The sequence below is a fragment of the Triturus cristatus genome, chromosome 2_2, assembly GCF_964204655.1.
Source record: "Triturus cristatus chromosome 2_2, aTriCri1.1, whole genome shotgun sequence".
Lineage (NCBI taxonomy): Eukaryota > Metazoa > Chordata > Amphibia > Caudata > Salamandridae > Triturus > Triturus cristatus.
The window spans coordinates 955,169,076-955,313,254 of NC_140582.1; positions in this window are offsets into that span (position 1 = coordinate 955,169,076).

Here is a 144,179-nt window from a genome sequence, read left to right on the forward strand (position 1 = left end):
CCCACATACAAAGTATGTATTATGGGAGGCCAAGAAAGTACTATTATTTAATCCGTCGATGTTTAACACAATAATACAGTCGCTAACACCAACAGGAATATAACCCACACTCTGAACACACAGATCCGCTTGAGCTTGTGCCACTTGAATCACAAAGTGTTCATTCCCAGCAGTATCTCTAGTGTTCGTGAAGATGTGGGGATCGATTCATTGTCTGGTCGATATTCTTCCCACTCCCATATCGTCCCATTCGCTTGTGGATAGCCTTCTTTATCCTGATGACATTCCCTATTAAGTCTGAAAAGTAATCGTCCCACTGTAGGTTTCCGTGTGGCAAAAAGCAAAGTGTACCATGCTCTACAGGAGCCATTATGAGAGAAAGGAAGAGGTATAAACGGCGTTCCTCCGTTCTTCTGATGAGCTGGCATCATACCACATATCCAACAGTTCGTAGCATTTGTAGCAACATGGGTATGATGCAACATCTGGATGAAAGTGTTATTCAAATAAGACTGACGATGCTTCAATTCTTGATACGGAAGGGTATAAAAGTAGTGCTCCTCAGGCACTGGAGTGGTCAAAACAAGCAACTCACGGGCAGGAGTCACATCCTCAACAAACCATGTGGTTATACCAACAATAGCCACAATGATAATAAAGCTTGTCGCACAAAGAATCTTTTTCTTCTCCATTTTGTAATAAGAAATCAATATCTTCCTGAAACTAAAAGGTTGTCAGAACTCTTCCCCTTAGGCAGCCGTTGATTTCTTCACCAGCGGGCCAAGACGGGTGTCACTACACTAATGCAGGGCTGATCCCCCCCCCTTGCCTCATTGGCTCTCCGTTTCACTAACCTAAGGGCCCTTCTGACAACGTCTTTGGATAAAAAAAATCACTTCCTCGGTCTGAGGTGATATCTTCTTCCTCCAGGAATCGCTTGGTCCGGGAAGAGCTCCTCAGTGTCGTCCGGTTCCACAGCACGGCCTTTCTCCGCAGTCAGGATTTCTCGATGGTCGGTCAACACGGCAGGCTCCACCAATCCAGGCGGCACTTTACGACAGTGCAAAGAATGGATCCAGTTCTTCCGATTGGAAACTCGCACAGCTGTCCTCGTTGCGAGCAGGACTTGCTCAGGACCAACCCATCTCGGCTCCAGACTGTTCGTCCTTTTGAACACCTTAATCATAACCTGATCGCCAGGTCGGAGATTATGACCTTCACCTGTGGACCGATCAGGGAGCGCCTCTCGAACCTGTTGATGAATAGAAACCAAATTATCCGTTAACTGTGCCAGATAATCATTCATCATTACACAAGGTACATCATACACTGACTTCGGTTTTGGTGGACCCCAAATATTCATTGGGCGTCCGAACACGATCTCGTAAGGTGTGAGACTGGTCCGAGAATGCGGTATCGATCTAATTGACAATAATGCCAGCGGTAAAGCGTCTGGCCAAGTCAAAGAAGTCGAAGCTTGGATCTTAGCGATCTTAAGCTTCAAAGTACCATTATATTTCTCAACCAATCCCGCAGACTGAGGGTAAAACACTGCATGGAACTTCGGAGTAATGCCTAGGCCTTTCAGGACATACTTGATAACGTCTGCTATAAAATGAGGTCCGTTATCACTCCACAACAATCTACAAACACCATATCGAGGGAAGAACTCCTTCAATAGCATCTTGGCTGTAGTCATTGCAGTATTGTCTTTCGTAGGGTATGCCTCAACCCATTTACTGAAGGCACAAACCACTACTGGAACATACTTCAGATTGTCACAGCGCTCAAGCTGAATGTAATCCATCTGCAAAACCTCAAAGGGTGCAGTAGGTGTTGCAAATCCTCCTGCTGGAGTTCATGTACCCTTTCTTGGGTTGTACCTCAGGCAAATCATGCAGGTCTGCACTACCCTTTTTGCCGTACTAGCGATCTCCGGATGCTCCCATACTCGTGTGAGTAATTTGACAATTGCGGAAGCTCCGACATGCGCTAGTCCATGTGCCATCTGAACCATAGGTTGTACAAAAGCTGTGGGTAACTTCCATTTATCCATCTGCTTACTTCTCCAACACCCTTCGTCATCTAATTCTCCATCATTGGACCACTGCTCCCGTTCCTTATCGGAAGCGGTCCTCTGTATCTCCAGCACTTCTCTCCTAGCATCGTGCCATCTTTCTGCCTGCGACTTTACAACATACATTGCAGTAGGGCCAGGCTGCATCGCCGTCTCTCGTGCCACCCGATCTTCTAAAGCATTCCCCTCTCCAACTTTATCAACCACCTTCTTATGGGCACTACATTTAACTATAGCAATCTTCTTTGGATATGTTAATGCAGTCAAAAGGTTGTAAACTAACTCCCCGTACACTATCTGTGCTCCATGTGACGTTAGAAACCCTCTCTCCTTCCAGAGTAGGCCAAAATCGTGCGCTACTCCGAAGGCATAGCGGCTATCTGTATAAACATTCACTCACAATCCTGCACTGAGCTCACATGCTCGTGTTAATGCTATCAGTTCCGCTGCTTGAGCTGATTTCTGCGGTATGCGTGCAGTCTCCACTATTGTTTGTAATGTGGTAATTGCATACGCTGCTGAAGTCGTACCATCTGGTAGCTTCAGGCATGATCCGTCCACCCATAGTTCTCCATCTACATCTGTAAAGGGCGTATCCTGGAGATCAATACGACCCTTTGTCTGTTCCTCAGTCACAAGAATACAATCATGTGCTTTCCGTGCTTCAGACTGAGTTTCCGGGAACGGCAACAATGTGGCTGGATTTAACGTTGCACATCTCTTTAACGTAATATGAGGAGCCAAAAGCGTCAACTCATATCCCGTTAAACGAGCACTGGTCAAATGCTGCATCTTTGTCTGATTAAGCAGGGCATCAACAGCATGGGGAACTAATACCAACAGTTTGTGACATAACACAATTCCCTCACTTTGGCGTATTGACACAGCTGTCGCCGCAACCGAGCGAAAACAACCAGGCAATGCTCGGGCAACAGGATCAAGTACAGCCGAAAAATATGCACAAGGGCGCTGCTTGTCGCCGTGCATCTGCACTAAAACTGATAATGCACATCCATCTTTCTCATGCACGTACAGTGAAAAGGGCTTCGAATAATCAGGGGTACCTAACACTGGTGCTGAACAAAGGGCTTGTCGTAATTGCTGAAAAGCAATTTCACACTCATTTGACCAGGGAAGAGGAATCGGTGTGTCTTTTGTCAAAAGGGCTAACAACGGTTTAGCTATGTGTGAGAACCCCAATATCCATTGCCTACAGAAAGAAGCAAGGCCCAAAAATGCACGTACATCCTTCTGTATGGAAGGTACTGGCGTGTCCAAAATTACTTGAATACGATCTGGTGTGAGTGCACGCCCCTCCTTAGACAAAAGGTGACCCAAATAAGTCAACTTTGGTCTACAGATTGCAATTTCTTTCTCGACACTTTGTGATTGTGAGATGCCAAAAAGGAAAGCAAAGATAACGTACACTTCTCACACAGCTGAGGAGTGTCGGCTGCCAACAAGATGTCATCGACATATTGTATAAGGGCGACACCCTCAGGCAGAACAAAGGAATCCAATTGCCTTTTCAATGCTTGACTGTAAATACTAGGGCTTTCGGTATAACCCTGAGGGACTCTACAAAATCTATAAGACCTATTATTCAAAGTAAAGCCGAAAAGGTATCGGCTATCAGGATGAATAGGAATCGAAAAGAAAGCATTTTTCAAATCAATAACTGAAAACGTGGTCGCCGTTGGCGGGACCAAAGTGAGTAACGTCGTGATATCAGAAACCACTGGATACTGAGGTATCACTATCTTATTCACTTCCCTTAAGTCAATGATAAAACGATAAACCCTGGTATCGGTATCTTTCTTCAAAATGGGTAAAATAGGGCTGTTGCAGACATTGTAGGGAACTTCCTCCACTACTCCCACCTTAATCAAATCCTGCACAATCTGTATGAGTGCCTCCTCCCCCTCCTGGGAAATACGATACTGAGGGAGGCGTGGTAACACAGCACCCTCCTGGACACTAATGTGGACAGGCGGAATCACCATCTGTCCCACATCAGTATCCGAAGTAGCCCACAAAGTACGAGGGAGGGAAGCTAAGATAGTATCCTCTGCAACCACACACATCCGTTCTGTCATGGGGTGATTATCGTTTAAGATCACACGTACTCCAGTAGGGGAGCAGCGGATCGTTGCTCTGAAGTGCTTGAGCATATCAAGACCCATAATGTTGTCAGGCGTGTTCGGGGCAAGCAAAAACGGACAGGGTGCAGAAAGGTGATCAACATGAAATGCAAGGGATCGGGAAAGAGGGCTTCGAGAGAGTGTACCATCAAACCCTACCGATGTAACCATTAAGCCAGATGGGGGAGCCCTCGGAACCAATTGTTTGGACAGCGCACTACGAGTAGCTCCTGTATCAACTAGGAACCGATCAGTAGAACCCAAAACATTTGCTGAAACATAAGGACCCTTCTGATCAACCGGCACTTCAACTGATTCCAACCCCCATCCAACGCAATCCTACGCATGCTGCGAATCATGGTACCCAGAACGGTCATTCCCAGACATTTGATACTGATTTTGCCGATCAAACACATTAGGTCTATCGCGTTGCTGCACGTTAGGCTCAAATCGAGCACGATCATTACAGTGCCCTCTAAAATTCGAAAAACCCCCTCTACCTCTCGGCGGTCCCTGACCATGTCCCTGACGAGATGCATATAATACCGGACAATCTCTGGCCCAATGACCCGACTGTTTACAATACGCACATTGATTTCTATTAACATCTGACCGACCCGAAGGGGGACCATAGAATCCTCCTCTACCTCTTTCGACACCCCGACGAGGCGGACCATATACTTGTGCTAACATCACCTTAGTTTTCAAATCTTTCAATTTCTTCTCCTCATTCCCCTTCGCTTCTTGTTCCTGGCGCTCATAATACTGAGCCATAGTCAGGAGGGATGCCGGAGACGAGGTGGACCAAGAACTTTCACTCGCCTTCAATCGAGCTGCTATTCCCGGTAATAAATTCGCCAGATATTTATCAACAAAAAGATGTCGACCCGTATCATCCGTAAGTGACTGACCACTGAAATCATGAAATGTTTCCTCAAAGCGCGTAAAGAAATCTGACACTGATTCATCAACCTTCTGTTTACACGAGGCTAACATATTCCAGTCAATCTTTTTAGGGGGAATAATCGTTTTCAACTTGGTCAAGATAGCAGCGGGGAGATCTAAAATAATCTGGGGCGGTTTTTGCGCGGGTTTTCTCTCCCTATCCTCATCCTCAATCTCAGACCACTTGGCCTTGAAAGCGGCTTGATCATCCACCTTCCGCACAGATCGCCACATATCCGGTGGTAAAATGAGCCCAAAGAACAAATCTATATCCGCTAAAGTCATAGTACAAGAATTCAGGGCCCCTTCGACCTCTTCGTGAAAGGCCGCTGGATTCTTGCGGGGGTCAGGCAATGCATTCTTTAATGCCATAACATCAGCCCTATGCCAGGGAGTATAAACCCAATTATACACAAAATATCCCCTAGCATCGGGGGAAGATATATCTGAACTGTTTCCTGCTCCTTTCAGAGGAACATAAAAAGGTGCCGCCTCTCGCATCGGTTTAGCATGCACTAGTTCGCTCTTATCTGAATGAGAAGTAGACGGTTGGCCGCGCCGATATGTGAATCCGATCGCTCCTTCTCCGCTGCCTGTAGGCGCGCTCTCTCTTTAAGTTCACTCGCCGCGTCCCGCAATGCAAACAGCCGTCGGACCGCATCGGGTACCTCAGAGGGAGAAAAAACACCGTTACGTAATGCTTTAGAATCTGCTACTACATCATCAGGCTCAAAAACATCTGAATATTTCCGAAAGGCAGTAATCACTTCATCAGAAAAGGTTGCAGCAAAATACAGCTTCTCTCTATCCTGCCAACTTTCCAAAGATTCCAACAATTCAGCAAGGGATAGCTTGCCTTTAAGCACGCGCAGAGAAATTTTCCGAAGCTCACCCATACGCTCAACTGATAACATGGACCGCGTGTCTACGTTATCCGAAACCGATCCAGAATCCTGTGATCTCGGGGCGGACGCGCCAACATAAGGGGGCGGAGAGCGATCTAATAAATAAAAATCATTGTCAAGATTAGTAAGGACAGAATAAAGTGGCTGGCGGACTGCATATTGACCCGAGACTTGCAACCTACGCTCTTTCTCTTGTCTCTCCGCCAGTTCTCTTTCCTCCTGACGCTTCGCTTCCTGTGCTCTCACATGATCATTTTTCCGTTGCTCTTTATCAAACAGCGCTTTCTCACGTTTCTCTCGCTCACGCACTTCCTTCACCCATAACCGTACACATTCAAACATGTCTTCGCGAGCACGCCGTTTACACATACACTGTTCCACATACTCAATCTTACGCATATCAAACGATCCATACAAAGGCCATCGTAACTCAGGATCCTTTTTGGTGTATTTCCTCCACACTGTGCTGTACATTATAGAGGAAAGACCATGCTTCACATACATATCCCTATTAGGAGTCCCCTCTGGGGGGGCTGGAGCAGATTCCTCGAGATTTAACCGGTTTCCAAAACAGCAGCACCACTTACGGAGTGCGCTAAAAGCAGGCATGCTCAAAAATAATGCAAAATATGCAGTATTATCAAAAAAATGGCACTTAAACTTTGCGCCGTTCAGATTTAAACAACTCCGGAGAAATATCTCCACATTACCTGCCTATATGTGTTGCAACGCATATATTCTCACAATAATCAATACAAAATATGACCGGTCATCACAAATCAAACTCAAATAGCCAACCCAGGCTTCAAAATTCGGAGCAAGTACCGTACAACGGTTCTTACCAATCAAGAGTGTCCAGATTCCAACTGCCAAGTTCCAAAATTCGCCCAAATGGCTGTCGCGGCAGACCGACAGAGGAGGTCTCAGTCGAGGACCGGCGCCACCCAGAAGGTCAGTTCGGAAGGGAAGGAAGAAAACCTCGGGATGCCAGGACTAAAACGTCGCTGGCAGTGATCACATCCCCGGCTAAATTCCTCACCTTCGTCACGACCAGTCCTTCGAGCATCCTAGTCGCCGATGAGCCCCACGTGACGGGCGCCAATTGATGAATACAGGCCCCAGCTAGGCCCGCAAAATACAAGGGTTCGCTCTCCTGTAACGAAAGCTAGAAGGAAGTTGGCATAGAAGCTGCAAATACAAAGACAAAGTTTATTAACCCTTAAGGGTGGTCCTACAACCTACACAACACTTCTTCAGTATTGCATAGAGTAGCACAAAGAACTTGCGTACGTGGTCCCCTTTTATACACAACAGAGGGGCTCATAAGTGGGTGGATACAACATAGAGCAAAATTCATTACCATTTATGGACATTTTCGATACAGGATCAATATGTGGGCGGAGTTAACAATTTCCTGAGCCCACGAAAACATGGTCAAACAAGGACTAACTGATAACAGATGTGGTCAAGTCTGGACATGCGCCAGCCGGACAAAGGAGCTATTTATAGACTGTTACTGGGCAGATTACAAGAGCAACTAACGAAAAGATAGGACTCTTCTCGTGCAAAGCACGTGGAGACATGACAATACAAAATGGAGTCCGGACATTAGTCAACATAAGACAGGAAACATGTTTTAACTAGAGAGAGGTCATGTCTTTAGTGAATGCTTAATCACATCTCCGTTTTAGTTTTCAACACGCATATAGCATAATACCCAAGTATTTAGATTGTATTAACTTCGAGGGAATTAGGTTAGGGACTTCTTTATTTGATTGCATTCCAAATTTTAAGATATAAAGAGAATAATGTGTCGTGCCCATTAAGTGTGAATTTTTATGTGTATATGCATATGTCGGGAAAGTATTAGAACGGGGACTTCAATTTAGAAAGCGGGTTTGAAAAGTGCTCCCAAAAAACGGATTGCATGGCTAGCACGTGCACAATCACGCGCATCGTGCCGCCATGCAATCCGCCTTTGGGAGCACTTCAAAGGGTCCACTCCCCCGCCCCCGCCAAGCGTGCGTGCTTCTGAGAGCGCCATTGTAAACAAGGCTGTTCTTATCTTGTCACATTAGATCGATCACGCTGGAAAAAATGGACCCATCTGTGTTCTCCCAGTCCGTCTGTCTCGTCTCCCCTTTCTATGTTCTTCTATAGTTTCTGTACGTCTCTTCTGTCTCTCTATTCTTGGACTCTGCCTGTCTCTCCCTTCTCTCTAGTCCTCTGTTCCCTGGCCTCTCTCTCTCTCCCTTATCTGTCTCTATTTTCTGATCCTTCTCTTCATTACACCAAATTCCTCGTACGTGACTGTCTCTTCTCTCTAGCCCTCTGCTCTCATGGTCTGTCTCGCTCTCCTCGCCATGATCATCCTGTCTACATGATCCTTCTAATCTTCTCTGTTCTCCTAACATGTCTCGGACTCAACTCGCCGTCTTCCAGTCTGTCTGTCTCTCTCCGTCAGTTCTCTCTACTGCTCTATCAGGCAGCCTTTTCTCTCCCTCTGCTCCTTCCGTCTTTTCTCAGCCCCTAGTTCCTTGTTTCCCTCACTCCTCGCTGGTTGTTGTCTCGCACTTTATGTCCTTCTCGAGCCTCCGCTCTTCTCCTCATCAGGATTCTCTCCCCTTGGCTGGATTCCCACCTCTCGGTTCTTTTATGCGTTTTGCTATAACTCGCTCCGAAGGAAAGAGACAGGCAGAGAGAAATCAAATCCATGGGATGTCACGGAGTGTCGCCATGGCAACGGATGCAGGACGGGAATATACCTCCCCGTAACGCATCTCTCACAGACACTGGAACCCCCCCCGAGCACCCGCGGGTGCCGCCTCCCAAGATTGGTGGCACACCCATGATTACCGTCAACGAGTACCTATCGCACCTGTGGCATACACGCAAGCACCAGCAGGGGGCACCTATCAGATATGTAGCAGACTCACGATTACCAGCAAGGACTACCCTGTGGCATACACCCAAGCACCAGCTGGGGGCGCCTATCAGATCTGATTGCACGCGGCGCCCATGATTACCAGCAAGGACTGACTACCTGTGGCATACACGCAAGCACCAGCAGGGGGTGCCTCCGAGATCCATGGCACACTTGAGACCACCGGCATGGAACACCTTCCACACACAAATACCAGCTGGGCCCGCCACTCACAGCTATGGAACACCCTCGCGCAGCAGCAAGGACAGAATCTTACACCTTGTCATCTGTGGGCCGCACGTGCACCCGCATACGCCACCTCTCAGACACCTTGTGCACATGCACATCCTTGCACACCGGTAGGGGCCGTTTTTGATATCCGTGCGCATCCATGCACACCAGCAGAGAAGGCCTCTGGGATCAGGGCCACATTCGCCCGCACCAATCAGCAAAGGGTGATTCTAAATTTTGTTGCACCCCGATTTACAGCCGCAGATGCTATCTCTCTAATCTGTGGCACGCCCATGACACCAGCAGAGGCCTCTGGCATACAGACACGCACAAATGGGGCCTCCTTTCACAGACAGATCTGTCGCAATCACATATGCACTAACACGGAACGGCCGACTCCAAGATCTGTATCAAGAGTGCCAACAGAGTGATCTGGGGCACATTCTCGTTACTCCATTAACCTAGTAGGCTACATTTCCACATGAATCCACACCTACGAACAGTAAGCAGCGCATCTCTGCACGGGTGTATTCACCCGCTGAGCTGTCTTACTGGAAATTGATGTGAACTTGTCACGTGCAAGTAATTAGCACACACATCTCCGCAACAGGGGAAATTAACAATCGAGCATCCGTACCGGGTCTGGTCTTTGCAACCTGCCAGTAAGACCCTGCAGAAGGTACATTTCCCCAGGATCTATTTTACTAGGTTTGGCACCCGCGGCCTCGGATTAATATACAGATCTGTATAGTAGGCGATCAACCTGCTGAGCAGTTTCACCGGTTCTAAAACACCAGTACCACGAAAGTGGATATATTACAATTTCAATGCATTTATGTCTCGGATTACGGCTCCGGCCTGGTTTGCGGGCCGCGTCGACTGCCCAGGGAGCCACCTGGCAGCCTGCTGATCACTTTCGAGGCCGCTTTGATGTTCTCAGTGAGCCGCGCGGCCACTGAGAACATCAAAGCGCCCACGAAAGTGATCACCATTTGCCAGCCCCTCCCTTATCCCACTTCCTGCTTGTTTTTTTGGGCTTACACTCTCCATGCCCTCTGGCTCCTTCGTGCTGCTTTACCCTTCCCTCTGCTTGTGCTTCCAATCTCCTCCCACTCATGCTGTTCTTTCTTTTTTTTTTAAAGTCATTTTACTAAGCGCCAACGCGAACTGAAGGTATCGGAGTGCTTGCCTCTCATCTACTCCTTTTCTACGTTTTTCTATCCCCTCTGAGCCTCTTTTCACTTTTTTCACTCTTGCCTTTCGTTTGCTTTTTCGCACTTCTGCATCTCCTCTTTCACCAGTTGTTGTGCCGGTTTCTGTGCCTTCTTAGCTTCTGCATTTGCAATGCAATAGGTCTCGCAGTTACACGAGTTAAAGCTATTGGCATTGTAAATGACAATGCCAATAGGCATTGTTATTTGCAATGTCAATAGCTCAAACTCGCGTAAATGCGAGACCTAATGCATTGCAAATGCTTGTTTTTGCATATGCAAACACTTTCAAATATGTGAGTCCAGACTACCAGTTGTACAGAAATATATTCTGCTTTATTTAATAGACTGTTTCTCTACAATAATGTTACACACTTACAGGGGTTACAAGACAACTTCTTGCCTCCTAGTTCACTAATTGTTCATGTTTGAAAATTGTTACAAGACAACTTCTTGCCTCTTAGTTCACTAATTGTTCATGTTTGAAAACTATCACTTTGAACGTACTTCTCAGCGCAGTGCTATAATGTGACTATTATTTCAAAGGTGCCACATGTTAAAGAAGTACACGTTTTGAATGTTGTATGATGTACATAGCAAGCATGGGAACAGTCCAGCCCGAGCTACCAAGCCAGGCCTTCCCTGGACCGGAAACAAGCATCCCGGGACCAGTTTAGGTGTAAACACAATTTTTTTTTTCCACGTGGGTCGCACTCCGCTGGTCTTTAGCAAGTAGCCCCATAGGATTCTGGATGATAGAGTAGCAGCGGCGAGTACACCTATGCTACAAAGTGTAATAATAAATGCCATCCCTGGACACGTGTTTCGAGGTAGTTGCCTCTCGTCAGCAGGGAGCAGGACTGTGTGGGGGGTGCCGTAGACTGCCAAAAAATATGAGGTTTAAGTACCTTTCGTGGCGGCGCGCGGGTGCAGACTCCAGGCTCGTCAGCCAATCGCTCAGGGAGCTTCAAACATTATTTTCACGTGGGTCGCACTCCGCTGGTCTTTAGCAAGTAGCCCCATAGGATTCTGGATGATAGAGTAGCAGCGGCGAGTACACCTATGCTACAAAGTGTAATAATAAATGCCATCCCTGGACACGTGTTTCGAGGTAGTTGCCTCTCGTCAGCAGGGAGCAGGACTGTGTGGGGGGTGCCGTAGACTGCCAAAAAATATGAGGTTTAAGTACCTTTCGTGGCGGCGCGCGGGTGCAGACTCCAGGCTCGTCAGCCAATCGCTCAGGGAGCTTCAAACATTATTTTCACGTGGGTCGCACTCCGCTGGTCTTTAGCAAGTAGCCCCATAGGATTCTGGATGATAGAGTAGCAGCGGCGAGTACACCTATGCTACAAAGTGTAATAATAAATGCCATCCCTGGACACGTGTTTCGAGGTAGTTGCCTCTCGTCAGCAGGGAGCAGGACTGTGTGGGGGGTGCCGTAGACTGCCAAAAAATATGAGGTTTAAGTACCTTTCGTGGCGGCGCGCGGGTGCAGACTCCAGGCTCGTCAGCCAATCGCTCAGGGAGCTTCAAACATTATTTTCACGTGGGTCGCACTCCGCTGGTCTTTAGCAAGTAGCCCCATAGGATTCTGGATGATAGAGTAGCAGCGGCGAGTACACCTATGCTACAAAGTGTAATAATAAATGCCATCCCTGGACACGTGTTTCGAGGTAGTTGCCTCTCGTCAGCAGGGAGCAGGACTGTGTGGGGGGTGCCGTAGACTGCCAAAAAATATGAGGTTTAAGTACCTTTCGTGGCGGCGCGCGGGTGCAGACTCCAGGCTCGTCAGCCAATCGCTCAGGGAGCTTCAAACATTATTTTCACGTGGGTCGCACTCCGCTGGTCTTTAGCAAGTAGCCCCATAGGATTCTGGATGATAGAGTAGCAGCGGCGAGTACACCTATGCTACAAAGTGTAATAATAAATGCCATCCCTGGACACGTGTTTCGAGGTAGTTGCCTCTCGTCAGCAGGGAGCAGGACTGTGTGGGGGGTGCCGTAGACTGCCAAAAAATATGAGGTTTAAGTACCTTTCGTGGCGGCGCGCGGGTGCAGACTCCAGGCTCGTCAGCCAATCGCTCAGGGAGCTTCAAACATTATTTTCACGTGGGTCGCACTCCGCTGGTCTTTAGCAAGTAGCCCCATAGGATTCTGGATGATAGAGTAGCAGCGGCGAGTACACCTATGCTACAAAGTGTAATAATAAATGCCATCCCTGGACACGTGTTTCGAGGTAGTTGCCTCTCGTCAGCAGGGAGCAGGACTGTGTGGGGGGTGCCGTAGACTGCCAAAAAATATGAGGTTTAAGTACCTACTCGTGGCGTAGGCGTACTCACCGTAGCCACTACACTATCCAGAATCCTTTGGGGTTATTTGCAGCATGACGAGCAGTGTCGCGACCCATTTACGTAAATTACTAATAGCTCATTCGAGCGACTTTGGCTGACGAGCCCGGTGTCTGCACCTGCGCGCCTTGGAAGGTATTTTACCTATATATATGGCAGTCATCGGCACCCCGCATACCTACCTGCTCCCTGCTGACGAGAGGCAATTACCTCGAAACACGTGTCCAGGGATGGCATTATATTTCTATATACTCGTGGCGTAGGCGTACTCACCGTAGCCACTACACTATCCAGAATCCTTTGGGGTTATTTGCAGCATGACGAGCAGTGTCGCGACCCATTTACGTAAATTACTAATAGCTCATTCGAGCGACTTTGGCTGACGAGCCCGGTGTCTGCACCTGCGCGCCTTGGAAGGTATTTTACCTATATATATGGCAGTCATCGGCACCCCGCATACCTACCTGCTCCCTGCTGACGAGAGGCAATTACCTCGAAACACGTGTCCAGGGATGGCATTATATTTCTATATACTCGTGGCGTAGGCGTACTCACCGTAGCCACTACACTATCCAGAATCCTTTGGGGTTATTTGCAGCATGACGAGCAGTGTCGCGACCCATTTACGTAAATTAGGTGTAAACACAACTCATTTGCAAGGCTAGCTTGAATCCAGTGGCAAAGTGGGCAAGGAACACACGTCTTGGCATCTCTCTAGAGGGGACCTGGTAGTTCGGCCAACAGTTTTGCCATTTTTCATACGGTTTTCACGAAATAAAATGTCTTTATATACGATTAATGGCATGGATTCGTTTTCTTGCTTTCCTCACAACCAATGCATAGCACCTTATGTAAATAAAACATGTCTGAGTGTTACTATTCAAGCTACAAATTCCTAATTTACAGAAAACAAGCTGCAGCGCCATTCAATAAAGTTAAATAAATGCTACCATGTAATTACACATAATACCAATGATCAGTGACTAGGGAGAAGAGAGAGTTATTTCCATAGAGATCAGATCCAGCTGGGCGGATGCACCTGCATGCCGAAGACATCTCTTTCACAGAGGAGGAATTAAGATAATGAAAGTATAAAACGGAACATAAACACACACTCCGTGTAGAACAGCATCTTTCAATGAAAAGGGTTGAAAAGAACATCTTAACTAATGCGACATAACACGATGAAGTCAAACTTGAACCAAACAAAGCAACAGCTATAATTTACGTTTTTTGCGATACTGCTGGAAACGTTGGCTACTAGATCTAAAAGATGTTTCTTTGCACTTCCAGTCTCGGCAAAGGTCTGAAAATGTCTCCATGAAATGGATGCGGGTCATAAATGCTTGAGAGGGAATGAAAATGTAGTTTCCTGTTGGTTTATTCTTATCCCGTGAGGGAACAGGGCGGTATGTATAGCAATTAAGCGTATGACTCGCCCTATTACCCCAGACGCCCCCGGATTTACCCTGCGACAGGTCCTCCAACCAGTCAAGGACTTTGCGGACGCAGTTCCACACCTAACACCCTCGCCTCGATCCCCTCCTCTATGTTCTCTCCCACTCCTCTCTTGTTCGATCTCTCTCAAGTTCTATCACTTTTTACGCCTCATTTATTGTACGTTGTTTGCCTCTTTTTCATACTTCTTGTGCCCCTTAGGGGCATATTATGAAGAAACGGCGTTAAGATTATCGCCGCTTTAGCGGCAGAAAACTGCCGCTAAAGCGGCGATAATGGGCTTGATAATATGCCCTTGAGAAGGTGATGTGATGAGATGTGCAAGCGTTGATCTGCGGAGCATAGGACAGGCATTGGTTCTGATCTGTGCAACAGCCGCAATGCATCGGTTTGACAGCGGATGTGTCAGTTCCGCTGAAACAAGCACCTTAGGCCCACATCAAAGGGTCCAAGACTGGGGTGGCACTACTTGGCAGGGCAGACTGACAGATAGCTGAGCCCAGGTGAGAAGCAGGGTGGTTGGAAGTCTTTTATGTCCCAAAGAGTTTAGATCAGCCCCGGGAGTCAATCTGGGTTCAAGAGATACAGGTCCTGTCTTCTCACCCAGGCAGGGGAACAGCAGGCAACAGGGTAGCAAAGCATGGCAGGAGTGCAGCGAAGCAACAGTACAGTAGAGTGGCAGTCCTTTAGTAGCACAGCAGTCCTTCTTCCTGGCAGAGTCTTCACAGGTCCAGAAGTGGACTGAAGTGGTGACGTCTGAGGTCCAGTACTTATAGCAAGTTGTGCCTTTGAAGTGGGAAGTGCTTTCTTTGTCTCTTTTCTTTGTTTCCTTCGCTTATTTTTGCAGCAGCTTTCATGTATTGTGACCTGTGTGCAGGGCGTCTCTTTTACAAAGCGCTTGTTCGGTTCAATTATTTGTTGGCAGCGGCCGCTTTCTGCATGCAGGACGTCTCTTTAACAGAGCCGCTTGTACCGTTCAGTCGTTTATTTGCAGCGGCCGCTTTCTCTGTTAACAGAGTTCACGCTAATGGCCGCTCTTCCTCACTAGTGTTCGCAGTATTTCATTCACGTTTTCTAATTTCTGAAAATTATTTTGGCGGCATCTTCTGCCTGTCACCTGCATGAATTCCGCAGTTAAGTTAGTTTATACACCGATTTTGGTGTGAAAGTATTTATGTATTCGATGTCTTGTTTGTTCTTTTTCACATAAATGTCGATTGTGATGTATGTTGTATAGTAAGTCTTATCTTGATGTGTATTCAAAATGTTTTGTAAAACGGTTATGTACAGAATGTAGATATGACTAGACGCTTGTCTTTTTCATGGTGAAATAATCAAATGAAGAATAAAAATAATTTGTGAAATAAAAGTTATAAATAAAATACCGGTACAAACAAAAAGGAATGTGTTTGGCCATAAAGTGAAAGTATCAATGCTTAAAAGAAAGTGAGGTAAAGCTCTTTTCCCTTTTCTGAATATATAAGTATGGCCCTGCCTGCACCTCATCCCTTGGGCCTAGCTCACCTTTTTTCATTAACTTTCTAAAAGTGGCATTTTCAGAACTGCAATTTAAAATCCGACTTCACCATAAGTTTGGATTTTACATTGTGATTTCAGAGACATCAAATTTGAAAAATCAATTCCTTCGCAATTGGTAATCACAGTTATAAAATGTAGTAAGGTAATCCCAATGTTATCCTATGGGAGAGATATGGTTTGTATTAGTGAAAAACAAATTTTAGAGTCTTTCACTACTAGGACATGAAAAACATAAAGGTGCATGCCCTGACTTTTAAGTACATTGTACCCTGCCCTCTGGTTTGTCCAGGGCCTACCTTAGTGGTGGCTTATATTTATATGAATGGAAGGTTTGGGCCTAGCCAGAGGTTTATCTTGCCAGGTAGAAATGGCAGTGTAAACTGCACACACAGGCTGTAATGGCAGGTCTGAACCATGATTAGAGGGCTACTTAAATGGATGGCAAAATAAGTGCTGCAATCCACTAGCAGCATTTATTTTACAGGCCCTGGGCACATGTGGTGTACTTTACTAGAAACGTATAAATAAATTCAATATGCCAACCGGATATGAACAAATATTACCATGTTTTAGGGAGAGAATACATGCACTTTAACACTTGTTAGCAGTGGTAATCTGCTCAGAGTCCTCAGGGCAGAAAAAACAAAGACAGAAAAATTGGAGAAGGAAGGCAAAATGTTGGGGAAAGACCACCCTACGGCTGCCAAGTCTAACACAAGCCCATCTGTGCCTGACTGCACCCATCACCAGGAACCCTTTTCTCCCTTGACCCGCCATTACCCATCTGCTCCCTCCACGTACTCAACCCCAGCTACCATTTGAAACACTGCTGCTGTGCCCCCCTTCACAACAGAGAAAACTTTCACATGCACCTCCTGCAGGTTTGTGTGCACTCCCACACCTGTCATTACCTCAACACCCACTACTCCAGCACCAACAGCACCCAGCACCCTGCCATTCCACACACCCAAGCAAGCAACCATCAACACGAATCTCCTCACTCAATTGCATGCTATTCAGCACCTTTTTGCTCAGCAAAGGCACCAGGAGACATGGGACTTTCTGAAAGACCAGACCCAGACCCCCTCCTACCAAAATGTGGCTGAACCCAGCCTCACCATCAAGCATGTCCACTACAATCCCTGCAGGATACAAAATCATCAGACAAGAACACCAACACAAGCCCAGAAGAAGGCTTGTCGTCATTTTCAAGGAATCCATTAGCTATAACACCTCTGCAGACACCGTAACTAGCTACATGGAGAACCTCACCTTCAAGCTACAGATCACATTAAGAAGCTTCACCATTTGCAGAATCCTGATCTACTGATCGCTAGGACCCTGTGCCAACTTCACCAGCGACATTACCGATTTCCATGCAAACCTAGTCATTAACTCCAGTACCTTCATCCTACTGGGAGACCTGAACGTTCACTTAGATGATCACACTGACCCTAACTCCGTCATACTCCTTGGGAGCCTCGAGAACCTTCTGCAGTTTGCCGAACCCACCCATGCTGCCGGATGCCTTCTGGATCCAGTCTTCTCCTCACTCAGAAACATCACAGTCAGCAACCCATCACCAGTCACCTTGACAGACCACACCGTCATCAGCTTCAACATCACAATCCCATATCATAGAAGGCCAACCACCTCTGGACTTGCCCGGCATGGCTGGAAGAGCATCTCAGAAGAGGACTGGGCTTCCACCCTCTCCGAACAATGCCATAGCAAACCGGTAAGCTAAAGGATGGCATCAATAACTCAATGTCTGGATCGCCATGTGTGTGATAACACCCTGGCCCCCCTCACACACTGCAAAACAACAAGAGCACAAACACAAGTCAGCTGGTATACAGAAGAACTCAGGATGACAAAGCAGCACTGTAAGCAACTGGAATGCAAGTGGAGAACAAGCCAAAACACCAGGACAAACACTTAAGGTGCTACCATCAGAAAGTCAAGAACACCAAGTGAACACCCCTTGCAGATGGCATAGAAGCAGGTTTCAACAGCAGCATAGAAATCAAAGTTTTCACTGCTTTCAGCAACATAACCTTCTAACAAGACCGCTGCAATGATCTCTCGGACTTCGTCAGCAACAAGATCACATCCGTCTATGATACGTTTAGCCCCCAACAAGACCTCATCAACCTCATAGCAAGCCTTCAAGAATCCAAAGAAGAAGTGCCATCACAATAGACGATATCAATCAATCAATCAATCAATCAATCAAGACATTTGTAAAGCGCGCTACTCACCTGTGAGGGTCTAAAGGCGCTGGGGAGGGGGCTGCTGCTCGAACATCCAGGTCTTGAGTAGCCTCCTGAAGGTAAGTAGGTCTTCAGTCTGCCGTAGGAGGATGGGGAGGGTGTTCCAGGACTTATCGGCGAGGTAAGAGAATGATCTGCTGCCGGTGGTCGCTCCCTGAATGCGGGGGACGGTGGCGAGGGTGGCGGAGAGTAGGTGGCGGTTCGGGGTGTAGAATGTGAGTCGTTTGTTGAGGTATGCTGGTCCGGTGTTGTGGAGTGCTTTGTGTGCGTGGGTGAGGAGCTTGAAGGTGATCCTCCTGTTGACTGATGCCACAATGAAGTCCATCCACTCCGGGCCTCTTCAGACTGGTGCTCCCACCACACCATCAACAAAGGACTCTCTCCTCTTATATTCCAAGGTTATGCCCATGTAGTGCAGCAGGTTATTTCTTATATTGTCCTCACAATCCCATTTTCTTCTGTGACCTTTTGCACATATTTGCATGAACAACAATGTTTGATTACTTTCCAAGAATCTAAACTTGTTTACACATCTAGCTTCACACAACATTATCACGATGCCCAAAACATCATGCACAAGGTCTCTTTTTGGACTATGTACCATTGTCTTCTCTATCTTCATCCACGGGGCAACAGGGCTATCTACATATACATAACCTCACTAATCTATACGCACATCGCAAGGCTGCTTTTTATTATAAAAGATGAGCATCCTGATAGATTAGTAGAGGAGGCTCTTCTGCTGACACATAGGGTCCCTGCATGCTGAAACTTCACCAAGCAGCATTCTGACATCTCGTAAGGGGTGTCCAGTTCGTGACCAAGACGGGGTCTTTCATTCTATCCCATCAGGTAATGGAGTTGGATTGTCCCATGGGGGATTATTGGCTCTACACCTACACACACTTTAGGTACACTTAAAGTAGGGTTCGCATAGTGGGAGTATGCTCAATTACTGCCTTGTTTTCTATGCCTGCATATATACACTGTTTTAGCACCATGGTAGAAGTATATCTCCGATTTATTCTTTTGGTGCTTGTAATCACTTTTATCTACTTCAGTCTATTAATCATCACAGCATATGCATTTTACACAAGAATAACATTGGTTGAATAAACCTATTGAAAGCGTCCCACTGTGTATTCTCTGTATACTTCTCTGAAAATAAGTTAGCACGAGTGACTGAGTGAAAGGTTCTGTACAGTTTCCATGATCCCTGAGAGGTCATGTTCAGTGGTTGCCAGAAACCATTCACTTTCTGATAAGGACAGGAGGGCTTATGGTGGCACTGTGAGCTAGCTGGTCTAGAGGTCAACATATCCTTCAGGTGTGTTGGGAATCACTCTTGGCACCAAACTCCTAATTTATGTTGTCCAAACAATTGACAGATCCTATAGATTAGTGGGAATTGCACAACATGGCACCCAATGTTAGGAAGGTTCAAGTTTAGCGGTCAAATCTGAGTAGTTTAGTTATGCTTTCCCAGAGACCCCTACTCACATTTAAATTGGAGATGTCCCAAGTGTGAAAGGAAATAAATCCGCCTCAGCTGAGTAGGTATACCCATTGTATTGGCTGTAGGTTATTCAAGATTGGAAGATTGGAAGTCCCCACATTGTGCGTACTATATCTCTATAGATTTTTTAACTAAATACTTCTTCTCTAACAATGATTGAACAAGCGGGCAAGGACATTGAAGAATAGGTAGTTGCTCTTAACATTACAGACAATTGCAGACAAGCAGTTACTAGGAAATTACTACAGCATGACCTACCGGCAACAAGTGGAGATCTTACTTCATGGTTGAGGCCCACAAAGCATTCAGAACAGAGATATTCTGTTCCTGGATTAAATTCCCACCTGCAGATGCACGCACATGTTTGTTTCATGCTTACATTCAAGATGGAACTCCTGAAGAGTCCTTCTCATATGTGGACATAGAAGTCTGATTAACTTATCAAGAGCATATTAAATGGTTTAAAGGCACCCTACCCCATACCACAGAAAACGTGAGACTCGGTCTGCTAAGCAAAGAAGGAGCAGCCTGGCCGGTCTTAGCTTCATACACAATGCATCCAGACATTGCTACTTTATCAGCAGCAGGAATGCACACACTCTATGGGGACATATTAAACATTTAGAAAAATCTTACATAATATATCATGAGAACATTGACGGTCCAACCTGCGAGGGCTGCCCAGGCTGCACAACCGCAATTGACTACTACAGATATTAGCTGCCACACGCTAAACGCCACAATGGGAAAGATTCCCGCCAACTGGGAGCAAACCCCATTCTGGATTGTGCAGAAAACAGCTCAGCTTGAAGCAGCTGTTCCTCATATGGGCCCGCAGGAAAAACACAGAATACTAACAATTTGCATGCCAATTTGCATGCTCATTGTGAAGCTCTCGCGGTGTTCTTTCAGGAAAAGGTCCAAAACATCTATATGACCTTTCCATCCACAGGACCCCCAGTTGAGTCTCCGATTTCCATCTGTGGAGATACAGCCCTGCACTCGCTTCCCCTATTGACATTGGAAGGGTTTAACATCTTGGCAAAGCAGGTGAAATCTGGGTCCCCCGCCGACCCTCTCAGTTCGGCTCTCTTTAGAGATGAGTCGTTCGTGGGTCGGACCGTGATACACTCCCTGATCAACATCTCGTTGGAGTCGGGCACGGTCCCCCGTAGCTGGAAGCGGGCGATGGTTCCCCCATCCTTAAGAAGCCCTCACTGGACCCAGACAAGCCTGAAAACTATCGGCCTATCTCTTTGCTTCCCTGGCCTACCAAAGTAATGGAGGCCCATGTCAACAAAGTTCTCTCGGCCCACCTCATCCAGTTTAACATCTTGGATCCCACCCAAAATGGCTTCCGTGCTGGTCACAGCACGGAGTCTGCCCTTCTCTCCATGGCTGAACACCTACGCACAGTGATGGATGCGGGGCAGACAGCGGCGCTCGTTTTATTAGATCTGAGCGCCGCGTTCGACACCGTGTCCCATCCTATCCTGCTGCATCGCCTGGAGGAGGTCGGGCTGGGTGGCTCTGCCCTCCAGTGGTTTCGCTCTTTCCTAAACGATCGTTTCTTTAGTGTTGCGCTGCCACCGTACCAGTCCCACTTCCTTCCTCTGAGACAGGGGGTCCCGCAAGGTTCCTCGCTGAGTCCCACGCTTTTCAATCTGTATGTGAGACCGCTGGCTGAGATCGTCAAGCAATGGGACATGACTATGGTCTCGTATGCTGACGATACTCAGCTAGCGGTGACTATCAGCGGGGATGCGGATCGGGATGCCCCCAGGTTTCAGAGTGGACTTAGGGCGGTGGCAAGCTGGATGAAGAACAACTGTCTCCAGCTCAACGCGAAGAAAACCGAGATCATGATCGTTGGCAGGAAGGCGGAACTGTGGGGGGACAAGTGGTGGCCCATTGAACTGGGGCTGGCCCCTCTCCCGGTCACTGAACTTAGGAATCTGGGAGTGTGGATGGATCCCGCTCTCAGTTACGAGGGACACTCGAAGAAAATCGCGGCCGGTTGCTTTGGCATCCTGCGGTCGCTGAGGCCCATTCTTAAGTTCTTTGACCGTGGTACCAGGCAGCTGATAGTCCAGGCCACGGTATTATCTCGCCTGGACTATGCCAGCTCGCTTTTGGTAGGGACCAACATGGCGGAGACTACCCGCCTTCAACGAGTGCAGAATGCCGCGGCTAGAGCCATTGTAGGCTTACCCCGAAGCAGCTCTGTCTCAGGTGTCTTGAGATCCTTGCATTGGCTCCCCATTAAATCACGCATCCAGTTCAAGGTGCTGTGTTTGGCGTTTAAGATCTTGAGGGGAGTAGGACCGCCAATTCTTGCTGACCTCCTGTCGTGGTATGTTCCTTCCCGCGTTTTGAGATCGGGAAGCCAAGCGCTTGCGGTGGTCCCCCGATACAGGTTGTGTCGGGCTGGTGGTCGCTCTTTTAGGGTGAGGGCGGCTGAACTCTGGAATTCCCTCCCAGTGGACTTGCGGCTACTGACCGACCTCTTGGCCTTTCGCAAAGCTCTGAAAACGTTTCTTTTTTAAATAGATCTTTTATCTGTGTTGTGTTTCTGCTATTTGTTGCACATTGTCTGCCATGCGCCAGGACGCCCCTTAGCTGGGGCAGCTGTGCGCAATACAAAAGTGCATAACATAACATAACAATTGGGATGGCTCACACAACAGAAGATTGTGTCACTTGGGGTAACATCTTCGCTTCCGTTTATACCAGAACACATGGTACACCTTCAGTAGCAGTTATACCAGATGTACTGAAATAAAAACAGAATGAGTATGGGGCGGAGCCTGCACTAGATCTGGGGATGAAACTGATGGGCAATTTTGGCCAAGTATCTGCCACTAAGTAACATAAAAGGGGAGGCAGCATCAGTGGCTATACATCAACGCCTGAAGGATTTCACTCCAGGACAGAAGGAGTGAGAATTGCCTATGATTATCGCAGATACATATGCTTCGTTTGGAAGAAATGATCTGGGAGGCAGACCGTGAAAACCAATAGTAAAGTGCAATTCTGAAATGGATAAGTCTAAGCAAGCGCCCGATTCATCAAAAAAGAAATGGGATAACAACCAGAAAAATAAACAAAACAAACACAAGCACTGGATGGGCCTCCTCAATAGGAACACACCGAAAAAAAATACAGCTTGGGAAACCGTGACAATATTAGAAAGCCTGAAAGGTATCTGCATACTGATACACATTCCTCTTGTTCTTTTCAGGAGTCATCTGGAAAATGTCCGGAGAGAGACAGACGGTAAGATCACAGATCGGAAGAGCCAGTCAAGCTATATAGGGAGACACATCACACTTTGGACTACATTATTAAACAGGAAGACAAAAAAAGGCTTCAAAACCTCAATTTAAAAAGAAGATAGCCAGAACAAAAATTAGAAATGACCGGGCTACTGAGAACTCTGCTTCTGAACAGGAAATGAGCAGTGATGATGCTAGATAGAGTGGCAGAAGTCACAAGCTCACCGCAACTTGATGGTTTATCTGGCAGCGTAGCGCTGAGTGAGAATATCGTGGTGGAAACACCTGATACAAGGGTAGGTGTCACACAATTGTTTATATGAAATAATGCTCCACATGGATGGAGACATACCCAGGCAAGTGAAGAGTCTCCATTGGTAGAACCTGACACACGATTACAACATTTATTTGCCTGAAAAAGATTGGCCATCTGATTTTGTAGTGGAATGGCCAATGAGGGAAGACGTAATTTTACCTGCCTTCTCTGATCCTTGTTCGAGAATCAGTTAAGAATTCATACATGCAGGAGTGGGTGTTAGCACTAGCTCCTGCACATTACCGCATTCATGTTGGGTGGGATGATGAGTCACCTCACCATAGAACCCCATTTAACATTGATTCCTCAACCACAGAGACAATACCCAATAAAGCATGAAGCAAAGAAACAAGTCAGGTTGATCTTAGAGCAACATGAGTACCAGGGTGTGATAGAGAATTGCACCTCACCTATGAATAATCCCTTGTTTCCCGTAATGAAACCTGGTAATTCATATTTTCTGATCTTAGATTACAGACATTTACAAGTTTCCATACATACATTTCCAGTACAAAATGCACATAGTGCTGCACTGATGAATAACATAGTGCCAAAAAAATATAAAACACTAGACATATCAAATAGGTTTTTCTACCAAAATATAGCACCTGGGAGCAAATATTTGACAGCATTCTCAGACCTAGGTCCTCAATGCCAATTTTGTCTATTACCACAGGGGTAAAAGAATAGCCTGGGCTGTTTTCAGCCAGAGTGAAAGAGTTACTCCAAAATTTTGATGAGGAGGCATTGTTCTATGCAGATGACATCTATCTCATGGGCGATGAATTAATGGAACACTTGTCTAGGGTGATCCATATAATCCTTGGGTTTGCCTACCTTGGGGACAAATTTAATTTAAAAAAAAAAAAAAAGAAATGCCCACCACAATGTCCTATTTCTAGGGCACGGGTTGTCAAGTAAAGGCAAAAGCCTGGCATCACAGTTTTGAGAAAACTGTGCACTGCTCCAACCTCTGATGACTTTGAAGCGACGACAATCCATTGTAGAATTTTTACATTTTGGCAGGACATATATTTGGATTATGCAGAAAGGGTCAAACCTTTCTACGACTTAATCAGACCTTATTTTTAAGTACATAATTGGACACAGGAACATACAAATATTCTATGTTCCATACAGGCTGACATGATAGCTTCTAAACATTTGCACATGTATGTCACTACAACCAACCTGTTGATCTGCGTAGTCAGTAGACCAACCGGGTACACCTACATCACTTTCAATGAAGGAGATACAGTACCTATTGCATACAAATCACATTTGTACACAAACGCTGCACTGCATTTTGCACCCACTGAAAAAATACTCACAGCAGTACAGACTGCTATAGTGAGAGAGAGAGAGAGCACTAGCGCAGGGGAAAAGAATAACTGTTGTAACCCCGGTACAGACCCTAGAGGTCATTACAAAACCAAGCATCCCAAACGCTAAAGCATTACATTCAAGATGAATTTAATGGGCTAACTCTCTCACTTCAACAGATTACAGATTTGACTCTGCATTACAAACACAAGCATTCTTGCAGTACGAACATGAAATTATGCCTCTAGATCAATATGAAGACATCATTTATACCAATGGTTCTGCCCAGCCGGCTGTAAGCATGAAACATCAGTATTCTGGAGCATGTGCAATTGTAAAAGGGCACATGCATGAGGGAAAGTTCTGTCCTGGGAAAACACACACTCAGTCCCTAAGGGACTGCACATCGCAGTTGGCGGAACTAAAAGCCCTGATACTGGCATGACAAAATATGGATCGTGAATTCCACACACTAATTGTGTGTGGTTCATTTTACTGTGCCCAGTCCTACAATGAATATTTACACTATTGGGGCAGAATGGATTTAGAGATTCTAAAGGTTGTACAGAAAAGCACAAGATGCTTTGCGAAGAAGTGGCAAAGCTGAAAGAAGGTTTGCCACAGTCTAACATCATTCATACATTGAGACATTAATGTGTTAGTGTTCACATTGAAGGGAATTCGATGGCAGCTAAAGCTGCCAAGACTACAGTTTGTCCTCCTGCCGTTGCTTCAATAACTCACTCAAATATAATGGATCGAACAACTATGGTTGCAGTGTCTTGGTTCTGCTGACGCAGGGATTACTGTTACAGTTTCATTTGAAGCACTGCTATTGGCGGCCAGGTCCATCAAAACAGACCAAGGACTTTGTCCTTAAATGTGACCTCTGCTAGCATATAAAAGGCTCCACCGTAGAACGTCCAGCACAGACACCTCTATTAATCTCAGGCAAGCCTTTGGCTTGTGCTTAATATGGATCACTGCGGCCCCTTACAATCAGATGGGGCTTACAAGTATATCTTGGTGGCAGTGGATTCATGCTCTAGATTCCCGTGGATTTGGCCACAGCGCTCAGCTGACGCTCAAACTGTTATTAAGTATTTATGAGTCTTTATCGAGACATACGCAATTAGCACACAACATTCCGACCAGAGTCCGGCGTTTAGCTCTCAATCTTACAACGTAGCATTGGGAAGCTTGGGTGTGGCCTTACGGTACTCCTCTCCATACCACCCTGAGGGAAATTATGTAGTTGAGAGGAAAAACTGTGATTTAAAGCAATCCTTAACAGCAAGCCATTAGATTCGGTGGCAGTTAGGTCAATTACCTATATGGGGTCCAGAGGGCACTTAACAACATGCCTAGAAAATACCTATGGGGTGGTACATCTTATGAATTCCTGTTTGGTGTGAGAATATGGGTACCAGACCTCAATAGTGTCAGTGCAGTGGCAGTTTAAACACCATTTGACATCAATGAACGTTTGGCTGTTTTACAGGAACTCAGTGAATTCCGGGCTTTACAAAGCAATGTCCAAGTAAAATGTATTGAAACTGGGGAAGGGGAAGTAGTCCAGGTAAGACCTGCCTGGGTCCCGAAGATTGGGGACATAGTCAGAGAAAAGTTAGTGGACAAGAAAGAATTTGGGGCATCTTACAGAGCACCTGTACCTGTCCTGGCGGTCGAAGCTACTGGAACCGTATTTCTTCTGCCTCTTGCCAGCCGCCAAGACAAAAGGTTTGTCTCAATTGATCTGATCAAATCACAGTATGTGGCCGATTCTCAACCATAGGTCACCTGGGTTCCTGGGTAGCCGCCACACTCCTCTCACTACTGTGCAGGAAGTTAAGATGGAAGCTTTAATGATGACTGAAGACTCCACTCTCCAAAAAGAAACTGTCAAGAACAATACAATTATATTTCTCCCTGTTCAAACAACTACAACTGTACAATCAAGAAGTACAGAAATCTCAATGCGGAAAATTAATGACATCCATGTAAAAATACCACAGATCCAGTCAACTCCCAGTTCTACAAAACCTGCTGAGCTCCCTGGAATAGACCGGATGGCGTCTGGCTACTTCATGCATTATGACGAATTGTCATCAGATCCAAGTGAACCTGAATTGCCAATACCACCTCTCCCTTTTAAGGTACGAGTATATGCACTCTATCTTTGGCTGAAAATCTCATACTTTGTTGTTCCATGGATGCGTATTTGGATTACTTTTCCTGGTCCTCTGGATTGGTTTGGTAACTCTCTGACTGGACTTTATCTCCCAGAATGCTCCGCAGTACAAATTGTGAACTCAGTTCTTAAACCACATGCATCATTGCACCGCTAACTAAGGGACCTGTCCCTGGTGAACATTAGAACAATTCCAGTTCCAGAAAGAATACTTGGGAACAGGGTGTTGTATGATGTGTATGGACCTACTGAAATATTTGCAAATTCAATATTGGTTTAAAATTTCTTTAAATGATATCATCACCTCTAGTACTTTCTCTGATGATTGGGAAATTGAAACTGTACACAATTTGCTTTGAGATCTAGAGCAATCAGCCGCATTTTCTAATGATGAATTGTATGATGGTACATCTAACTATGGAGACATGTTCTGTTATCAACATTATGGTCAACATTCTTTACCTAAAGCTAGTGTCCCATACGCTGTTTATAATTAAACACAATGGGAACATTGCCTAACACCACTGAAAGGTAGTTCAAAGACATTTGCACAAATGTTTCCTTATTTTTCAGCTGTTGTCACATCAGACCCAGCCTCTTCTTATTATAGGCTTGCACCTACATCTGCAAACAAAGAAAAATATGCAAACGAAGCTGCTGGCAATAGAATAGGAGAGAGAGATTTCTGAACTTCAACTCTCCTTCTTCCCCCTCCTCTTTTCCTCTCAGTATTGTCTTTTTACTGAGATTAGTGTCACAACACTTAAATTGGTCACCTCCAATAACAACTTAGAAAGGAAAATGTCTCGCTCACTATCCTGCATACAGGAGGGCTCGGGTTCCCAAACTGCCTTTCTTTTAGGTAGTACAATGCGGCAGAAGTGAAACGAAGTGAAAAAAACAAGGAAGAAACCAACTCAAGAAGAATGGTTTTTCACCCTGTCCCTTCACTACCTGCCCCGCTCCCTTGAAACCCAATTCCCCTTCCCCGTCATTACCCAGTTCAGGGTCACACACAGCCCAAGCCACAACTCTCCTGAGTTGTGGCGGCAACTGCACCACTCCTGAAGGACAGCCACCAGTCTTCACTCCACTTCTCAGTTGCTTGATCGTCGTCACTAAATTCTTCTTCTGGTTCCTGGTTTTTCTTCTCCGCTTCTCCAGCTTTTCTTGGCTCTTCCTGTTGATATCAGTGCCAATGATCTCTTCTCCTTCCTTTTCTGCTTTTTCTCTTCCCAGGTGGCTCCTGTATCAGTCACCCTGTTCGCAAGCTCCTCCTCTTTCCTGTATAGGAGAGGTTGGGAGCAGAGAGTTAACCATTTCCTGCCTTTGTGGTGTCCCGGTCCGCTGCGGTCTTGGCTGTTTTCCGTGAGTCGGTGTTTCAACCCATGGTATGCAGTGGGTGCTGGGTGGTTGGACACAGGGTTTTTTTTCACATTCCCCTTCCCTAACTTTCTTGCTTCCAAGAAATGGATCCAGGGGGTATCTAAAGAGAAAATCAGTTTTGGTTTGCTCTTTTTCTTTTCTCTGGAGGGTAGCGAATCTAAAAAGTTGAAATGTTAGGGACCACCGTAAGACCCTGTTGTTGTGTCCTTTGTTTCAGGAGAGCCATTCTAGTGGGGCGTGATCAGTGTACAGAGTGAACTCTCGGCCGTCATGAGATTCAATGGCCCATTTGATTGCCAGGACTTCCTTCTCCACTACAGCATAGTTCTCCTCTCTGGGGAATAGTTTACGACTGATTCATATTATGGGCCTTTCCTGCCCTTTGAAATCATTTTGGGACAGGGCGGCTCCCAGGCCATATTCTGAAGCATCTGTTTGTAGTATGAATGGTTTGGTGTAGTCCGGGCTGAGGAGTATGGGTTTTGTCATAATGGCTTGCTTTAACTGTTGAAAAGCCTGCAAAGTCCTGGCCGAAGGTTGCCTGAGCTCTTTTTCTGTTTTTACATCTTTCTTCAAAAGATCAGTTAAAGGGGTGGCTATTTGAGAAAAGGCGGGTATGAACTGTCCATAATATCCTAGGACACCCAGAAAGGTTCGTAGATCTTTTCTTACATGAGGGAAGGGTAGCCTTTCTTCCTGTAGTTTTATGTTTCCCTCCCACAAGAGGTACCTGAGATATTTTACAGATCGGGCGGCTAGGTGGCTCGTGGTAGGATTTATCGTTAAGCCTCCTTCTTTTAAAGCCTGGATAACTCGGGATAGTTGAGTCAAGTGTTATTTCCAGGAATCCCTATCGATAAGTATGTCATCCATATATGCTGCAGAAAAGATGTTACATGGTTTAAGAATACTATTCATTAGCCTTTGGAATGTAGCAGAGGCTCTGTGTAACCCAAGAGGAAGCATGGGGAATTGATATAATCCCCCTGGTGTAGAAAAGACAGTTTTTTACTTATCTTGTTTTCATAATGGTACCTGCCAATACCCCTTGCATAGGTCCAGTGTACTAATGTATTCGGCTTTATCCAATCTCTCAATCATTTCATAAACCTGCTGTAGAGGATAGGCATTAAACTGAGATACTTTTTTGACCTATCTGAAGTCTATAAAAAACCTGATAGAGCTATTAGGTTTGTGTACTATGATGATGGGTGAGCACCATTCACTACTGAAGGCTTCAATTATCCCCATTTTTAGTATTTGATGCACTTCGTTTTCAATAGCCTCTCATCAGGACTCAGGTATACGATAGGGTTGGAGTCGGACCTTTTTACCTGGGATTGTATGTATTGCCTGTTGAATTATGGAAGTTTTCCCTGGGGTGAAAGCAAAGACATATTGTAAAGGGAATTACCAATTATCCAGCTCTTGCTGGAGGTGAGTAGGTAAGTCAGGGTCGATGCTTTCTCGATAGAGTGGGGTGGGATTCTCTACCCTCCCTAACAGAGCAGGTCTAGCACCTTCTCGTTTTTTTAAGTAAATTGATGTGATAGATCTGAGTGTTCTTTTTGTTAAGGGCGTCCAATTTCAGGCGATAGGTGACAGGGGTCACCTTATCAAGGACCTCAAAGGGGCACTGCTACTGATCAGTCAACTTGTAGTCAGAAGTGGGCATCATTAATAATACCAAATCGCCCATGTCTAAGGACCTTTCCTTGTTTTTTATTAACATATTTTATGTTTTTGGACTCTTGGTCCTGTTCATGATGGGTCTTAACTATATTCTTGATCTGATGGAGGTGGGATTTGAGGTTCCACATTCTCAGGGAGTGGTGTGACTCCATTGGGTTCTTCCCACTCCTCCTTTACAATGTCAAGCAGGGTATGAGGTTGTCTCCCATATAAAAGCTCAAAGGGAGAAGACCCAGTGCTCTTCTGTTGTTTACATCGGATGGCAAAGAGGGCTAAGGGCAACATATCTTCCCATTTTTGGGTTTCTAGTTCTAATAGTTTTTTAGGGTTGTCTTAAGAGTGGCGTTATATCTATCTACCAATCCATCTGTTCGTGGATGGTATGCTACAGTGCGTATTTGTTTAATGCTTAACTGTTGGCATACCTGTTTCATTACATGGGAGACAAAAGGGGTTCCCTGGTCAGTTATGACCTCTTTCAGGAACCCTACTCTAGAGAACACATTCTATGACTAAGACATAATGTCACCCAATGTGGAAGGAGGGGACCGATCATGTCTGTTCTCACTCTAGAGAATGGTTCTTCAGTTACTGGCAGGGGCTGTAAAGGAGCTTTCTTTGGAAGACTCCTACTGTTTTTTTGGAAAGTTGGGTATTTCCAGAAATATTTACATACTTGGTGGTAAATTCCAGGCCAATGGAATTTCTCTAGGATGGCCTTCTCAGTTTTTCCCCTCCAAAATGCCCCCTGGGAAGGTGACAATGTGCCAGAAATAGGACCTTTTCCCTAAACGATTGGGGTACTAGCAACTGAGGTTGAAGGTATTTTTCCCCCTTTTTGTATAATTACCCTTTCTTTATCAGAAATTGGGGACCTACTTGGTGAGGATCCTCCATGGATGCTGCCCTTTTCCAAGCTTCTTGAAGAGTGTGGTCTTCCCTTTGAGCAGTTTGAAAACTTTGATCGTGTTCCCAAATAACGGTCTCGTCTGTTGAGCTAAGGCAATTCAGGTCCATTTTTTTTTCTTCTTTCCTCTTCTGTCCTCGGCTCTTCTTGGGTTTGGATTGAGGCCACTACTGGTCCGAAACGTAGGAGAAAGGGGCTGGTTCCCTCCATTCATCTCCCTCAGTCCATTGCTCTCTTACCAACTTACCATATAGGGGAAGCCATTTTCCAGAACCAGGGTCTCAGGCAACTTAGGGATAAGTCATATTTTAAGGGGTACCGGCTTAATCAATGGCTCATGGTGTACAAGTACCTCGGTGGTTGGATAGGGTTGTTATCCCTGTGTACACATTGGATGTTTACTATCCAAGTTGTGTTTCATACTCCTCATGGGATAGCTAGGGGTTGTATTACGCTTTGGAGACACCCTTTGTCTATCAAAACCTCCCGGGTGTCCCCCATTAATTGATACTTGTTGGTGATAGAGAGGGAGTTTATGACCTTCTGGTGTACAGTAACAGGATTTTGTGAGTCCCACCCCCATGGGTTCTTCTTTTTGATGGCACACCCGGGCAATATGCCCAAACATACCACAGTGGAAGCACTGAGGTCCAGGGTTAGGTGGAAGTCTCTGAGCCACAGAGAAAGGCCCTGGCAACAGGGTCAAAGTCTCTGATTTGCTTTGGACGGGAGCTCTCGGGGTTCTGGGTATAACCCCCCTCTCCAGATGTTTCCACTGGGTCTCTTCAAATCCTTTCTGTATTTCTTGCGCTCTGCTAAAGGGGTTTGCAATTTCAACAGACCTTTCCAGGGTAAGCTGAGTATGTTATTGTACCCATTTTTGAATGTGTGGATGTAGCGATGATAAATATTGTTCTAAGTAAACCTTTTCCATTATTTCCTCTTTGGTAGATGTTGAGCCCTTCAACCATCAGTCTGCCATGTCTCTTACCAGGTAAGATAGAGCCCATACCCATGGGGCTTCCTGGGGTCTTTCTCAAATTTGTCTCAAACGGATCCTTTAGGTCTCTTTGTCTACTCCCATTTGTTCCAAAATACTCTTTTTAATGTCTTCATATGGGGTTATCTAGAGTGGACTGGTCACCTGATAAGCTGCTTGGAGGTCCTGAAGTACTCCAATTTTTGAGACCCCAGAGGTGCTAGGGGTAGCACCCTATGACTTCGAGTACTTCCTGATGTGGTATTATACAATTCTGCATATCTTGATAATATAACAAAGAACTTGGCAACAGAAGCTGAAATATGAAAAGACATCTTTATTAAACTCAAATGAGTGAGACTACGTCGCACAGAAGCCTTAGCAACTATATGAGGCAGTCTGCAGAACAGAAACCAGTCTCCTCTTTTATGGAGAATGTTACGCTCTGGGCAACACCGCCCTTCTCTTGCAGTTGGTCATTCACATGTATACATTGCAAACGAAAAGGCAGAGTCATGATGACCATCCCACATTCCAGTTAAGCCAGCCCGTAATTATTTACCCAGCAAGGCTCAGATCCCACATCAGATATCGATAGGCCCCAATAAACATGAGCATCTCCTGTTTTGGGAAACAAGCCATAAAGCAGGAACAGTCAGGTGTGAAAGAGATTAGCCGGAGGCTTGTGTAGGATGAAAAGACTTTATGGTGTGTCAAGCCCTGATGCTAATCACAGGTGGCAAGAGGACGGGGAACTCGTGAGACCAGTTTGACCTGGGGTGGCGGAGCCAAGCTGCCCAGGTCACAGAAAAGTCAAAGAAAGGCACATGTGCTCTAAAAGGCCCGTTTTGGCTTCATGCTATATAGCCTATGTGAGGGCAACCATAAGATGGCCACCGCTACAAAATGGAACCCACGGAGTCAATGTATAATAACGTATACATAGTGCATTCATAGCTAAAACGTTACACAAAGCACTTGTACATACCGCATTGACCATTCGCGGTTTGCTAATACCGGGATAGACAGGTGTAGGGCCCTGCCTCCTACGCGGTCCCAAATTTTAAAGTACGACAGACCCTCCTTTTGCCCTTACATAGGCAATAACTATACTCTCATCAATCCGAGTCCAGGTCTACAGACATGAAGTCATGGAGATGTTGCTGTAGCATCATCCTATTACTTAGCGACTCTCACGGGACACGTCTCCTTACACATGTAGTAGCACAAAGGCCACATATGGCAGGACAAAATAAGGAATACCTCTATCTAAGTGGCATAAGATCACACCCCCAACAATTAGTGATGTTTACTACTAACTAGTATCGATGCAGAAGCTGTACAAAAGAATTGCTTACGAATTCTGATCTTTTAACCTGCTCATGTTCAGGAAAAGGGTGAAAAAAATGCAAAGAAACAGTGATAGGGAAAGACATAGGTTGGGAAGAGGGTGCAGAAGTCAATTGAGTAGAGAAAATCAATCCCACCCATAAATGACAACGTCATGTTTAAAAAAACACTAGAAAACACGTTATTAAGAATATATAGACAACGGGAGAAAGTAGCGACCACTATTACAAATGAAATAATAATTGTCTACAACCCTGAGCAAAAAGCAAATCCTAAATTTATTTAGTAACATTTTAGGGCTCCTATACATATAGGGGCAGATTTATAATAACTGACGCATCCCTGCATATCAGCAGGGATGCGCCAGTTATTTTGCGCCCCAGCTCCGCCATCATGGATGCGCCGCATTTATAATGCGGCGCACCATGGGGCAAAAACGGCACAGATGCGTCACGCATCTGTGCCATAAAAGTGGCGCATTGCTGGAGTTGCGTCGCAAGCGCGACGCAGCTCCAGCAAGGCTCTGGGGTGCCCTATCTGCACAATGCTGCGTCAATCCTTACGCCTGCTTCAAGCAGGCGCAGGGTTTTGACGCAGCATGGGCTCAACAGTGACTGAGTGAAATCTTGTAGATTTCACTCAGCCACTTTTAGGAGGCGTTCCTGCGACGGAACGCCCCCCCCACGCGCCGGAACGCCTATATGTGGCGCAGAGCTTCACAACGTGACGCATCTCCCAGATGCGTCACGTTATGAATACCCCGCACCATGGCGCAGGATTTGCGCCGCCGCTGCGTCACAAAAGTGACGCAACGGCGGCGTAAATGAGGCGCAAGGGCCTCATAAATCTGCCCCTTTGTATGTTCAGGTGAAACAGTGGTGACCCTCATCAATGCTCTGAGGTGAAAAGGGGGTATTCTTCCACAGAAAAATTGATTTTATTCTGCTTATACTAGACAATGCCAGCAAAACAAACAGTCTTCTAACACCTAGTCTATACAATCACACGGAAACCTCTTGTGAAACCACCTATGCCCAGAGTCCGTTCAAAAAGCCTCTCTGGCAGGCTTCTATTGTCCATCAAATCTTCTTCTGTTGTTTTCTTTTGCCTGGGCCTCTTCATTCAAGCCTTTCATGAGAAAAGTACTGCTTAGTTGGAGTTCCCTCCTGGCAAACACCCACAGCTCACTCGAAAAAGTCTCAATGTCTCAAGGCAGTGCGCCAGTATTTTTCCTTTGCGGCAGGCACTACAGGTAGTGTGCTCTCCATTGATCAAGGGCACAGGTCATCTCGTGCAGATTCGGGACCATTCTCAGACTCCAACACTCGTCATTCAGTGTCAGAGGACGCTCAGGCTGCTCTTCCATGGGCACTGGAATGTAGTGCCTTCTGTCAATCTTGGATCCGCCGGTGCACTGCACTTCCATTGAAGCAAAGGAAAAGAGGGGGGGTGTGTGGCCAAAAACTCAGGCCAAGGGGCTCAAGGGACTGCACACTGTCAGAGGTTACCAGCACATGACAGGCGCTCTTTTGCACTGGAATTCTGGTTCTGTGGCAAAACCAGCTCCTCCTTCTTTTCTGATGTTGAACGCCTTCTGATGAAGCAAGTGTGATGCTTTAAACAGTTCGTTGTATAACAAGGGGACTGTAAACAGGTGGCCTGTGATTTTCAAAGGAGTGGCCACACGCCATGGGACAATTTTCGTCTAGAATACACTGTCTTTCTCAGGAAGCAATACAAATAAAAAAAGGCAGTAGGCAAAACAGTGCCTCTAAGCTTTTCAATTGGGTTTCCGTGTGAGAGCCTCCATCATCTAAGGGTAGATAACTACACGAGAATTCTATCTAAATGGATGTCTTCACATATGGTGGCATTGTCTAATAGGGAAAACACATTTTTTTTTTCAATGATTATATATAAGTGTTTCTAAATTCCTTATCTAGGACATCTCAATAGAGAAATCACATGGTACAGATTATCATAGGCATGTAGAAACCTTTCACATCAGGTGCACTAGGCAATACACAGGCTAATAGTCAGATATGAAAACAAAAGACAAGAACTAGAGGGTCCTGATATTTGCATGATTAGAAACTTCTGATCCCACCGAAAATTAAAGCAGCAGGAACAAAAAGGGTAAAAACCACATTAAAAAATAGACATTGAAAATTCGTCATGTTCAAAAAAAGGTAAACTTAAGTTATCTCCTATCGGGATGGAAAACTTGTCTTACTATAATATAATATACTTGACAGTAAGGCTGGAAAACATTGAAGCAGCCTAGGGACAATTCTTGAAAACCAGTCTGGTCATACAAGAGGGGATTATACATAATATGGAGGTTCCTGGTGCATCACTGCAGTCTGGAAGTGTGTACCTGAACAATACACCTACAATAATAAATGGGCTGACTGGTGAAAGGAATACGGAAAAGGGAATTGAAACTAGGACACAACTAAAATCCCCAATAACTAAGCATGATGCGACATCGGTCAGGGAAGAAGCAACAAAAGCAATAAAAAATAAAAATCTATAGGAAGGACAAGAATTTACTTGGGTGATAGTCAGGCATGTGACACTACACCAAGAGTACGGGTGATACATAAAAGGCCAAAGTTACATACATTTTAACTCTACCGCTGGTGACTACACCATATACAGTAATCTTAGGTAATGTTCCAGTTCCTTCTTCAGGGAAAAATGAAAACCTAGTTTTCTTTTAAGGAACAAAAGCCATAGGCTACTTAGGAAGCAAAACATCATTAACTAATGTAATATAGAAATTAGGCCACCTTGATTCACAGATCTATAATTTCATCCTTAGGTCCAATCAAGGATACATAAATGTAAGGCTGCCTGTTCCATTAAGGGAAAGGGCAGTAAGTGACTAACTGCAGGTTACACACTTTGATCCTGTAGATCTCTTTTAGTTTTCTGTAATACCATTATAGCCAATTTAGACATGCACTGGTGAAGTGTTGTCTCTCATGTTCACAACATGAAATATCATTAGCTGTGGAATTTAGTAACCAGAACAAGTTCAACCAACTGTTGCGTAGCGATGGGCATCGTCATGACCATCCCCTCACAACACAGGTAACTTGTAATAGTATCAAAAAGCAGCACCAAAAACAACGAAAACATGCAAAAAATAATAAAAACGCACAAAACGTCAAGCCATCAGATATACTTGCTGTGTATCAAGCACAAAAAGCATAGACAAAACAATAGCATATGTAAATAAGCGGTGACACACAACACCATGTCATGTACTTTTCTGCACTGTAAACCTGCAGCCCAAAACCCAATATTTGGGCCTGTTTAATTTGTCAGGTTTAAAATCCTTACCCTCCTTTTTGACAGTAGATCACCAGGCAATGGAAATCTGCTGTCAAATATAACGTTACTGTCTCTCTTCTAACATACAGGACCAGCAAGAACAATTCATGATAGGACCAAATACACAAAAATAAATTGCCATTACTTAACTGTACCCCCTTGCAACATCCAGCCACCTTAGTTTTACCTTTCTAAAAAAATCGTTACACTGACACTCCACATTAATTTGGCACCTACAATTTCCACTGTGAAAAATAAGTCTTAATTTGTCAATTCGTTCACATTTAGGCATGTAGCCTTAAAAAAATGTTTTGAATCTTTTTTTCTGTCTAAGACTTAATGCAACACTCCATTTTCTGTTAAATAGGAGCTAATAGCAGGCATCATTCTTTTATTAATTTTTTTTTTTAGAGCGAGACGCAAATGTATCAGTTCTGCAAAGCATTTAACATGATGTTTGGGCTTCCAAAGAAACCCCTTTGCTATATTTTCCCTTTGGAATTAAGTTCTTTAGTTTTATTGATGTTCTTATGGAGAAACCAGAAACCCCACCTTCAGAGGCCCATGTAGCAAGGTCATTCTGCATTCCACAGAGGCAAGGCCCTAATTTAAAAGGTCATAAATGTAAACGTGGCAGCCTACTCCATTGAACTAAAGATAGCATCTCAACAGCGTAACTTGAGCCAGCCTCTGCAGCTCTCCAACCCCCAGCTCCTGCCACTCTGAATTTGTCAAAGCCAGAAGGCCTTCCTAATTCCTCCTAACTTGCAATAATTCACTCTATTTTGAAAAATAATTTCTCCTTTTTAGGCGCTAAAAAAAAATTATCTCTATTCCCAGATTATTAAACTACATTTACTGTGAATAATTCACGAAACTTAATAACACACATACCACTTTTTAGAATAAATCCTTGTTACAATCCTATGTAATGGTACACATTTCAACAACCTTAAATGAATGAACGTCTCAGTAGGCCCAGCTAAAGTTAGACTGAACTCCAGCAATTGGGACCGCTTTCTGCCCCAGTCCACTGGCACTGCGAATTGCATTTGCAATGAGTTTTGATATTTTCTTCATCATTTAGTCACTTGCCTTTATTCAAGCTCTGTTCGTCGCTTTCATATTAGCATATGAAACTCAGTGCCTCCCGTTAGGTAATTACAATATTTTCACCCCTACTGCTAGAACCTGCAATCTCATCTTTCCCCTCCTACTTACTCAAACCGATACCACATTCCTTTTTATTCCCTTCGTCAATACAACCTTCCTCACGCTACTCTTCATGTCTTTATTACTCCCCTTCATCATCTCTCTTCCCTCCACGGCATTCTATTTTCCCAATTGTTCTTCTCCTTCCTACGTATTACCTAGTTCCTATAACCGTAATTCTACATTTCTCCACCCCTCTATCATTACTGACTTCATCACATACCTGCTCACAAACATCCTCTTTTTCCTTCATCAAAAAAGAATTCTCCATTTCTCTTTCTCTATGTGGGTGCTAACTCCATTAAGGCCGTTTTTTATTAACATCAAATAGTTGCGGGTTGCGACACCATATTTTATTTAATTTCTCCAAGTTTTTTAAAAAGGTCCTGTTTTTCATAGCGTGTTCAGTAGTATCGTGACAGACACAGCTAAAGTTAGAACCTTCAACCCTGATATTAAAACAAGCCTTTGTACTGGCACATTGACTCATTGAATCATAAGAAGGCACAACCTGTAAATATATATCAAACCTAAACGTATGCATTTACAGAAGTCTGAGACACTTTAAAAAGTACTCTGAATGGAAGAAAATGCAGTTCAAACACTGTTTTCTACCCAAATTCAACTTTCATTCTTTTGGCATTAAAAAATGAATATCCTACAATTGTTTTGCATAATATGCATTACCAGAATGTTTATTACATAACCCATGAGTCAGGCATTGGAAATAATAACTTATACTTTATAGAAATGGGCTTGTTTGCGCCTGTTCCAAGGGAAAATTGTACACGTGAATGCTTGTCATTTTAGTGATGCAACACAACTTAAATCAAATGTTAATGCTAGGAGGTCATAGTATGAGTATTAAGCTTTATAAATATCAAAAAACGATTTTGAAAAGCACTTATTTTTTTAAAATAATTTTTCCATGATTAATAATTTTCTTTTTTAAAAAATCCCAATTATTCGTTTTTGTGATAAATCCATGTATAAAAAACAAGCTGCGTCCCTTGCCTATCATTTTGGACACATTAACTCACACGCCTAAGCGCATAAGCCCAACTTGAAACGCGTCACATTTTTGCGCACTTTCATTTAAAAGGACGGTTCTGCAAAATTCCACCCGTGTTCAACTGGGAAGGTGCTGGCTGAATGAACATTTCTATCAAATATACTGCAGCTGAAAAGTTTGCCTGTGAACATCTAATACAATGCATCTAAGGAAAATGCTGTAAATTTATTTACTTTTGCAAAAATAGATAATTTCGTTTTTGGGGCCTGATTTATATCTATTGAATGTGTTTCTAATTTTATCCTTTAAGCATTTAACGGCAGTTTTGTATATGTGCACAATTGCTCATTCTATAAATTAAAGAGCACCATATAGCTATTTTAGCACGTCACATGGTTCGTTTCTGGATTTCTTTTTTAAGTTTCTACTTGATATTAATTAACCAACAATTTACTTAACAGACTGGAAACATCAGAAGACCCACAAACACATATTGAGCACATTTCAGACATAAACAGAAAGGGGTTAAACAGACAATACAGCGCGCTTTAGCCATTTTTCATAAATAGCGCCGTCGCAATTTACTTACAGAAGTTGCACTAATGATAAAAAAAAAACCCAGACATTTCAACACACAGTTGACTTACAAATCAATACGCATGACAGAAAGAAAGAACAGCTCACAGACTATACTTGAAACAAACCATTTGCAAATACTAGTTGTAGGTCATATTTACAAGCAACGCTTTTCAATAGTGTTCCAAAAGGCTGCATAAACAGCCCCACAGACAGATGCATGTCCAAGAAGTAGTGAATGCGCTCAATTCACTAGCTTTGCCTAGCAGAACACCACACAAAATCGTTCTGCATATCTTCATTCATGAAACTGCGCAGAACGAAGGATCCTTGTTTTGTATTTCGCATATTTTAATTCCCTGGGGATACAAAATCACCAAGGAAGAAATATGTTTTTAAATTTAACCTATTTAGATATTTCCCACACTATGGTACCTTTCAAAACAAAAAGCAACACATTTTTCCATGTGAGCTTACAAACAGACATGCCAAAAATACTGCGGAAAACGCAAGTATTATAATCAAAACCAAATGGAGAAACATCTCCTCATTACCTGCCTACACAAATTGCAATTCGCATATCCAAACCTATACAAACCAAAAGCTACATTTCCAAATTTGCTAAGATCAGGCAACTTATAGCTCACTAATCTAGCTTCAAACTTCAAGGGGTTATCTCTACCAATACACTCGCAAATATGCGAGACCCTCGGTTTTGGTAATTGCAATGACCAAATCAGAAACCAAGAAACCAACCCCTCGGCTTTGGTAATTGCGATAACCAAATTAAAGACCCAAAGAACCAAAGCACTGGGAGCGACCCACTTATACTTAATTCTTATTCTTAATAATCAAAAAGGTTATCCAAATTCTAATTGTCAAGTTCTACATGACCAAACGTCTTCTATAATACTCACGCCAAAAGGGTTCTTTTTCTCACCTTTTGAGTGACATCATGTGGAGGATCAAAATCAGGAAGAGCAGAAATATACCGGGCTACATAATCAAAGAATCTCCAGAATCCCTGTGCACAGAGTACCTTCTTGGCAGAATCCCGTTCTGTCCTCCTCAGTAGATTTCAGTCTCCTGACAAGATCACTCCCACAGAAAGTCACTTCTCTGATGAGGCCGCTCTGGTGGGCGCCAACTGAAGTACTCCAATTTTTGAGACCCCAGAGGTGCTAGGGGTAGCACCCTATGACTTCGAGTACTTCCTGATGTGGTATTATAAAATTCTGCATATCTTGATAATATAACAAAGAACTTGGCAACAGAAGCTGAAATATGAAAAGACATCTAAATTAAACTCAAATGAGTGAGACTACGTCGCACAGAAGCCTTAGCAACTATATGAGGCAGTCTGCAGAACAGAAACCAGTCTCCTCTTTTATGGAGAATGTTACGCTCTGGGCAACACCGCCCTTCTCTTGCAGTTGGTCATTCACATGTATACATTGCAAACGAAAAGGCAGAGTCATGATGACCATCCCACATTCCAGTTAAGCCAGCCCGTAATTATTTACCCAGCAAGGCTCAGATCCCACATCAGATATCGATAGGCCCCAATAAACATGAGCATCTCCTGTTTTGGGAAACAAGCCATAAAGCAGGAACAGTCAGGTGTGAAAGAGATTAGCCGGAGGCTTGTGTAGGATGAAAAGACTTTATGGTGTGTCAAGCCCTGATGCTAATCACAGGTGGCAAGAGGACGGGGAACTCGTGAGACCAGTTTGACCTGGGGTGGCGGAGCCAAGCTGCCCAGGTCACAGAAAAGTCAAAGAAAGGCACATGTGCTCTAAAAGGCCCGTTTTGGCTTCATGCTATATAGCCTATGTGAGGGCAACCATAAGATGGCCACCGCTACAAAATGGAACCCACGGAGTCAATGTATAATAACGTATAAATAGTGCATTCATAGCTAAAACGTTACACAAAGCACTTGTACATACCGCATTGACCATTCGCGGTTCGCTAATACCGGGATAGACAGGGGTAGGGCCCTGCCTCCTACGCGGTCCCAAATTTTAAAGTACGACAGTCCCTTGAGAGAAGGGGACCCAGGTATTGCCCCCACTTCTATATGGGCAAAGCAGCAGTCCTAGCCATTTGTTCAAAATTAGAGAAAGAAAATCCGGATTTTCTCCATTGACATACTTCTGCATGACCCCTGAAGGGAGAGTAGTATGAGCCCTTTGTTGACTGAGCATCTCGGCTAATTTGCCAAACACAGCTTTTGGGTATGACTTTGCTAGGTGAGCATTTTGTGTAGCTACTCGCTGTCTTCTTCGGCTACCACTAGGAACTTCTCCATTATTTTCCCCAGCTTTTCTTGGTTTTCTGTTATTTTGTCCATGACTGCCACCATTTCCCGGGATACCACTTCTGACACCACCTGTGGGAGGACTGGATGTAAATAGAAGCTAGGAGGCTTGCTATGCTTATCAATTTTTGCTTTTTTATTCACAAATTATATTTATGAGCCCTTCTCTGCTTTTCTTCTGTGTAATTGATCTTCAGACTTCCTCTGTGGAATTATAGTTCACACTTTTCTTCTTTTTTCCAGATTCCTTATCTTCAAGTGGGCATCCCCCAGGAGACTCAATAAAAGGACAGGATGGTGGGTATCTTGAGGTAGGTGTTTACTTAAAAGCAAAAATGTGTTCTCCATCACACCAAGCGTGACAAGATGGTATCTCATACACTATCTGGGTCGGGTGCAAGATCACGAGATTTATACATATATATTTCTTTCATCCACCTTCCTTATCTGAATGAATATGTACTGACAATTCTCCTTACAACCATAACACTGTGGAGAATGAAGTTGCCAACCATAGAATAGAAGAGAGAGATTTCTGAACTTCAACCCTCCTTCTTCCCCCTCCTCCTTTCCTCCTAGTATTGTCTTTTCACGAGATTAGTGTCACAACACTTGAATTCATCACCTCCAGTTACAATTAAGAAAGTAAAATATCTCGCCTGCTAACCTGCATACAGGAGGGCTCTGGTGCCAAAACTGCCCTTCTTTTAGGCAGTACGATGCAGCAGATGTGAAAGAAAGGGGAAAAAAACAACTGAAGAAGAATTGCTTTTCAGCCTGTACCTTCACTACCTGCCTGCTCCCTTGAAACCCAATTCCCCCTCCCCCATTGTTACCCAGTTCAGGGTCACTCCTGGGAGGATCCACCACTCTTCCTTCCACTCCTCAGTTGCTTTGTCAATGCCTCTGAAGTCTTCTTCTGGTTTCCAGTTTTCCTTCTCTAATGACTCCTGGGGTTTTCCTTCTTTGGCGTCCTCAGCATCTTCCAGCTTTTCCGGGCTCTTTCTGTTGACCTCCATGCCAATGACCTCTTCTTCCTATTCTGCTTTTTCTCCTCCCAGGTGGCTCCCATTTTGGTCACCCTGTTCACGTGTTCCTCCTCCTTCCTGTATGGGAAAGGTTGGGAGCAGAGACTTAACCCTTTCCAGCCTTTGTGGTGTCTCCATCCGTGGCAGTCACTGCTATTTTCTGTGAGTTGGCATTTCAACCCACTTTATGCAGCGGGTGGTTGGACACAGGGTTCTTTTTCACACCATGATACGTAATGGTTCTTTTAATTCATCAGATCCCAATTGGAAGCGGTGATTGGTTTGGCCTGTGTACACAAACGGGTGTCAATCTAGATTCCTGGGTAACACCAAAGAGTTTGGATGAATAGTTCTGATCAGCAATGCGTCCAAACAGAACACTCTTGGGTGGTGGTGTCATATAGTGTTGAGATGTTATGCCTAGATTGGATAAAAACCTGAACACTTTCCCAGATGAAGCAACACTTGTCCCTTCTTGTCTAATGCCATGGATCTCAGGGATTTTTTATTAGGTCCCTGGAACCCACGTCAAAAGCACTTTTTGTACAGAATATACAACGAGCTGTGGAAGATTTCTCAACAGGAAGCTGCTGAGAGATTGCGGAAGATAGACAAGGGTAATTTAGAAAAGGCTTTGGCTGTGGTTGACAATGGCATGACCACATTCACATCTAGACTTTACTCACTGGGCAAGACATGTCTATTTTACAACATGGACAGTCACAATTACGGTACATCGTATTACTGAGCTCGACATTACGATCATTATGTTCTGGCCACGTGCCGTGGTGTTACATTAAAGGTATTAGTCTGTTTTCTGAATTTGATCTAATTGATAGACAGATAGTAATGGCATGCAAAATATACCATGATGCACATTTTAAAATTAGACCAATTTCCTTTCACCGTGGCTGAGACACCATTCACAGACTGGATAATCCATGCTTACATCACCCTACTGGTCACGACTTTCCAATTGCAATTTTGTCTCCAATACCAACACATAGGCAGATACAAAGAGCTTGAGTAAGGTTATGTGCATGAGTATTGGGAATTACCGTTCAGGTTTACGTGCAGGAATGGGGACACAGAAGATTTTCTTAGTGGCTTTGACTGTGAAGGTGCTTAAAGCAGATCCTTGGTGCAATGCTTTGGTAGCAAACTTCTCTTGTTATGTGAAGGGTTGTCCAGCTGTCATGATTCATCCATTGGTCAAGCTGCTCTCGAATGAGAGCTATTTGATGCTGAATGATAAAGGTTGCTCCAGTTTGGTACTCGCCATCGCATATCTAGTGACGGTTAATTCCATAATGACTTGTTGTACACAAGTACTGTTTTCACTTGCCCACACACTTAGGTATGATACAAAACACAATGGTCCTAGACCTTCATTTGAAAAGATATAAATCAATTTCCTGTTTGGTACAATCAGCAACAAATTTCATGAGCATTCCTAAGCACAATGTAAAACTGCTCATAGTATTGAATACATTACTCAAGAATTAGACCAAAGAAAGTGGAACAAACCATACTAACAAATCACTATGCATTTTATTCTTTTGCAATTGGTGTACAATTGAGAAGCTTAATTGACTATATTTTAATTGCTGAAGATAGAAGGTTGCTCCAGAGGGAACGCGTGTAGGAGGAGGATGCTCAAGTGTAAGGGAGTGAGGAAGAAAGGCTTTCAAGTAGTGGCATAAAAAGGAAAACTTAATAGTTTTAAAAACAATAGGACTGGTTATAAATCGCCGTCCTATATATAGCCTGCCCACATTCACAGTAGACAATCTGAGGTTGATTACAATTGTAATTTACATAGAAATATATTTCTTGAGTGGCACGTTAAAGGATGAGTGCGGGGTCCGGGCTAATCATGGGGGTGTCGACGTTTCGACCCGTCTTAGGGCCATAGGGCAATTTCGGACCTCGGCCGTGCGGGTCTTCTTCAGGACTGGGTGGGGCAACCTGGGTAGGTATAGGGCTAAATCACATCCCTAAGGGTAAATAGAAAGGTTGGGTTTAGGAAGTTGCACTGGAAGGTAACGGTTTAACTGTGTGCGTCAATCACTGAGAACAAGGCTTTGCGGGATGTCAGCGGTGGTGGGCCACGTAATTACTGTGGCTGTGTAGATTAGGACTGCTTGTTATAACATTGAAAGCAACAGAAGCTGAAAAAAGAGAAAGGGCGAATAAGCATTCCTACTGACTCCAGAGGTATCCAATGTACAAACCCGCTCTTGGGCGCTCATGTTACCTTAATTGTGCCAGAATAGTTCCAAAAATTAAGGCGAGGCCGTCTGTGCAATTTTAATTATTTGCAGCAATGAATGCTCGGTCAATTGTAGAACTAAAAGGAATGAATAGAAATCAAAGGGCATTTTAGTGCAGGATAACGGGTGATCCTAAAGTCAAGTGCGGTATCTACAGCCTGATGGGTATCGTTTACCTTGTGCGCAGCATTCCGTCTCTCGACTGGGCCTCAGTCCACTTGGTACTGAAGGAGTGGCCGCCTCGAGGATGTATTGAACAGAAAAGTACCGCGCGCGCGTCGGGTGACGCCGCCGGTACGTTCAGAGAGGGATGAAAGACTAACCTGTCCCCCTGTGTGTCATCAGTCATATTTTAAAAGCGTTGTACAAAAATAAACTAATCACGCAAATTGGTTAATTTGATTGGGATGCATGATGGACGGCTAACCTATCATTGTGCACGTCATGTTGGAAAATACAGAAATATTAAACTCAAACTGCGGGTCCGCTTAATGGTGGGTGTTCGAGGGAGGCAAGTGCGGGGAGCATATCAACATAGTTACAAAAAAGGTTTTAGGCAGATAAAATGTTAAAAACAAACAAAGCGGTATACATATTTATTGGCACTAGTGAGGAAATCAATAGACAGGTCTCTGTATTAAGTAATGGATGTATTTGCAGATGCACACAATGTGCATTACAACCTGGTTGGGTAGCAAAATGTATACCACTTGGTAGCTAGTACCACAACCATTTGTAATAGGTATAGGCCTCATGTGACACATATGTAATTGTCTTATTGCATTGCTAATTCTGCCTACACCATCACTGCCTTTATAAATATGTATACCGCTTTGTTTGCTTATAACATCTTATCTGCCCAATCACTATTGTGTAACTATGTTGACATGCTCTCCACGCTTGCCTGAATGTATTTGAGGAAATCATTAGACAGGTCTTTATAATTGGCGATGTACACACTATGGCATTAATGTCCATCACAACCTGGTTGGATAGTTAAATGCTTATGACTAGGAAACTAGTACCTCTACAATGTACATAAGGCGGTTTTGCAATATGCTCATCCTACACCATCACTAATGCCTGTAAATATGTATACCGCTTTGTTTGTTTTTAACATTGTATCTGACTAAAAACTTTTTTGTAACTATGTTGACTTGCCTCCCTCGAACACCCACCATTAACGGGACCCGCAGTTTGAGTTTAATATTTCTGTATTTTTCAACATGACGCGCACAATGGTAGGTTAGCCGTCCATCATGCATCCCAATCAAATTAACCAATTTGCGTGATTAGTTTCTTTTTGTACAACGCTTTTAAAATATGACTGATGACACACAGGAGGACAGGTTAGTCTTTCATCCCTCTCTGAACGTACCGGCGGCGTCACCCGACGCGTGCGCTGTACTCTTCTGTTAAATACGTCCTCGAGGTGGCCGCTCCTTCAGTACCAAGTGGACTGAGACCCAGTCGAGAGACGGAATACTGCGCACAAGGTAAACGATACCCATAGGGGCTGTAGATAACGCACTTGACTTTAGGATCACCTGTTATCCTTCACTAAAATGCCCTTTGATTTCTATTCATTCCTTTTAGTTCTACAATTGACCAAGCATTCATTGCTGCAAATAATTAAAATTGCACGGACTGCCTCGCCTTAATTTTTGGAACTATTCTGGCAAAATTAAGGTAATGTGAGCGCCCAAGAGCGGCGTTATACATTGAATACCTCTGGAGTCAGTAGGGATGCTTATTCGCCCTTTCTCTTTTTTCAGCTTCTGTCGCTTTCAATGTTATAACAAGCAGTCCTAATCTACACGGCCACAGTAATTACGTGGCCCACCACCGCTGATATCCCGCAAATGATGGGTAAGCCTTATTCTCAGTGATTGACGCACACAGTTAAACCGTTACCCTCCAGTGCATCTTCCTAAACTCTACTTTTCTATTCACCCTTATGGATGTGATTTAGCCCCATACCTACCCAGGTTACCCCACCCAGTTCTGAAGAAGACCCGCACGGCCGAGGTCCGAAATTGCCCTATGGCCCTAAGACGGGTCGAAACGTCGACACCCCCATGATTAGCCTGGACCCCGTACTCATCCTTTAACGTGCCACTCAAGAAATATATTTCTATGTAAATTACAATTGTAATCAACCTCAGATTGTCTACTGTGAATGTGGCCAGGCTATATATAGGACGGTGATTTACAACCAGTCCTATTGGGGCAGATTTATGAGCCCCTTGCGCCACTTTTGCGTCACTTTTAACATTGGAAAAGTGACGCAAAAGTGGCGCAAGGGGCTCATAAATCTGCCCCATTGTTTTTAAAACTATTAAGTTTTCCTTTTTATGTCACTACTTGAAAGCCTTTCTTCCTCACTCCCTTACACTTGAGCACCCACCTCCTACGCACGTTCCCTCTGGAGCAACCTTCTATCTTCAGCAATTAAAATACAGTCAATTAAGCTTCTCAATTGTACACCAGTTGCAAAAGAATAAAATGCATGGTGATTTGTTAGTATGGTTTGTTGCACTTTCTTTGGTCTAATTCTTGAGTAAGGTATTCAATACTATGAGCAGTTTTACACTGTGCTTAGGAATGCTCATGAAATTTGTTACTGATTGTACCAAACAGGAAATTGATTTATATCTTTTCAAATGAAGGTCTAGGACCACTGTCTTTTGTATCATACTGTACCCAGATCCATGACCAGTGTTTTGGGTTACCCCATCTTTGTAATGGTCACACAGTTAGGTAGGCAGCGAAACGGCCTTCTGTAAATGTTTCCAACATATGGTTTGATTCTCTGGGCAAACTGAAATCCATGCTTTTTCAAAAGGATGTGACCATAACTTCAGCCAGACAGACATTTGATCTCCAGGTTGCAGGGTCCTCATCTGAGAAACAGACACTACTCCACACTGACTTCCCACTGCATTGTGGGAAGCTGGTCCATCGTATCTTTAACATGTCTGATAGGAAGGGAATAGTGCACTTTTTAAATGTATCGGCTTCGGTCTGGTTAGAACCTTTCAGAAGATTTTGGGATTTTTGTTGGGGGAGGGGAGTTTTATATACTGCGAACTAGACCCGAAGGTATCAGACGGACACATTAATTTATACCATCTTTAATGCACCACGTGTTGCGGAGTGTTTTTGGAGGACTCCGGCATGTCCTGCTACTTGTTGCAGGAATCATGATTTACATTTTTCTGCTCTATAGTTTACGTCTCAGTTCAACTCGGGATGGAGACAGCACTGCTTGTGCTGCGATGCCATGAGCACATGGTACACTGCTTTGACACACCTCGGCTTCAAGAACTGAACGAGCATTTGTTCTTATCTGTAGGAGAGTAGGATCTGCCTCTTATGTTGCCCCCACTTTTTCTCTGATGTTTACACTGGTTTCTGGCTATAGTCTAGCTGGGATCCTGCTAATCAGGGTCCCAGCCTCTCTGTTCTCTCTAAACAACTTGGAGTGCATATTAGATGCACTAGTGATTGGATACTGTGGTACCTTATGGTACCTTATGAGCCCCTACCTTAGGTACCAAGGGCATAGGCACTTCACAGGCCTACCAGGGGCTGAAGCATGTATTATGCCAGCCCTGGGAAGCAGACTAAATCTGACACCACAGGCCTGCTACTGCATCCAGGCTGAGGTAGTGTTAGCACTCCTCACTGAGATATAGGTTCACTATATCTCTCCCTGCACACACATTTAAACCTATCAGTCACCCCTAAGGCAGGCCCTATCAATCTTGAGGGCAGGGTGATTGGTTTCTATGTGAGGGGGTGCCTCTGACTGAGCAGGGCCCCTCTGCAGCTCTCAGAGTCTATTCTCTGGGGATGTTTGGGAATGCGGTCAAACCATATACTCTTAAGTGCATAATAACCTCGCTGTAAATGCTAACTCTGGGATGGCTGCATCAAAACATGTTGTGTTTGGTGTCAAATGCTTTGGAATCATACCCCCACACCAGTAACTGGTGTGGGAGTATGATCCCACCCTTCTAAAGGGATAGACATGTACCTACTGTGGAAAAATGGTACAATCCTGAAGAGCCCTGGCATCACAAAATGGATGCCACCAGCCACAGACACTGGGCTGCCCTCCTGCTGATGACCGAAACTCGCAGTGGAGGAGGCCCAACAATAGGCATCCTGTCAGAGGGAGGTGTGGTCACCTCCCAGACAGGGTTTAGTGTATTGGGGCTGGGTGTGTGCACTCCTAGAGTGCTTTGAAGTCCTGCACTGGGGGAGCAGTAGGCTCCTCTGTGCATACACCAGTTCAAACTGCCTAAGGGGCTACCTGCCCCTGCTCTGGCGCGAAACTGAACAAAGGGAAGTGGATGTAGCCACCCACTCCCCTGACCCTCCCATAGGTGGGGTCATAGAGCTAGTCCCTCACTTCCTTCTAGTATAAGTTAGGGAACCCTTGCCATAGCAAACTAGATATCCCTGGACGATGCTCTGAAGAAGAATCCTGGACCGTCGACATTCCACTACCTCTGGAAGACTGAAGAATCTCCCTTGGAGTCAAGGAGTGACTCCCCTGCTTGGCAGGCACCAAACTTTGCAATCAATGGTCGCAATCTTTCCCACTCCCGCCGGAGTCCGAAGTCCCTGCAGCCCGGGAAGAGGATTTCCAGACTTCTCCAAGGCCATCGTGATTTTCGAATGCAACCCCTTCACAACGTTTTACGAATTTGTGCTTTGGGCCACGTGTGTTCCAAGCCTCCAGCAGGATTTCCACTGAAGATCAGAGGCCTACCCTGTCCCGAGTGCCTGTGGGCCCCTGTTGAGTGAATCCTCCCGAGGCGTCTTCGCGATCCCTTGCCTGTTGGCTTGTGGGTCCTCAGAAGACTTTTCTACAAAACCAAAGGGCTCCCCTGGTTGCTCCAGGCCTGCCCTGACTTACCGTTTGTTGGGTGAGTCCCTCAGACCTTGCTGGTCTGCACCGCTGACTTTTTACACTTTCCACGAGACTTGCTGTTACCAAGGCTTGTTGGCTCCAATCTGGTCACTGACACCACAGTAAGCTGCAGACTTCGTGGGACACGACGAATCCAGCTCCTGGTCATCGTCGACACCTCCTGGACCTCGTGGCTGAAGAGGCAAGACACCCGTGATCACCTGATATCACCCGACAACTGTGGGCATCCATCTTCCTTGCCCCGGGTCACTGCCACGTGAGTTTGAACACTGTCCCCGCTGCTTTCAGGTCTTCCTACTTCTGAATACAGGCTTGGATTCCACCAGACACTTCTCCTGTCTTCACAAGCAGCAAGTCTTCTTTGGCTCCCATTGAAAACGACACCGTGACCTGACACCATAAGACACCTATGCACCCGGCTTACCTGGGTGAGGTAACTCCAGCACTACGGTGCTCCTGTGGGTGTTGGCTCTAGAACTACTTACCCTGTAAGTGACTTGCTTGTAGACTCTCCCGAAGTATTCTAAAACTCTAAATTTCCAATCGCGACTTGCTCCATTGAAGTTAATTGGGATCCGCGGCTGTGTTCTCACACTGCATGCGTCTTCCACTTTACTTACCTGCCTTGGATGGATTAGTGAGGCCCCAGCACTTCTGAAGGCCCTAGGCCTTGTCCCCTTGCAAGTTGTTATCTCTAAGTCTCTTTTTTAGTATATGGTCTGGTACACCCCTAGGGCCCCAGCCATATTTGTGCTTAACTTGTTGTGAAATGTTGATTTGTGCATATGTCCTTGACTTCTAATCTCATAAAGAGATTAGCAGAGAGTTGTTAGTAATAAATACATATATCATTTATATATATACCTGTGTGAGGTCCTTTTTTTAGTAATTCAAGAGATTATAAAGCAAAACAAGCTGCTTTACATTCCTCTAAAGACTTAGCCTGAAGGCTGCTCTCCACAGCTACCACTAGGACAGCTGTCTTTAAAAGGTTGTCTTAAACCTACTACCAAAAGAGTCGAATTGTACTGGTTGCAGGTGTCCACTTTAACTAGTGAACAGCATATACCAGGCCAACTTCTCACATTATCCTTTAGGCCTGTCTGGATTAACTGCATACAACCTGTCTCCCGACATCTGCTTTGCCTGGATATTGTCTCAGATCACAATTGGTTGCACTACAAGACATTGAGGTACTGATGGACCCTTTAAAGGCCCCAGTGTATTCTATTGATGATGAATGCATTCTTGGACCCTCCCTTGGATTCTTCAGCTCCTAATGATGTGAACAGTGGCTCTGCGGAAAACTTAAGGGCTACAACGCAACCCTCAGTGGCTGCTTTGGGAACTGGATGGAATCACCTTTGCTCCATAAACCTGCTATGTGGTGTGCCTCTGGGGTCATTGTCTGTGGTAGTGGGCAACAGTAATGTTGCATCTACCACTAGAAATGGATAAAACAATTGGCTTTTTCTGTGTGGGAACTATTTGGCCTATTTTTTAAACAAAATGAACCAAACTGCTTTTGCTTTCTTTTTCTAGGCACCATGGCTTTCTGAATGCTTGAGATCTCAAATGATATAATGATTGAAAAGCTTTTACATGAATATTATAAAGGAAGCCCACCTTTAGAAGCTTTTAAGAGATAAAATGGTCTGCTATCTTTTTTAGATAGCTTTTAGAGATCAACCCTTAGTATGGGTTGGGTGTTATATTCCCAGGCTAGGCACATGTAGCAAAGCAGCTTATTTCTTACATTGTCCTCACAATAAATATTTCAGCTGTGAACTTTTACACATATGTGCATGCACAACACTGTTGAATCATTTTCCCTGAAACTAAACTTTTTTACACATCCAGCTTCACACAACATTAGCACAATGCCCCGAACATCATGTAAAAGGTCTCTTTTCGCACTATGTACAAATGTCATCTCTACCTTCATCCACAGGTAGACAGGGCTATATAAATACCCATAACATCACTAATCTATATGCACATCGCAAGGCTGCTTTCTATTATAAAAGATGAGCATCCCAATAGAGTAGTAGAGGGGGCTCTTCCGCTGATACCCAGGGTCCCTGCATGATATGACTTCACCAAACATCAGTCTGACATATCGTGAGGGATGTCTAGTCATGATCAAGATGGGCTCCTTCATTCTATCCCATTAGGTAAAAGGGTTGGATCATCCCTTGGTGGATTCCTGGTTATGCACCTACACGCACTCTAGGTACACTGAGAGTAGAGTTTGCATAGTAGGAGTATCCTTGTTTACTGCCTTGTTTTATATGCCTTCATATATACACTTTTTTTTAGTAGCATGGTAGAACTATATCTACTCTTTACACTTTTGATGCTTGTAATCACTTGTATCTGCTTCTGTCTATTATTCAGCACAGCAAATGTATTTTATACAAGAATAATGTTGGTTCAATAAACCTATTGAAAACGTTCCATTGTGTATTCACTGTATACGTCTCTGAGAATAAGTGAATATGTGTGAATGAGTGAAAGGTTCTATACTGTTTCCATGATCCCTGAGGGGTTGAAGTAGTCATGTTCAGTCGTTGCCAGAGCCATTTGCTCCCTGAAAAGCACAGGAGAGCTTACAGTGGCACTTTGAGCTAGCTGGCCTACAGGCCAACATATCCTGCGGGGGTGTCCAGAATCAGTATTGGCACCAATCCCCTAGTTTATGTTGACCAAGCAATGTGAAGATCCCATAGATTAGTAGGGACTGCATGACACCCCATCAGTGAAGTACTCACTCATATCCTCAGTACCTGCATCGACAGAGTTGCCTTTCTGGATGCCTAGAAACACCACGCTCACTACCCTGGTAACAAAACCCTCAGTGTACCAAGCCACCCTCACAAACTACTGACCTATCTCCTTCCTAACTTACCTAGCTGATATCCTAGATAAATCAATCAACAGACGCCTCACCCATCAACCACCCACTCCTGAACACCATGTAGTCCTGATTCAGACCCAATCCCAGGATGAAAATACCTCTCATTGCAGCAACGGATGACATCTACATGATCCTGGATGGAGGAGAAACTGCATCACATCCCTTATCAGATGACTATACAAGATTGGCATGCAAGGGCCTGTCCTCCACTGGGTCTACATGTTCCTGACAGGAAGAACACAGACAGTCAGCCATGCTCCATCCTCCTCAGAAGCCTGTGAACCCATATGCGGAGTACCCCAAGGCTCATCACTCTCTTCAATGCCTACATGACCCCTCTGGCCAACATCATCCACAGCCACAACATCAAGATCCTCTACTACATGTACAACATGCAACTTATACTGTCCCTCTAGGACAAAATCCCATAAATTAGGAACAAGTTCACAGCTTGCATCTCTGGGGTAGTCACCTGAATAAAGTTCAAACTTAAAAGAATGTATGACGTTACTACACCATCCATTACCCCGCAGTAGGTTACTACGCGGACGTTACATCGTCCGCGTTACCACGCATGGCTTTACATCACAAGTCGTTTCTATGACTTGCAATAGATGGCACGCTGGACTTAGAAATGGTATAAATTACTATTCCTACTCCAGTTAGCGCAACAACAGGGAATGTGTTGGATTTAAAATCCAACACATTCCCTGGTGTTGCACACCATCTAGCGCAAGTCGTAGAAATGACTTGCGATGTAATACCATGCGTGGTAACAATGTGGACGATGTAACATCTGTGTTGTAACCTACCCACGTGGTATTGACAGCGTTGCAAACGCTGTTTCCCAACTTAAAACTGAAAAATCAGAGTAGGGATCTGCAGAAAAAACACCTCGCTGTAGGACTCCACATGGTGGCCAGTCAACATCAGAACAACTCCCACCTCTCTGGAACATCATATAAAACAAGCTGGGCATGTCCACCCATGTCAGCACCATTGCTGAATCCTGCTTCCTCACCCTGTAGATGCTGAGGAAGATCTACTAATGACTCCTGAGCAGCACCAGAGGAACGCTTCCCTATGCTCGTTTCAGGTTGTGGACTATGGAAATTCTCCCTACACAGAGATCATCAAACATCTCACCAGAAGACTGGCTGCTTCATTCTGGATGGTTTGCAGACTCGCTCTCAGCCTCCAAGCAGGACTCACATCACAACACACCTGAGGCATCGTGTAGTTCCTACCAATCCGTAGGACCTGTGCATTGTTCATATAACATAAACTAAAGGCTTGGTGTCAAGACTGATTTCAGACACCCCTGCAGGATATTTTGTTCTATAGACCAGCTAGCTCACAGTGCCACCGTAAGCCCCCCTAACCTACCAGGGAATGAATGGTTTCTGGCAACCAGACAACCACTGAACATGGCAACCCTAACCCCTCAGGGATTGTGAAAACAGTACAGTACAGAACCTTTTACTCAGTCACTCATGCTCACTTATTCTCAGAGAAATATACAGAGAATTTACAGTGGGATGTTTTCAATAATATTTATTGAACCAATGTTATTCTTGCATAAAATACGCGGTCTGAAATGATTAGTAGACAGAGGTAGATAAACATGATTACAAGCATCAAGAGCATAAATAGTAGATATAGTTCTATCATGGTGCTAAGCAATTGTATATATGCATATAAACAAGACAGAAATCTAGCAAACTCCTACTACGCGGACCCTACTCTAAGTGTACATAAAGTGTGTGTAGGTGTAGAGCCAATAATCCCCCCAAGGGACAATCCAACCCCATTACCTGATGGGATAGAGTAAAGGACCCTGTCTCGGTCACAAACTGGACCCCCTCACGAGATGTCAGACCGATGCATGGTATTTTTTCAGCATCCATGGACTCTCGTTGTCAGCGGAAGTACCTCCTCTACGAATCTATATGGATGCTCATCTTTTATAAAAGAAAGCAGCCTTGAGATTTATGCATAGATTAGTGATGTTATGGATATGTAGATAGCCCTATCGCACCTTGGATGAAGATAGTGATGACATTTGTACGTAGTAAGGGACAAGACCATGTACATTATGTTCAGGGCATTGTGATAATATTGGTGAAGCTAGATGTAAAATAAGTTTAGTTTCAGAGAAACTAATACAACACTGTTGTCCGTGGAAATGTATGCAAAAGATCACATCTTGGAAATGTTATTTGTGAGGACAATGTAAGAAATGAGCTGCATCGCTACATGGGCCTAACCCGGGAATATAACACTCACTCCTCATACTAAAGGTCGATATCTAAAAAGCCATGGTGCCTAAATAAAGAAAAAGCTGTTTTGATACATTTTGTTTAAAAAGAGACCACATTGTTCCCACACAGAAAGATGCCAATTGTTTATGTGCTCCGAGTGGTAGATGCAACATTGTTGTTGCCCACACTCATAGATGTTCCCAGAGGGGCACCCTGTAGCATGTTTATGGAGCAAATGTGATTCCATCCAGTTCCCACAGCAGCAGCTGAGGGAGGCGTTGTGTCCCACAAGTTGTTCGCAGAGTCGTTGTTCACATCACTAGGAGCAGAAGCATCCCAATGTGGCTCTAAGAATGCGTTCATCATCAATGGAATACGCTTGGGACAGCAATACGCATGGGCCTTTAAAGGGTCCATCAGTACTTCAATGTCCGGTGGTGCAACCAATTCAGATCCGAGACATATATCCAGGTTACATTCTTGGCTAAAAATGAGGCAGCGTAAGACAGGTTGATGGCAGTCAAGCCAGACCGGCCTGAACGGCAAGAAGAAGTGCTCATTCAGTTCTTGAAGCTGAGGTGTGCAAAAAGGAGTGTATCATGCGCTCACAGCAATGCAGCACTAACAGTGCCCGCTCCATTCTGAATTGAACTGGGACGTCCATTGAGGAGCAGATAGAATGAAATCAGTATTCCTGCCACAAGTAGCAGGACAAGCGGGAGCCCTCAAAAAGCACTTCCCAAAATGGAGGGTATGAAAGATGGTATATCTCCGAATAACGTCTGAAAGGTGCTAACCAAACCAGAGACAATACATTTTTTAAAAGTGCACTATTCCCTTCGTATCAGACATGTTAAAGATACGATGGACCAGCTACCAAAATGCAGTGGAAGCTATTGTGGAGTAGTGTCTGTATATCAGAGAAGGACCTTGCAACCTGGAGATCAAACGTCTCTTTGGCTGCAGTTAAAGCCACATCCTTCTGTGAAAGATTGGCTTTCAATTTACTCAGGGAGTCAAATTTTATGTTAGAAACATTTATCGAAGGCCATAGCGCTGCCCCCCCTAACTTTGTAGGCAGGTGAAAACAGTATTTGTGCACAGCAAGTAACTATGAAATTAACAGTCACTAGATAAGCGATTGCCGGTTCCATTCTGCAACAACCTTGATCGTTTAGCATCAAATAGCTCCCATTCAAAAGCAGCCTGACCACAAGATGAATCACAGCAGCTGGGGAACCCTTCAGATAACAAAACAAGTTCACAACAGAAGCATTGCATCCTCCATGAAGAGAAATGTCCTTGCAAACTAAAGATCCACTGAAAGCATCCTCACAGTCGGAACCACTAAAGGAAACCTCTGCGTCCCCTTTCCTGCATCTAAACCTGAACTGTAAGTCCCAATACTTGCGCATATAATCTTTGCCTAGCACTTCATATTAGCCTACCTGTTGGTATTGGAGACAATATTGGAATCGGAAGGTCGTAACCGGTAGGGTTATATAACCATGGATAATCCAGTCTGTGAATGGTGTCTCAGCCACAGTAAAAGGTAATTGGTCTAATTTTTCAATGTGCAGCATGGTGTATTTTGCATCTCTGCGTGCCACAGTTATTTGCCTTTCTGTCAAATCATATTAAGAAAACAGGCTGATAGTATTGATGTAATGCCACGGCACGTGGCCAGAACATAATGTTTGGAACATCCAGCTCAATATTACGATTGACCGTAATTTTAACTGTCTATGTTGTAAAATAGTCATGTCTTCCTGAATTATGTTGATTGCAGAAGACACAATGTTGCCCAGTGAATAAATTCTGCATGATTACTTGGTCATACGATTGTCAACCACAGCCAAAGCCTTTTCTAAATTAACCCTATCAATCTTGCGCAATCTCTTGGCAGCTTCCTGCTGAGAAATCTTCACAGCTTGTTGTATATTCCATACAAAAAGCGCTTTTGACGTGGGTTTCTGGGACCTAGTAAAAAATCCTTGAGATCCATGTCATCAGAAAGGAGAGACAAGTGTTGTTGCACCTGGGAGAGTGTCACGATTTTAGCCAATCTAGGCATAACTTCCCAACACTATATGACGTCACCACCACCAAGTGTTCCGTCTGTACATATTGTTGATCAGGCCTATTAAATCTAAATCCTTTGGTGCTACCCAGGAATCTAGATTGGCACCTGTTTGTGCCCACAGGCCAAACCAACCAACCAAACCGTCCAATTGGAATCTGATGAATGAATGAGGAGTTTCTTGTATCGCGCGTACTTAGCCCAGTGGGCGTCAAGGCGCCTAGATTAAATACAGCAACTTAAGACCCTACTTAGTCCTATTTAATCATGAGTAGGCCTTCTTAAAGAAATACGTTTTTAGAGCCTTTTTGAAAGAGTCGATGGAAGGGAGAGTTTTTATCTCCATGGGGAGGGAGTTCCACAATTGCGGAGCGACGACGGAAAAGGCTCTGGCTCCCCATCTGACAAATTTGATGCGGGGGACAGCTAGTTGACAGAGTCCCGCAGAGCGCAGGTTTCTTGATGAACTGAAAGAACCATTACATATCATGGTGTCCAGTGTATCCTCATTAAAGTGTGTTAAGTGCAGTCAATTCTCGAAATGTGAGAATGCGGAAATATGATGGCTGTTCAAATACTTTGTTTTTGCTATACCTAGACATGAAGTTTGTTGCACTGTCTAAATTCAGGAAAATCGTTGTGTGTGATACAAGGCATGCTCTTAATAAGACCTCCATCCCCTGAACCTGCTAATCTTTTGTCTCCCAGATAGACTTTTTGTCTATTAAGTCTTTCCAAAATTCGAAACCCTGTGTAGACAGTTGGGAAATAAAGGAAGCAGAGTATATCAGCTTGGTGTTTGTTAGCACATTTTTCTTTGCAGGTGTAGGTTCAAACCTATAGTAACATGAGGCTGGGTCCTATGTTTCAAAACCTTAAAAATGGGAAAAAGCATCTGTGCAAAAGTCTTTGAACTATCTTTAGGCGGTGTTGGGCAGTGTTCCCATGGTGTGTAATTATAAACAGCGCGTTGTGTACTGGCTTTATGTTAAAAATGGTGACCATAATGCTGGTAGCAGAACATGTCTCAAAAATTACTTGGCCATCATATAATTCATAATTTGAAACGGCAGCTGATTGCTCTAAATCTGAAAGCAAATTATGACAGTTTCAATGTCCCAATCATCAGAGAAAGTACTAGAGGTGATAATGTCATTTAAAGAAATATTGAACAAATAAGGAATTTTCAAATGTTAAGTAGGACCATATACATCATTCTATACCCTGTCCCATATAATTCCTTCAGGAACTGGAACCGCAGTAATATTCAACAGGGACAGGTCTCTTAGCTTACGGTGTGATAATGCTTGTGGCTTAAGAACCAAGTTCACGTGTTGGACTGTAGAGCGTTTTGGGAGATATTATCCATTCGGAAGTAGAATAAGACAGTTACCAAACCAATGCATTATACCAGGAATAGTAAGCCAATTGTAATCCATTGATGTATCCAGGGAACAACGAAGTAAGTCTTTTTTCAGCTATAGATAGAAAGCATAAACTCAAAGCCTAAAAGGAAGAGGCCGTGTCAGCAGCTCAGGTTCACTTGGATCTGATGAAAAATCATCATAATACACGAAGTAGCCGGATGCCATCCGGTCTATTCTTGGCATCTCAGCAGGTTTAGTAGAACTAGGAGATGACTTGATCTATGGCATGTTGACATGGATGTCATCAGTATTACAAACGGAAATTTCTGTACTTGTCTGAACAGTTGTAGTTGTTTCAATAGGGAGAATCACCACCTCATTTTCGTTGACAGCTTTTCTTTGAAAAGTGAAGTCTTCAGTCGTTATTAAAGCTTCCATCTGAACTTCCTGTACAGTAGTGAGAGGAGTACGACGGCTACCCAGGAGCCCATGTGGCCTGCTGTTGAGAATCGGCCACATAGTGTGGTTTGATCAGATCATTGAGACAAACCTTTTGTCTCGATGCCAGCAAGATGCAGAAAAAGGACAGTTATGGTTCTTTCAACATCAAGGACAGGTACAAGTGCTCTATAAGATGGTCCAATTTCTTTTTTGTCCACAATTTTCTCTCTGACCAGGTCCCCAATCTCCGGGAGCCCGGCAGGTCTTGCTGTTACTGTTTTCACTTCCCCAGTGGCGGTACATTTTACTTGGATGTCGCTTCTCAAAGCTGGGAATTCTTTTAGGTCCTGTCAAACATCCCAATGATCATTGAGGTCAAATGGTGTTCAAGCCGCCACTGTGCTGGGACTATCAAGGTCGGGTACCCACATTCTGCCCCCGAACAGGAGCTCATAAGGTGTACGACCCCCCAGGGATTTTCTTGGCATGTTGGTAAGTGCCTTCTGGACCCCATATATCAACCCAGGCCTAATATCCTTGTTGTTAAGGACTGCTTTAAGTCATGGCTTTTCCTCTCAACTACTGATTTTCCCTCAGGATAATAGGGAGAGGAATACCTCAAGGCCACAATCAAACTTCCCATGGCTTCTTTGTAGTCCCAAGAACTAAAAGCTGGGCCCAGGTCAGAATGCAGTTTGCCAATTGTGTATGTCCAGATAAATGCTCGCAAATCCTTCATAACAGTTTGAGCATCAGCCGAGCATTGGGGCAAAACCCACGGGATCTAAGGCATGAATCCACTGCCATCATGATGTACTTGTTACCCCTGTCAGAGTGTAAGGGGCCGCAGTGATCCAAAAAGGCACAAAAAGGCACATGCAAGAGGTTTGTCTGAGATCAATAAAGGTGTTTGTGGTGGATGTGCTATGGCAGAGCCCTTCATTTGCTGGCAGATGTTGCATTTGAGGACAAAGTCCTTGGTCTGTTTAGTTAGACCTGCCCAGCAATAGCACTGCTTTAGTAGTGAAACTGTGGCAGTGATCCCTGCATGTGCTAAACCCAGATGCTCATGTGTAGCTAGTATTAATCCCAATCTGTGATAGTTGTTTGGTATTACTCTATCCCCCACTACTAGAATTTGAGTATACAGAATGTTTTGTGCATCTAATTTATAGGAGTACTTGAGTGGAAAGCCTTTTGGCAGGACTGAGCTGTTGTGCATGGCATTGATAGCTATCATAGTTGTTCTGTCTATTCTTGTGCTAGAATGAGTTATTGCAGTAAAGGCAGCAGTACACACTATTGCCTTGGCGACTTCATCCGCCATTGAATTCCCTTCAACGTGAACGCCAACACGTTGATGACTGAATGTATGAAGAACATGAGCCCGTGGCAGGCCTTCTTTCAGCTTGGCCACTTGTTCCCAGAGCATCTTGTTCTTTACTGTGCAACCTTTGAAATCCCTAAATGCATTCTGGCCCCAATGGTGTAAATATTCGTTATAGGACTGGACACAGTGAAATGAATCCCACACCATGAGTGTGGGGAATTCATGATCCGTATATTATAGTGCCATTATTAGAGCTTTTAGTTTGCCCAGCTGCAGTGTACAGTCTCCTAGACACTGTGAGTTTGTTTTTCGTTAGTCGGGCCCAGAGTCAAAACAGACCCACAAAGAACAGTACCTTGGAAAACAAAGACAGCTCACGGTGTTGGTGAGGTGCAGCATCGTTGGCGCCGTGCGGCGTTGGTTCCTTACTTCGGGGGAGATGATGCATCGGGACCTGGATGCTTGCGCAGGCAGAGGAGTCGTCGGTTCCTGACCGGAGAGGAGGTGACGCCAAGATGGCGCCAAAACCACGGTTCCGTACAATGTCGCGGTAGGATGGATTCTTGACCACCCACGTCGAACAGGAAAACAGAAGGGTGAAGTCTTGTATCCCTGAGAATTCAGGCAGGAGGCAAGCTCAAATTCAAGCCCTTGGAGAAATATTCTGCAAGATGATGAAAGTTCTTTAAACATTCCTTCTCCTTTCCTTGGCAATAAAGAAACCACTGCAGACCAACCCAGCAACACAGCACAATGGCAGGAGGGCAGTCCATCTCCTTCATCTTCCTTGGTTCTCCTCCTCGGCAAAGGTTTGTCTTGTTTTGCCAGAAGTGATCTAAAGTTCTGGGGTCTGGGCTCCAATATTTATACTAGCAAATCCTTTGTCCTCTGAAGGCAGAGGGTCCTGTACCTAGTCCAAACCAGTTCTGGGTGCATTCTGCCAGTGTACACTTTCTTTATTTGTTAATGTGGGCCAGGGTCATCAGACGCACCACAGGAGGTAGAGCACGATTTTTTGAAAGGCAGGCACAGCCCTATTCAGTCCCAGGTGATACTCCTTCCACCACTCTACATGCAGATAGGTCTATTTAGCCCTGTGCTGACTCACCCTGTCTCCTGGAGTCTCCCCAGCTCCTGTCACTCGCAAACCAGACATACAATACACAACCTGGCAGGGGCAGACTGGATGGTTAGGTAAGAAAATACCTACTTTCTAAAAGTGGTATTTTCAAACACAGAATGTTAAAACCAACTTAACTAAAAGATGTATTTCATCATTCTGAGTTCAGGAATACTAAAGTCGAATTTCTACCATGTTCCCTGGGTCAGTTAGGATTATAATATGTTATAACCAAACTGCCCATTCTGGCCTATTGGGACAGGTAGCCTTGTAATAGTGAAAAACAAAATAGGCTGTGATTCACTATCAGGACATGCCACATACATTAGGGCATGTCCTACATTTTACATACAATGCACCCTGCCCTTGGGCCTACCTTAGGGGTGTCTGATATGTAAAAAAGGGAAGGTTTAGGGACTGGTAAGTGGGTGCACTTACCCAGTCGACATGGCAGTACTAGACTGCACACAGGCTCTGCAATGGCAGGCCTGAGACACACTTCATCAAGCTGCTTCTGTGGGTGGCACAATCCGTGCTGCAAGCCCACCAGCAGCATTTGATTTACAGGCCCTGGGCACACATGGTGCACTGTACTAGGATCTGACAAGTAAATCAAATAAGCCAATCATGGAGTCATTACTCCATAACCACAATTTACAATAGAGTGCATATGCACTTTAGCACTGATCAGCAGTGGTAAAGTGCCCAGAGTGATAAAACAGCCAACAACAGGTCAGAAAAAATACAGGAGGAAGGCAAAAAGTTCAGGGATGATCCTGCAAAAGGGCCTAGTCCAACAACGTATTTAAGTGTTCGTCTACAAATGTGATTTGTATGCAATAGGTACTGCATCGCCTTCATTAAAAGTAATGTAGGTGTACCTGATTGGTCCAGAGACTACACAGATCACCAGGTTAGCCGTGTTGACACGTGTGTGTAACTGTTTTGAAGCTATCATATCAGCTTGTATGGAACGTAAGATATCAGTATGCTCTTGTGTCCAATGGTGCACTGAAAAATCATGTCTAATTAAGTCATAGAAAGGTTTTACCCTTTTGGCGTGATCTAAAATGTATGTCCTGCCAAAATTCAAGAATCCCAAAATGGATTGTAGTCTTTTCAGAGTTGTTGTAGGTTGGATCAGTGCACATTTATCTAAACACTGTGATGCCAGACTCTTGCCTTCACTTGACAACTCATACCCTAGAAATAGGACACTGAGGTGGGTAATCTTTGAGGTTTTTTTTAATTGAATTTGTAACCCAGGTGAGCACATCCAAGGATTATGTGGTTCACTCTGACCAAGTGTCCCATTAATTCATCGTCTGTCAGATAGATATCATCTGCATAGGGCGATGCCTCCTCGTCAAAAGGTTGAAGTAACTTTGTTACCCTGGCTGAAAACAACCCATGACTGTTCTTATCCCCCTGGGGTAATCAACAAAATTTACGTTGTGAGCCTAGCGCTGAAAATGTTGTCAAATATCTGCTTCCAGGCGCTATAATTTGGTAGAAAAATCAAATTGAGATGTCTAGCATTGTTTTGCATTCTGTACTGCAAATGTGTTTGTGTATCCATTTAGATCTATATAATCTAATAATAGACTATATAAATTATTGGGTTTCATAACGGGAACCAAAAATTATTCATGGGTGAAATGCAACTCTCAATCACACCGTGGTATTCATGTTGATATAGGATCTCCCCGCCATGTTTCTTTGCCTCATGTTTAATCCGGTATTGTCTCCGAGATAGAGGAATTGATTTTAATGGGATTTCGTGATGAGATGACTCATCAACCCACACAACATGGTTGCGGTATGGTGCAGGAGCTAACCCTAATGCTCACTCTTGTACATATGAATTTTCAACTGACTCTCGTACGTGGTCAGAAAATGCAGGCAAAATAACTTCTTCTCCCATTGGACAATCCGTTACGAACTCAGGTGGCCAATCCTTTTCGGCCAAAATAATGTCGTAAGAATAGGTCAGGTTTTCTCAAAAGAGACCCTCCACTTTTCTGGGTATGTACCCCACCATTTGGAGCATTATTTCATATAAACCACGTGGGACAAGTATTTCCACTGTGATATGCTCACTCAGCGATATGACCCCCAGAAAGTCCATCAGGGTTCTGGCGAGCTATGGTGACTTCCGCTGCACTGTCCAGCATTGTCACTGTCCACTCTCCTTTCAGAAGCAGTGTCCAGAGTAGCCTGGGCATTTTTTTAATTCAATCTAGACTACCTTCTTTTTGAATTGAGGTTTTGAAGTCTTTTGTTTGGCTTTCTGCTTAATGATGTATTTTGAAATGGGATGTGTCTCCCTTTTTGGCTTTTGCTCACTCTTCCGATCTATATTCTGACCGTCCGTGTCTCCTCAAATGCTTTTTGGATATTTCCTGAAAGGAACGAGATGAACGTGTATCAGTATGCTGATACTTATCAGGCTTTATAATATTGTCAAGGTTTTGCAAACCATATATCTGCAGTCGGTGCGTTCCTGTCGAGGAGACCCACCCTGTGACTGTGTTTTGTTTTGTTTATTTTTTTTGTAAATTATCCCATTTCTTCTTCTTTGATTTGGGTGCTTGCTTAGAGTTATTTCTTTCAGAGCTACTCTTTACTATTGGTTTCCCGGGTTTAGTTCCCAGATTATCTCTGCCTAAAGAGGCATATGTATCTTTGGTAATTTTCGGCAATTCGCGCTCCTTTTGTATGGGAGTGGTTTTCCTCAGGCATTGGCGTATAACCACCGCAGCTGCCTCCCCTTTTATGTTACTTAACATAATTGCTGAAGTTTGTGCAAAATTGCCCATCAGTTTAATTCCCAGATCTAAGGCAGGCTCTGACCCGTACTGCTTCGGAATCTGTTTCAGTACATCTGGTATGACTGCTGTTGAACGGGTAACATGCGTTCTGGTATATACGGCAGCAAAGACTGTACCACAAGTGGCACAATCTTCTAACTGGGGAGCCAGTCCCATCAGCAAACACATTTTCAGTATTCTGTATTTCTCCTGCGTGCCCCTATGGGGAAAAACTGCTTCAAGCTGTGCTGCTGTTTGAACTATCCAGAATGGGATTTGCTCCCGGCTGGTGGGCACCTTTCCCATGATCGCATTTAGTGTTTGCGGGCTAATACCTGTGGTAGTCATGTGTGGTTGTGTAGCCTGCGCATCCCCCACGGGTTGGACTGTCAATGTTCTCAATGCATATTGTGTTAGATTCCTCTAAATCTTTACTAAATCTATTTAAAGATAACACATTCCTGCTGGTTTTCAGGTAGCAACATCTGGATGCGGTATCTATGATGCTAAGACTGGACAAGTAGCTCCTTCTCTGCTGAGCGGACCAAGTCTCAGGTGTTCTGTTATATGTGGTAGGGTGCCGTTAAACTAATTAATGTGCTCTTGGTATGTTAATGGGACTTCTAAGTCCACACATAGAAAATACTCATCAAGTGGTTTATCTTCAATGTATTCATGAAATAACCTTGTGTGTACATCTGCAAGTGGGAATTTTAACCAAGAATAGAATACCTCTGTTCTGCATGCATCATGTGCCTCATCCATGAAGGTAATATGTCCTCCCATTGATGAGAAGCCATGTTGTAATAATTTCATGATAACTGTCTGCCTGCAATCTTATGAAATATTTAAGTCCCTCTATCTGTTCTCCAATGTTTGTATCTAATTGTTCGGTCATTGTTAAAGCAGTAGTATTTAGGCAAATTGTTATTAAGATATGGTTCGCACAGAGTGGGAACTTCAAATCCTCAAAGCTTGATTTAACCTAAAGCCAATACATAGGGTGTACCTACTCAGCTGAGGAGGATTTGTTTCCCTTTCCACTACGGAAGTCTCCAGTTAAAAATGTGAGTAGGGTTCTCTGAAAAAGCAGAACTGAACTACTCAGATTTGACAATTAAATAAGAGCCTAACCAACGTTGGCAGCACCATGTCGTGTAGTTACTTCCAATCCAAAGGATCTGGCACATTGTTCAGACAAAAACTAAGGGCTTGGTGTCAAGACTGATTCCAGACACCCCACAGGATATGTTGGCCTATATACCAGCTAGCTCACAGTGCCACCTTAAGCCCCCCTAACCTACCGGGGAGCGAATGGTTTCTGGCAACCACTGAACATGACAACCCTGACCCCTCAGGAATCGTGGAAACAGTACAGAACCTTTCACTCAGTCAGTCATGCTCACTTATTCTTAGAGAAATTTACAGAGGATCCACAGTGGGACATTTTTAATAAAATTCATTGAACCAACGTTATTCTTGCATAAAACAAGTGTACTGCAATGATTAGAAGACAGAAGCAGATAAACATGATTACAAGCACCAAGAGCATACATCATAGATATAGTTCTAACACTGTGCTAAACAATTGTGTATATGCAGGCATATAAACAAGACAGTAATCTAGCGCACTCCTACTATGTGGACCCTACTCTAAGTGTACCTAAAGTGTGTGTACGTGCAGAGCCAAGAACCCTCCCAAGGGACGATACAACCCCATTACCTGATGGGATAGAGTGAAGAACCCAGTCTTAGTCACAAACTGGACACCCCTCACGAGATGTCAAACAGATGCATATGGATTTCTCAGCATGCAAGGACCCTCGGTGTCAGCGGAAGTACCTTCTCTACTAATCTATTGGGATTCTTATCTTTCATAATAGAAAGCAGCCTTGTGATGTACGCATAGATTATTGATATTGTGGATATGTAGATAGCCCTGTAGCCATGTGGATGAAGATAGTGGTGACATTTGTACGTAGGAAGGAACGAGATCTTGTACATGATGTTCAGGGCATTGCAATAATGTTGTGCGAAGCTAGATGTAAAACAAGTTTAATATCAGAGAAACTAATCCAACATTGTTGTGCGTGCAAATGAATGCAACAGTTCACAGCTTGGAATTGTTATTTGTGAGGACAATGTAATAAAGGAGCTGCTTCGCTACATGGGCCTAACCCGAGAATATAGCAGTGGGAGTTCCACTAGCTCCAGATACACAAGCAAGCACAGTTCAAGCTTCTCACGTACACTTTCAAAGGACCACACAATGTGGGCTCAGCCTACCTGCAAAGTTGCATCTTCTTTCACCATCTGTCCAGGCACCTCTGCTCAGCTGGGTACTTGTTCACATGCATCTCAAGCCTACAGAGGAACAGAGCTAGGGGTGAGTATTCTCATTCATAATTCCCAAAGCATGGAGTAACCTCCCATTTCACATGAGAGCCTTCTCCTCACTTTTTGACTTCTACAGGAGGCTGAAAAACTGGCTTTTTGACAAGCTCCTTTACCTCGCCATTGAGGCCAGGTCACAGCACCAGGATACCCTTGAGTGTGATAGTGTGCTCTACAAAATAAATGACATAACATAACTTAACTGAACATAACATATAATATAGCGCAGTATAATATACATAGCAGAACATTGCATCACATCTATAGTGGTTGCTCTTTTATCCAAGGGGAGCCACTGAGCTTCCCTCCAAACACATTCAATGTTTGTCTACCTCATAAATAATGATATATAAATTGGATCTTTGTGTACGTATGTGACGTAGGTCTTTAAAAAATGTGGCTATATTATTTGTTAAATGCACTCTAAATGTCTATGTCATTTTGCACCCGTAATTGGGTGCATCCAGCATAGACCCATTCACTGCACCCAATTACAAAAACATATGCACTTCACCAGTGCATAGGAAAAACTCTGACATTTCACACCTGCTCTAAGTTGAATGCATCAGTGAGGGAATGAGATGCAGTTCGAAGCTGCCGCTCTGTCTGACAATGTCAGAAGAAACCCCACATTACCAGACAGGGGAGAGTACTGTGTAGCCTCACTTGCCTGTGGGGGGATATCTGTGGTTCCCAAGGAAACACAGGTGTAGCACAAGTCCCTACAGGCCCTGCAGTGTGGAGACAACTACAATGCCTGGGGACCCATTAGCACTCATGCAAATATTAGCTGCAATGATCTCTGCTCCAGACCTGTAAGGCAAAATCAACTTGAAAAATTAACCATCTTGCAAGACAGAATTGAGACTTCCTCTCCTGGGATTAGATGTGCTCCCTTTATGCAGATAAACATGCGTGGGCCACGCTTATATGGAAGGGTCCATCCTCCACCATTCTGCATCAATCCGTGTAAGACTTGTGATAGTTGTGTAGAAGATGCAGTCCAACTTAGAAGTGCTCCCTCCTTCTGCTCACCTTTCAATCCTGAGCGTGGATAAATAATAAGATGGCATCAGTCAGGCACTCTCCTGGCACTGTCCTCGCCCTTTAAGATCTTCATAGCATGCTGTGGATCCCTGATCTATTGAGTACATCAGGCATCCACATTATTGCCTTATTATAACTTGCAGTGCATAGATGTGAGTAGGAGTTCAATTATATACACTGACTGCCCTTGTTTTTGATTGGCCACAGCCTGTAGTGAAGTCCCACGGGCAGAGTGCCAATCTCTGCTTCTATATAGCCCCACTATTTGCCTGTGGTATGAAATGCTACTGTGACTCTCAAGAACCACAAACAACCTCACCTTGCCCAGGAAAAACAAAAGAAAATGACACTTGTGAATGGATGTGAATGGAGTGATTTGGTGCATTATAGTCATCACTCCATAGGACAATCTACAATAGGGCATGTCTGCAGAAAATAAAACTGACAGGCCTTGTCTGATCTATGATTAAGGAAGTATTTGTGGTGCATAGGAGGGTGGGGGACTGGAAAGGTTTGCCAGCCTGGATAGTATCTCTGCCCACTCACAAATAATGTATTCAATTTTACTCTATTTTTCTAAATTGGTGTGGGATTTTTCTTCTGTGGCATCTTCCCTTTATTACTGTTGCTGTGTTGCATAAATACTTTACACATTGCCTGACTGCTTTTGTACTACGCAATCAGAGAGTTAAGCACAGATAATTTAGTGACTATTTGCCCCACTGCTTTTGTACCAAGCAAGGCTGTTGCTTTAATAGACTTTCACCTCCCTCAACCAACAGTCCAATTTCTCACAATGACCCTATAGTACATGTAAAGGAAATACCAGTAAAGCTGCCCAAACCTTCCACTTGAAGTCTTCTTCCAAAAAGATGGGATTCCAGAACTAAGAAATCAGTTTCTTCACATGTTCCACAGGGACTGCTGGATAGAATGTCCACTAGTGGTCCATGCTTGGTAAGCATTGCTAATTAGGCCCTTTGTCACTTTTCTGAAAACAAAACCTTCTGAATCTCAATGCAGAAAGGGACTTTGCCACTGCTTGAGAAGAGCAATCCTCCTCGATTGGGGTGCTGTTGAAATTGTAGCTGCTGCTCTGGAACTGAAAGCCGGATACCCAAAACTGATTGGTCATGCTGGAAATCTAGAGCCTTATAGATTTCTCACAAACAATGGTCTAAGTCTCAATGCAGACTAGGACTTAGTTGTTTTTTGAAGATGGACATGCTTTTGAGCGGGACGAATCTGAAATCCAATCTGACGCTGGGGAAGTAAGGTACCGTTAAACCTCTAGGGAAAAGGTTATTAGAAGTTTCCAAACTTTCTTTGGCTGCCATACAACCACAAGAGTACACTTCTAAGATCTCTAGGACCGCAGAGGGAGGCCCTTAGAAACTCACAGGGTGTTTGGCAGAGGCCAACAGTAAAGTCCAGTCCTGGTCCTCTTGCCACTGATTAGCTGGGCACTTCAGGTAAAAGGCCTCTCGCAGCTTCTTGTGACCTTGTAGCAACCCAAGAAGTCAGTCAACAGATCCTTTGAGTTCACTTATTTGTTCTGTGCATAAGGGGGAGCGGGCCCAGTCCTTAATGGCTCCTCTCAGGCCCCAGACAATAAGTTCAATCCTCATCTGATCTTCCTCAGGTCCATAACGTTTTCCAAGGAAGAAACCTGGGGTGCCATATTTATGGTTGGCATTAGCTAATGGGTGAGATTAACTACTGAGCCCTCCCTAACCAATTGGGTAAGTTCCCTGGGGCAACCCTACCTGCTTTTTCAGCAGTTCCTGATTGCTCCACTGCAGACAATCCCACAGTGCCCTACACTCTCAAATTTCAAGATGGAGAAACCCTTCTACCCTTGTGTAGATCGTGTGTGCCCATCCAGAGTTGTGAACAGGGTAATGAGCAGTAAGTAAAGTAAGTAAGTAAAGTAAATTTATAAAGCGCTTGATTGCCATGGCGTCTTGGCACTAAGGAGGTGTGGGGGAAGCTGCTCAGTTCGGACATAAGCTTAGGTGGAAGGAAACAACCAGGTTTTGAGCATTTTCCTAAAATGTTGCCTGCACAGTGGGATGAACTCCTGCCTCTCCATCTTGCTCTGCGGATTTTAGGAATTTGTACCAGACCCACGTTGGTAGATCTAAGATTTCTCGTGGATGAAAACTAGAGAAACACTTTCTGCATATCCAGGGCACCTCCTCCGTACAGTGCCTTGTAAACCAGACAGAGGGCCTTGAATACCACTGGTTGTTGGTTTGGCAGCCAATGTAGTAACCTAATACTAGCAGAAGGGGGATGACCTTTAGGAATATTTAGTAGTAGTTGTGCAGCGGCGTTTTGCAAAGATTGTAGTTTAGCCATCTGCGCCTTGTCAATGCCCAGGCATAGTGCATTGCAATAGTCTATTTTGGAAAGGATGAGAGCTACAACCACAGTTTTCCTGAGTTCCTGTGGAATGAAAGGTAGGATATTGCGTAAGATCTGCAGTAGAAAGAAACAAGAGGACATCAGGTGATTGATCTGGCCTGCAAAGTTGAGCTGATTATCGAGGATCACTCTTAGATTCCTAGCCTTAGTTGTCGGGCAGGGACACTCACCCGCCTCTGTTGGCCACCATGTTCGATTCCACAGGGTTAGGCCCTTATCAAACTCCATGACCTCCGTTCTATCGGTGTTAATTTGACAAAAGTTTTGATTCATCCAACTCATGTTTTAAGTCAGGCAATTATGGAAGCTGATGGTTGTAACCTCCGTTTTTTTATACGGATATGACAATCTGAGAGTCATCTGCATACGATACCAGAGTGAGACCATGCTCTCTGATGAGTCTGGCCAACAGGGGGACATAGATGTTGAATAGGGTCAGTGATAAAGCCGATCCCTGTGGTACCCCGCATGGAAGATGGAAAATATCAGATTGTAGATTATCCCAGTGTATGCTCTGCTCTCTGAAGGCTAGTAAACAGGAGAGGAGGGCCAGAGCTGTCTCTTTAATCCACAAGGCCTCCAGCTGCCGCACTAACACCACATGATTCACGGTGTCAAATGCTGCGGATAGGTCTAGTAGGATAAGGATGGCTCTGCCCCCCTTTCCACCTGTCTGCGAACCTCTGTGGCCATTATCAGGGCCGACTCCGTAGAATGATATGGTTGTAAGCCATGCTGGCTGGGATCTAAAAGGTTGTTAGAGTCATGATGTTGGATTAACTCACTGTTTAATGATGTTTCAAGAATTTTAGCTGCTATTGGCAAGCACAATATCGGTTGGTAGTTTTTGACCTCAGTCGGATCCAGGGCGGGCTTTTTCAAATTCGGCCTGATACAAGCCTTCTTCCAGGAGCGAACGAAGGTCCCTGACCTAATTACTTTGTTTAGGCACGGAGCTAAATGGGAACTGATCTTTTCTGAGACCAGATGTAGCGTGGCGGGGGTCAGGGATCTATGGGAGATCCTGACTTAGTAGAAACAGGTTATTTACTTTCTCTTCGGTAAGTGCCAGAAAGCTGGTTAGTTGGCCCTGAGTTGAATTCTCCTTGACGGTCAGACTATTGAATTTAGCATCGTCGGGGGCTATCTTGAGGAGGTCATCGTAGATGATTTGCACCTTCATTTGAAAAAAGTTAGCCATCTTATTGCAGAGGGTTTGGTCAGGTCTAAACTGGTTAGCCTGCTGACGCTTAGATAAGGCTTAGACTGATTTGAAAAGCTCCTTAGAGGAGTTTTTAGCATCCCCAATTCTGGTTGTGAAATAGTCCATCTTAGCTTTTTTGATAGCCTCCTTATAGTCTGATAAGGCTAGGTTATATGCCAGTTTATGTTCCTTGCTATAGTCGGCACTCCATAGTCGTTCGACTCTTCTGCATTGGGACTTTATGTTTTTAAGGTCGGGCCGTACCAGGGTGATGTCTCCTAGCATCTTGTTATTCTAATACTTTTTTCCGGAGTCTACCTGATTAACCGCTGATCTGATCCATTCCTCAAATGGATGAACTGCCTCATTGTTATCTGTGGCGTGTGGGGGAGGGTATTTGTCAAGAGACTCTTCTAGGTCGTTCTTCTGTATTTATGCCAGGGTCGGGTGTTTACAAAAAGTGGACTGTTTGAAATGCGGCGGTTGGGCTGCGTTATTTTGATTTTGAAATGTATAGCTTTGTGGTCAGTCGAGGGTAGTGGTGAGATTTTGACCAGAGTGACGTCGGAGTTGTTGGTAAATATGCCTTCCAAAGTGTGACCGACCGAGTGAGTGGATTCTGAAACAATTTGAGTTAGGCCGTGCACTGCCAGGTTGTCTAGTAACCTTGCAGTGTCTGGGTTATTATTTGATTTCAGTTAAAAATCACCCAGAATAGTAAACTAAGGCGATTCTAAGCAGGATTCAAGAAATGTCTGGAGAGCTAAGAAGAAGGCCGCTCTAGGCCCAGGTGGTCGATATAGGAGTAGGCCGGGAAAGGTAAAGATGTTATTTACTTTATTGCTAAAGATCATAGCCTCAGCCGAAAGATGTATGGTGGGCTCTACTCGGATATTTAGGTGGAAGCGATGTATTATGAAGTAAATTAAGTTCTTGGGCCCATCCCAACTGCTTTTCCAGCCAGAAGAAGAAAGAAAACACCTCGCCATTCCCAGGCCATCACCCTTGCTCTGGAAACAGTATTCACACCTATTTCACTGTTCTTTCATGCCAAGTACAGGCTTGGCAGTTACTGGACACTTCAAGTCAAGCAAAGCTTTATTCGACTGATTTTTTAACAGTCATGAAAGCACATAACAAAAGAAGTGAACAATAAGACATTATCACAATATTAAATGATTTTAAAAACAGAAATCTAGTAAAACATTAAAATAACAGATGTTATTTAAACGACAGCCATAGAATCTTAAGAACATCAAAAGGCTCTTTATATTAGACTTCACTTATTAAATACAACTTCCTTTGGAGGAGTACCGTCGTAAGAAACATAGCTGTGCAGCAGGTAGTTTGTTCATTCTCCATCATCTGAAGTCTAATTAATGCAGGGCGGCATTGCCGCAATCCCTGTGATTTTAAAAACGGTAAAATCCATGCTTTTCTCAAGACATCATAAAAGTTACAAAATAAGACAAGATTAATTGTGGACTGGGTAGAAAGATTGTCGCACGGACAGAGAGGCAGCTCCCGTGACCAGTCGTTGGTTTGTGGAAAGGTCACAAGTATGTTGACAATATTCAATCTGAACCAGGTCAGTAACCATCTGTCAAAACTACCTGGTACAAATGTGAGGTAAGGTTCCATGTGTGTGGCGGTGACAGTTAGCTGATGCTGCCTTACACTGTGTTTTTTCATTTCTCCTGATGATCTTACTACACCCAATGATTCAAGACACTCTTCTTTTAAGGCCTTTCTAGTAATCGCCTGTAAGACAGTAGGGTCAGTAAAGTATTCTGGATGCCCAATATCCTTCATAAAATCACAGATAAACTTTATCTAAGGGAACTTTAATACCCCTTCCAACATAACGCAGTGTAGTCTTGATAAATGACAGTTTTTGTGCGAGAATAGCTTGTGCCCACGAGTCCCCTTGTTTAAATAAAATACCTAGGTAGGAAAAGCTTTTTGTCTGTGCTAATTTTTGACCATCCATAAACATGGTATTCATTCTTTGTACCCCACTGCCACAGCTCATAGTAAAGGTCTTAGAGATATTAGTGCTAAGCACCAGGTCTATCATAAAAACATTAAAACTATCTAGAACCTTCTGAAGTCCTATTTGGGTTCTAGACATTAAAACTGTGTCATCAGCTTAAAGGAGCGCAGGCATGGGGAGTCCATTCACAGTGGGGAAATCTTGGTTATTACTAAGGAGGGTTTGGCACATACCATTAGTGTACAAATTGAAGAGGAAGGGGGCCAAGACACAACCTTCTTAACAGGGAAAGCAGGAGTAAGCTCACCTGCCAGCCCAAAGCGCACGCTCGCCGATGCGTCTTTGTACAGGCGCCTTAAAAAGAAAATAATGTGAGGATCAACCCCGTCTGCTCCACGGACCTCCCAAAGCCTATCATGCCTTACCGAGTCAAAGGCCAAATAAAAGCAGCCTTTCTTAACTCGCATATATTTACCAACCAGTAAGGACAGATTTAGGCTCTGCTCGATGGTCCTCAGGGCTTCTCTAAAACCATATTGAATGTCTGACAGGGCTGAGTTTTCTTCTGCTCAAGCTTGAAGACGTTCCAGAATAATCCGTCCTACCACTTTATCCATCGAGTCTATTAAAGAAATCGGCCTGTAGCACCCTGGATCATCTCGGTTCTATTTTTTAAAATTTTGAACTATGATGGATTTTTCCCAAGTTTTTAGGTAATGGGGCCGTGCAACTGGCGTTAATCACCTGAGTTATAATGGGGCCCCAGAGTGAGGTGTTTGAGTTAAAGAGTTCCAGAGGTACTCCATCAGGGCCTGGCGCCTTACCGCTCTGACTCGTTGACAGAGCTCTTTCCACTTCCTCCAGGGTAAACTGTAAATCTGCATAGTCAGTTGGCTTACTAGCGTGTCACTAACTTGGGAGTGGGGATTCATCTGCCCATTGTATACTTTGGAGAAGTGGTTAATCCATTGCTCCTTCGAAATGGGAATATCAATTGTAGAGCCGTCCGTAGATTTTAGGAAAGGGGTTTTTACCACTCTCCAGAAGGCAGCACTATCTTTCAGTTGTGCTGCACTACGAACAGATTCCCATGCTTCCCTTTTCTGGGCACGTCTATTTTCATTGAGAGCCCACCTATACTCTTGTCTTGCCTGTCTGACCTTGATGAGGTTTCTAGGTTGCTTGCGCAGTTCCAATTTTAAATTAGTGAGTGCACGTGTACATTTTGCGGTAAACCGTCCTTGTTTTTTGACCTTATAACTCAATTGAACAAATAATAAATCTCTCACCCCCGCCGCAATTTCCTGGAAAGACAGTAGAATGCTATCTTTGGGGGCTAATTCGCTTAAGCAGTTTTCAATATCTGTGGTGCATTTTATCACCAGTTGGTTTGTAACGGCTTCAGGGTCGACCTTTGACCACCGTAAGGTATAGCCGTTAGTACTATTAAGTGTTACTTTTCCCCCATTACTGCAACATTATCTGTTCTAGAGAGCCTATGTGATGGCAAGTTAACCTATAGGCTTAGTGTGAAGTGGTCTCTCATGGGGTTATCCCCCACCTTGAAAGAATGCAGCCTATGTGCGTGGTTAAGTGAAACCAATATATAATCTATGGTGAAGGATAGATGTCTTCCATTAAATGTCGAGGGCATATGGAAAGGTCTGACCACTAGGTCATTCTCAAAACCTAGCACCATGCTCACAATCAACTCATTAAACCGCTCCCCTATCACTGTATGACAAAAGTGTGTGCTACATATGCTCTCCTCGTCAATATTGCCGCAAATCCTACTATCAACATGAGAACATAGTGCACAATTATAATCACCCCCACAGATTATCATGGTTTCTTTCCACTAGCATTAATAAGTAAATTAAGTTCACTACCCAGTTTTAGAACTACATTGCTATAGTTATCTGGGGGGATGTCGTTGTAAAAATTAACCAAAATAATACATAGGGTCAGATTTTGATGTATTTTAACTAGCTGATAATATATGTTCCCCAGTATTAGATCTATTTTACCCAGAGCATGTTTGTTCGAGATGTACACACAAAGCCCACCCTTTGTACCTCCATGTTCTTTCACTGCTGGTGTGTGGAAGGTTTTAAATCCATTAATATGGATTGATTCTCTGACCCAGGTTTCCTGGAAGCATAATATGTCCTGGTCAGAGATAAAGTTACACCATGATTGACTATGTATCTTGTTGCGCAGCCCTGCAATGTTCCAGGAAATAATCTTGCATGGAGAACAATCACCACTCGGGGTATTTCTCGGAGGAAACAGACTCAGAGGGGCAGGGTTACCAATATGAGTTTGTGACTGGGTCAGGGTTGATGGTTCACTTGAATCTAGTCGGATGACTGGGGAGCTACTCATGGTGCATCTCTCAGGGGGTTTTCTCTGATTGATTAAGTGCGTTGACATGTGATCTACGGTCTCTTGTACTACCGAGCTATCCATAGATGTTACTACGGTCGTGTCGTTCCTGAAGGTACCCGCGTTGACAACTGAACCCCCATTTAATGACTTTAGTCAGTCATTATCATCTAAAGTATTGAGAACATCATAGTAGTTATTCACTGGGATGGCGTATCTATGTTGTCTCCGCCCCCATCTCTGTCCTCCTCTAGTAAGAACTGTGTGGGGCCGTGGGGCTTGTAGAAGTAACCCAGTGGTAGGATGTTAATCCCCCTTTGTTCCTTTGACCAGTTACCTGCCCTATCTAGTATTGCTTGAACTAGATCTGGCGACCCAAATGTTAATACTATGCAGTCACCCTCTAATGACTTTTTAGATCTTCCTAACCAGCCAATCACTCTGACCATTTTAAACTCTGAAAAGAGCGGGTTTGATAATCCAGTCCTTGCACTTATCACATGAAACACTTTGTTTTTTATTGTTGTCCAATGTTCCCTAGCTAAATTTGGCAACAGAGGGACGTTGGCCAACAGAATAGTGTAGGGTGTTACTTCTAGGGGGAGATGTAATGTGTTTATACCAGGCGAGCCTCTCAGTGGCTGATTTTGTTGCCTTTGGATGCCTTGTGACTGGGCTTCCTCCCTACGTGCGTAGTTAAGCCTATTGGGGGGGTTACTTTTGAATGTTCAACAGCCGTTCTTGAATAGTGCTTGGGGCCTGTACTGTGTCGTGTGGCCTATCCAGAGCTGACGTGTTATGGTGGTTGGGTGGGGGGTCCGATGGAGCAATTTGAGGTGCTTTCACTAAGCCTGGGCCAAAAATACCAGGGTGTGTACTCGTAGAACCATCAGTCCTGTTAGGCAGGGCGGACTTAGTTCTGCATTGACATGCATTAGTCAGGTGGGGTTGAGGAGGCTGAATACTCGTCTGGCTCATCTGAGTCGGCTGATTTGTGAGAAGACTACCTGCGAGCTTGGCTAGTTTATCTAAGCTCGCTTCCAGTCTGGATAACTTTTGTATCAGTGGGTTCAGTAAAACTGAGACAACCTCACCCATTTTTGTCCAGAATTCCCCATTATTAAGGGTCTGCGGGGGGATTAAAGTTGTTAGGGTAAACTCCTTGTTAGCTATGCTAGTTGCTGGACAATTCCCCTCCTTCTCCATAATTTTACTTTTACGCCCTCTTTTTGGTAGGGGATGAGATTGCTTGTTATAGCCTTGCCCTTTTCTTTTCTTGGACTGGATTAAGGGACTATTTCCCTGACTGATTTTACTTTTTTGGCCTCTGGTAGTTACTTTAGGCCAAGTTGATATGTCACTTGTCTTTGGGGCATCATTAGGTTCAGGTACCCGATACATTTATCAAAAGGAACTATGTTGGGAGTTTGTAAAGCCTACAGGGTCAAACATTGCAGGCTGACTTCAGGGGAGTGTGGCTCTAATGATAGTCTTCGCTCTGTAAATTCAATTTCATGAATTTGGGCTGACTCTGCCCTTAACAGAAAAGCGTCCAGAGTCCCCACCACTCCCTGGCCTGTTAATGATTTCTGTTTATTCAATGGTTTCTGTGCCATTTTCCTCTATTGGTGTAGCAATAATATGTGATAGCAAAGTTATACCCTCATACCTTAGTCCCAATATTCAGATTAAGGTCCGTGAAAGTCCGAATCACAAGATGAAAATGGTGTTGCCCGGCCTCTTTCGGCCTCTGACGGGTGCAGACGGGCCCGCCCTTGACCCGGGCTTTGCCTGCGCTTCGCCCGGGCACGCCAGCGCACGTCCTGCACGCGTGCCACGCTGTAGGCTATTTTTAAAGCGCCTCCAGGCGTGTCAGAATGATGACAGCGGCTCCTGCCTCAGAGAATGCTGGAAGATGGAGTCCACTAGCGCCGTGGATACTGCCCACCAACACCACCAACACCAGAAACAGAAAAGCAGGTCCCGCACTACGGGAGCCCGCACCGATTTTTAAAGTGCCACCAGGCACGTCAGAGTGATGACAGCAGCTCCTGCCTCAGAGAATGCTGGAAAATGGAGTCCACTAGCACCGTGGATACTGCCTGCCAACACCAGAAACACAAAAGCGGGTCCCCTGGAGACTTAAATTAGACTCTAGCAGCTTCAGGCAAGGTAATGGTACCTATCTAAGTTACATTTTCAATATATTAATAAAAATCCAACTTCAACATTAGGTTGGATTTTTATTAAATATAAAAATAAGCATTTGAGTTGATTCTGTATCTGAGAAAGGTCAGAAGTTAAAGATATAAAGTGTATAATCTACACGTTGACTTTTTCTGCATGCCAGTTATAGCCTGACTTGTGACAGTATCGTTTTGGGCCTAGTCACCCGGGAAACGTGCCTTTTCTAATATCACACATTGTTTGATTGCTACAGTCAAGAAGAAATCTGACATCAAAACAGAAAAACTGTTGAAATCACAATGTTTACTTGTGCCCCTTTCCTAACATATTTTACAAACAAAATTATAAATTTATTAGCAACATACATTAACCAAAGTGTCAGAGAACAACATTTATGTACAAGTGAATATAAGGACCGCAGTGATGGACTATACACCATTATTAAATGTGACAAAAAATGCCATCTGCAGATAAGAATGCCAAGTTATAGTAGACCAACTCATAGAGTGCACAAATTAATTGCATACAGTTGTGGCCTCGACACTGGTCTACAACAAAATACAAATTCTTTATTATTTCTTCATGTTTGGCGTAATTTCTGGGGAATGTGGGTTGACGCACTTTGGCCTTGTAATTTGTGGCCTCTTGTCACATGTAAACCCAGCAAGAGCTACATATAGTATAGCAAATGGCAGAAGTCCACTGATGAGACTAGGTAAGGAAAGAGCCGTATCCACCTTCAGGGTGGAGTACTCTTTATGAGGTTGAGACATCCCTTATTAATTATTTGGAGACTTTATTTAAGCAATCAAAGACGAACTAACATGAGAAAAAGCATGGCCCTAATGTGAAAGGCTTGTAAAGGCCGGGTGTGATATGCGGTCGTCGTGGGTTTGGGTCACTGTACGATCAACAAACCGGTGTGTGGCAAAAGTAAAATTATATATTTTCAACTCTTTAATACTATGCACCCCACCTTGTGGGTAGCAAGGAGTGCTAAGAGTTAACTTATTTAATATTTAAGATCAGGATTTCCTACCTCTCAAAACAGTGTTTTTGACAGGTCTATCTTTGGAGGGTTCCAACTGCTGCTGTCTAGCTACACAGGGCAAGTCTGAAGCCATGTTTTCACTGCCACTGTAGTGAATGGCTCAATACATGCTGCAGTTCACAGAAGGCATTTAACTTTCCATGCCAAATGTGTATACCTGCACCATATACACCATATACTATGGCCTTGTGGGAAATGTAATTGCACCAATCAAGTCTAAACCAATGCTGACATGTTTAAATGGGAGCACAGACACTTTACTCCTGTTTAGCAGGGGTAACAGTGCACAGAGTTCAAAGTCCAACAAAAATAGGGTCCGGAAAAAGATGAAAAATCTTATTTTTAGGTATCGCCTAGGCAGCGCATGTGCTGTCTCGTTGAGAGATGCTGTATACAATATAGCGGGGGAAGCTCTGCACACCTTCCGCCTATCTTTTTGATTGGCCGCAATTCTAAATGCTGCATTTTGATTGGTTTTCAGGAACTTAATCCCGCCTCCTGATAGCCGTGTCGGAATTTTCCACCTTCCAAGGCCATCGGCCCTTTTACTTCCAAAACAGTTTTGTTGCCCAGCCTTTCCCCATTCCCTCCTTTAGTCCGTAACTTCTTGGACCATCACTATCCACCCCACCCCCTCCCGTCTGTGCCTTCTTTCACGCCTGCACTTCTGTTGAAAATGCAATAGGTCTCGTGTAAATACAAGTCCTATTGCATTTTCAATGCTTGGTTGTCGTATTATTTGTGGATGGATTTGCACTCTTTGTCTCGCATGAACGCGATGCCTTACATCGTACGCATGCGGGACAAAACAGTGGCGGAACTCGCAGCGCTTGCAACCGCCTCTCAGCCACAGCCGCTCTATCCCAGCGTCAGCCTGCCGCAGCTCTCCCTTGGCCCTGGCCAGCCATGCCAGCCTGCAGCACCAGCGGCCACGGCTCCACGTCGGAGGGGCTCTGCACCCAGCGCTCCAGCACCTCGGTGTCCGGCTCCCCAAGTGACAGTGGCTCCATATACGGATCCAGCCCTAGCGACTTCAGGGGTTCTTTTCGCAGAGTGACACCGGACTTCCCCCGGCCAAACTCCGCCCGCTGACGTGCTGGCCTACATCTGCATGGGCCGCGGGGTCCAACGGCTTCGCCGACCCCCAGAAGCACAGGATTTGAGTTATAGGAAGCGGACACACTCGACCGGCACCTCCCCACCACCTCCTGTTGGCCAACAGCAGCCCCCGTGCCCGGCCTGCACCAAGGACTACAATGCCATGGCACAAACCTGCCAGCCTCCTGACTTCCTGCCCCCGCACTGTTAACCCGTGGAACAGCAGCAGGACGATGGATACATGCCCATGAGTCCAGGGGTGGCACCCGCCCGGCACAGCGAATATATGCCCATGAGCCCCACAGCATGTCTGCCCCACAACAGATCCTGCGGTCTCGCACAGACCCCAGCGGCTACATGATGAGGTCTCCTACTGACAGTTGCTTACCCGATGGGTGCTGTGTCCGACTGTAATTGGAAAGCGGCGATGGCAAGCTGCCCTGCAGAGACTATATGAACATGAGTCCGGCCAGCAGCTCTAGCACAGGCACGCCTTCAAAAAGCTACTTGCCAGCAGAGGTGGCCACTCAGCCTGCCTGCACCTACTACTCCCTGCCGCGCTCCTTCAAGCATCTGCACCACCCTGGTGGCGAAGACGCGTCGTCCTCCGCCAGCAGCGAGATCCTAGGTGGCCAAGACCAAACAAGCAAGTCAAACTCTTTGCGCAGACAGCCACCCACCTGCCCAGGCCTACCTACCTCTCCTTGAACACAGCCAGAGTACCAAGTTGCAATAATGGGCTATCCTGAGCCCGGGTGCACAGCATTTATGCCGATATGGCTTTCGGAAGAGGTTCAAAGAACCATTTCACACGCCTGCAGCCCTCCAGGACCATCCCGGTCTCTCCGCTCCTGCCCCACAGCTAGGCCAGGGCCTTGGCCTCAGCGCCTTCACCAAGGTCAACCTAAGCCCCGGCAACGCCAGGATAGTACAGGTGGACCCACAGGGTCGGTGGCGGTACAGCTCGGAAACTTTCTCCAGCACCCCCAGTACCGCCCGCGCACCCGCCACACTGCTCTGCGCCAAGGATGGCAAGCGCCACAGCTCGCGAGCCTGCCAAAAGATCCTCCCGGGGACAGCCCCCTGAAATATATAGACTTGCACCTGGGCCGGGAGCAGTACCCTCTGCACCACCAGACCTCTGGAACACCCTGCGCGGCCAGCTCCACCGAGGACCTGAGTCCATATGCAAGAATCACTTTCCATAAACCTTCGAAGCACTTCAGCGAAAGAAGGCGAGTCACGGGGTGCGCCCCTCTTCCTCTCCGTGCTTGGTCCTCAGTGTCATCACTGCTGGTGTACCTTAAGCAAATTAAATACTTTTTTGGAAAGGAGCTCTTCCCCGGATTTCAGATTAATGAACACTTGAGATATTTACACAAAAAAAACCTGACCCCACAGGTGAAGAGCATATTATTGAGTAGCAGACATGGCAAACGTTTATGTAGGATAAAAAGGGGTGATTTCACTTATGCACGAAACATTTTTTGAAATAGTATCGGTGGTTTGGCTAATGTTTTTAAATACTGTTAGCATCTATTGACTTTTTCAAAGCGAATATTTGTTGTCATTTGGCTCTGTCTGAAAAAACACACGTGGATAAATGATCAGGGAGGTTCATTAACAAAGTTAAAAAACACGGTGATTTGTAAAGTTGCTTTGTTTCGTAGGCGGCCCGTGAGCTGGCGATCTTTTAAACGTCTGGTATAATTTTTTTCATTAATCGGGGAGTCGAACACATTTTCAATTTGTAAGAACTAACTGACTATTTTAAGGAGGAGGGACTATGTTTACCATGTCAGTGATCGCAGGTGATCTACAAGCGTGTTGTTTATACAGACGTCGAGTCATGTGGCCACCGTGTGCTTGAGTAATCGACCCCACGTGGCTCTATGTTGTAAATCCCAGAACCAGAGAAGCTGCCACAAGCGTTTGCCTTTTCTCATTCCTTTTGTCTAGTTATAGTAAAACTGAAATCCTAACTTGAGTATGAACTTGATGTAGGCAACTGTACGTTATTTGCCCCCAGTGTAAATGTAGAATAAGCTGGCACAAAGCAACAACAAGCATTTGCAATGCAATCGGTCTCGCCTTTGGCACCTTATAAGTATTTAGCTATGAAGCAAATTATTGTGGGTACGGCAACAATAATTCCAAATACGCCTAAAAATAATAGTCAATCAGAGATTATACAAGGCGACTTGGTGATTTAGGGCTGTGGTCGAATTGCATTAAAAAAGATGTAATGGGATCTTTGATATTGTGTGCAATGGGGCAGGGTCAGTGCGTGAGGGGGCAGGGTCAAAAGGTGTGGTTAAAAAACATGCAAGTAGCTTGCATGTCACTGCTCATTCCTGAGGCAATACTCAATGGGAGCTAACTTGTAAAAAAAAATGTGGGGCATGCACAAACTATTAGCCATTTGCAGGCTTTGATTTTGGAACGACCCATACATAAGCCAATCCAAAGCGGTGGACTGGGTCAGACCCCACAAAGTACATACAATGAATCAAATGACAGCTGCGCTGTCTAGGATCGACCAAAAACAGCTTCTCTGGCGATGTAAAGTTAATGAAAATGGGACTTCAGCATTCCTACAACGCTCTGGTTCACAGCCGCAAATGTGTGTAACGTCATTAGCATGGGGGTAAGAACTGGGGGAGAGGAAGCGAGCTTCAAGGCGGGGGATTACCACCCCACATTTGTTTTTAAATCAGAGGGATAAAATCACCCCTCCTCTCTGCCCCCCCAATATCTTAAAGTGAAAACTGCAGATTAAACAGGGGTAGTCGCAACGGGTTTCTCTGAAGTCCTGCTACACATCACATGCCTCCTTGAAGCAGTGCGATTGGTGGAGCAAACTCTGTTGTGAGGAACAGGGAGGCAGTCGGTGTTCTTGTTGTTTTATTGATTATTTAATTGTGGCCACTGGAGTGTGGAACCTCTCCTAAAATCCCCCAGTCAAGCCAGCAGAGTAACGCAAGGCGGGCGAGGCTGGTTTATGTTAACTGACTGAGCAAAAGAAACCATGTTATGAAAGGCTCAAGCCCCAATGACAGCAGTTAAATAATCAGCAATAACAGAGAGGGCTCAGAGGCCCTGCAGAGTCTGTTCTTCCAGGAGGCACTTGGAGAAGTGCTGCATGGTTTCAGACAGGCATGTTGTTCTCTTTGATTTCCAGAGTCTCTGTAAACATTAAAAACAAACGCACAGCTTCACAGCTCATGAGTATGCACATGCATATATGTGTATAGTGCAAGTCTGATTTAAGGAGTGATAAATGTATTTATTGGACTTCGTATACGATCACCAATTAAATACATGAATACCTCTGACCTTTTGTGCTCAAAAGAAGAGAGGGATGTGAGAACACAGTCTCTGCCTGAAATGCACAATGTGCAACCAGGAATCCTGGGCTCAAATCACAGCTTCCCCACTTGACCAAACTGTGATGTGTGGTCATTGCTTTACTTCACTATGTAGCATTTTCTTTTAAAAAAAAAACAGTCTGAGAGCACCTCGAAGTAATTCAGTACAAGTTCCCATTTTTACACAGTTAATATATTTGTGTTTCGCATTTAATGACAATATAAGCTATTTTAAAACAGAAAGCATGACACATTTTGGATAACTAGTGGCAATGACATCAGCCTTGGGGGTATTCTCATATTTAAAAAAAAAACGACACTAAGAAAGGTTTTTCATGAGATTTGTTTCATGACTTACTTTGTTTACATATTTTTACGGCTTGGCTTGTGCATTAGTTCAGTTCAAATAACTTTATTCGATTGTAAACCTTACAATCATAAAAGCACATTTCATAAACATACAATTAAAATCAGACCATCCATTTCATTTATACGGCAGGAATTTACATAATCAATATAAGACAAAAATAACAGGCAGAACAAAGCATATTTAAGAATATAAATAATTATGACATGGTTAAAAAAGATTAAAAATACATAACAACAATAACAGCATAATTAACCCTCCATGCTTTTCCTGAAGGTAATTGCTAATTTCAGAAAGCTGCATACAAATAAGGTGCAGTCACTATTCAGGAGTTGAAGGTAATAAAGTGCTGGTTTGATCTGTGTAAATTTCAGTTCTTTCAGGCATGGTTTTAAAAATAGCCTCCGAGGTACTATATAATAAGGACAAATAAATAAAAAGTGTGCCAGATCTTGCGGAGACTTCCCGTCGCAGCCGCAAGCTGGCAACACTTGGCCTCGATGAGCCCCACTCGGAACCGCTAATAAATAATGAAACAAATCAAAACGGAACCTTGTTAATAGGTAACGTTCGTAGCTAGACATAGGCCATAATAAGTATGGTTCCATTTGTAGACAGGTTTTAAGTAAGACATGGTTCCTAACTCTGTCTTTCTGGAACTCAACCTCTTCCCGGGCAAAATTCCTGGTTATCATAGATATATTTTTCACAAAAAGAAGATCTATTTTAGTAATGGAATTTGGGGTTAGAAACAGGTCCAGCCGACCTATTTCAGTAAAACAGTCTTTAATATACTTCAACCACGGAACCTTGAACCTACCATCCCATGTTAAAGCTTCTTTTAGTATATCATGGGTGAGAGGTATATCATTATTTAACCAGCAATTCAGCCAGCATAATAGGGGGTTTACTGCTATTCTATCACTAAGGTGGGGCACACCTAACTCCTCGTGTACCGAGAAGTTTCCGGTTCCCCTTGGGAGCCTCAGTATCTTCTTCAGGAAATTATTTTCTGTAACTTCCAAGTCACGCGTCTGGCAGTAGCCCCAGAGCTCGCTTCCGTAGCAAGCAACGGCAACACTTTTAGCCTGGTATAGTTTAAGTAAGGCAGCCACCGGACTATTGCCCATTTTTCTCGCGAAGCCAAGTATGGCTGCGTTGACGCGGGTTACCTCACCCTTCTTCTTGAGAACAGCAGGGCCCCAGGATAATTGGTGATCAAGAAGAACCCCAAGGTATGAAAAGGTTTTGGTGGTTGGAATTTTTTCCCCATTTATGTTGAAGAGATTAGGTTTTCGCGACCCTAGGCCTATCTTCATAACGTAGGATTTAGAATTGTTAATACTTAGGCCTCGAGACTCCATAAAATCAAAAAAAGAATTTAAAAGTGTCTGGAGGCCGATTGCTGTCCTTGAAATAAGGACAGCATCGTCCGCGTATAGCAGAACTGGAATGCCTTTTCGACTTACAAAGGGGTAATCCGCTCCAGTTCTTAACAAATATTCCTCCAACTCGTTAATATACAGGTTGAAGAGGAAAGGAGCCAGGATACACCCCTGTTGAACACTCCGATTAATTCTGATATCCCTCGTCACTTTCAGGTCTTGGGTATATCGGACATTTGCTCTTGTGTCGGAGTGCAAGTCAGCCAGTAAGTTAATTAAATTCTGCTCAATGCCCATCTTTGACAAAACGTCCCACAGTTTGCCTCTGTCCACACAATCGAATGCGGACGACAAATCCATAAAAGCCACATGGATAGTTCCCTGTCGGGCCAGGGTGTATTTACCAATAATCAAATACAAGTTCAGACACTGAGTTATTGTCGAGTGACCAGGTCTGAAACCGTATTGTATTGGGGATATAACTTTATTCTCGTTTGCCCATGCTGTTAACCTATTCAAAATTACACCCCCTACCACTTTGGCTACAGAATTAATTAAGGATATTGGCCTATAGCATAACGGACTGCTACGATCGCCCTTTTTAAACACGGGGACAATAGTAGAGAGCCCCTACGACTTTGGACATCCGTGGGCCACAGCTGCATTTATTACAGCCGTAAGTACAGGGGCCCATAATGAGGTACAAGATTTAAAAAGATCCGGGGGGCAAGCCATCCGGACCTGGAGCCTTATTTCCGGTTAAGCCTTGAATGCTCTTTTCTACTTCGTTTACTGAAAAACACAGAGGCTTCTCCTTAGAAGTTAAAAAATCATTTTCTGCCTGTTGTTCATTGCTTTTAAAAATTACGCTGAAGTGATTTACCCAATCCTCCTCAGGAATATTTGTACCGAGTGCAGTATCACTGGGAATATCGAACAAGGGTTTATTAACAATTTCCCAGAATTTACTGCTATTACCCAGGATTGATGGGTCAAGCAGAGACTCCCAGGTACAAGCCTTAATTTCATTTTTCCTCTTAGCCAGTGATTTCTTATAAATCAGTCGCAGGTTTTTAATTTGACCTAGGTCTCTAGGTTTAATTTTTAACGCCTTTTTCAGATCTCTGCTTGCCTTAGAACATGTATGGTCAAACCATTTAGGGTTATTTCTAGCATGTCCCTTCACTGGAACTAGTAGCATGGATCCTACTGAGGACACCACAACCTCAAAGTTAGCTAAAATTTGCTCAGATGACGTAAATGGTATCACACAAACCGCAAGTTCCTCACCACATGACTTATTAATTTCAGTGTATAGGTTTTCGTGATTTACCAAGTGCCATTTCAATCGGCGTTTGCCATTTATACATTTTAAAATTCCTCGGTCTTCACAATTCATTCGCTGTTCAAAAACCCCACCTCATCAGGATTCATGCAAGCCGGGCCGACGAAGGCTGTGATGCCAGAAACCGGTCCCCGGAAGCTTGTTTCCTTCCCAGTATAAGAATTGGCTTGGTAGTTTGGTGTGCCCTGATCCCATCATGCAATGGGACAGGTACGGACTAATTTGCATGTAGCCGGGTTCTGAGCTGGGATGGTGCAGTGAGCTAAAAAACGGTGATGGATTAAAACCATGATCTCTTGACTTGGTAAGAGTATTCTGCATCATTCAGAAACTCTGTCCATCACCACCCCCTTTTTCCCAAATCGATTTTATCCACACTCAGTGTGGGAGGGTATGCTCAGACGTGAGTCCCTTGCTCACTGCACCATCAGGATTCATGCAAGCCGGGCCGACGAAGGCTGTGATGCCAGAAACCGGTCCCCGGAAGCTTGTTTCCTTCCCAGTATAAGAATTGGCTTGGTAGTTTGGTCTGCCCTGATCCCATCATGCAATGGGACAGGTACGGACTAATTTGCATGTAGCCGGGTTCTGAGCTGGGATGGTGCAGTGAGCTAAAAAACGGTGATGGATTAAAACCATGATCTCTTGACTTGGTAAGAGTATTCTGCATCATTCAGAAACTCTGTCCATCACCACCCCCTTTTTCCCAAATCGATTTTATCCACACTCAGTGTGGGAGGGTATGCTCAGACGTGAGTCCCTTGCTCACTGCACCATCAGGATTCATGCAAGCCGGGCCGACGAAGGCTGTGATGCCAGAAACCGGTCCCCGGAAGCTTGTTTCCTTCCCAGTATAAGAATTGGCTTGGTAGTTTGGTCTGCCCTGATCCCATCATGCAATGGGACAGGTACGGACTAATTTGCATGTAGCCGGGTTCTGAGCTGGGATGGTGCAGTGAGCTAAAAAACGGTGATGGATTAAAACCATGATCTCTTGACTTGGTAAGAGTATTCTGCATCATTCAGAAACTCTGTCCATCACCACCCCCTTTTTCCCAAATCGATTTTATCCACACTCAGTGTGGGAGGGTATGCTCAGACGTGAGTCCCTTGCTCACTGCACCATCAGGATTCATGCAAGCCGGGCCGACGAAGGCTGTGATGCCAGAAACCGGTCCCCGGAAGCTTGTTTCCTTCCCAGTATAAGAATTGGCTTGGTAGTTTGGTCTGCCCTGATCCCATCATGCAATGGGACAGGTACGGACTAATTTGCATGTAGCCGGGTTCTGAGCTGGGATGGTGCAGTGAGCTAAAAAACGGTGATGGATTAAAACCATGATCTCTTGACTTGGTAAGAGTATTCTGCATCATTCAGAAACTCTGTCCATCACCACCCCCTTTTTCCCAAATCGATTTTATCCACACTCAGTGTGGGAGGGTATGCTCAGACGTGAGTCCCTTGCTCACTGCACCATCAGGATTCATGCAAGCCGGGCCGACGAAGGCTGTGATGCCAGAAACCGGTCCCCGGAAGCTTGTTTCCTTCCCAGTATAAGAATTGGCTTGGTAGTTTGGTCTGCCCTGATCCCATCATGCAATGGGACAGGTACGGACTAATTTGCATGTAGCCGGGTTCTGAGCTGGGATGGTGCAGTGAGCTAAAAAACGGTGATGGATTAAAACCATGATCTCTTGACTTGGTAAGAGTATTCTGCATCATTCAGAAACTCTGTCCATCACCACCCCCTTTTTCCCAAATCGATTTTATCCACACTCAGTGTGGGAGGGTATGCTCAGACGTGAGTCCCTTGCTCACTGCACCATCAGGATTCATGCAAGCCGGGCCGACGAAGGCTGTGATGCCAGAAACCGGTCCCCGGAAGCTTGTTTCCTTCCCAGTATAAGAATTGGCTTGGTAGTTTGGTCTGCCCTGATCCCATCATGCAATGGGACAGGTACGGACTAATTTGCATGTAGCCTGGTTCTGAGCTGGGATGGTGCAGTGAGCTAAAAAACGGTGATGGATTAAAACCATGATCTCTTGACTTGGTAAGAGTATTCTGCATCATTCAGAAACTCTGTCCATCACCACCCCCTTTTTCCCAAATCGATTTTATCCACACTCAGTGTGGGAGGGTATGCTCAGACGTGAGTCCCTTGCTCACTGCACCATCAGGATTCATGCAAGCCGGGCCGACGAAGGCTGTGATGCCAGAAACCGGTCCCCGGAAGCTTGTTTCCTTCCCAGTATAAGAATTGGCTTGGTAGTTTGGTCTGCCCTGATCCCATCATGCAATGGGACAGGTACGGACTAATTTGCATGTAGCCGGGTTCTGAGCTGGGATGGTGCAGTGAGCTAAAAAACGGTGATGGATTAAAACCATGATCTCTTGACTTGGTAAGAGTATTCTGCATCATTCAGAAACTCTGTCCATCACCACCCCCTTTTTCCCAATTCGCTGTTCAAAAACCCCTCCACCCAATCTAATGGTTAGGGGATTATGATCACTGTAGATATTCATTTGGATAGTAAATCCAGAAGCCTGATTGACAAGGTCGGCAGATAACAATAAATGGTCTATAAAAGATCCCTGACCTGATCCTTTGAATGTTGGAACATCAAAGACCTTGGACTCAGGCACCATGGACATGGCTACAGATAAGTTATTTTCATTCAGCAGATCGTTAAGACAGAGTCCACGCCTAGAGTGGTCAAAGTGGAAACCATTTATACTGTTACACCCCAGCGATCCCATAGAGGTGACTCGTGGGTTACCACATGGGTGTACATTGAAATCACCTACAATCAATAAGTTACGTGACAGTGTACCTGTACCTTCTTTCAGCATCTCTTTCAGAGGCAATATATTACATTCCCCTTGACTGTTTATAGCATTATAAAAATTAATTAATGTCAGGGCATGTTTCCCTCTCTTCAATTCGAGCACTTGGATATTCCGATTAACATGATGCCGGTTACTTATTTGGCAGGAAAGTGCCAAATTAATAAAAATAGCCAGGCCCCCCTTAGCTCTTCCACTAGTTGAGGGGGCTGCTGGACTAAAGAAACTTTGGTAGCCCTCAATGAAAACATTATTATCTTCCATCCATGTCTCTTGGAGGCATATAATTGCATATTTTTTGACAAATGTCAACCAGACAGAATCACATATTTTATCAACCAAACCTGCTACATTCCAGGACACTAAACTCGCATTACAAACATCACCGTGGTCAGTTCCAGTGATGGCTTCTATAATTATAGGTTTTGGAAGCCAATTTTGTTCTACGTGTGTGTCTCCCATGTTTACTATTGTAGAAGAGCTTGGTTCTATATGGACTGGTGGAAGAATAAGGGCCTCGGACAGATCGTGCAATATACTAATGTGCTCGTGTGATACGGAACTATCCATTAGAGAGTCTGCATCTGATTCTATCTTGTCGTTAATAACTAATTCATCAGTAAAAAGGGGAACAATTGCTGCTTGTGTAAACCTAATTTCCCCATGGCCAAAGTTATTTTGTATATAACCAGTATATGTTGGTAGGGCTGGAGCAGCATATAGTGAGTCAACTCCCTCCAATCCAATCCATCCTGCTCATAAAAAACATCAAACCTATTTGAAATAGGTACATTGTAGTGGGTGTTAGAGTATTTTGGTTGGGGGTAATCACGATAATGATACAACCCATGTGGGGCCTCCCATCTGTCATGATAGGTTACTGGGTGGTTGACCTGTCTAGCCTCCCAGGATGTATCTCTCCTATACTGTCTTTGATCTCCTACAGTATAATGACCATAGCTCCTTGATGTTACTCCATTATGATCATAAGTATTCTCCTGTTCTAAAGTGGGGTATAGATACACTTTATTTATACTGTGAGCACTTGAAGGATAGAAATAACTTAGATCCATGGTACGGATCAAGCTATTAGTCAGGCCATCCTTCCATCTAGTTATATGGCTTGCTACACGATTATCCTTGAAGTTGACCACAATACAATAACCCTCGGTGGATTTGAATCTGTGACCCACCCAATCAACCCTCCTAACATTTATTATTTTACCACTAATGTGGGGAGGGATCGGTCGATGGGCGGTTAACCAATGACTCACTTTATTTTTCAAATCCCCATAACTCTCTATCTTACCCACTTCTAATTGCGGTACACCTATCATTACTATGGTGTATGGGTGGGATTCAGGAGGGAGATTAATGTGAATGGGTTTTTTGAGTTGTGTCAACTTAGGTATTTGCACTGGACGTGTGGCAATGGCTGTATTTTCTATTAATATAGGCCTTATAGGCTCAGCCTGATCATCCAGTGAGGCAGGGAGTAAACCTTCCGCAGCCCATTCACTCTCGTCACTACCAGTTGTTGAACTATCTGGGATAATGGGCAGGATCAACGTTACTATTAGTTCGTTATTTGCACATATGGGCGTGTTTAGATCATCATGATCTATAACGCCCAAGGGGGAAGTAGATGCCAAATTAGAACAATCAATTTCTGCGTCATTCTTGGATCGTGTCTTTTTAGTGTTAGTTTGATTTCGTTTGCCGTTAGTCAGTAAAAGGCTGTCCTTCTGTGTAGGTGCAGTGAGAATTTTGAACATGCTCATAGTATCCTTTTTTTGAGACTTCTCAAACTTCGCTAAGGTTTGCTCTAAACCAATGATTTTTTCACTAATGGGCTGCAAAAGTGATCTGACTAGCTGTGCCATTTCTGTCAGATATAATTTATCTAAAGTACTTGCACTTTCAGTCTGACATGTCTGGTCTGTGTAAGTTTTAGTGTTCTCTGGCTGCGTATCATTGGGCAAAAAAACGCCCTGATTTGTAGAAGTGGTAATCATATTAGATGTTCTGGTGAGTGGTTTAGCCAGTCTAAAATTTAACCAAGTTTTTCTTCGGAAGAGGGGAGAAAGGCCCCTATCCCTTACTCGCCAGGTAATAAGCGTTAGTCGAGAGGTACTGGTTCTTGCCCAATGACAGGGGGAAACCCCTATCCCCCTAGTTTTAGCAAAAGTTCTGATGGGTTGTCAAGGCAAGATTAGTGTATTCTGATTCTTGGAGGAAAAAATTCCAATTCAAAGCAAGTTGATTTAAACGTGAGCTAGTCCTTTATTTGCACTCATACATAGGGGTGGGTATGAGAAAAAACCAAGGGGTGGCACAGCCAACACGTGTTTCGCCCCCTACATGGCCTATAGGCCTGGGGCTTCTTCAGGGCTGTTCATTTTAAGGGTAGGTAAAAAACATTTGGGATATGCGAATGCATATGACATGTTAAGCACAAGAGTTAAAGAGAAAACAGGCCAGTGAGTCAAAATGTAAGAACGTTAATGGGAGAAGAAAACAGAAAGAACAATAAGATACACATTTAGGAGTAATGTTTAACAGCGGAGAATTAGTAGGGAAAAGGATAGTGCGTTTTATAGAAGAAAGCCAAAGGAAAAAAGAAGGGGGGTTTGTTTTAATTATTTGGAGAGGTCACGTGAGGGTTAGTGTGGACGGTACAGTAGGTATCAAGAATAAGTAAGTTAAAGGTACAGTGTGTGACATATTATAGGATACAATACAATATTGTGCATGTCCATATTAGAGAAAGAAGAATCACAGGACGTAATGGAGGTCATCAAGACCAAAGAAGTCAAAGGTTCCATATGCCACAGATCATTCGAGTGTATAAACAGAAACATTGTCATATATCGAGAAAAATACGTTATTTGTATCAATTTACAGGGTAAATGTAATGTGATCCACATACGCGTAACGGTATGAAATTTTCGACAAGTCATAGAGTATGGAACACGAGAGTGAATAAATAACAGTGCCAAAAAAGTATACATTGGTGAAGAACGGCAATGACGAAACGTATATATGACACATTGTGGGCCAACAAAACATTAAAGTTTGGTGTGTAAATAAGTAAAAGTTATATATTTACAGGTTTGTACCGGGTCATGGGCATCAGGGTGATGAGTTGATATTGCGTCGGTAGGGTTTGTCACGAGAGAGAGGATTTAAATTAGTCTTTATAATGGAACTGGTCGTAGCGCATGCAAGGCGAGTATGGTGATATCTCAATTATAGACGAGAAAAGTGAGAAGGCTTAAAGCCAAGTGGTCGTGATTCAGTGATCAGGTAAAATCAGGTGGCGTGGTTGTTGTGTAATAAAATGCTCGAGGTGAGTATCTTGGTTGGTTGTACGCGAGATCGTGAATAGGGTAATCAAGGAGGGAATTTACAGGCGTCTGAATCATTCGAAAGAGTTCATTAACGTGCACTAGGTATTTCATGCGTGAACTTATAAATCGGCCGTCAAAAAGTCGAGGTCGGCAGCACGGCAAATTGTGGTCCCAAACGGGATAGACGTATTTATATTTACGTGGCGCGGTATTGTGAGGGCATATGTAAAAGGTTTAGCGTGCTCTTGAATGATGAAGTTAAGTAGAAACTGATAATACAGTGGTGACAAGACTTGACGTGATTACAGCAAGACGTGATCAGAGAGGCGTTTTCACTGTGCGTGTTTAATTTTAAATTTAAAAGTATAACAAAATACGAGTATTGTGGTCGTGCAGATTTATATTTTACAGTGATGGTATTCGTGACGAGTGAGGTATTTAAGCGTTAGAGGCAAGGAAGGGCAGAGTAGAGCTTACCGGGTATTACTGAAAATGGACGTTTCCACGATGTGCTAGAAAGATATAGTCGGATTCTAAGGGGAGGGGATCAAAAAGGAGAAAAGAAATCCTTAGTTCAAAGAAGGAGGTAAAGCCGACGGGAGTAACTGCTTCGTTGCAATGCTTACCTCAAATCTAGGCTAATGCCCGGTACGAGTGTTCTGTTTCATTCAGTTCTGTTTGTGCGCTTAGCGGAGGCAGCGTAAATAGCGGGGCTCATGGAAGGACATCCGGGTCGGGACCCGGAAGTGGCCTGGTTCGTGCGGGAGCGCCATTTTGGATAGGGAAGGGGACGGGGGAGGTAGATTGGCCGTTTAAATGTCATGTTAGTAGTCAAGGACAAATAAAGTTTCTAGTAAGAAAAATTATAAGGATTTAGTTGAGTTGAAAGGGGCCAATGGATCATTGGCCATTCAAGAAGGTGCGTAGAAATATAAAGCGAAATTCTAGGGGATACCAAGGGTCGGACTGTGGAATGGTTCTGGATATATAGTGTAGATTTTGTACAAAATACTATTCAGACACATTTCCAGGGGAATGAGAGGAAATTCTAGGTTTTAAGATAGGGATGTTAATCATAATGGTTTCACACCCTAGGGAGAAAAAACAATCAGAAAAGGTGGACATTCAGTTAATACAATTAGTCATCTCCCAGCCATACATGCATTTCTGCATCTTTGTTGAGTCCTAGTTCAGTTGTTTTGAAGTTCATGATCAGCTCGCTTTCGCGTCTGCGAAGTCTCAGTTCTCGGTTTCCTCCTCTTTTGGTCTGGTGTACAATTTCCAGTCCATAGAAGATGAAATCCTTTTTGTGTTGATGTTTGTCTGCAAAATGTTCCGTCAGGGGGTGACCGGATGTGTGTTTGTGGATATTACGGTAATGTTCTTGTATCCGGATACGTAGGGGTCGGATTGTACTCCCGATGTATGGTAGGTTGCATGGACAAAGGATCACATAAATGCAAAATTTGCTATTGCAATCAATCCATTCTTTTATTGTGAATTCTTTTCCTTGTGTCATTGGTATCTTTTTGGTTTTGTCGCGGCTCAGTTTACAGACACTACAGTTCTTGCAGGTATGGTATCCTGGCGGTCTGTCTAGAAAGGTGGTAACTTGTTTGCGTTTATCCTCAAATTCTGATTTGCACAGTATGTCTTTTAGGTTCGGGGCACGTCTGAAGGTTATCTCCGGATAGGTTTTGATTTCATCAGCTAGATTTGGAGTGTGTTGTAGCAGGTGCCAGTGTCTTTTCAGGCTTTGCCTGATTTGGTGATGACCAATGCTGTAGTCTGTAATAAATCTTATTGCTGAGTCATTCTTATTTTTTCTTTTACCATCAGTTGTAAACATCTGTTTGCGATCTAACTTTGATACTGTTGTCATGGTGTTTTTAAGTGTGGACTTCTCATATCCTCTTTCGGATAGTCTTGATATGATCTCATTCCCTTTGGTTTCGAAGACTTCATCCTCGCTACAGTTTCTGCGGGTCCTCAGAAGTTCTCCTTTAGGGATATTTTTGATGTTGTGACGTGGGTGGAAGCTGTCAGCTCGCAGGATGGAATTAGCTGCAGTGTCCTTTCTGTAAAGTTTGCTTTGTAACGTATTGTCTTTGACATAAAGAGTAACGTCCAGGAAATTGACCTCCTTTTTGGAGAAAGTGTGAGTCGTTTTGATTCCCCAGGGGTTTTGGTCGAGTTTTTCCAGAAATCTTTTTAGAAGTGTTTCATCTCCTTGCCAGATGCATAAAATGTCATCGATGTATCGTCGCCAGAGTATTATGTGTGAGGTAAAATCGGCGAAGTTATGGTCCCACAGCCAGAATTTTTCCACGTGGCTCATGAAGATACATGCGTACGGCGGCGCGAATTTGGCTCCCATAGCTGTCCCGCGTCTCTGTCTGTATATCTTCCCATTGAAGCTGAAGACATTGTTTTCCAAGCAGAAGTTCAGCATTTCAAGAGTCATTTTGTTGCATTCCAGTAAGTTGGCTGATTGTGTCCATAATGAGAGTTGTGCTGCAGTTAGTCCATCGCGGTGTTCGATGGATGTGTACAGGCTGACAATGTCAATAGAGACTAGTATGAAATCTGGTTCCCACGTTATATCTTGGAGTTTGTTCAGAATGTCTTTTGTGTCTTGGATGAAAGACGGTATTTCTTTCATTAGTCCCTGTAGTTTTCTGTCCACGTACTCTCCTATTCGTGAGCAGGGCGAATTAATTCCTGCTATGATGGGTCTTCCTGGTGGAGGGTAGGTGCCTTTATGTATTTTGGGAAGGAGGTAGAGGGTTGGCATGGTGGGGTACGGTATGTACAGGAATGATTTTTCTGATTGGGATATAAGTCCCAAGGTATACCATTTGTCAAGTCTGGTTTTAATGGATTTGAGGATGTCTGCGGTTGGATCATTCGTGAGAAGTTCGTAACAGGTGTTATCCCCAAGTTGTCGATTTGCTTCTAGTATGTAGTCATCAATGTGTATTGTGACCGGGTTTCCTCCTTTGTCAGCCTCTTTCACAATCAGGTCTTTCCTGTCTTTTAGTTGTTTTATCGCTCTCCTCTCTTCTGGAGTGGTGTTATGTGGGAGGTATTTTAATTTTCGTTGGTGTTTAGTGTATTCTTTTTCCAGATCACGTGTAACTGCTAAGTGAAAGGCATCTATGTTGTTCCCTGCCGGTAGTTGTGGTAGGAAGGTAGATTTCTTGGTTAATTTGCTGTCTATGGAAATGTTGGTTTCAATTCCTAGTTCCAGCGCAGTTGTGGTCAGTGTATCTGAGTCATTTTCTTCCTCGCTCAGGTGAGTTAGTAAATCCACATTTTCTAGTTCTTGGATTGATAGTTCCGAAGTGGTAGCTATGAGTGGCGCTTCCTGTCTTATGTCCCTGTCTGCAAAGAAAACCTTGAGTTTTAGTTTGCGAATGAATTTGAAGAGATCTATTTGTGTTTTGGTCAAATACCATTGGGCAGTTGGGCAGAATGAGAGTCCTTTGTTGAGTATGCTGGTTTCGTTTTCGGACAGTTGGATGTGGGATAGATTTTTTATTAGGTTGCTGGACATTATGTTCTTCTTTCCATCTCCTTTTTTCTGGATCTCGTAGTTACGCCGATTGTTGGTGTCTGTTGGCGTCCAAATTGTTGGGAACCTCCCATGGTTGTAGTATTTGTGGTGTTTGAGGCTTTCATACCGAGTCGGTAACGTAGTACTTCCTCTAAAAAATTGACCTTGCATCTTGGATTTTCACTTTCCGATGCCGGTGCAGGTGAGTCGATGTCAGAGCTAGTAGTGGTTCCTGGGTATTGCTCAGAATTGTTCGTATTTGGAGTATCTTGTGGTTTCGTGTCGTACTTTTTGGCAAAAGTGTACACTCTTCCGAATTGGTAGTCAAGTTGGTCTCTCCTGAATTTACGATTCTTTCTTTTTATGATATCCTCTTCGTATTCGTCAATGATTTGATTAAGGATCTCGTAGTTCTTCTTTATGAGTTCTCCCCAGTTAGAATCCTCTATGTGTTTGCTTAATGAGTCAACTTCAGTTTTTGCTATATTGTATTCCTCTTCTGCATGATCTATGAGTTGTCTGATCATGTTATTAGAACATTCTTTAAGGTTCTCCTCCCATTTCTTCATGTATTGAGGGTTGGTGGAGTCTGAAGGGGGAAAGATTAGTATTCTTAACCCCCGTGGGATTCGGTCTGCTTCAAGGTATTTTTTTAAAGATTCTGCTTCCCACCATTTGCTGGTTTCTCTTTTTACTGCGCGTTCCAAGTTTTGAAATGTATTTCTTGCTGATGTAGGGTTTGGTTTGGACGTTGTGCTCCTATTGGTTAGAGGTTCAGTTGAGAAAGTTTCCTCAATCCTTGTTGAACGTTGTGCTCGTCGGTCTTGGCACGATGCCATGGGTTCTGTATTTGATGTATTTTACAAGTTTTCCGATGTCACCTGGTAGGTGGTGTTTGTTAGTATCTATTCACAGAATTTCAAGCTTATCGGTTTTCGAGGATATGGCCTTATGGTAAAGTTTTTCTTCGGAAGAGGGGAGAAAGGCCCCTATCCCTTACTCGCCAGGTAATAAGCGTTAGTCGAGAGGTACTGGTTCTTGCCCAATGACAGGGGGAAACCCCTATCCCCCTAGTTTTAGCAAAAGTTCTGATGGGTTGTCAAGGCAAGATTAGTGTATTCTGATTCTTGGAGGAAAAAATTCCAATTCAAAGCAAGTTGATTTAAACGTGAGCTAGTCCTTTATTTGCACTCATACATAGGGGTGGGTATGAGAAAAAACCAAGGGGTGGCACAGCCAACACGTGTTTCGCCCCCTACATGGCCTATAGGCCTGGGGCTTCTTCAGGGCTGTTCATTTTAAGGGTAGGTAAAAAACATTTGGGATATGCGAATGCATATGACATGTTAAGCACAAGAGTTAAAGAGAAAACAGGCCAGTGAGTCAAAATGTAAGAACGTTAATGGGAGAAGAAAACAGAAAGAACAATAAGATACACATTTAGGAGTAATGTTTAACAGCGGAGAATTAGTAGGGAAAAGGATAGTGCGTTTTATAGAAGAAAGCCAAAGGAAAAAAGAAGGGGGGTTTGTTTTAATTATTTGGAGAGGTCACGTGAGGGTTAGTGTGGACGGTACAGTAGGTATCAAGAATAAGTAAGTTAAAGGTACAGTGTGTGACATATTATAGGATACAATACAATATTGTGCATGTCCATATTAGAGAAAGAAGAATCACAGGACGTAATGGAGGTCATCAAGACCAAAGAAGTCAAAGGTTCCATATGCCACAGATCATTCGAGTGTATAAACAGAAACATTGTCATATATCGAGAAAAATACGTTATTTGTATCAATTTACAGGGTAAATGTAATGTGATCCACATACGCGTAACGGTATGAAATTTTCGACAAGTCATAGAGTATGGAACACGAGAGTGAATAAATAACAGTGCCAAAAAAGTATACATTGGTGAAGAACGGCAATGACGAAACGTTGGCCCACAATGTGTCATATATACGTTTCGTCATTGCCGTTCTTCACCAATGTATACTTTTTTGGCACTGTTATTTATTCACTCTCGTGTTCCATACTCTATGACTTGTCGAAAATTTCATACCGTTACGCGTATGTGGATCACATTACATTTACCCTGTAAATTGATACAAATAACGTATTTTTCTCGATATATGACAATGTTTCTGTTTATACACTCGAATGATCTGTGGCATATGGAACCTTTGACTTCTTTGGTCTTGATGACCTCCATTACGTCCTGTGATTCTTCTTTCTCTAATATGGACATGCACAATATTGTATTGTATCCTATAATATGTCACACACTGTACCTTTAACTTACTTATTCTTGATACCTACTGTACCGTCCACACTAACCCTCACGTGACCTCTCCAAATAATTAAAACAAACCCCCCTTCTTTTTTCCTTTGGCTTTCTTCTATAAAACGCACTATCCTTTTCCCTACTAATTCTCCGCTGTTAAACATTACTCCTAAATGTGTATCTTATTGTTCTTTCTGTTTTCTTCTCCCATTAACGTTCTTACATTTTGACTCACTGGCCTGTTTTCTCTTTAACTCTTGTGCTTAACATGTCATATGCATTCGCATATCCCAAATGTTTTTTACCTACCCTTAAAATGAACAGCCCTGAAGAAGCCCCAGGCCTATAGGCCATGTAGGGGGCGAAACACGTGTTGGCTGTGCCACCCCTTGGTTTTTTCTCATACCCACCCCTATGTATGAGTGCAAATAAAGGACTAGCTCACGTTTAAATCAACTTGCTTTGAATTGGAATTTTTTCCTCCAAGAATCAGAATACACTAATCTTGCCTTGACAACCCATCAGAACTTTTGCTAAAACTAGGGGGATAGGGGTTTCCCCCTGTCATTGGGCAAGAACCAGTACCTCTCGACTAACGCTTATTACCTGGCGAGTAAGGGATAGGGGCCTTTCTCCCCTCTTCCGAAGAAAAACTTTACCATAAGGCCATATCCTCGAAAACCGATAAGCTTGAAATTCTGTGAATAGATACTAACAAACACCACCTACCAGGTGACATCGGAAAACTTGTAAAATACATCAAATACAGAACCCATGGCATCGTGCCAAGACCGACGAGCACAACGTTCAACAAGGATTGAGGAAACTTTCTCAACTGAACCTCTAACCAATAGGAGCACAACGTCCAAACCAAACCCTACATCAGCAAGAAATACATTTCAAAACTTGGAACGCGCAGTAAAAAGAGAAACCAGCAAATGGTGGGAAGCAGAATCTTTAAAAAAATACCTTGAAGCAGACCGAATCCCACGGGGGTTAAGAATACTAATCTTTCCCCCTTCAGACTCCACCAACCCTCAATACATGAAGAAATGGGAGGAGAACCTTAAAGAATGTTCTAATAACATGATCAGACAACTCATAGATCATGCAGAAGAGGAATACAATATAGCAAAAACTGAAGTTGACTCATTAAGCAAACACATAGAGGATTCTAACTGGGGAGAACTCATAAAGAAGAACTACGAGATCCTTAATCAAATCATTGACGAATACGAAGAGGATATCATAAAAAGAAAGAATCGTAAATTCAGGAGAGACCAACTTGACTACCAATTCGGAAGAGTGTACACTTTTGCCAAAAAGTACGACACGAAACCACAAGATACTCCAAATACGAACAATTCTGAGCAATACCCAGGAACCACTACTAGCTCTGACATCGACTCACCTGCACCGGCATCGGAAAGTGAAAATCCAAGATGCAAGGTCAATTTTTTAGAGGAAGTACTACGTTACCGACTCGGTATGAAAGCCTCAAACACCACAAATACTACAACCATGGGAGGTTCCCAACAATTTGGACGCCAACAGACACCAACAATCGGCGTAACTACGAGATCCAGAAAAAAGGAGATGGAAAGAAGAACATAATGTCCAGCAACCTAATAAAAAATCTATCCCACATCCAACTGTCCGAAAACGAAACCAGCATACTCAACAAAGGACTCTCATTCTGCCCAACTGCCCAATGGTATTTGACCAAAACACAAATAGATCTCTTCAAATTCATTCGCAAACTAAAACTCAAGGTTTTCTTTGCAGACAGGGACATAAGACAGGAAGCGCCACTCATAGCTACCACTTCGGAACTATCAATCCAAGAACTAGAAAATGTGGATTTACTAACTCACCTGAGCGAGGAAGAAAATGACTCAGATACACTGACCACAACTGCGCTGGAACTAGGAATTGAAACCAACATTTCCATAGACAGCAAATTAACCAAGAAATCTACCTTCCTACCACAACTACCGGCAGGGAACAACATAGATGCCTTTCACTTAGCAGTTACACGTGATCTGGAAAAAGAATACACTAAACACCAACGAAAATTAAAATACCTCCCACATAACACCACTCCAGAAGAGAGGAGAGCGATAAAACAACTAAAAGACAGGAAAGACCTGATTGTGAAAGAGGCTGACAAAGGAGGAAACCCGGTCACAATACACATTGATGACTACATACTAGAAGCAAATCGACAACTTGGGGATAACACCTGTTACGAACTTCTCACGAATGATCCAACCGCAGACATCCTCAAATCCATTAAAACCAGACTTGACAAATGGTATACCTTGGGACTTATATCCCAATCAGAAAAATCATTCCTGTACATACCGTACCCCACCATGCCAACCCTCTACCTCCTTCCCAAAATACATAAAGGCACCTACCCTCCACCAGGAAGACCCATCATAGCAGGAATTAATTCGCCCTGCTCACGAATAGGAGAGTACGTGGACAGAAAACTACAGGGACTAATGAAAGAAATACCGTCTTTCATCCAAGACACAAAAGACATTCTGAACAAACTCCAAGATATAACGTGGGAACCAGATTTCATACTAGTCTCTATTGACATTGTCAGCCTGTACACATCCATCGAACACCGCGATGGACTAACTGCAGCACAACTCTCATTATGGACACAATCAGCCAACTTACTGGAATGCAACAAAATGACTCTTGAAATGCTGAACTTCTGCTTGGAAAACAATGTCTTCAGCTTCAATGGGAAGATATACAGACAGAGACGCGGGACAGCTATGGGAGCCAAATTCGCGCCGCCGTACGCATGTATCTTCATGAGCCACGTGGAAAAATTCTGGCTGTGGGACCATAACTTCGCCGATTTTACCTCACACATAATACTCTGGCGACGATACATCGATGACATTTTATGCATCTGGCAAGGAGATGAAACACTTCTAAAAAGATTTCTGGAAAAACTCGACCAAAACCCCTGGGGAATCAAAACGACTCACACTTTCTCCAAAAAGGAGGTCAATTTCCTGGACGTTACTCTTTATGTCAAAGACAATACGTTACAAAGCAAACTTTACAGAAAGGACACTGCAGCTAATTCCATCCTGCGAGCTGACAGCTTCCACCCACGTCACAACATCAAAAATATCCCTAAAGGAGAACTTCTGAGGACCCGCAGAAACTGTAGCGAGGATGAAGTCTTCGAAACCAAAGGGAATGAGATCATATCAAGACTATCCGAAAGAGGATATGAGAAGTCCACACTTAAAAACACCATGACAACAGTATCAAAGTTAGATCGCAAACAGATGTTTACAACTGATGGTAAAAGAAAAAATAAGAATGACTCAGCAATAAGATTTATTACAGACTACAGCATTGGTCATCACCAAATCAGGCAAAGCCTGAAAAGACACTGGCACCTGCTACAACACACTCCAAATCTAGCTGATGAAATCAAAACCTATCCGGAGATAACCTTCAGACGTGCCCCGAACCTAAAAGACATACTGTGCAAATCAGAATTTGAGGATAAACGCAAACAAGTTACCACCTTTCTAGACAGACCGCCAGGATACCATACCTGCAAGAACTGTAGTGTCTGTAAACTGAGCCGCGACAAAACCAAAAAGATACCAATGACACAAGGAAAAGAATTCACAATAAAAGAATGGATTGATTGCAATAGCAAATTTTGCATTTATGTGATCCTTTGTCCATGCAACCTACCATACATCGGGAGTACAATCCGACCCCTACGTATCCGGATACAAGAACATTACCGTAATATCCACAAACACACATCCGGTCACCCCCTGACGGAACATTTTGCAGACAAACATCAACACAAAAAGGATTTCATCTTCTATGGACTGGAAATTGTACACCAGACCAAAAGAGGAGGAAACCGAGAACTGAGACTTCGCAGACGCGAAAGCGAGCTGATCATGAACTTCAAAACAACTGAACTAGGACTCAACAAAGATGCAGAAATGCATGTATGGCTGGGAGATGACTAATTGTATTAACTGAATGTCCACCTTTTCTGATTGTTTTTTCTCCCTAGGGTGTGAAACCATTATGATTAACATCCCTATCTTAAAACCTAGAATTTCCTCTCATTCCCCTGGAAATGTGTCTGAATAGTATTTTGTACAAAATCTACACTATATATCCAGAACCATTCCACAGTCCGACCCTTGGTATCCCCTAGAATTTCGCTTTATATTTCTACGCACCTTCTTGAATGGCCAATGATCCATTGGCCCCTTTCAACTCAACTAAATCCTTATAATTTTTCTTACTAGAAACTTTATTTGTCCTTGACTACTAACATGACATTTTAACGGCCAATCTACCTCCCCCGTCCCCTTCCCTATCCAAAATGGCGCTCCCGCACGAACCAGGCCACTTCCGGGTCCCGACCCGGATGTCCTTCCATGAGCCCCGCTATTTACGCTGCCTCCGCTAAGCGCACAAACAGAACTGAATGAAACAGAACACTCGTACCGGGCATTAGCCTAGATTTGAGGTAAGCATTGCAACGAAGCAGTTACTCCCGTCGGCTTTACCTCCTTCTTTGAACTAAGGATTTCTTTTCTCCTTTTTGATCCCCTCCCCTTAGAATCCGACTATATCTTTCTAGCACATCGTGGAAACGTCCATTTTCAGTAATACCCGGTAAGCTCTACTCTGCCCTTCCTTGCCTCTAACGCTTAAATACCTCACTCGTCACGAATACCATCACTGTAAAATATAAATCTGCACGACCACAATACTCGTATTTTGTTATACTTTTAAATTTAAAATTAAACACGCACAGTGAAAACGCCTCTCTGATCACGTCTTGCTGTAATCACGTCAAGTCTTGTCACCACTGTATTATCAGTTTCTACTTAACTTCATCATTCAAGAGCACGCTAAACCTTTTACATATGCCCTCACAATACCGCGCCACGTAAATATAAATACGTCTATCCCGTTTGGGACCACAATTTGCCGTGCTGCCGACCTCGACTTTTTGACGGCCGATTTATAAGTTCACGCATGAAATACCTAGTGCACGTTAATGAACTCTTTCGAATGATTCAGACGCCTGTAAATTCCCTCCTTGATTACCCTATTCACGATCTCGCGTACAACCAACCAAGATACTCACCTCGAGCATTTTATTACACAACAACCACGCCACCTGATTTTACCTGATCACTGAATCACGACCACTTGGCTTTAAGCCTTCTCACTTTTCTCGTCTATAATTGAGATATCACCATACTCGCCTTGCATGCGCTACGACCAGTTCCATTATAAAGACTAATTTAAATCCTCTCTCTCGTGACAAACCCTACCGACGCAATATCAACTCATCACCCTGATGCCCATGACCCGGTACAAACCTGTAAATATATAACTTTTACTTATTTACACACCAAACTTTAATGTTTTGTTGGCCCACAATGTGTCATATATACGTTTCGTCATTGCCGTTCTTCACCAATGTATACTTTTTTGGCACTGTTATTTATTCACTCTCGTGTTCCATACTCTATGACTTGTCGAAAATTTCATACCGTTACGCGTATGTGGATCACATTACATTTACCCTGTAAATTGATACAAATAACGTATTTTTCTCGATATATGACAATGTTTCTGTTTATACACTCGAATGATCTGTGGCATATGGAACCTTTGACTTCTTTGGTCTTGATGACCTCCATTACGTCCTGTGATTCTTCTTTCTCTAATATGGACATGCACAATATTGTATTGTATCCTATAATATGTCACACACTGTACCTTTAACTTACTTATTCTTGATACCTACTGTACCGTCCACACTAACCCTCACGTGACCTCTCCAAATAATTAAAACAAACCCCCCTTCTTTTTTCCTTTGGCTTTCTTCTATAAAACGCACTATCCTTTTCCCTACTAATTCTCCGCTGTTAAACATTACTCCTAAATGTGTATCTTATTGTTCTTTCTGTTTTCTTCTCCCATTAACGTTCTTACATTTTGACTCACTGGCCTGTTTTCTCTTTAACTCTTGTGCTTAACATGTCATATGCATTCGCATATCCCAAATGTTTTTTACCTACCCTTAAAATGAACAGCCCTGAAGAAGCCCCAGGCCTATAGGCCATGTAGGGGGCGAAACACGTGTTGGCTGTGCCACCCCTTGGTTTTTTCTCATACCCACCCCTATGTATGAGTGCAAATAAAGGACTAGCTCACGTTTAAATCAACTTGCTTTGAATTGGAATTTTTTCCTCCAAGAATCAGAATACACTAATCTTGCCTTGACAACCCATCAGAACTTTTGCTAAAATTTAACCAAACATCCTTTGCTGAGGGCTTATGATTACCCAGGGGTCTGTATGTTTTCCTTACAATAGATTTAGTTTTTTTCCCAAAACGCCGTTTCATCTTTTTTGGGGAGAGCGGTTTATCAACTACTTTATTATTTGCAAGGGGTGAACTTTCAGCAGATACTTCCCCTGAGGAGTGTGATAACATAGTTCCTGGTTGAAGCAGACACAAATTTTCCCCGGAGTTAGAGACAAACAAAGGGCTTCTTTCTATACTATTTAATAAAATGGGTGAGCCCAATGATGCATTTTTCCTGCTACTTTTGCCACTAGGTAGCCCTGAAAAGGATTGCAGCAAAAGTGATTCCTCCATATTAATAGAGGACTCCATAGTGTTATTACTAGCAGTGGTGTGCATTACGAGATTGGGAAAACACATATTTGGGGTCAGTGAAAGACGCCTCTCTGTATTTTGTATGGCATCTGCAACGACACCTATAGTCTTTTGTAGCATCAGGTCTATGGCTGTCAGTGACGGTAATGGTGTAGATGGAACAGTTTTGTTTCTAGTCGACGATCTTGTGGCAACGGAGATCTTTCTTGCTTTAGTCATCATGTATAGTAAGTCCGTGAAGACAACTATAACACTTAATGTTTATAGGACAGCGATTAGAAACTATTTCAACCACACATACAATACTATAACCAACCAAGACACTGGTACTGTCAATGTAAATGTTTACCCAGGGTGGTGGAGATGTTAGGGGGGTGGCCCGTCCCGTCACCTTCTGTCCCCTGAGGGCCACAGAGGGCCCGCCCTTTGCCCGGGCTTAGCCCGCGCGCGGTCCCGCGTCGCGGGGGCTAGCTATTAATTTATGCGCCTCTGTGCGCAGTTCCGGTGACGTTGGCGGGCTTCCGCCGCGAGGAGTCCTGGGGACTGTAGTCCCGCCTGCACACTGCAGCCGCTGAGGGATCTGGCTGCGGCGGCGGCAGGGGGACGAGGAAGACTGCCCGATGGCGGTTCAGGTCCAGGAAGACACAGGTAGGAAAAGGTGCCCACAAAACGAAGTACGCCCGCTCTGCCGGGGCTAGCTGTTAATTTATGCGCCTCTGTGCACAGTTCCGGTGACGTTGGCGGGCTTCTGCCGCGAGGAGTCCTGGGGACTCTAGTCCCGCCTGCACACTGCGGCCACTGAGGGATATGGCTGCGGCGGCGGCAGGGGGACGAGGAAGACTGCCCGATGGCGGTTCAGGTCCAGGAAGACACAGGTAGGAAAAGGTGCCCACAAAACGAAGTACGCCCGCTCTGCCGGGGCTAGCTGTTAATTTATGCGCCTCTGTGCGCAGTTCCGGTGACGTTGGCGGGCTTCCGCCGCGAGGAGTCCTGGGGACTGTAGTCCCACCTGCACACTGCGGCCGCTGAGGGATCTGACTGCGGCGGCGGCAGGGGGACGAGGAAGACTGCCCGATGGCGGTTCAGGTCCAAGAAGACACAGGTAGGAAAAGGTGCCCACAAAACGAAGTACGCCCGCTCTGCCGGGGCTAGCTGTTAATTTATGCGCCTCTGTGCGCAGTTCCGGTGACGTTGGCGGGCTTCCGCCACGAGGAGTCCTGGGGACTGTAGTCCCGCCTGCACACTGCGGCCGCTGAGGGATCTGGCTGCGGCGGCGGCAGGGGGACGAGGAAGACTGCCCGATGGCGGTTCAGGTCCAGGAAGACACAGGTAGGAAAAGGTGCCCACTTGTGCATTAGTTATTAGAGCCAAGCCATAGCCCTGGCACTGTTATTTCCAAGGTAGTCTTAGAGAGAGAGAGAAGGGGCAAAAGCATATCCCACTGATGACTTAAATCAAATCCAAAGAAACGTGGTCAGCCAGAGTCCGACAAAATAAGGGAAGATGAGAGCAGGTACAGCCAGGGGGGAAACAGCATGTGGGGCAGTCTGCAACAACCCACGTGGTGCCTAGTGGGTTAGCAAAAACTAGTAGCAGATAAGCAAAGTAACTGCTCTGAATTATTGAGCTATAGATGGTTTAGGGTCGGGGTAGTTTGTATGAATCCAGATCATGGAGAAAAAAACATATTCGGTTCCACAAGCAGTACATGTATAACTGGCTGCCCGTTACTGCACACCACCACTTCCAACGCGAATCACATGACATCAGCAGCACTGCTATATCCCAGGATACTCGAAGGCATGGCTACAGGCACGACGAACAATGAGCCCCTGGGAATCGGGCACGGAGTATGAAGCTGCAGACATAAAAGAAGTACCATGCCACGCTTGTGCCATTTCATATTCAAAAAATGACAATGCCTTTTATTTATGTTTTAAAAATGAAAACCAAAAATAAAAGGCATTGTCATCTGCAATGTCAATAGCTCAAACTCGCGTAAACGCGAGAACTATTGCATTGCAGATGCTTGTTTTTTTCACTTCAGCAGGCCTCAAAATGCAAGACTTGGCTATTGGCTTGTCAATGCGCATTTCATTTTGTGTACAAAACTAAAATCAACCAGGTCAGACACTGGCAAGGAGTCTACCATTTTGCCTATGGGTGTTTAACAAAACAGAGTACAACTGCCAGGGCCAATAAAACAGCTAAGTGGGTTGAGCATCCACTGCCTAATAGACTGGGGCGGAATGGTTAGAAGCCCAGAAAGTCCTAATCAGCCTTCTCATGGTCCATCTTTAAGAAGAAAAGTACCACTGAGCTAGTGTGCCTAGCGCCGCCTGACACAAACGCTGCAAAACACTCTAAATGCCAGATGGAACCGGGCACACTCTGAGGTACGTTGCCACGATAGAAGTGCTAGAGGTTACATTTGTGCAGTAAATTGAAGACACATGAGGCCTCCTAGCCATAATGAAAGTTGTTTCCACATGTAAAACAAGTGAAATATACAATCTGTGCGTCACATACAGTGTTTTTTATGTCACATCTGTTCTGGTAATAATGTCGAGTCTGACCTTGCACTGTATTAATAAATGTGTGAATGAGTGTTTGTTTATGAGTACAGTTTTTCTGCATGACATTCTATTGGGCCACATTTATTTTCGCCGCCATGGCATAGACATCTGTATATGCTCGTATGGATGTTTTTACTGTCAGATACATTTAGGTTAAATGTGCAGTATGGTTCAGTAAGTGGCTCGTACGTATGAGGTTGTAGAAATTGCAGCTGCTTGGAAGGATAATGCAAACAGAGCGAAGCATACTGTGCCTGCTTCACTTAATAATGTAGCTAGGTAAACGTCACCGATTTATCAATGGTAACTGTGTTAGTATGCCACACAAGGGATGCTCTAACAGTAAAGATACAGAAAAAAGATGATCAGACAGATAAACAACAGATGAGTAACCTCCGTAGCTCAACTTCAGTTAGTTCCAAGTTCTCCAGGAGAAATACATTATCATTATATAAAAAATGTTGATGCAAAACTATCAATAACCTATCACACAGCCTGAGAAAGCTCCTTAAATCATTCATTAGATTACAGCCACCGCAAGGAGGAGCCAAAATCTGACCAGAGGCTGCTGACAGGTTGAGCTGCTCAAGGAGTCAAAGCACACACAGAAAATAGTAATCAGGCAATGATGCCTTCAACAAACAAGAGATCAGATGTGACTTTCCAAAAACTCAAACAGGTGATGGAACCTTCAAGAAATAAAAACAAGAAAACGGATCTTCAAAAACACAACTGCTGAATGTTTCTTTCAATGAGCATAAAACGACAATACCATCCCTTTAGTCTGCACAGACACTTTTGTAATGCCATGCTAATATGTATAAACGGGAATCAAACGCAAAGGATTTTTTTAACTGATGAGGGGGAAGCAAGAGGCAACAGCAACACTGGTTCGCAGGTGAGGGAAGCAGACAACAGAGCGAGAAAGCACAAAGTGAAGTACATGGAGGAGAGCAAACTAGAAAAATGTAATGTGGAGCAGGCGGGAGAATGCAACAAGGGGAACACACGAGGCAGAGGGCAACATGGAGAGGGACAGAAGAAGCACAAAGGCGACAGAGCTAAACACACTGGAGGTGAGAGAAGTTCAAGAGGCAAATATCTGTAAACACAAGCGCTCAAATGGAATGCTTAACCCGTTCTAGTAAACCTTACTGGCAGACATGCCAACCCTCCCGATTCAGGCGGGAGACTACCGATTTCAAGGCTAGTCTCCCGCCTCCCGATTCAAGCATCCAGCAACCCGATTCCTCGGGGTTTCAGCTGACAGGGCTTGGTATTGTGTAACGTGCTAATTCTTCCAGCAATTGTCAGAGTGGCGATGCGTGGGCTCTAAAAGGGGTGAAAAACCAACAAAGACTTGTTAACAAGCGAATGGTCTTTAAAAGACCTGTGATGTACTCGGGGGCGCTGTGTGTGTGCCCGGGAAACTGTTTCAGCCCGGGCTGTGGGGGGGGGGAGGAGGGGGCAGTGTTGGTGTATGAACTGCCAGCAACCTGCCAGGCCAGTGCACAACACTTGTATCACCCTCTCTTTGCCATTGCGCTCCATGAAGAAAAAAAACGTGCATTTGCGTTTCAAATGTCCAATCCTGCAGCAGGACACTTCCAAAGCCCATACATGACAGTAACCCGATTCAAGGGTCCACTCCCCCGATTTTTTCTAAAAAATCTCCCACTTTGCCCTTCTGAAATGTTGGCATGTATGCTTACTGGTGTCCACGTCTGCCAACGTCACTTTTTTCAAATTCAATTTCAACAAGAAAAGCACACCAGAGTGGATGCCTGCTTGTGCCCCGGGGGGACCGTAGACTGCGTGCTTCTACAGCAGCACTGTAGTGGGTCCCTGCATGTGCCCCCGGGGCACTGTAAAGTGCAAGGTACAACACAGCAATGCCGAAAACACGCGCTGCGCCGGGAATAAAAATGCAGGGATCGGATTGCGTGTGCGTGGCCACTCGTTCCCGGGGGCAATACTCCAGGAGACTCAACTTTTTAAACAAGCATTTCCAATGCGCGAGACCTATTGCACTGAAACAGGAGGGCGGGCGGGAAGACACGAGTGGGAGTGGGGGGGCTTGAGGGGGGCTGAGAAGTCAGGGACTGCAGGAGAGGGGTTAGGAAGGGATGGGAATAAAGTAGTCTGCAGTAAAGGGGCCAATAGCCATTGAAGGATACAAATGACTGACATGGCTGTCATGTGGATGGACTAACAAGCTTAAAACCAATCGGAAGGCAGCATTTATAACCTAAGCCAATGAAGAAGATGGGCCAGAGAATTGGCGGAGCTTCCAAGAAGCTTCCACACTATAGTGTATACTATAGTGTATACTGCATGCCTCGTAAAGTGAAGGCAGTGCATTCGCACTGCATCGCTAGGCGAGACCTAAAAACGGCAGTGTGAATATTCAATATGTACAATATTTCAAAGCTATATGCTGTGTACAGTTTCTATTTAATCTGTTTCTATTGGCCTTAGCACGTCATCAGGCCTCCCAAGCGGGCATTTAATCATATGCCTATATGTACATTGACTTCCTACTCGGCTTCTATTTGTGTCTAGCAGTTGTGCAGTTAATATTTCTTGAGCATGTGTCACTCAAAACGTACCAATCATAAATTCCTAGAAACCAATTCTTTGTTGGTACTCTGACAAATGAGTTCAGATGCTGTATGTAACTCCGCAGCATTATGCATGGCTGGCCACCTCTAAGAGTCACACAGCTTTCTCTTAGTTACTTGCTGCCATTCACTGAAGGCCACCATGAGTCAAATTTAACAATTTCCCCTGCAAGTCAATGGAACAATCTTCTCCCCCTTAATACATGGCTACCCTCGAGGCTTAACTCCTTCAATCTACGAAAAACTTTCAGTTGTCCCTCCAACTACCCATCTAAATTAATGGTAAGGCCAACCTATCACATTTAAAAAAAGAAAAAAGAAAAAAATCTGGGCGGGCTGAGACCATGTCAGAACTAGAGGACATATTCCAGTCTTCGATGGCTAGATAGTGTTCTTTTCCGACGACACCCAATAACTCTCACTACACATATAATTACATCTTCCAAAAAAAAACTCCCCTATCCTGAGTATTAATAACAAATCTGCTCACAATATCAGCCCTCACCCTGTCTTTGCCCCAGAACACACACCACCTCAAATGTAAACACAAGTTGTTTGGACAGTAATCAAACTAATCTCAGAGATGCCTTCTCCATGCCTCTCTCACTCAGAGGCTGAAGTGATTTATAATCATAACATAACAAGAATCTTGTTCCACAGATATATGTTCCGAAATGTTCTGCTGCTCAAACAAAAGCCAGTGCTTCACACTCTGTGGTGTTGTAGTGCAGTTGTAGTGCAGTGTAGTGCAGTTCAGTATTACATTGACTCCTTGAAACAAAAGTCACTTTGACTTATTTCTACTCTTTGGCTTAAAAAACTGCCCCAATTCCAATAGTGCTGACATGTACGGTACCTAAGCATTCCTCCCCTTCTGCATATGCGTTCAAAGCTGCAGCAGAATCAGCTAACTTTTTAGGTCGAGCATTTGAGACCTCTTCTTTTTTTTTGTTTAAGACATTTTTTATTTGAATTTTGCAAAAGAAACAAGATATACAAAAAAAAACATCAGGAGTGCAATCAATTAAGCAATCAGGAACGTACTTACAAATTATATAAAAATTAGTTAATAAAATACATAGGAAAAAGAAAAATCCCATAAAAAAGAGCAAAACCGGAGTAAAGGAGAAGAAAAGAAAGAGAGCCAAAGTAAAAAAGAAAAGAAAAGTAAAAGGAGGGTAAAGGCCAGAGATGAGAAAACCATAAAACAAGAAAGAGAAAGAGGAAAGAAAGAAACAGAGGAAAGAAAGAAAAAAAAACACAGAGAAGATAGAATATAAATCATAAATTAGTTGAAAGTCCTAGGATCAGATAGGAAACAAAGAGAAAAATCAAATTAGGGGATAGGAGCATGAGAAGTAAGATAAGATGTAAAAGGTAGCCAAAGGAGATCAGATTTAATTTTTTGAGAAAGGACAGAGGAAGACACAGTAGCAATCCGATGCTCATCGCAAATGAGATTCCACCACATTAATGGAGATAGTTTCGAGTTATCTTTCCAGCAAGATAAAATGACTTTGAATGCCAATGCAATAAAAAGGTCAAGCAACAAGGAAACAGAAATAGAGTCATCCAAATCTAATGATGAGGAACCTAAAAAAACATTCTGAAAAGACAAATTTAGATTACAACGAAAAATATTCATGCAAGTCGACCACACCGAACTCCAAAAAGTCAAGACATGTGAACAATCATAAAGTAGATGTCTCAAAGAGCCTGTATGCTCAGAACAAGACCAGCAAAGCGGGGACGAGGAAGGGGAGAACTTGGATATGCAAATATGAGTAATAACAGCTCTATTATAGATAAAATATAAGGATTGAGTGATACGAGCCGCAGCAGAGATTTTAAATAACTTAGCCCATAATTTATCCCATACAACAACAGGAAATGAAAGGGATAAGTCTACTTCCCAAGCAAGTTCAGTAGGGGATTTGGATCTCTCGGTTAAATGCAGCAACAACAGTTTATAGTTAAGAGCGGCCTTAGGTTTATGCACCGGGAATAGACTATATAATGGTGTTGGGGGAGTAAGGGATGGTGTAGTTGTAGGAGAATCAAAAGAGGTTAGTTGTAATTGTAAAGCAGCTGAAATTAGAAGAAATTCGACAAGCGAGGTATTGGGTAGTTGAAATCTTATTTGCAAGTCAGGAAAGGAAATAACAGAGTTTTGGAATATTAATTGATAAACAAAAATAATACCCTTCTCCTTCCAGTGTTTGTAGTAAAATGACTTGCCCTTGTGTCTAAGATATTTATTATACCAGATAGTAGAGGAGAGAAAGCATTGAAAAGGAGTTAAACCCTTAGCAAAAACATTATACAATACATTTTGAGAACATTTTATAATAGGATTAGCGGATAAAAAGGTACAATTAGACATATACAATACATTCTGAAAAGGCAAATCTTTTAAAAAGGAACGTTCAAAAACAATCCATCTTGGAATAGCCATTTCAGCAAAATCAAAGGATAAGGCAAAGGACTGTTTGATTTAAAGGCAGAGTGATAGGCCTTAAAATCGGGAAAACGCACTCCACCTTCAGACTTAGGGCATTTAAGTCTCATAAGGGAAATACGGGGGTGTTTCTTATTCTACAAAATTTTACACAAATGGAATTGATTTGTGAAAAATATGACATGGGGATACGAAGTGGCAACATAGATAATATATAAAGGATATGAGGTACAATCATCATTTTTATAGTGTCAAGCCTGCCCCACCAGGAAAGGAAGAGAGGGGTCCATGTGAGAAGCAAAGATTGAATTTTAGTAACTAACGCTGCAAATGTATATTTAATTGTGGCAATTAAGGAGGCGGAAAACCAAATACCTAGATATTTAATTTTCATGGGACACCAAGCAAAACTAGTATCATTAAACATAAATTGATAGCAAGACGCGTTCAGGGGAAGAACTTCTGTCTTAGAGAGATTTAACTTATAACCCGAAACGCTGGAGTATAAGTGAACCTCATCCAAGAAGGGGGGAAGGAAAGTTAGAGGATCCACCATATACACTAATATATCGTCAGCATAAGCTGATAATTTAATTTCTAAGGAGTTGTACGCAAAGCCAGCTATACAATCGTTGACACGAATACGTTCAAGAAAGGGTTCAAGGCAAAGAACAAATAACAATGGGGCAAGGGGGCATCCCTGACGCGTACCTCGGGACAATGAAAACGATTTTGAGAAATGATTATTTACAAAAATACTGGCTCTTGGACAAGAGTAAAGTAACTTAACATAGGAAATGAAAGTTGGACCAAAACCAAACCAATGAAGGGTTCTAAACATAAATTGCCAGTTGATGCGGTCAAAAGCCTTTTCGGCATCAAGGGACAATGCTGCAAGAGGGGATTTGAGTTTTTTTGCAAGAGAGATAACATTTACAAACATTCGAGCGTTATCCGCTGCTAATCTTCCCTTAATGAATCCGACTTGATCTTTGCAAATATTTTACAGTCATAGTTGATTAATGAAATCGGGCGATAATTTTTACACAGGGAATGATCTTTGTCGGGGTTGGGAATAATAATGATTATGGCATCCATGAAAGAGCCAGAGGCCTTAGCATCTGTAATAAAAGAGTTATATAATGTCAATAGTTTAGGAACAAAAGTCGATGCAAAGGTAGAATAAAATTCAACCGAGAGACCATCCGGTCCAGGAGCCTTTGATGTTTTTAGAGATTTAATAGCGTTAGTTATTTCTTGGGCAGTAACCTCCTTCTCCAGTGATTCAAATTTATTTGGAAGGGAAGGAGGAGAGGGAAGGCCAGAAAAAAAAATATCTAAATTTTCATTAGAGGGATGTGTGTCATCGGAGTAAAGGGCTGCATAGTAATCATGAAAGAAATTAGCAATATCTTCATCTGCGGCCACCAAACGATTAGTGGATTCGTTTAAGATGGGACCAATGTTTTTACGTTCAGATTTGATCTTTAAATAGTTGGCCAACATCTTACCGGCTTTGTTTTGCCCACCATGATATTTGGATTTAATTTTGAGTAGGATATTACAGGCTTCCACAGTCGCCAGTTTGTTCAATTCAGATTTGGCCTTAATGAGCTCATGAAGAGCCGAGGGAGATTTAGAAGAGAAGTAATTATGCTCCAACGTTTTAAGGTGTTGAAGTAAACTGAAATATTTATTCCGAGCAATTTTCTTCTTCCTAGAAGCAAAGGAAATAGCAAAAGCCCGGAAGGAGGCCTTAAAGGCATCCCAGTTATTAGAAACAGAGGTTGCCAAGGGCTTATTAAACAAGAAAAACTCTTTGACAAAGGAAGTAGCTTCTGTGATGAAAGTGGAGTCAGATAATAAAACATTATTAAGCTTCCAACGACTAAATTTTTGGGAGCTTAATGAGAGATCCAGAACAGTATGAACTGGTGCATGGTCAGAGATAAAAATTGATCCAATCTCTGAGGTTTGATTGGACGGGAGTAAGGATTTACTGACCAGAATATAGTCAATCCTGGAGCGTGTATGATGAACATTGGAGAAAAATGTGAACTCAAGAGAATCCGGATTACATGTTTTCCAAACATCAAATAAAGGACGAGAGGTAATGGCCGATTGAAAAGCCTTATGGGATTTGTCTGGTTGGAACTTGGACCTGGATTGTCTATCGGAAAAGGGATCAATCCATTGTGTAAAATCACCAGCAACAATAATATTAGGACAATCAAGGGATGAAAGTAGGACCTTAATATTTTGCCAAAATTTGGGGTCTGGTTTGACAGGACCATATATATTCAGTAAGATCAAATCCTTGCCCTGCACAACAACCTTGGCCATTACCCATCGTCCGTCAGAATCATTTTGCGTAGATACAATTTGCACAGATAAAGATTTATGAAACAATATAGCAACACCCCCCTTCTTACTAGAGGCAGAGGAGTAAACAACTTGACCTACCCACTGTCTTTTCAACTTAAGTGTTTCCTCTTCAGTACAGTGCGTTTCTTGAAGAAAAGATATTTGAGCATTTAATTTGGATAAGTGAGAAAGTACCTTCTGTCTTTTGACGGGGTTGTCAAGACCACGAACATTCCAAGAGACAAACTTACACAAAACGGAGGAATGAAGGAGTACAATACGGAGCTGATACCCTTCAAGGAAACAACTAGAAAAAAGAGACACCAAAAGTGATCAAAATAGGAAAAATATAAAGTCAAACAATATCCAATTCCAAAGTACATAAGCAACAAACAGCACATTATCAAATGAGTAGAAAAACAAAAAACAAAAGGGAAGAATAATAGAACGAAGAAAGGAAGAAAGAATAGAAAAATAAAAGAGAGAAGATAGATCAAGGAAAGATATCCAGATCTAAGAGACAATAACAGAGACAGACGCATGGGGCGTAACAGCGCCGACGAGAGATGAAGCAGCAGAGAGAACAATGAACATAGAAGAAAGAAGAACAGCCATACTAAGAAGTAGTAGTAAAAGAATCGAGGACATTAAGGAATAGAAGGTGAGCTAGTTACAGGAAGTGAGGAAAGGCTTTGAAGAAACGATTTCAATTTGAGAGGATCATCAAAGGATCGAGTGGAGCCTTCATGTGTAATTTTACACAAAAAAGGATGGAGGATGCCATAACGAATATTCAACTGTCGCATTTGTGGGCGAAGTGCCAAAAATTCCTTCCTCCTTGCGTTGGTAGCATTAGATAAGTCTTGTGAGATGAAGATGTTGTGACCAGACCAAGTCAGTTGGCGTTTTGTTTTGGCAGCAGAGAGGACCCGCATCAAGTCAGTAAATTCCAAAAACAGCATGATAATACCCCTAGGCTTAGAAGCATTAGATTGAAAGCGACCAAGTCTGTGGGCACGTTGAATATTTAGTGCAGGGTCAGGGGAAATAGCTAGAAGTTCAGGCAAACATTTCTTCAGGAAGAGGAGCAGATCCGGACCCTAAATATTTTCTGGTAAACCATAAAGGCGCAGATTATTGCGTCGATTACGATTTTCAAGGTCCTCAGATGAACTTCCTGCTCTAAAAGTGGAATTTTAGTAGAAATGTCCTGAACATCACTTATACGTTGCTCCATGTCAAACACCTTAGCCTCCATGTTGATCCATCTATCCTCAATTAGTTGAAGCTTTTCATTGGTAGTGGCCATGAAAGATTTAAGGCCCCGAACTTCATCCAGAATAGTGTCAAGAACAGGATTTTGAGAGGATAGAATCGGTGAGGGAGGATCATTCTTGGCTCTTTTGGGTTTAGTACCAGAAGACACAGCTCTGGCCACGTGTGAAGCTTCACTAGCCATCTTGGAGTGGTACGAAGGATGAGAGGTGATCTTCAATAAGGACTTCCGTCTGGTCATCCGGCAGAAAGAAACACCACACTACAAAACAAGTCTTCGTAGACCTGGAAAAATAAGGCAAAGATGAAAAAAAAACGCCAAAATAGAACGAAGTATGTGCATTGAGAATACGTCACCCTTCGCCGGCACTCTGGTGATAATATAATGTCATGAAGCTTGAATGACACAGCGAAAAATATTACCAAGAGGCAGGAAATTAAAAATGACCACAAGGTGGAACTGGTAACACCATTTATATGGGTTAATGAAAATATCCTGGCGTAACTTGACCACGAAGAGATAAGGGATAGGGCATATTCAACCCCCGCAGAAAGGCATAGAAGCAGGCAACAGGTAATCCATACTGGTACAGCATCAAAAATTATATAGTGCAAGGGAAAAAATAAAAGAAAAGATGCCGCGCGTTTATGGACTAAAACGCCAGTTTAAATCATTGCAAGCAGCATTCCTCGAGCATGCCACACAAAATGGCGGCCGCCGCTCGTCAGAGCTGAGGGAAATTCACCGCCGCAGCAACCAGGTCCAGAAACGGCAAAAAGCGCGGTCGGAACGAGCACAACCGCCGCTCCGATATATCAGCAAACAGTACCCATCCTCAAGAGGTCCTCACGGGTCAAATTACGGGCTGTAGAAAGAAGAAGAGCTCCGCGCACGAGCGGAGCTAACACTTAAGCCGCCATCATCGCGCGGCGCGAGACCACGCCCCATTTGAGACCTCTTCTGTAAATACTTTAGTATATACTCATATGTGTATCTACTTTGAGGGCTCTGGAGATCACCTCTAGGACTTGTCTACTTCCGCTTAGGGACTTTTTTTCTGTTCAACTGCCTCTATTTAACTGTTTCATAGAAAACTACCAACAGAGGTCAGTAAAATACCAGAATTGCTTTAGCGTTCTCTAGATTCCAGTCCACAGGGTATATAAATTGTCTTCCACGAGCACCTATAAACAATAATATTTTTTTCAAATATTGTATTTTCAGTTTATATTAAAGCAGAGCTTTGGACTATACCATGTCCCCCTAAAAAGGCAATATTTCTCTCCATGTGCTCCCATACCTGGGGTGTCACCCTATGTTAAAGAACAGTAAATGTTTCAGCACCCAGGCTATGTGCTGTATAGCTAAATACATATAAGGTCCCAAAGGCGAGACCGATTGCATTGCAAATGCTTGTTTCCTTTTTTCACTGCTTTTTGAACAGCTCCATTTGCTTTGCTTCCAATCCTTAGCCAAGTTAATTATGTCAGAGCTAAGCATATGCAAATTGCATGTCTCTTAGGAGGTCTCTCTAGTCACCCAATAACATTTTTGGAGAAGGAATTTGTTACAATTAGCAGGACACTGTCCATTATTGTTGAACAATTGTTGTGGTAACGCAGGAGCACCATGGCTTCCTACTCTTCTGACGGCAGCCATCTTTATCAATTCTGTCTGCATGCAGCAAGCTGTGATAACAGAGAATAATGTCCAGTTCAACATTGGCTGTTGAGTAATTCAACATGATTGCATTCTGGCAGTTAGCTTCAACGTTAAACGCAGCATAAGTGCCAATTTCTTATTATTGCACATTAGTATCTACTCAAATTGAGTGATACAGAAACCATTAACAACCTCGAGAAAATTGAGATCGCACCATATCCTGTTACTGGGTTGTGTGAGGTCTTCTTAGTGCTGTAATGGTATGAGCTAATATTCTTAAATAATAAGAGTTGTGGTGATCTAACGATAATTTTATGCACTACTGAAATATTTGTAGGGCAGTACTGCCTAATGTTTACTTAAATTGTCTTTAGTCCTATCTTTTTTCCAGGACTTTGTTTTCTTCTCACAAATTGCGAAACTGGCTTTAGCTGAAACATATTTTTTGAACCTGGATGGTAACGGTGCTAAAATAAAGAACAACCTAGGTTTCTGGAAAGGGTCAGGTTGGCTCGACAGATATATTGGCCTGCATTTATGGCACACAAGCAAACTGTTTCTTGACTGTGCTGAAGACGACTATCGTTGAAGTGCAGAACAAGATATAAATAACTGTTATCTTGTGATGTGATTAATAGATTTGGTTAAAGTTGTATTTGCTGTCTGGCACAAAATGTTCCTTATTTCATGAGAAAGATTGTTTAAGCGACTGCTATTAAGGCAAGCCACTGCTTTTAATGTTAATTTAAAGCGAGTGTGCAAACCATTAACCTATACAATCTGCTCATCTTAATTTTATGTTACTTTTCGAAACAAATGTAAAGCAAGGAAGACAGGAACTCAACATTGCAAATATGCAGTGAGAGTAACGGAAAACATTATCAAGTTCAAATTTGGCACAAATTGTTGAAGTGTGTGTATGTGTGTGCGCATGTATAGCTCTATACATATATATATATATATATCCTTCAGAGATATTTATTGGTTAATTTTAATCTTATTTATTGAAATGAGGTTACTTTTTAATCGTGTCTGATCGCTAGGGGACAACACTTATATACTTCACATTGATGTATATATATCAATTGGATGTAAATATAATTTAGCATTGTAAAACAATTTTTAACATTTGCTATTTTGCACATTTATGTAGTAATAATATGAAACCGGTCTGCATTTTAAGGTTTCATCTGTGTCTATTACCCAACTGAATTTTTGCGTGCATGTCACTTTAAGTTAAAAGTAAAAAAAAAAAAAAAAAAATGCAATATAAAGTACCGTGAGATGTATGGGCGCGTCATGTGATCAAGGTCCTTCTGGGATCGAAACGCGTCATGCCGACTGTGTTTGCTGTGGCTGATTAAATCTTAGATGGTAACACGATTCTTGTGGTCTGCACTCTGTTTTATGACAGCGAAAACGACGACTGTTCACGGAGACAAGGCGATATAAATCAACCGGTTTGGAATCCTCCGGTTTACTGCAGACCCCCTCCGACGTGTGGCATCGGCTGTCACCAAAGGATCCGAGACTTGGGCTCAAGTCACTACAAGCAATAATCCGGGAGGATTTGTTTGACAGCCAGGCCCCCCAGCGAGCACACAGCAAAGAAACCTGCAAACACCGCAAGGTAAGCGAACGCAAGTCGGAGGACTCACGGAACGCCATTACCAGGTGCAAGGGCGGGATTTGAAAAGCTTAATGCTGGGTATGGAGGTCTAAGAGAGCGTTACTCAAGAGCGGAGAAATTATTCATAGCTTTTGTTGTCTTATGCTCACACAACCTCATCAGATTTATAAATACAGCCAATACAGCAACACCATGTCGGCGGACGCGCTGAGAGAGAGAGAGGAGGCGGTAGCCAGCATGTTTGACGATGACAAAGGGTCAGTACAGGACTCAAATACCCATAATGCACCACCAAGCACTCGCAGCATTAGCCTTCGTGACAAGATAAGGCAGCTTGAAAAACTAATGAAGAGTGAATTAAGCAAGTGGTGGGAGGGGAAATCCCTCCAGAGATATCTCTATGTTAAAAGAGTCCCAAGGGGGCTACGAATTCTCTTAGCCCCTAGTTATGAAAAACCTGATAAGCAAATGATGAAGGAGTGGGCGGAGACCAATCTGGAATCTTCCATGAAGTTGATGGTCATATTGGTAAAATATGCGGAATCGGACCGCACTAAAATACAAATGGAAATTGATGAACTCAACACAGAATTAAACGCAATGGGTCAACAAGAAGAAATTAAGAAACTTAAAGAAGAAATGACAAAACGTTTGAAAAAGGAGGAAGACAAGATCAGAGAAAGAAAAGAGTACAAATTTCATCGTGATCGCATGGACTATGAGTGTGGCAGAGTTTTCACTTTTGCCAAGAAATATGACAAATTGAAAATCTCTAAATATGGCAAAACAGCCCAAAGCGCAGCGACAGCGCAATCACGACCTGAAAGACCGGGAGAAATGACATCAGTTTCCAGTGTCAGTTCGGAACGGGAAAGCGACACAGAATTGGAGGACCGCGCACATGCCATGTCACAGGTACCGGCCAGTATCTCTCTCGCTGATGAAGTTGATTTTTTATGCCTCGAACGCAGGGACACACTATGTCCAAGAATCAAAAACAAACAAGCAGGAACTCCTCAAGGAAAAGGAGAGAGAGAAGACAAGCAAAACAACGACGGTCCGCAGCAAAAACAACCTCAGAGGAAACAACCCAGGCGCAATTGGAGAAGGTAGATGAAATACAACTATCAACCAACCAAACAGTCATCAACCTATCCGACACCACACTAAATGAAGCGGAAAGGCAACTCCTAGCGCTAGGTTTATCATACTGCCCGGAAAGTACATTTAATTATGCCTCTACGAGAATGGACATTTTCAAAAGCATACGAAAACTGAAGCTCAAGAAGCACTTTCTCCTTTTGGAACACAGCAGTAACAAAAAGCCAATTGTGGATACACAACCCCCAGCATCACTACCAATGGGCCTTGCTCCCAATGACTTACAAACGCTACAGGCACTACAAGATCTGTCCCATGAAAATGATAACATTTCACAAGAATGCACCCATATGCAAACTAAGATGACATGTACACCGTTTAAACCTCGGTCTACATTTAATCCAATTACCATAAGAGATTCAATTGATATCTTCAATGAACAAGTGGTCAATGGCATCAAGAAACTCAACTATACTGTTAACAACAACATCAGGAGGGACACTAAGAAATTGCAATATCAACAACTCATGAGCAAACTAAACAAAACAAGGAGGTAATTATCCGAAACTCTGACAAGGGTGGTAACATTGTACTACTCAACAAAAAAGATTATGTGGAAGAAGCTATGTCCCAATTAAAGGATCGAGATTGTTATACGCGATGTGACCATCCAGTTCTAAAAAATATGTACAATATCTTTGGCATGAAGTTGATAGCCTGGAAAAATGCGGGGCTACTAACAGAGAATGAATACAAATATATGCGCAATGACAATCCAACTACTCCGATCATGTACTTCATACCCAAAGTGCACAAAAATCCTTTAAAGCCGCCAGGGAGACCTATCATATCAGCTCGCAACAGTCTCCTTGAAAAAACTTCAAGATATGTGGACTTTTTTCTCCAACCCCATGTACAGAGCCTGCCCTCATACATCCGGGACACTAGTGACTTCCTGTTAAAAATAAGGGACTGTGTTTGGCACAATGAATACTTGCTAATGACTTTAGATGTAACATCTCTCTATACGTCAATTAACCACAAAGATGGATTGCGTGCCTTAAAACATTTCCTTGCTCACAGGGGTACATTGTTTGCAGATCATAATAATATGTTGATCAACATGGTTGAATTTTGTTTAACTAACAACGTGTTTCTTTTTGAAAATGCACTGTACCAACAGCAACGGGGTGTCGCGATGGGGGCCAGCTTCTCTCCCAGCTATGCATGTTTGCATATGGGCTGGTGGGAGGAGCTGGTCCTCGCTAGACATTACCCTACACAACTAAACAACAATATTGTCAAATGGATCAGATACATTGACGATCTGTTTATTATCTGGCGTGGTGATGTTAATGAAGCAAATGTATTTGTGGAAAATCTTAATCAGAACAATCTGAACCTCAATTTTACAGCAGATATTAGTCCGATATCAGTTAATTTTTTAGACGTACAAGTCTACATCAATGAAGGTCAGATACATACCACACTACATAGGAAATCAACAGCTGGTAATTCAATACTTCATGCCAGCAGCGCACACCCGCAACATCTTATAAACAGTATTCCTTATGGAGAGATGCTGCGTCTTAAACGCATATGCAGCAATCCCATTGATCTCAAACTAGTACAAGATTCCAGCAGAAAAAGATTTCTGGCAAGGGGATACTCTCCGAAGATTATTGATAATGCCATCAGGAAGAGCAACGAGTTAGATAGAGCAACTCTGTTTCAAAATAAAGAAAAACCTAAAACAACGGAGGACCAATTTAGATTTATTTTGAATTTCAGCAAAGAGGGCAAAACCCTCAAAAATCTAATCAATAAAAATTGGCCTATTATATTAGGCGATCCAATTATTGGTCATCTACTCCCCAAAAGAGCTGCTATAACATTTAGCAGAGCTCCATCCATGCGTGATGCTCTAGTCAAAAATGACTTGGAAAATCAACCACAAGTCACTTGGCTCAGCCAAAGAAAAGGATTTCATAGGTGCAAATCATGTAAAGCATGCCAACAGGGCGCCAACACCATTGCATTCAGAACACCTTTCCACCAACATGAAATCCTGATTACCAAACACTTAACTTGCAAAACGGATCATGCCATCTATGTGCTGGAGTGCCCCTGTGGACTCAATTATGTAGGCAGTACCATCCTCCAGGGACACAAGAGGGTACTTCAGCACATGAGAGCAATCAAAAACAAGGATCCGTCTTATCCGGTTGCAAGACACTTTGAGGATTGCCACAAATCTGACCCTACTCTTCTAAAATATTTTCTGATAGACAGCATCCCTCACAAGAAAAGAGGAGGAGATCGCGTGAGAGCACTTAGGCAATTAGAGACCAGGTACATCCTAAACTTGGATACTAAGCATCCTAACGGCCTAAATCAAACTGAAGACCTATACACCTGCCTATGAAATCTTATTAGGTCTCCTTGCCTCTCCCTCTTTCATTTAGACTTTAAGGCAACCATAGCTTTACTTACACCTTGTCATTTGTTAAACATGTAAACTTACATACTCTACATGGGAAAACTTAAAAAGCATAGAATATTTGATGGAATACTATGTCCATATTCTGTATTCCCATATGCCGCTGTGTATATATTTTATTCTCAATCTATTCACATACATCACGGGTTTTTCAGAAATTCTTAAAATTTTGGAACAAGGTAGTATCCATTTGCACTAAGCACTTTAACAAAAAAAGTTTTTCTTCACTTGCACAATTCTACATGCACTTATCGAGTCAAACGTTGGTAGACACAGTTCTGTAAAACTGCATTGAATCCACTGCAACGTCTACAACAGTTAACCTATTGAGACTCAATAACAAGGTATTTACACCTGGATGTTGCATCTGACAGATGTCAGTATAAGATTTCCTTTTAACAAATCAGAGATATTTATTGGTTAATTTTAATCTTATTTATTGAAATGAGGTTACTTTTTAATCGTGTCTGATCGCTAGGGGACAACACTTATATACTTCACATTGATATATATATATCAATTGGATGTAAATATAATTTAGCATTGTAAAACAATTTTTAACATTTGCTATTTTGCACATTTATGTAGTAATAATATGAAACCGGTCTGCATTTTAAGGTTTCATCTGTGTCTATTACCCAACTGAATTTTTGCGTGCATGTCACTTTAAGTTAAAAGTAAAAAAAAAAAAAAATGCAATATAAAGTACCGTGAGATGTATGGGCGCGTCATGTGATCAAGGTCCTTTTGGGATCGAAACGCGTCATGCCGACTGTGTTTGCTGTGGCTGATTAAATCTTAGATGGTAACACGATTCTTGTGGTCTGCACTCTGTTTTATGACAGCGAAAACGACGACTGTTCACGGAGACAAGGCGATATATATATATATATATATACATGTTGCAAGATTCGTCACCAGCTTCCACGTCGCTTCGGAAAAGACGAACACAGACCCAGATGTCAGTGCAAGAATATTCTATTTATTATCACCCAGCACTGCCGCCATTACGCGTTTCGGCCTGCAAAGAGGCCTTGATATATATATACTTTTGGCTAAAACGTTGATGTGGATACCAGGACCCAAAATTGTTGTTTGCTTGTTGGCTGGAATTAGAGTAAAATTATGGGATGGTTGTCTTACCAGTCCATGGAACTCAGCCATGCATACCTACTAAAGTAAATAAACAATGGTTTAACCTTTTCGGTGCGCACGACATCCGGGAACCGTCTTGTGCAACGGTGCTCGTGTGCGCAGGACGGCTCCCGGTCATCCTGTCACATGGCACCAGAAATCCCTCTGGTGCAGGCACCAGAGGGATTTATTTTTCTTCCCCAAAGCCTCGGGAGCTGGGTAAGAGCTTGCCTAGCTCCAGAGGCCCCCCTGTGGTTTCTATGAAATAACGATCAGCGTCACTCTGAGGTCATTTCATAGAAATCGAAACTTAAATGAGCCTTTAGGCTCATTTCAGTTTCACTTTTTATATGCTCAGGAGGCTATCTCAGCCCCCTGAACACATAGAAAGAAGAAAGAGGTATCATTGGAAAGGGGAGAATCTCCCCTTTCCAATGGTATCCCAGTGGATCCCTGCTTAGGGATCGCCCCAGGAGGACGATTTCCAAGCAAGGATCCATTACTAGACACCAGGGAGGGTGGAGCGGCCCCTTGGGCAAGGGCCTTTGCTCCCCCCAAAGAAATATTGGCCTAATTCAGTATTTCTGTCCCCAATCTGCACCCCCGGTGGGGCAGAAAACCCACTGGACATCAGGGATTTTTTGTAGCAATTTCAAATAGGGGGGAGCTGCCCAAAACAGGCATGCCAATGCCCCCACCCCCAGCCACAACTACAGCCTCTCTGCCCCCCTGGGGGGCAAATGGGGGCAGTACTTCTAAAACCCACTAGACACCAGAGATTGTTTGGGGGGTAATTTTAATTAGGGTGGGGGCTGCCCAAAATGGGCAGGCCAATGCCCCCCCACAATTATAGCCTATCTGCCCCCCTGGGAAGCAGATGGGGGCAGTAGTTCCAATGCCCCCTAGACGCCAGGGATTTTTTTTGGGGCAATTTTAATTAGGGTGTGGCCTGCCCAAAACGGGCATGTCAATGTCCCCACCCCGCCAAAATGACAGCCTTTCTGTCCCCCTGGTAGGCAGATGGGGGCAGTAGCCCCCAATCTGCCCTCCCGGGGGGGGGGGCTGAAAGCCCACTGGCCAATTTAAATCAGGGGTGGGGGTTGCCCATAACTGCCATGTCAATGCCCCCACCCCCGCCGGCAAAAATGTCAGTCTTTCTGCCTCCCCCTGGGGGGCATATGGGGGCATTAGCCCCCAATCTGCCCCCCACAGGGGGCAGAAAGCCCACTAGAGAAACCAGTTTTTTTGTATACATGTAGGGGTGGGTGCTGCCTAAAATGGGCATGACAATACCCCTAAACCCCAACAATTTCCCATCTTTCTGCCCCCCCGGGTGGGCAGATGGGGGCAGTGGCCCCTGATCTGCCCCCAGGGGTGGCAGAAAGCCCACTTGGCACCAGCGATTACGCTGGCTTTTTTATGCGTGGGGATGAGGTTCCCAGAATGTACATACCAATGCCCCCACCCCCCTAAAAATAGCCACAGTCTTTCTGCCTCCCTTGCGGACATATCGGGGCAAACTTCCCCCCCCCCCTTATTCCCCCCCAGGGTGGCAGAAAGCCCACTAGGCACAGACATTTTTTAGCAATGTGCCTACCTGTGGATGATGGGCCCTAGCGCAGCTGGCACATAGGGAAACCTATCAAACCTGTACATTTTTGAAAACTAGACACCAAGGGGAATCCAGGATGGGGTGACTTGTTACACAGAATCCATTGAAAACCTCAAACTTTGTCAAAACAAATACATTTTCCCCACATTTATGTGGTGGAAAGTTCTGGTATCTGCATGGATCTACAAAATTCCACCCACCCTGTGTTCCCCAAAGTCTTCCGAGAAAAATGGTAGCTCACTTGTGTGGGTAGGCCTAGTGCCCGTGACAGGAAATGGCCCAAAATGCAACATGGACACACCACATTTTCACAGTGAAAACTGACCCTTTTTTTGAAAAGTGCCTAGCTGTAGATTTTGAACCCTAGCTCTGCCGGCACCTAGGGAAACCTAGCAAACCTATACATTTTTGAAAACTTGACACCCAGGGGAATCCAGGATGGGCTGACTTGTCTGGCTCCCACCAGGTTCTGTTACCCAGAATCCCTTGCAAACCTCAAAATGTGTCAAAAAACATATTTTCCTCACATTTATGTGGTGGAAAGATCTGGAATCTGTGTGGATCCACAAAATTCCACCCTCCCCGCATTCCCCAAAGTCTTTTGATAAAAAAGGTACCTCACTTGTGTGGGTAGGCCTAGTCCCTGCGACAGGAAACAGCCCAAAACGCAACATGGAAACAACACATTTTCACAGTGAAATACGGACCCTTTTTTTGCAAAGTGCCTAGCTGTAGATTTTGAAACCTACCTCTGAAGGCACCTAGAGAAACCTAGAAAAACTATACATTTTTTAAAACTAGACACCCAGGGGAATCCAGGTAGGGGTGACTTGTCTGGCTCTCACCAGTTTCTTCTACCCAGAATCCCTTGCAAACCTCAAACTTTGTCAAAATAAACACATTTTCCTCACATTTCTGTAGTGGAAAGTTCTGGAATCTATGTGGATCCACAAAATTCCACCCAGCCCGCATTCCCCAAAGTCTTTTGAGAAAAATGGTACCTCACTTGTGTGGGTGGGTCAAGTACCCGCGACAGGCAAGGGCCCAAAACCTATTGAGGCAACTTTAAAATTACCTATCACAAAACAAACTGGTTTTGCAAAGGGGGTCCTATGAGTTTTTGGCCCCGAGTTGGCAGCCATCTAGGGAAACCTACAAAACCCACACATTTCTGAAAAATAGAGACCAAGGGGAGTCCAGGGAGGTATGGCTTGCGTGGGTCCCCCAATGTATTCCTAACCAGAATCCCCTGCAAACCTCAAATTTTGATGAAAAAATCACTTTTTTCTCAAAATTCTATGTGGGTAAGTTCTGAAATCTATGTGGATCCACAAATTTCCTACCACCCAGCATTTCCCCAGTTCTCCCAATAAAAATGGTATGTCACTTGCGTGGGTGGGTCAAGTAACCGCGATTGGCAAGGGCCCAAAACCTATTGAGGAGACATCAAAATGACCTATGACAAAACAACCTGGTTTTGCAAGGGGAGCCACCTGGGTTTTTGGCCCTGCGCTCGGCCGCCATCTTGGAAAACTACCCAACCCACATATTTCTGAAAACTAGACACCCGGGGCAGTCGAGTGAGGTATGGCTTGCGTGGATCCCCCAACATTTTCCTACCCAGAATGCACTGCAAATCTCAAATTTAGCTGAAAAGTATAACTTTTTCTCAAATTTCTGTGTGGGAAAGTTCTGGAATCCATGTGGATCCACAAATTTCCTACCACCCAGCGTTCCCTCAGGTCTCCCGATAAAAAATTATACCTCACTCGCGTGGGTGGGTCAAGTACCCGTGACCGGCAAGAGTCCAAAACATATTGAGGATACATCAAAATGACCTATCACAAATCAACCTGGTTTTGCAAGGGGGGTCACCTGGGTATTTGGCTCCGGGCTCGGCGGCCATCTTGGCAAACTACCAAACCCACACATTTCTGAAAACTAGACTCCCGGGGAGTCCAGCGAGGTATGGCTTGAATGGATCTCCCACTGTTTTCCTACCCAGAATGCCCTGCAAATCTCAAATTTAGCTGTAAAAAACACATCCAATTTAAACATGGTTAAAATGGATTGACCCCGATTTACACATTTAATTTTCCTGTAAGGCCTTAGTATATGGTGCAGAAATGCAACTTTGTTCTGGAAAGTTAAATACCACTCATGTACTACACCACCTATTGTGCTACCCACTACAGAGACAGGACGAACTTGGCTGTATAGCTTGACAGCAGCAACTTGAACCTTGCTGCACAGAGACGTCTTTTGGTTCTCTGGATTGCTCTGGTGCAAGGATATCAAGAGATGTTAGTACGTGCTGGTAGAGGTCAACCGCACAATATCAGGGTCTGATGAGCTGGGTAGATTAGGTATGGTAACGCTATATATTGGCTTGCATTTCCTATACACTGAGGTAGAGATGAAGGGTGTTGTCTAATATATTTATGGGTCCAGCATCAGGTGTGATATTTCTGTCAAACTGTGCTCATGACAAAACTATATTATAAGGTCACAAACCTTTGACCCTGACGGTCTGCCGGTGAGTCCGATCTAACTACATGGTGTCAAAAAGCCTCCCACAATTATTTCAAACATGAGTGATTGCAGTAGTTTTTTAACACCGACCTGAAGATTCACATGAATACTGTTTACTGGGCCATATAACATATTGTTGAAATATAGATAAGAAAGCTATCTGTTATACCTGCTGCTCAGCCAGTGTGACTGGGGTGTGGAATCTTGGCATGTGGGATGCTGTGGAATGTTAGTTGAGTGAGAGACTCAGTTGGAAAATTGGCAGAGCAGCAGGAAGGCTGCTCCTAGTGGGGCTCTTGATTTTAACATCTAACTTAACAAATTATCCAGCATAATCTATCCTGGACTACTGGGGGTCTTTCCTTTACAACATTTTGGTGATGATTTACAAAGAAGAACCTGCCTGTGTACTCTGGAGGACAGAAGGAATGTTTAAAGAAGGAACCATTTTTAAAGACGGAACCAAGAAATAACATTTGTAAACTGAACCACAGTAACTTTCACAGAGAATCTGAGAATCAAATAAAAGTGTCAAGAGAACTGCTGAGAAATTATGGATAACTTTACAGCCTGCATAGATTTGCCTTGCCCTGGAGATCACCCCACCAGTATACACATATTTAGAAACCATGGGACTTGAAGTCTTTACTTGAACGTCTGAGAAATCTGAGGCTTCGCATGTTATATGAATCACTAGTTCACCACCAAAGCAACTCACCTGTTGGTGTATCAAATAATCTTTATTACGTTGCATCATTATGTTCTAAGTGTTCTCTTCTTCCAGTATTCCAAAGGAAATTAGTCCTTTCTACATATTGTTTTTCCAAATATTACTTTCTCTGATTGGAAGAAAGGGAATTAATATTTATGGTAGGCAGATGCCTAGCTCCAAAAACAATAACACCATCTCATTGAGGTGACCTCAAAAGTCATTAAAATAACTTGAGCCCAAACCACTAATGGTGATAGGACAGAGCTGGTAGGCTTAACACAGGGCAATCATAAAATAGTTATGAAGTACTTCAGTAATAAAGTCAAAACATCAATAAAAAACCTTCCCATATCAAATTACAAAAACAGAGTACATTTTAACAACAAAAGTGACACCAAAATGACAAAGATCTATGAAGAGGAACCTGAAAAATGAAGCTTTAAAATTTTAAGTGAAAATAGCACCAAAAAGTGCTGAGTGCCAGCGATAGTCCATGGCTGCAGTAGAACAAGACAGAGGCACACTTTGAGGCTCATCAAGATGGTTAATAAGCCCGAATACACCAACCAAGATGCCCCGCTCAAGAATTTTACCTTCAACTTTACGCTGCAAAATGAAAATCAGAGTCTCTCAAGGAAAGGCTCACTGAAGTCAGATAGGCATTCAGAAAATTCCCATGGAAGCTGTTGATTTTGACAGAAAAGTTCTGAGCAGGAAAAGCCAGGTTTTGCACCTAAAATCATTTTTGCGTCGGTCCAATTATATCTCAGAGCCTTTGACTTGTCAAAATCTCCACCTTGGGACTTCGTCTCCAAAACTGAGCTTAAAATTTTGCAGTTAAACACGGCAGGTGTCTGTATCCAAAAAGTGCTCCATGGGATCAGATACTTTCTCATCAAGGTCTTACTGAAACAGTTTTGCTGCTGCATAGAAGCTCCAAGTGGGACAAGCCTGTTTCTTCAGCCCAGCAAATGCGTGCCTTCACCTTTCAGCTCTTGTGTTTGGTTTTGGTCCTCTGGTTGCAGGAAGTCAGAACTTTTCTAAGTCACAAATATTTATTGTGCTAAGTTCCTTTTTTATCAGTTGTGATTGGCCAACCAGTCATTCACAAGAAAGTAGTTAGTCTGCTTGTTATGTCCCTGTAGTTTCACAGCCGGTCAGTCCATTAAACTTTAGTTTGGAGTCCACCTCTTTGTTATGGGTACAGAAGGGAGAAGGTCTAGTCCTTTGGAACTCTTCTCAGGTTACAGCAAGCAGGGTTCAGCCCTTTATTGATCTTCCGCAGGCCTACAAACTATTCTGAGGAAAGTGACTTGGGATGCCACATTTGTGGTTGGCACTAGCTAGATGGTGGTGTCTTCTTGCTCCTCTCTAACCAACGGGTTAAATATGTTCATGTCCAGCCATCCCCACTCATTCAGCAGTTCCTGTTTGCCCTACTGCAAACAATCCCTCAGTGCATCTTTCTCTTAAAATCTAAGCTGGGGAAACCCTTTCTCCCTTGTTTAGAGCCTGTGTTCCCACCCAGAGATGTGCCCAGGAAAATGAGCAGGCCCTTCCTTTGTGGTCACTCAAACTGGTTCTGGAGGTACCTTCCTTCCCTCTGGATTTGGAGTCAGTCTGGTTGGGGGGCAAAGGTTTGCCTTCCCCAAGTCTTACCTCACATTTACTTGTGAAAGGACAGCCCCTTTACAAGTTAATGAAGTTCCTGGGTAGACCCTAAGTGGTATTCCTGCATGTAGAAAAACACCTCTGTACAGCTAGGCCATTGTTTCTTCTCTGAAAGCAATATTCACACTTAAAATGAGGGAGGAGACATATTATCTCACATACCAGCACTCAGTTCATTCAGATGCATTACGGTAAATTTGAAGCATGGTAACATTTACTTCAGTGAAAACCTTTAGTTTTCAGCATTGTTGGTGCAGCCAGTAATGTGTATCTCAACAAGTGTTTCAGGATTGTTGACACTCAGCAGAGAGTAACACATTGTTTTATAAGTGCTGGAAATGCTACTCGCAGTCTTCTCAGGACTCTGTATCACTCACTGAGCATAGGTGCATCAACCAGAGCTCATCAGCTCAAGGCAGCCTTATCAAATGAAGGAGGAAGGTAGCACACTGCCTCACATATTGCCACTCAGTTTGTTTGAATTCATTATGGTAAATGTCATGTATGGTAACACTTACTTCAGTAAAATTCTTTGGTTTTCACCACTTTTGGTGCAGCTAGTGCTGTGTATCTCTAGACATGTGTTTCAGTATTGTTTTCTTTCTTCAATAGAAAGTAAAGTGTTGTTTTAGAGGTGCTGCAAACGCTACTCACATTTTTCTCCAGTCTCTGTACCACTCACTGAGCACAGGTGCGTCAACCATATCTATCAGCTCAATGGAATCTTATCAAAACAAAGGAGGAAGGGAGCACACTGCTTCACATACCAGCACTCAGTTCGCTCGGATGCTTTATGGTAAACGCGGTGCATTGAAACACTTACTTCAGTAAAATTCTTTAGGTTTCACCATTGTTGATGCAGCCAGTGCTGGGCATCTCTAGACACATGTTTAAGCACTGACTGCACCAGCAATGGTGAATACTAAAGACGTTCAACTGAATTAAGTGTTATTGTGTACTGCATATACCCCAATGCATCTGGAGTAATTGTGTGCTGGTATGCCAGCCAATGTGCTCCTTTCTCCATTTGTGAGTAGATCCTTGCTGAATTATTGGTCTGACGAGGTCTGTGATGCACCTGTGCTCCGGGAAGGGTACTAAGCCCGAGACGACTGTGAGCAGCATTGTAAGCACTCCCACATTTCACTTGTTACTCTCTACCGAAGAAGGTTAACAATCTTGAGACATGGGTCTAGAGATACACAGCACTGGCTGCACCAACAATGGCGAATACTAAAGAATTTCAATTGAAGTGAGTGCTATCATGCACTGCATTTACCACAATGTATCTGGGCTAATTGTGCGCTGAACTAATTGTTTGCTAGGATGCCAGGCAGTTTGCTCCCACCTCCTTCATTGATTAGCTCCTTGCTGAGGTTACAGACTTGATTAAGGTCAAACACTGGAAGATTGGCTGTCAGTAGGCTAATGCTAGGCTTATTAGAGGGTATGCTAAGCATTTGTTGAACTCAATAAATGAGACACACACTCAAGAATAAATCCAAGACCAATTAAAAAAAATTCTAAATATAACACTGGCTACCTGGGGACACACCTCCTAATTTAACTAATTGTCCCACTTTTCCTCCCGCCAAATGTTGAACAGGAAAGGGAGGTTGGCATCCTCCAGTATCTGGGGCTGCCTGGGTCAAATTTCAAAGGTGGCATCACCTTTGAAGCGTCCCACCCTGAAAGACCCTCCTGTCTTAGAGGAGGTGTGAAGCAACTCTGCCAGCGCAGGCTTTGTTCCTGGCCTCTGAGAGGGTTGTCCCTCACCCATGAGGTCAGAAACATGTCTGATGGTGGCAAGCTGGTAAAGACTAGTCAGAGACTACACCAGTGCTTGGTAGGGTCTCCTGTGTGCATGTGTCCATAAATCCAACACTGCTGTCGGTGAGGATTTATTAAGATGAGATGTTTGGTATGAAACATCTTATGGTACAGTGAATCCATCATGGAGGTAGAAAGCTTGTGATGACATGATCCAGCCCATGAACTCTCTATGACTTCCCTGTATACTTAAAATACCCAAGAATGGACTTGATATTGTAGGGTCATATCTGATCATGTAGATAAGTCCACACATGGGATGTAGTACACCCTGTCTTAGGGCTATAAGGCCTGCAATAGGGGTGACCTACCTATACCTCATGCAGTGTATGTGGGCATGGTACTTCAACCTTGATGCTGTCTGACATGATCAGACCTCCTGTAGATTTTATTTTTAACAGGTAGGCTGTCATCAATGTCCACATACTGTGTACGCCAGTTAGTCTGACCTGGGGTCAAAGGGAAGAGCACAGCAAACTGGTTTAGGACTTGCCTGCAATCAGTCTGCTGTTGAGCAATAAGGGTGTCTGACAAGACTACTCCTTCAACCAACCCTTCTTTTAATCAGTTTGCTGTTGGGCTATAAGGGTGTCTGACAAGACTGCTCCTTTAACCGAACTATCTTTTTCGGTCGTTTGAGAGGAGATTAGGTGAGGGTTACTCTCTGCTTTCTGATCCGTGGCCATGAGCATGTCATTATAGGGTTCAATGTGGTTCTCATGGATGACCCCCTTGGCGTTCTTTCAAGTGCCAAGGTCCACTACGTAAGTGACCTCCCCTTTTCTCTCAAGGATAGGGTAGTGCCCAGTCCATTTGTCTTGGAGGACCCTGGGAGCCACAGGCTCTAATCCCATACCTTCTACCCTGTTTGGAACTTCACCATGGCAGCCTTCTGGCTATAACAGAGCTTCTGGGGCTCTTGGCTAGCCTCAGGGTTTGTATTTGTTTGTTTCATGCACTTAGCCATCCTGGAATGAAGACCAAGCACATAATCCACAATATCTTGCTTGGGTTCTTGGAGAGGTCTCTCTCATCCTTCCTTCACGAGACACAATGGCACCCTTACAGGGTGCCCAAACACACCTTTAAAGGGGAAAACCCTACTCCCTTTTGTGGCACCACTCTGTAAGCAAAAAGCAGAAATCATAATAAGACACCCCATCTCATTCTGAGCTTCTCAGAGAGTCCACTAATTATATCCTGATGGGTTTTGTTAAATCTTTCAATAATCCTGTTTATCTGTGGATGGTATGGGGAAGTGAATTTACAAGTCACTCCACACTCAGTCCACATGTGTTTTAAGTATGCAAACATGAAGGTTATACCTCTGTCTGATACCTCCTGGAAACCCAACCCTAGTTAAAATATCAAGGAGTGCCTTTAGCCACTGCAGGACCCGTGGTAGTCTTCAGGGGAGTTGCTTCAGGATACCTAGTGGCATGATCCACTACTTACCACTAGTATAAATCAGTTTCCTGATGCTGTCTGAGGGTCAATGGGGCCAACAATGTCAATCCCAACCCTCTAAAAAGGTGCCCCAACCAATGGAAGTGGAATTAAGGGGGCCTTTAGGTTACCACCTGTCTTGCCACAGGCTCCTTCACCTTCTTAGGAATTCCTGGCCAGTAGAAGTGGTACACCAACCTACTCCAGGTTTTGGTCTGGCCAAGATGCCCAGCTAGTGGAAAGTCGTGGGCCATTGTTTGGAGAAAGTCTCTAAACTGCTGAAGCACTACTACTCCCTGAGTGGCACCAGGTTTGTGGGATCTGGCATCATTGTAAAGGAGTCCCTCCTCCTAGTAGGTCCTGTGGGGACCACTAACACTTCCATTTTCCTGATCAGCAGATTACTGCCCCAAGCTTTCAAGAGTCGGACAGGTTCTCCTCCCCTGGCACAGATCTTCCTTAGAGGGTCCCCTTAGGCCTAAAAGCTCTGGGGCTGAGAATTCTCCCCCTGAGAAGAAGGGACTAGATCTGGTGTCTGAATGGAAGTTGGTTTCCCTGACTTTTTGCCCTTTCTTTTGGACGTTTGGTCCATAATTTCAGGCTCCAACACTAATTTTTCACCCTGGTTTCTACATTATGCTCTTGTTTTCACACACACCATTTCAGGTATTCCCAAAATTGATGCATGTTTCTTCTATCTCAGCCCATGCTAAGTACTTCAGACCATTGCCAATCAGACACTTTTGAGGGATAGCACAAAACACCACTTCCATTTTGCGGCCAGTAACCATTCCCCAATATAATGAAATCAACTCCATTGGATGCACCTTAGCCTGAATGTCAGCATTGAGGAATGTATAGGTCTCTTCAAGCAAATATTGGTCTGAGAACACTATTTGCTCCGTCACCATGGTGATACTGGCACCAGTGTCTCTCAGGGCTTCCATGTTAACCCCATTGATATTTGTCTCTTGTCTGTATCTCTCGAGATTACTGGGCCAGACACCCAGGGTAGCTGCATCCACCCCTCCTTCTGAGACTAGAGTTGCCTCAGTGAGCACCTTGACCTGCTCAGAGCTTTCCTGTAATCAATCAATCAAGCAATCAAGCAATCAATCAATCAGTACTTGTTGAGCTAGGCTACTCACCATGACGGTCTCAAGGTGCTGGATGGAAGGTGGAGGATTGCAGGTCCAACTGGCCGCTGTGGTTCATTTGAAGAGCCAGGAGTTGAAATCCTTCCTGAATTGTGTCAGAGAGGGGGAAAGCCTGAGTTGGAGAGGTATGGCATTCCAGGATTTGGGGGCGAGGACGGAGAATGATCTTCCTCTGGTCCTGGTCTTCTGGATCCGAGGGACAGTGGCGAGAGCTGAATATTCCTATTTTTTCCGCATCTTTTTCCCCGCAAGGAATTACAACACAGTCGTTACAGCACCGCATTGTAACAATGCATACGATTACCCCACAAGTCGTAACAAGGGGTGCTGGATGTTGGAAGAGTATCATTTAATATTCCAACTCCAGTATGTGCAACAGTAGGAGAGGTGTTGGATTTTTAATCCAACACCTTCTGCCCCTGCCGTAAGTCATTTTTACGACTTGTGGGGTAATGGGATGCATTGTTACAACCGCGTTGAAATTCCCTGCGGGTTAAAGTATTCATGGTAAACGTTGTTTACCGCGAGAGCCAGTTGGGCGTAGCGGAGGTGTCTGGTGGGTATGTGGATTCTGGGGAATCAGTGCTGCATTTACTGCAGGTGTGCTAGAGGTATTCTTTTGAGGTTTTTTACAGCTAGGGTCTCCAAGTCAGTGTCCAAGGGCCTTTTAGACATGAAACCAAGACGTTTTGGGATCCCATTTTTTACCCTGATACACACCCTTGGGCTGTGAAGACTTTCTGGGCCCATCCTCCTGTCCAGGTTTTTGGGGGCCTGTAGAAGAATCATTTTTATGTTTTATCTTTTTGGTCACCATCTTTCCATTTGGGGTTCTGTTTGGCCACTTTCTTTTGGTCAACCCACCAGTTTCAGTTTTGGTTACCCATGTGTAAACCCAGTGGTATGCCTTCTTCTCCAACTCTTGAGGCGAAAGTAGACCTATGTCTACCAGGTACTGATATAACTTCTAACTGTAACAATTACTCAAAAGATGCTCATTCATGATTACATTATCATGTCCAGCATAGTCATACACATCTTTCACTGTTAACCAACCACCTAGTGTTTTCACTGAAAAGTCGACAAATTCAACCCAGGACTGACTCTGGGTTTTTTGAGTCTCCCTAAATTTTATCCTGTATTCTTTAGTGGTGAGTCCAAAGCCCTCAGTCAATGTACACTTCATAAGGTCACAAGATTCAGCATCTTCCTCATTCAATGTCAGGAATCTATCACTGCATTTAGAGAGAAGTTCCCACAAGAGCGAACCCCAATTCTTTTTCGCTATTCTTCTGCTGATGCACGCTCTCTCAAAAGTAGTAAACCATTTGGTGATGTTAAATATGCAGAGAGTAATGTTATCACCCTCTGCATATTTATAGACAACTCCTTTGAGGAGTTTAGAGTCAAAGAATTCCTCTCTCTCCCTAGGTAGTATGATATTGCTGCCACCAGAGATAGGTCCTAAGCCCATCTCTTTTCTGTGCATCACTATGTCCAGGAGTTCAGCTTTTAAGTTCAACCGCCTGCCCAATCATTCTTGTGCCAGCTCCTCTTCTGAGGGAGCTTCCTCCTCTGAGACAGCGGTCTCCACCACCTCCTCAGCATCTTCTTCTGCTGTTTGATTCTCCTGGGAATCATTTTAATCCACAGGATGATCTCAGGTACTGCCAAAAGCTTCAAAAGCTTTTCTTTGGTAGCATGAGCTCCAGTTCTAACACCATAACCCCAACAAAAGGCCCATAGCTGGGAGTATGACATCCCCATGTATGGTGTCAGGTTGAGCTCCTGAATGTGCTCCTGTGTGGTAGTCATTTTTTCACTAAGCGGGGACATTTTTATAAAGTTAAAAAATTCCTAACACTTTTCTTTTGGTCTAACTAGAGTAAGATGTTTAAATTCTAACAACTGAGTACAGTGACTTACCAAGGCCCTAACAGCAAATTAAAACAATTTTGGAAATAGATCAATCGAAAAATACAACTGGTGAAAGACACTTTTGGGGTTTATTTGTGTGGTCACTTATTGACAGAGTGGTATGAGCAAACGCAAAGTCGTAGATCCCACCGCTGATCCACCAGTGTAGGACAATTTCTCTCTATATAGTGCACTAAAATGAAGTACACTGTGAAGAGAGTCCAGTGAGACCCAGATTGGTATGCACAGTCTAAAGTAGATAATACTAACGTTCTATTTGTGGTAGTGTGCGAGTTCAGTAATGCTTATCAGAGGGTAGTGCTAAGCATTTGTTGTACTCACAGAGGCAATAAAAGAGACACACACGCAAGAATAAATCCGAGATCAATTAATAAACATAACACAAATTTTTATTTAATTTTTCAGACCAAGAACTTTGTTCTACAGTAAGTTATTTTTAAGATATCAATTTTTCAAGTTTGCAAAATAAATCATCTTTACGCGCAATTATGCACTATTGAAGTCGAAGGAGAAAAGAGAAAAATGCATATATAATCACATAGTTGGAATTCAAGGTTCACCTTCAGGATTTAAGTAAGGAGCAAGGCCAGGCCCAATGTTCCACCAGTGGATTCTTGGGAGCACCCCAGATTCATTTGGGAGCAGGGTGCTGAGGTCGTTGGTATCTGGTGCACTGTGAAGAAGGAGGCCACTTAAAAACACACTGCACTAAAGGACTTAAAGGTAAGTCAGAGGGGTCCCACTCAAGGGAGCAGGTTGCAAGGGCCTTAGGACGATGGGAGCACATCTGGATCATTGTTACCAAGGCCAGACGGGCCGGGTCCAGAGCTGACAGGTCAGCCAGGCGGTGCACCTCAAGATGCCCTCGTGGTCAGGAGCACGCAGCTTAAAGAGGCGATTCCGGACAGCTGGGCCACTTATTAAGTGGGTCTCAAAGGTCTGGATGTCAATCTATGGATGCTTGTGTCCTGGGCAGTTGGAGTTCATGTTGGACTCTTGGTCTTGGTGTACACTGCAGATGATCCGGTATCCCAAGTATTGGTGCAGCACAGCTTTGCTGGTTGCTGGTGTCTCCAAACTTTGTGGGAGACAGCACTGCCCATCTGGAGCTGGTGTACCACTTTCGGTTTGAGTGCTGTGTCAGAGTCGCAAGGGAGCAGCAAGTCAGTAAAACTGTATTCTGTGGTTCAGTGCTTGCGGCTGCAGGGTAGTGCTTTGACAATTTGTAGAAAGCTGGAGGAGTTCCGGTGTTTTTGGAGGCCTCACAGTCGCAGGACTAGACAGCACATCCTGATTGCCAAGTCCTTAAAGCAGCAGTCGGGGTTTTGTGCCAATTTCCTGCAGTAAGGTTTCAGTCCTTAGGTCAGAAGCTCTTTTTTGTTCTTTTATTCTCTGTGTCCATTGAATCTAAGTTCAGGGAGTCCACCTAAATACTAAATTTAAGGCCAATAAAGGGAGTGACAGGTGGTAACCAATGGGCTACCTACCCTTAGAGAGTCTGCACCCTCTAAATGACCACGTTCTGTGGGAACGGGCACTACCCTGGCCCTAGTTGGCTAATTCCATCACAAATCAAGATTGAGGGAAATGAAAAGTGGGCTCCACATAACCTGCCCCAGCTTATCGGTGGTGATGGCTGAATGGGGAGCCATCTCCTAATGTAACACATTTTCCTGCTTGTCCTCCTTCCAAATGTGGAGCAGGAAAGGTGGGTTGGCATCCTCTACTATCTGGAGCTGTCTGGGTTGCATTTCAAAGGTGGTATCACCTTTGTAGCTTCCCACCCTGGAAGGCCATTGCAACTTGGAGGAGATGTGAAGTACTTCCGCCCAGAGTAGGCTTTGATTCAGGCCTCTGAGAGCGCTGGCCCTCACCCCATGAAGTCAGACACTTTTCTGGTGGTGGCAGGTGGGGAAAGTCTAGTCAGACACCACACCAGTGCTTAGTAGGTTTTCAGGGGTCCCTCTAAAGGGTCTCCAGTGTGCATGTAGTATTTAATCCAACAGTGGCATCAGTGAGGAATTATTAAGATGAGATGTTTGGTACTAAACAACTTAGGGCACAGTGAAGCGATCCTGGAGGTAGGAAGCTCGTAATGACAAGAATCCAGCCCATGCACTCTCTTTGGCTTCCCTGTGCACTTACAATATTCAAGAACAGACTTGATATTGTAGGGTCATGTCTGCTCATGCAGATATGTCCACACATGGGATATAGTGCCCTTTGCCTTTGGGCTATAAGGCATGCACAGGTGACTTACCTATACCTCAAGCAGTGTATGTGGGCATAGTACATAGGACTGTGTGCCATGTTGACTCTTTTGTTTTCTCTGCAACTAGACACGATGCCCACAATGAGAGTTTGCATGTTTTGGTGAGGAGCCTCTGGGGTGACACAATTGGTGCTGCAGTCACAGTGGACCTTCTTCAGTACCAATGTCCCAGGTAGCAGGGGTACCGTTTACTAGGGACGTACAGGGGTTGCTGAAGTTGTGCCAATCATGGTAAACCTCTAGGAAGAGATCTGGCACTGGGAGCCTAATTGGAAGGGACACAGTGTGCAATTAAATCGAAATCTCATTATACGCCAGGCAAAAAGTGGGGGCTAACCATATAAAAAGAGGAACTTCCCTACACAGTGCACAGCAAACATTGTGTCCAAAAAAAGGAAAAACCTCAGGTGACCATGCAGAAAAGGTGGATTTGCTACATCAATAATACCAAAGCACTTACAAGTGCATGTTTACGACTCTTTTAAGCGCATATTAAAAGTTGCAGGAATCTGTTCTTCCTAACCTTGATTTTGTCTTCTTTTGCAGATTATAGTTGTCCTGTATGATGACCGAATTCTGAAGCACAGGAGCACAAAGTCCTGATTCTGAATTCCCCATCAGGTAAGTGCTGGTTAATCTTTTCTTTGGAGCGGAGCAAAGGAATAACAAACCATGGGAAACAGATTGAGAACAAGTGATGGGTGTGGTCAAAGAGAGGGCTATATATTCCTTTGTCCAGGATAGGTGCCACTTTCCAAACTTTGCTAGATCCTGTATTCAATCTTTTTCTGGAATTTTCTCAGTTTAACTAGATGTACCGTCACAATCATTCTGCCATGAAAGAGGTCTTGGGGACAAAAGCTGTTTGTATTCTTTAAGTTAGGTGGGAATTTTGCACGTTAATCCTCTCATCATGAGTGAATATTATTTGGCAGTCTTGTACTGGTAATTTTGAGTGTTTAGATTGTTGCTGGAATCATTGCTCATTGTAATCAAGATTACTAACTGCAACATCCCATCATTACCCTTACTGGGTGGAGGGCAAGTCAGGACAGTTTCACCACTGTTGGTGAAGATAAGTTCCAGAATGTGACTTTTGCTCAGTGTTGGGCTGCTCACCAGCTGTTGGAATATGTATAAACATATGTTGCCAATAAGTTTCCTTGTCTGTTTTGAGTCTGGCCTATCTCAGAAGATGAATATTTTTGGGTTATTACTAGAAATTAAGTGCCAGTTCAAACACTTCCTAGACAGAGAAGCAACCATTTTGACTGAGGGCAGATTTCACTCGTTGGACAAGTACATTATATTGGGGATTTCTGTGGCCTAGGCTAAAGCAGCCATATGCTAAATTTCTACAATTTGCTGTAAATAATATTTACAAGGCCTGTTTTTTTTTTAGTGTACTGTTACCTTCCTTGCCCAGATCTACCTTGTCGCTGCTGCCCATCACTGCCGCTGACCCTCTGGTCAGGAGTTCTAGTCCCTGGTGGTCTATTGGAAGAGCATCACTTCTCTGCTGCTGGACTGCCCTTCTGTCTCTCTTTTTTCTGCTTTCCTGCTTCGTTTTTCCGCTTTTGCTTTTTTTCTTCTGCTTCTGCCTATTTCTTCTACTTTTGCCTTTATCTTCTGCTTTTGCCTTTTTCTCTGTCCCTTTTTGCACTTTTCCCTTTTTTCCTAGCTCTTTTGCTCGCCACCCTTGCAGCTGTGATCCCCCGTGGCCCGGCACCCTCCAGTGACAGTGACCCTTCCCTCTCCCCACGCTTCCCACCTCCCAGCTGTAAAGCCCTCCCGCAGCACTACTTAATGGTGGCTAAGCCGCTGGGGAGCCAAAGGCATGCCTGGACTGCACCCACTGGCATGGACCCTGATTCTCGGATCCACCACTGATATGACACTAGCACCCTCTCCGCCCTCAACATAGGACGCCACCCCGCCTGCTCCCTCGCCGCATCTGAAGGACACCCAAATACCCTTCTCCTGGAAAACTGCAGCCACACTTTCACCCACGCCAATACGCATGCTCCTTTCACCACCCAGCTGACCATCAGCGCCCCTGTCCGGCTCAACTTCATCCTCCTCAACACGCGCTCCCTCCACAAGCATGCTATAGTAATCTGGGACCTCTTTGACACGTCACTCCCAACATCGCTTTCATCATATAAACCTGGACCAACCCCTGCTTGGGTCCAGACATCACCCCCGCCAGCCCCCATGGATTTAAAAGCACCCTCAAAGACTGCGCCGACCAAGCAGGAGGAGACATCGCCATGGTCCAGAAGAACACCCTCCGGCTGATCACTCACTCGAACAACCCAACAACAACCATGGAACTGTTCCACTTCCAGATCCAGACCAACCCCATCACCACCCTCCATGGCACCCTTATCTACAGGGCTCCCAGCCCCTGCCCGCCCCTTCCCTGACACCATCATAGAGCTCATTGCACCCCAGGCTCTCACATCCACTGATTATATCCTACTTCCACCTGAACAAACCCAGTGACCAGAAAATAGCTTCCCTACTGGAGAACCCGGCCAACATCACACTCAAGCAGCTAGTCACCGCACTGGCCCACACAGCTGGACACACACTCAATCCTGTCTTCTCCGCCAGTGGAAACATCACCTACAACCACACCACTGAACTCCTGTCGACCGTTCACCACTGCATGCACTTCACCTTCATCACTCCCACCGCTTACCCCCACCCTCACCGCCCCCCGTCGTAGCTGGAACAAGGCCACTGAAGAACTTCCAGTCGAGTTCCTCAACACTACCACACCATCAACTTCAACTGAGGCCCACACCTCAGCACAAAACCTTAACCAATGGATCTCCAACTGCGCTGACACTCTGACCCCCTCAAGAAGACACCAGGAAAGCAACACTCCAAGAAAGCCAGCTTGTTCACGCCCATCCTCCACGAGTCCAGACGCACTTGCAGAGGACTCAAGAAGAGATAGATGAACAACAAAACCCTGGAAACTCAAGCAATTTTCAAAACTGCTGTCAGCGCACACCACCTTCTCCTCAAAACCACAAAGAAAACAGCCCTCCCAGACAGAATCAACACCAACACACACAACAGCAAAGAAGTCTTCGCCATCGTCAAGGAGTTCGCCAGGCCACATACGTCTCACCCTTCCAAGACCTCTGCAACAAACTCAGCACCTTCTTCCACCGCAAGGTCAGGCAGATCTACAACAGCTTCAACACCAAAGACCCTGCCACAACGTCCGTCGCCACCGCCTGCAACCATGTCGCACCTCAACAGATCCCGCTCAACTGGACTCCGCTCACCACAGACGACACTCTCAAAATCATGAAGAGCATCCACTCCGGAGCCCCATTGGACCCTCACCCGTATCACATCTTCTATCGCCCCAAAGCTTCGCAACACCATCAACCGCTCCATTGAAACCACCACCTTTCCTAACAACTGGAAACACACCAAGATCAACCCCCTGCTGAAGAAACCATCTGCCGACCCAACAGACCTCAAGAACTTCTGACCCATCTCACGGCTCCCCTTCCCAGCCAAGGTCCTCCAGAAGTCCATCAACACCCAACTCTCCAAGTTCACTGAAGAGAACCATGTCCTGGACATCTCCCAATCCGGCTTCTGGAGCAACCACAGCACCAAGACTGCACTCCTCTCCACCACCGACGACATACGCTCTCTTCTCGACCAAGGCAATCCATAGCCCTCATCCTACTGGATTTCTCAGCTGCCTTCAACACCGCCTCCCACTGCACCCCAATCACGAGACTCCACGACGCTGGCATCTGTGGAAAGGCCCTAGTCCAGATCCACTCCTACCCTACTAGCTGAGTACAGTGAGTCAGACTACCCCCATTCCTCTCAGAACCCACAGAGATCTGTTGCGGAGTGTCCCAGTGTTCCTCTCTGAGCCCCATTTTGAGCCATCATCAGAAATCATGGACTATCTCCTACGCCAATGACACCCAGATGTTCCTCTCCTTCACCAATAAACCCATAGCTGTCAAAATCAGCTTTCACAGCGGGATGAAGGCTGTTTCCACCAGGATGAAAGAGAGCTGCCTCAACTCAGACAATACCAAAGTACTCATTCTGGGACTGGCCCCCTCAAGCTGGGACAACTCCTGGTGGGAGGCCATCCTGGGAACCCCTCCCACCCCCACTGACCATGCACGCAACCTCATCATCATACTGGGCTCCTCGCTCACAATGAACCACCAAATCAATGCTGTATCCTCATCCTGCTTCCACACGCTACACCTTCTTCGAAAGAGATTCAGATAAATCTCCATAGAATCCAGAAAGACCGTCACCCATGTGCTCATCACCAGCAGACTTGACTATGGCAATGCACTCTACGCCGGCGTCACCCAGAAACAATTCAGGAAACCACAGAATGTTCAAAACGCTATAGCCAGACTGGTCCTCGACATTTCCGCCACAGCCACATAGCACATTACCTCCAACAACTCCACTGGCTCCCAGTCAACAAGATAATCACCTTTAAGCTCCTCACAAATGCCTACAAAGCTCTTCACGACGCAGGACCAGCATATCTGAACTAGCGCCTCTGATTCAACATCCTGCCAGACAACTTTGCTCCGCCCAAAATACCCTGGCCACCGTCCCACGGATTCACAAGATCAAAACCGGAAAAGATCCTTCTCCGACCT